Consider the following 144,179-nt stretch of genomic DNA (forward strand, 5'->3'; position numbering starts at 1 on the left):
CTTTCTGTCAGAAATGTGTCTGAGGTATTAATGGCGTAATATGTTATAGGTTATAGTTGTGTCCCCAGATGAATGACAGAACTGGGACTGATTTCAAAGACACAACTCAAGGTCTTACAGTGGATAATGTTTCCTTTTTAATCCTCAATAGGGAAAAATTTTCTTCGTGCAGTATGTGTAAAGAAATCATTAGATTAATTTATAGAGATTGCAGTCTTCCCACATGTGTGACCACAACTAATTCTTAACAAATTTCTCATTAAAAATTGGACAATGTGTCTTTCTCTTTCTTTTTGCACAAAGGTGAATTTAAGATTAATTTTGTTTTATCAAACCCTTAATGTCAATGAACAATTTAGTACAAGGTTTTTCTTTATGCACACAGTAAACAATATAATCCATGTTTGTTTTTCCTATCTTTTATTTTATCTTGCATTTATAGGGATTTTGTAACGTAAGTAAACTTAGGATTTCAAAGTGCACTTTTACTGAGGCCCTGGGCTAGCATTCTCAAAACACATTATAGGCAGGCACTACACAATGGGGACTAGCATCGATTTACACTTTATACCAGCTTAATGGCTAAAATAAGTGGCTAGATATTAAAATAAAAATGACTGAGATGACAACGATTTATAATCCTAGATTTAAAAGTGGCGTTGTTGAGATTTGTTCTCTCGCTGCATTGCAAGTTTCACAAACCAGTGTACAGGGTATAAAATACTCTCTTCACCCTTGACTTGTTGAAGAAACAGATGACTTTGCTGCTGAATTCAGTGGTGTATTGTTATAGGTGTGAATGCTAGAGTTTAATTAACTTTCTGGTACGTCATTTGGGAGAAGCCATCAGTCATGTTTCCATAAAAAATGGAATTCACTGCCTAAATCGGTGGTTGAGGCTGAAATGCTCAACTCATTTAAAAGGTACCTGGATCTGCACCTGAAGTGCTGTAATCTGCAAAGCTATGGAGTGGGATTAAAAATGAACGGCTGGTTTCTTTTTTCTCTCTCTTTTTGGGCGGCGCAGACATGATGTGCTAAGTGGTCTCTTTCTGCACCATAACCTTTCTATGGCCTAAATTTCATGCTTGGCATATGCGCCAAGTCAGCAGGCGTGGAAGCAGATGCGAAATGCGCTTCTGCCCACGATCGGCCCCTGAATGCAATTTCACACTGGCTGGCCAGTTAACGGCCAGCCAGCATGAAGTGCACGCTGAGAAAGCCTCAGTGCTGCCGACGGGGTTGGGAAGAGGGCAGACGGCAACAAAAGTGAGGGTGCAAGTGGGTGCTTCTAGTGAGCTCCCTGAAGGCAGACAGCTGCTGCGGAGCTGCCTCGGGGAGCTGCAGACCTGTACAGATAAAATGACAAGAAAAAATGCACCAAACTATGCCTATGTCTATGCAACACATTCAGACACCTAACAGCAGAACTCAAAAAACACCAGTCCCCTGATATCTTTTTTCATTATATTTCACCCCGGACATTTCATCCTGTCCTCGGTTGAGGTTTCGTTAAAAATGAGCTGCCCGCCTGCCTGTTTTGCCCGTGCGTCAAGTGCAAAATTGCACATAAAATCATGGACAACAGGGTTTTAAATGGTCTTAATTGGCCCTTTAACTGTTGGCGGATGTGGCTACGACTCCTCTGCGCGCCCACTGACCTCAATATTGCTCGTGTGTGCGATGACGTTGGGGTGCATACCCGGCATAATTTTGCGTAATTTCACATGCATTCAGGTCAGGCACGTGCCCACCCAATTAGCGGCAAATTCTGGCCTATGCGTCTATGGTTCTAAAAGTTGCATTGAAATCAGTGTATTAATGGAGGTGGAACCCAGTTGATGCTTTATAAATTCTGGCACATAAATAAGAATTGCTTATTATTTTCCCTCAGTTCCTGTTGAATCTAATCTAATGATTTTTTTCTGTGCTGAATGGGGGCTTTGGGAGCGAAGCAGTGGGATTGCTATCATTAACCTCAGTGCCTTGGGTTATAGGGAAAAGCCTGTCAAAGGTATTCATTATTCAGGGGCACTCTTTGAGAAATGTGCTTGGTTGGAATTATGGAAGGATGTTTCTTAAGGACAGCTGATGAGGCCTGACTGCAATGGTCTTCCATTATTGAACAAGATTGATGACACACACTGCTTTTCTCTCTCTTTTTCCCTCTTCCTTCCTGAAGGCATGTGAGCACAGGTAGATGTAAAAAACCCCATGGCACTATTTTCAAAATTCCCCAATCAAAATTTGCGGATGATATGAAATTTGGAACATTGTGAACTGTGAGGAAAATTGTGTAGAACTTCAAAAGGACAGAATTGATAGAATGGGCAGCCCAGTGGGAGATGAAATTCAATGCATAGAAGTGTGAAGTGATTTATTTTGGGAGGAAGAACATGGAGAGATGATATAAAATGAAGGGTACAACTCTAAAGGGGTGCAAGAGGAGGGGGGACCAGGGTGTATGTGTGCTTAAGTCATTGAAGGTGGCAGGACAGATTGAGAGAGCAGTTAATAAAGCATACAACATCCTAGGCTTTATTAATAGGGGCACAGGATACAAGAGCAAGGAAGTTATGTTAAACTTGTATCAAATACTGTTTCAGCCTCAACTGGAGTATTGCGACCAGTTCTGGACAACGCACTTTAGGAAGGACGTGAAGGCATTAGAGAGGATACAAAAAAGATTCACGAGGATGGTCCCAGTGATGAGGAACTTCAGATAGATTAGGGAAGATTGGATTGTTTTCCTTGAAGAAGAGATGGCTGAGAAAGGATTTGACATATGCAAAATCATGACGGATTGGGACAGAGCAACGAGGGAAAAATCTATCCTACTGGAGGAAGGATCAAGAATGAGAAGGCACAGATTTAAAGTAATTTGCAAAAGAGGCAATGGAGACATGAGGAGAAACTTTTTCATGCAGTGAGTGGTTAAGATCTGGAATGCGCTGCCAGAGAGTGTGTTGGAAGCAGGTTCAATCGAGGCATTCAAAAGGGAATTGGGTTATTATCTGAAAAGGAAGAATGTGCAAGGTTACAGGGAGATGGCGGGGGAATGGTGCTAGGTAAATTGGTCATTCAGAGAGCAGGCGCAGACACAATGGCCGAGTGACCTCCTTCTGTACTGTATTCTGTGATTCTATTATTTTATTTTGAAGAAGAGCAGAGGAGTTATCCAGTGTCACAGCCAATATTTATCCCTCAATCAACATCAGAGGAACAGGTTATCTGGTCATTAACACATTGCTGTTTGTGGGACTGGTTTTCCACAAATTGACTGCTGCATTTCCAACATTACAACAGTAACCACACTCAGGAAGTACTTTATTCAAAATGCTTTGAGACACCCAATGGTTTTGAAAGTGGTTGGTGATAGAAGTACAAACCTTTCTTTTTGCATGCTGATATGGTTCCATAGAACACATTTTAGTGTCTCTTGCAAGTGGCCATTCTTCAAGTGAATATGTTCTTTATGGTAGAGGATGAGTGTAACATCAACACCCTGGAAAAAAATTAGAAGCGGGAAGTTTGATTTTTTGTCTCCTTAGCCTAGGATAATTGATGCCAAATGTAGCGTCCTGACTTCACTCCAGGTCAGACCAGCTGTAAGAATCCTGGGAAATCCCTGCATCATGTTTGCTGGCTAATCAATGAAACTAACTTAAACACTGATTGACTATACACTTCTTTAATTTCATTGTTATACTGAACTAAGTTTGTTTTTGCTTGTAACATGCCCTGGGTAAAAACAGTTGAGAGGTGATATGATGGGAAACTGTGTATTAGGCCTTCATTGTCCAAATGTTTTTGACCCAAAGGTTTTGAAAGGAACCAAATGGTAAAAAGGTAAACTTCAGCAGAAATCTAACAGAGTATAGAACCAGCATCCAGCCATGTGAGACCTAAAAGACCTTAGTAAGAATTCCAGAGGCCCAGATGTAGGCAGGAAGTTTGGCATTAGAACATTTACGAGCTGATAGGAGTCTGAACATTGGAAGTCAGAGATCATGAGACTGTGACCTGGATTGGGCAGGTAGATGGTGACATCTTTTACAGTTGGGCCATTCAAATAATAGTTAGGTAATAGTTGGGTTAAACTGGTCTCCATGGGCTTTGCTGTGTAAAGAAAGTATAAGAAGGGATTCCTTGAGCAAAGAGTATATTTGACAGAGGAGGAATCACCCCGAAGATGGACCTTTGCAGAAGGACGAGCAGAGGGACCACACGTATATGTGTCATATTGAGTGGTGCGTCGGTGTGTGCATGACCATTTGTCATTATTGTGTGGAGATCATGCTTCTACCCAGAGTGTAAGGAAAGTACTTTTGTACTTTAATACTGCTGCTCAGGCATTGATATCGTCAAGACTTACTTATACTGAATAAAATATAACTACTGTCACCCATAAGGGTTGTCACATTGAACCATTTCAGAATTGAGAGTGAAGGTATTAAAAGGTTAATTGACTCTGTTACTCTGAATTCCAACAAACTTATCAACTTTGTCTTCTGCGTGGTTCAGCTGCTGCAGGGAAAAGCTCACTGGTTGACCAAGAGGTTCTTCAACTCAATCTTTGGTTTGCTTTGGTATCCCCCATAAACTTCTGGTGACATAGTTTACCTCACAATAACAGTGACCGGACAATATAGTAAAAAGATGATTTGACCCAATGTTATTTTAAATGTGCAATATGAAATGAATATTCTGAACAAAGTATAAAAGACACAGAAAATATATTTCATTTGAACATTAAAATGAAAATCACAATTTATATGTATTTTGGTAAAACAGAACTGCAGTGATGAATTAAATTCTCCTTCAATTTAAGTGGAAGCAGAGGTGGAGCCACTCACTTACTGAATTCTCAAATCACTACATAACTACTTCACTTAAGGCTGAGTTCTTATTTTGCATACTTCCATTCAATTGAGCCGTATTTTACCCAAAACAACTCTGAACTGCTTAATTGGAGGAATTATTCATTGATTATCAGCCCTTAAACCATATGACAGCATGGGAACATTTTCACCTCAATACGTTTGCAACAAAAGTATTCAGAATTAGGATTGTAAAACATCCAACAGATATTGCTGCAGTTGCTCAGTGAGATTTATGCAGTTGTAAGCCTCACTTGCCTTCGGTGACTCTAATGGATATTTGTGAAAAGAGTAGTGAGCTTCTGCAAGTCTCCTTCTAAAATAAAAATAAACCCAGCTTAATTTGTTCCAGTGGTTTGGCAATCTTTATCAGCACTTTCTTCCAAAACTGCACCATAAACTAACCCCAATAGCTCAGAACAATTGGTGTTCTAATAATGTTACAAAGACCAGGATTTTTCCCTTGTCGGGTGGTCTCGGTGGGGGTGGGCAGGAGCGGTCGGGAAGCCAACCGCTGCCCACAATCGGGGCTGGACCGCGATTTCATGTTGGCGGGCCAATTAAGACCCGCCCAGCACAGCCTGTGTGGTGGGGGGAGGAGGACGAGAGTGTAAGTTCGCACATGCGCACAGAGCTGCCTCAGGGAGATGAAGAGTTTTGAAAATTAAAAATAAAGATTTTTAAAATGTTAAAAAACATGTCCCCATGAGACTCTGTCACATGAGCAGGGGCATGTTAGAAATTAGGATGAGATTTTAAAAAAAATTTAATGACGCCCGTGGACGAGGTTTCGCAAAAAATGGAAAAGCCGATTAGTCTTTTTGCCTGTCTGTCAACTGTAAAGTTGGACAGGCAGCGAAAAATTTAATTCAATTACATTTTTAACGGCCTTAATAGGCCTTTTAATTGTCAGGGGGCGCGCTGCCGACTCCTGAGCACGGCCGCCGACCGAAATATTGCGCGAGTGCGTGATGACGTTGGGACGCTTGCCTGATGTCATCGCATGTCATTTTACGCTCGATTGGATCCTGCCCAAAGAATTCCTAAATCAATGCTAAAATGGGCTTTTAGCCGAAGAAGATCCCAGGTTTGATCCCCAATCTGTGCTGAGTTAACTGTTCTAAGTTGAGCAAAATATGAGCATTGCAAAGGCCTCAGTTAAAACTTTAATCATCCCCCCAGTGTTGTGCTGTGTGGTAAATGTACACATGGATGTCAGCTAAAGATATGATTGTGCTCAGCCAAGATGCAGCCCCCCCACCCCCACCCCCCCCCCAACAACCTTGTCCAATAATGTCAAAGCTCACACATGAATAACTGTCACTTGGAGAGTGTGTTTGAAAGTCAGTGGTACACACAAACCTGTACTTCAGCAAAGAGTCAATGCCTTTGAAAGAGGAGGGCAGGGGAGAAAGGGGTGGAAAAAGAAAATTAGAGAAATATATTCAACTGTTTACTCCAGCAGCCCACAATTTCAACATTTCAGCTTGTTGGAGAATCACATGCTAAAATTTCCACAGGGGTTCTACCAGCGGGGCTACCGTGGCTGCAGAAGACTGATATACACCCATAAATGGGCTGTCCGCTGATCTTCCACTGAAGTTATGTCAACTGATTGGGAGATTCCGTGAGGAAATGCATGACTATAATTGCAAAAACATCAGTAAGAACAAGTAGATTGAAGAGAAAAACAAGCAGTTTGGCATGATTGTTAGTTTTTGTACGAAATATTATCAAACTAGCTTCAAAATACTTGTCCAGAATTATGTTTTTTTGGAATGTTAAAAGATTGGCTTCTCAGTATTCCTGAGTTCCTGAGTGTAAAGGATGAATTAAACTTGTACGCATGTATATCGAATATGATTTAGATGACTAGCAAGGAATTACAAGGCAACAATTCAATCTTGCAGTTCTGATGAAATAAATCAGGAGAGCAAATCCTCAGCTTGTTTATGAATGTCCATGGAAATGCCCAACTAATTAACTGCTTTAACCTCAATGGCAAATATTTGATTTATATGATCAGTTTTAGTAGCTTATTTTAGAACATTAAAGGGAAAAATTTGATAGCCTTTGGAAACAGGCGCAAGGATTGTGATGAAGATCAAGATTCACCTGTTGCTTCTGATGCAGACAACATGCCAATTTAATGTTGCCTGCTAATTTGTATGAATGTTGCATGGAGCCAGTGCTAAACATGCTGCTGAGTGATGGTATTCCTCTTAGCAAAGGGCTCACATTTATGTAAGACTTGCAATACTTAAAGCTAGCCCATACTACATAAGCCAGCATGCACCTCTTAAAGTGAGGCTGGAGCAGAAATTGGAACCGTTTGTGGAGAGCGTTTGATCAGGAAACAGCCTGATTAGGTGAGAGAGTGTGCTCCAAGGCTCTCTAGTGCTGCCCTGGACACTTTGGTGGAGGAACTAAAGAAGAGAGAGATCGATCCACAAGGTGGCCAGGGGGCCTCCAGACACACTGTGTGGAGGTAGTGGGAGTGGCAGTGGCAGTCAATGCAGGAGTCAAATGCAAAGGACTTGGATACAGTGCCACAAAAAGTTCAATGACCTCACATGAGTCGTTGAAGTCAGTAAATATATCTCTATATGCCATATCCCAGCATTAGCCTCACTGCTCAATGCACCATCTCTCCTTAATCAATTTTTATCAATCGCAACTCATACCTCACATTGATAGCCTTAACTCACCCTCACACACTTGGTACAGCTGCAAGCCTCACACCCTCATCTCACAGCTTGTATATACTGCCTCTCTTCAACCATGGCAGCCACATCATCCAAACATATTGCAGCAGACTCACTTTTTTTGATGAGGTTTCACTTAATCTATGTGCGACTTGGAGGTAGTCAGTGTTTAGTTTTTCTGGAAACTATTCATTTAGAACTATTTACATCCAAGACCTCATGGTAAGTACATTAATCTCTGGACACAGACAGCTCTGTCTTGCTTTCTTGGAGCCTCTTGGTCATCTGACCCTGATGTCACGCTTACACCTTCATCAACATCATTGTCTAATTAACCTAACCAGTAACCCTTTACTCTACGTCACTATCACACTTCCCTCTCTTCGACAGGATAAGGTGGAACACAGCCAGAGGCAGAAACACCTAATCGGCAGGAAACACGAGCATGTGCATGGCATGACCCCAACAAGGGAAACAGTCCTCACCATTACTGGAATAGACATAGTTGGTTCTATGACCAGCAACAGGTCCAAATCAATTGAAGATGACAGCATCCTCATACCAACCCTTCTTCTCACATCCCACTTCCTCTTCATCCCACAATCTCTCCAGATTTTCCATCTCTGGATGGCGTAAGCATGGGACTCTTACGTCCCCCACCTCCTCCCCTCACCTCAACCCTACCCTTCTCCCTTTCTCTTTTCAGATACCCAGGAACTGCATCCTGGTCAAGCAATGGTAGAAGGGAAAGAGATGGAAGAGCAGGAAGAAAGTGATGAAGATGAAACACTGTCATTTGATTTCACACTTTCAGCTATCAGCTCACATTGTGGGTAATTTAGAGGATAACATAAAGACAGAGTCTGCATATGGGCAAGTGTGGCCTGCAGTCAGGGCAGGATGCAAAGCTAATGCAGGTGCCAGCTAGCTGGAGGATGTGGACACCCAGTCCTGCTAGCTCCTTTGCTGTTGTCTGTCAGCTACTCAGTCAGTCTGCTCCTCCCATGCTGAGATGATGCAGTCCAAAGCAGCATCTGCTAGGGCCAAAGTTGCTCAGAGTTGGCCTGCAAGGTATCTGAGTCACCCCATTGAAAGTCAACAACTTTTTGTCAGTCATGCTACAGCTACTCAGGTAGAACTGTGCAGGAGCATTGCAACAGGCCCAAGGGTGAATAATTGATGTTTATGTACAATGGTTTGATTTATAAATTGGGTTTGTTTTGTGCTGGCTTTTATTTTTGGATTGTGACCAAGCAAATGTTGTATTGATCAGTAACGGAGGGACTGTTGGTGAATGGGGAACTGGGGTTGCAGTTAGTCATTCGTGGACAACCAGGCCAAAAGGAGCTGTGTTGGCTGCCTCCTCCCTTCCTCTTCCCCCTGTTCCTCAGCTGGTCAACATATAGCTGGTGGCAGGGGCTGTGCCCTCAAGAGGGTGAGGTTGTGCAGCATGCAACAGACCACCTTGAGTGTTGACATTCACTGTGCTGAGCACTGCAGGCTCCAAGCAGTGGAAGCATTGTTTCAGCATGTCAAAGATCTGCTTCATCACATTTTGTGTGGCAGCAGGGTTTTCATTGTGTGCATGCTGCCCACATGTGTGAGGTAGCGCACTGAAATCATGAGCCCTGTCATCATAGGATAGCCCTTGTTGTTCAGTAGCCCCACCCTTTGTTTTATTGTGGTGGTTCAAATGAAGATTGCATTGGACTGTGGCAAATTAAGGTCTCCTGCTGGCAGAATACTAGACATTTTTCAGTATGATTTGCTGCGTATAGTTACACAGTAGTCAGACATTGAAGGAACGGAATGCCTTTTGATTGAAGTCCATCTCAGAAGTGGCATACAGTGGTTTATGTGAAGTCAATGGCTCCCCTGTAGCATGGAGAAGCCTGCAACTCTAAGAAAGCTGGGTGCTCGCTCTGCTCTTGCCCTCTAGCAAGAGAGAATGAAATGCATTCAGGTCTCTTAGAATGCAGAACTTCAGTAACCTTCCTTGTGGAACTGTAGATAGTTCTGGAGATGAGAGCCACAGCCAAGGTCACCTTCACAGGCATTGGAAAAGTTACCTGCTCTGAGGCTGCAGTTGAGACCGCAGCAGGTGGCGGATTTCTATGAGAATGTCCTTAGTGAAGCTGAGACATCTGAGACACTGTTCTTAGCTGAGGTTCAGATAGGAGAATCTCTTTCTTAGATTTATCTTATCATTATGTGGTGGGCACAACAAATAGGATAGCAGCAGTGTGATGAAATTGAAATGATGTTAAAATTGATATTAGGAGGAGCCTGAATACATATACAATCATTGGATTGGCACAAGCATTAGATTAGATTTTTTGTCTTGGCAGCTAGTTGCCAGGAAGCTTATAAAACATCATCTAATTAACAAGCACCTTATTAAAGGAACATTTCTATTTCCAGTAAAATTGGAAAGATTTTAATACTCAGGTTTGTGTTTTATGATTAAAGTGGAATTCAGAACCTATACAAATAATTAGCAAAGGACAGCAAATTTGTCCCAATTTGACAAACCATTAACCCACACTTTGCTGCCAAATAATGAGAAGACTAATGAAACTTGTGTATTTATGCACAAATGTTACAGAAACATCAGGAAAAGGCGGATGGGCAGTTCAACACAGAAATCTAAAGTTGGCCAAGATGAGCATCTCTGTCATTAATTCTGCCAAAATGGCGACTCACTGCCTGGCTCATCATTTTTTATATGAATTAAATGGAGTGCAGTTGCTGTATTTCTGCAAGGATATGAAGTAAATTCAACACAGAAATTTAAGCCTTGTTTATTTCAATTTAAATCTAGTTTTGACGACATGTTAAATGTTAATTACTACAAGCCAACTCTTTTCCTGCACTCCTGTGGTGGGCTCCCCCGCAGCGGGGCTGGTGAACCATTGAAATCTCCATTCATGTCGGCTGGACTGGAAGATGCTGCCGGTGTGAGGGGCTGGAAAATTCTGGCCTTTGATATTAAAAATTAATGTGCAGACTCATTTCTCAGTTTTCAATTTAGTTGGCGATTTTAAAAATATAAAATTTTAAATGTAAGGCTTTTATTTATTTTCCTTTTTCCTTTTATTCTTTCTCTTTTATTCAAATCTTTCTGTCCCTCTCTTTATTTTTTCTTGTGATCTTGAACTCACCCATTCTAATTTACACTTTCTTCTCAGTCCTGACACAGCTAATTTCACAACCTTTCAATCTGATTGGGTTAAGGGGATTCAAAGCCCCACACACTGCCGCAGATGCTCTTTTTCTGTTGCTGCAATACTTTCAGCAATTTGTCATGCAAAAAACTTAAAACCTAATTTTTTCATCTATTCCTTCATGGGATGTGGGCCTCGCTGGCTAGGCCAGCGTCTGTTTCCCATCTCTAATTGCCCTTGAGAAGTTGGCAGTGAGCTGTCTTCTTAAACTGCTACAGTCCATTTGGTGCCAGTACACTCACAGTGCTGTTAGGAAGGGAGTTCCAGGATTTTGACCCAGCGACAGTGAAGGAATGGCGGTATAGTTTCAAGTCAGGATGATATGTGGCTTGGAGGGGAACTTGCAGCTGGTGATGTGCCTATGCATCTGCTGCCCTTGTCTTTCTGGGTGGTAGAGGTCATGGGTATAGAAGGTGCTACCATAGGGGGCTTGGTGAGTTGCTGCAATGCAACGCTGCTGTCACTATGCATCAGTGTTGGAGGAAATAAAAGTTTAAGTGGTGGATTGGGTGCCATTCAAATGGGCTGCGTTGTCCTGGATGGTGCCAAGCTTCTTGAGTGTTGTTGGAGCTGCACTCATCCAGGCAAATGGAGGGTATTCCATTGCACTACTAACGTGTGCCTAATAGATGGTGGACAGGCTTTGGGGAGACAGAAGGTGAGTTCATCGCCACAGAATTCCCAACCTCTGACCTGCTCTTGTAGCCACAGTATTTATATGGCTGGCTTAGTTCAGTTTCTAGTCAATGGTAACCCCCAGGATATTGATAGTGGGAGATTCAGCGATGCTCATGACATCGACGTCAAGGCTCTCTTTCTGGAAATAGTCATTGTCTGATACTTGTGTGGTGGAATTATTACTTGCTACTTATCATCCTAAGCCTGAATGTTGTTCAGGTCTTGCTGAATATGGACATGAACTGCTTTGGTATCTGAGGAGCCATGAATGGTGCTGAACAGTGTACAATCATCAGTAAACATCCCCACTTCTGACCTTATGATGGAGGAAAGGTCATTGATGAAGCAGCTGAAGATGGTTGGTCCTAGGACACTACCCTGAGGAACTCCTGCAGTGATGTCCCAAGACTGAGATGCTTAACCTCTAAAAACCACAACCATCTTCCTATGTCTGAGGTATGACTCCAGTCAGTGGAGAGTTTTTCTCTTGATTCTCATTGACTTTCATCTTGCTAGGGCTCCTTGACACTTCACTTGTCAAATGCTGCCTTGATTTCAAGTCACTATCACCTCACCTCTTGAGTTTAGCTCTTTTATCCTTGTTTGGATCAAGGCTGTAATGAGGTCAGGAGCTGAGTGGTCCTGGCAGAACACAAACTGAGTATCAGTGAGCAGGTTATTGCCGAGTAAGTGCCGCTTCATAGCACTGTTAGCAACACCTTCCATCACTTTGCTGATGATCAAGAGTAAACTGATGGAACTGCAATTGACTGAGTTGAATTTATCCTGCTTTTTGTGGACATGACATACCTGGGCAATTTTCCACATGGGAAGATGCCAATGTTGTAACTGCACTGGAACAGCTGGAATGATAACTCTAACTCCTAGGTTGCCTTTTGATCTCCCTCTGCCCACATGGAATTCATCCACAGCTTCTGTCACCATCCTTCCACCTACTACAATGACCGGTAGAATCAAAAGAACTTTGCACAAAGCAGAATTTGTATCCAAACACTTTATTGCACCATTGTGGTCACTCCAACCAGTGAAACATGCCAGACTAGAAGCAGGGGCCCTAGAGATGAATGAAAAAACTTTCCTTTGTGGGGCCTGGAGAAGTGGGACTGTTCGGACTACCCAATCTTCACCAGCCAACGGCCAGCCAACTGTCTCTTTTATGCCTGTCGTATGTAGGCAGCTGGCCAGTCGGATGTTAATTATTTTCACTTGGATTTTCCAAATGCAATGACCAACTGAGAGGATGAATCATCTACTTTCAGGCCATCAAAGCGAACAGCGGGGAAATGCAGAAGAATGGCCCTGGGGGACTCTGACTAAGATTTCACTTTCCTGAGAAGGTCTGCCTGGAGGTTCATGTCGTACCTCCTCAAATCAGCAGTAATTCAGCTTGTGGAGCAGTGTGGGGCTGCACTGCCCTTGTGTCACTGTTTTGAATGCACTACCTGATATCTGTCACTGTAAAAAAAAACTACATTTAGAATAGTTTATTCATTTAAAACTCAAGCAAAACCATGAGGAGGTGGCAGTTACACTGACAGTGGCTATTTCTGTTGTGATGGAATGAGAACAAATCTGATTGTGATTTTTGAGATCCCATTAAATAATTATAGGGCTCTGCATCAGTGATTGTTTTTTGGTTTATACTGTAAATGCACTTGGAACCTCTACATAATTCATATTTGTTTAGTCATGTATGTAGGACCAGATTTTAAGAAATTTACTGACCCTAATCTGCGTAACCAATGCAACATACTTCAACATACACCTATCAAAATAACAATGATATAGTTCTTTTAAAACTAAATTCCAAAAAAATGCAAAACATACAAACTCCTTTTTATCATTAGACATGTATTGTAACACAGTAAATTTCTTTTAAAACGTACCCGTCTATGCAATGCTTTCTGGTAGTTGCTTTTATTCTCTTATGGTGGCAGATTTCACAGAGACATACATTAATCAATTTTACCGTGAAAATCTGCTGTCAAATTAGTGCCCAGAGGTTCACTTGTGTAATATATAAAAGCAGTATTATTGCCCATGAGTTGTTGAGGTATCTCTCTGAATAACAATGTGGTGGACTTTGTTTTAATCTAAAAAGAGGGCAGGGAGAGTTCAGATAAGGGCAAATTTTTAAGTCTAAAGGGAGAAGTCAAGGCTGTAGAGCAGAGTATTGGTTTGGGTAAAATCAAGTAGATTGTGTCAGGAAGGGGCAGAAAGTTTAATAAGAGTATTAGGGGCATTAACGACCAAGTCCATATTAGGTGAAAACAGTAAAATATTGAAATTAACGGTGCTTTATCTGAATGCACAAAGCATTCATATTGGGCAGAATTTTACAGTCCCAACGTCATCACACACTCGCGTGATCTTTCTCTCAGTAGCACATGGCAGTGGGAACAGCGCCCGTCGACAATTAAAGGGCCAATTAAAGTCATTAACGGTGCAATTGTAAGCGATTTGTCATGGCTCATCCAACCTACAGTTGGCGTACGGGCCAATTGGCCAGGCGGGCTATACATTTTTGATCAAACCTCATCCAAGGGCGGGATGAAATCTCCGTTAGGATATAAAATAGAAAGAAATATCTGGGAACAGCATTTTTATGAGATGTGCTTGATTGTGCTGCATGGGCATTTTTTGCAGCATTTTTGTGCTTTCTTTTGTTATTTGCAGGTCTGCAGCTCCCTGAGGCTGAGGCAGATGTCTGCCTTCAGGGAGCTCAGTGGAAGCGCTCACCAGCACCCGGGGTGACGTCGGTGCCCACCCTCTTCCTGTCCCCACTGGCAGTGCTGAGCCTTTGTCAGTGGTCGGGGGAGCATTTCTCATCCACCCCTGAGCCCACTGATAGTGCGTGTCCTGCAAGCGCAAAATTCATGCCAATGAATTTTTAAAAATTCATTCACAGGATGTCGGCTTTGCTGTCTGGGTCAGCATTTATTGCCCATCCCTAGTTGCCCTTGAGAAGGGGGTGATGAGCTGCCTCCTTGAACCGCTACAGTCCATGTGGTGTAGGTACACCCACAGTGCTGTTAGGAAGGGAGTTCCAGGATTTTGACCCAGGGACAGTGAAGGAACGGTGATATATTTCCAAGTCAGGATGGTGAGTGACTTGGAGGGGAACTTCCAGGTGGTGGTGTTCCCATCTATCTGCAGCCTTCGTCCTTCTAGATGGTAGTGGACTTGGGTTTGGAAGGTGCTGTATAAGGAGCCCCTGGTGAATTCCTGCAGTGCATCTTGTAGATGGTACGCACTGCTGCTACTTGCGCTGATGATGGAGGGAGTGAATGTTTGTGGATGTGGTGCCAATCAAGTGGGCTGCTTTGTCCTGGACAGTGTCAAGTTTCTTTAGTGTTGTGGGAGCTGCACTCATCTGGGCAAGTGGGGGAGTATTCCATCATATTCCTGACTTGTGCCTTGTAGATGGTGGACAGGCTTTAGGGAGGCAGGAGGTGAGTTACTCATTGCACGATTCCTAGCCTCTGATCTGCTCTTGAAGCCACAGTATTTATATAGCTAGTCCAGTTCAGTTTCTGGTTAACGATAATCCCCACGATGTTGATAGTGGGGGATTCAGTGATGGTAATGCCATTGAACATCAAGGGATGATGGTTGAATTCTCTCTTCTTGGAGATGGCCACTGCCAGACGCTTATGTGGTACAAATGTTACTTGCCACTTGTCAGCCCAAGCCTGGATATTGTCTGGGTCTTGCTGCATTTGGACATAGACTGCTTCAGTATCTGAGGGTCATGACTGGTGCTGAACATTGTGCAATCATCAGCGAACCTCCCCACTTCTGACCTTATGATTGAAGGAAGGTCATTGATGAAGCAGCTGAAGATGGTTGGGCCGAGGACATTACCCTGAGGAACTCCTGCAATGATGTCCTGGAACTGAGATGACTGACCTCCAACAACCAAAACCATCTTCCTTTGTGCTAGGTATGATTCCAACCAGCAGAGACATCTCCCCCTGATTCCCATTGACTCCAATTTTGCTTGGGCTCCTTGATGCCACACCCGGTCAAATGCTGCCTTGACGTCAAGGGCAGTCACTCTTACCTCAACTCGGGAGTTCAGCTCTTTTGTCCATGTTTGAACCAAGACTGTAATGAGGTCAGTAGCTGAGTGGCCCTGGTGGAACCCAAAATGGGAGTCAGTGAGCAGGTTATTGCTAAGCAAGTGCTGCTTGATAGCACTGTTGTTGACCCCTTCCATTACTTTTCTAATGATCTAGAGTAGACTGATGGGGCGGTAATTGGCTGGGTTGGATTTGTCCTGCTTTTTGTGTACAAGACATACCTGAGCAATTTTCCACATAGCCGGGTGGATGCCCGTGTTGTAGCTGTACTGGAACAGCTTGGCTAGGGACACAGCAAATTCTGCAGCACAAGTCTTCAGTACTATTGCTGGAATATTGTCAGGGCCCATAGCCTTTGCAGTATTCTGTGCATTCAGCGTTTCTTGATATCACGTAGGGTGAATCAAATTGGCTGAAGAGTGGCATCTGTGATGCTGGGGACCTCCAGAGGAGGCCGAGATGGATCATCAACTCAACACTTCTGGCTGAAGATTGTAGCAAATGCTTCAACCTTATCTTTTGCATTGATGTGCTGGGCTCCCCCATCATTGAGGATGGGGATATTTGTGGAGCTTCCTCCTCCAGTGAACTGTTTAATTGCCCACCACCATTCACGATTGGATGTGGCAGGACTACAGAGCTTAGAACTGACCTGTTGGTTGTGGTATCGCTTAGCTCTGTCAATGTCTTACTGCTTATGCTGTTCGGCACACAAGTAGTCCTGTGTTATAGCTTCACCACATTGACATCTCATTTTTAGGTATGTCTGGTGCTGCTCCTGGCATGCCCTCCTGCACTCATCATTGAACCAGGGTTGATCCCCTAGCTTAATGGTAACAGTAGAATGGGGGATATGCCGGGCCATGAAGTTACAGATTGTGTTCGACTACAATTCTGCTGCTGCTGATGGCCCACAATGCCCAGTCTTGAGTTGCTAGATCTGTTCAAAATCTAATCCATTTAGCACAGTGGTAGTGCCACACAACACGATGGAGGCTATCCTCAATGTGAAGACGGGACTTGGTCTTCACAAGGTCTGTGCGGTGGTCACTGCTGCCAATACTTTCTTGGACAGATGCATCTGCAGCAGGCAGGCTAGTGAGGATGAAGTCAAGTATGTTTTTTCCTGTTGTTGGTTCCCTCACCACCTGCTGGAGACCTAGTCTAATAGCTATGTCATTTCGGATTTGGCCAGCTCAGTCAGTAGTGGTGCTACTGAGCCACTCTTGGTGATGGACATTGAAGTCCCCCAGCCAGAGAACATTCTGCACCCTTGCCACTCTCAGTGCTTCCTCCATGTGGTGTTCAACATGGAGAAGCACTGATTCATCAGCTGAGGGAGGGTGGTACGTGGTAGCCAGCAGGAGGTTTCTTTGTCCATGTTTGACCTGATGAGACGTCATGGGGTCAGGGGTCAATGTTGAGGACTTCCAGGGCGACTCCCTACCAACTGTATACCACTGTGCCATCACCTCTGCTGGATCTGTCCTGCTAGTGGGACAGCTCATACCTAGGGATGGTGATGGTGGTGCCTGGGACATTATCTGTAAGGTGTTATTCCATGAGGATAACTATGTCAGGCTGTTGCTTGGCTAGTCTGTGAGACAGCTCTCCCAATTTTGGCACTAGCCCCCAAATGTTAGTAAGGAGGACTTTTCAGGGCCGACAGGGCTGAGTTTGATGTTGTCGTTTCTGGTGCCTAGGTCGATGCTGGGTGATCAGTCCAGTTTCATTCATTTTTTTGTGACTTTGTAGCAGTTTGATACAACTAAGTGGCTTGCTAGGCCATTTAAGTGTTAACCACATTGCTGTGGGTCTGGATTCACATGTATGCCAGGTCAGGTAAGGACGGCAGATTTCCTTTCCTAAAGGACATTAGTGAACCAGATGGGCTTTTGCAACAATCGACAATGGCTTCATGATCATCATTAGATTTTTAATTCCATATTTTTATTGAATTCAAAGTCCACCATTGAACCCAGGTCCCCAGAGCATTACCCTGGATCTCTGGATTACTAGTCCAATGACAATACCACTATACTATCGCCTCCCCTGCAAAGTTAGATGAACTAATAGCACAAATGGAGATAACTGAGTTTGATCTTTTAGTCATTACTGAGACGTGATTGCAGAGTGACCAAGGTCAGGAACTAACTATTCTAGGATACTTGACTTTTAGGAATGATAGGCAAAATGGAAAAAGAGTAACCCTGATAATAATGGAGAGTTAATGGCAGTATGGAAGAAGGATTCTAGCTTAGAAAATCAGGATATAGAATCCGGATGGATACAACTAAGGAATAACAAAGGTCAGGAAACACTCATGGGAATAGTTTATAGGCCCCCGGACAGTAACCTTAATGTTTGCCAGCAAATGGATCAGAGAACCAGAGGGTCACGTAACAAGGTTAATGTAATAATCCTGGGAGACTTTAATCTTCATACAGGACAAAAAATAAAAATGTCAAAAGTAGCTTGGAGGACAAGTTAATGGAATACATTGAAGACAGATTTTTTTTAAGAATAGTATGTTGAGCAACCAAATAGGGAATAGGTCTTTTTAGATCAAAGGTCAGATTTTCTGGTCCTACCAAAGGTGGGAATTGTGGCGGACGGGGCCACAAAGTTTGGAGTGACGGCAAAAGTCCGTTTTCTGCTGGTGGGAAAATGAGTTGGAATTTTCCCCTCCGGACTTTCATGGTGGGTCGAGTTCCCACTGCTCCATGTCGAGAGCTGCATTTGCACCTCTTAAATGCTCATTAAAAACCCAGCTCACTGGAATCATGTTCGCACTCCAAACCTGATTGTGCCGCCAGCAGATAATCAGACCGGTCTGACTCATGACTGGATATAAGTGGTGTGCACTTAGTGATGTGCACTTCACTCATAATTTCCAGGTTTGTACATGCAGCATTTGCCTACCTTGCACTGTGCTGCTCTCACGGCTGCTCCAACCCCGTGCTAAGGCTGCTCAGGCAAGACCAACGGGAAGGGAAGAGGGTGGAAGGCAGATGCTTGACTAGGGTGGGGTGGTGGGAGTGTGATTGGAAAGAGGCAAGGGAAGGGGTGGAAGGCAGACTCTTATGACTGGTGAGGGGGGGTAACTGGAGCCTGGGAGGGAAAGAGTGGGCAGAGTGACAAAGACAAGTGACTTGCGGGGGGTGGGGGTGGGGGGGCGGTGTTGAGGTGGGGGGGGGGCATGGTGACTGGAGCCCTGGAGGGAAGGGGTGAACAGAGATACATGTCTTGGGAGGAGGGGCTTAAAGGAAAATGGGGGGATAAGTGTGAGTCAGTCCTGGGGCAGTGCACAGCACAGCAACGGGGCTAGAATTTAAAGGCAGCCCTGGGGTGGTGCACAGTGTTGGGGCCAGTATTTGAAGGCAGTCCTGGGGCAGGGTGGACCATGTTGTCAGGGGCAGAATGTAAAGGAAGTCCAGGGGCAGTGTGGACTATGCTTCAGGACTATGCCTGGCGCACATGTCTTAGTCCTGGTCCAGGGAGAGGGAAGGCCTGTCTGTGCAGTGTCCGTCATGCACAGAATGGTATGCAAGGCATAGTCAGTCCCTCACACATTTGGTTCCTGGGGGTTGGTGGCTTGCTACTGGGCAGCAGATAGCACTGTCATGGTCAGGAGAGGCATCTGTAGCCTGTAAATGGGGAACTGGCAATAAGAGGGGGGCAGTCAATGGCCTCAGTAGGGTCCCAGTAGGTCACTATGCATAGGACTTCTACATAGGGAAGGGTGAAGTTGACATGGGGTATGGGGACATTGACAGAAAACGGTTCGAGGGGTGGACAGGGATTTTAATATGACGATGGGCTCCAGGGTTAAAGGGGGAAGCAGGAGAGTGATCGGAGGGAGGGAAACTTGTACATGATGAGCTTCGAGTACAATAGGGGGGACTTAGGAGTGACAGGAGGGAGTTGGAAGATGCTCTCAAAATAGGATTGGAGCAGCACCATTTTGACAGCTGATGGAATGACACAGTTGAAAAATAACCTTGGAAATAATCCCCAGGGAGGGTCTGAGGGCTTGTGGGAGAAGTCGGCTACTGCACTTTGGGCTGATTGAAGGGCCACCCAACTAATTACCGTTTCAGGACTTGGAGAGCAAAGCTCGGCTGAGACATTGTTAGGAAGACTCAAATGCCAATTGAAGGATTTGGGCACCTTAACTCGTGGTACACGTTCCTATGAGAATCCATTCGGGCTAGAGCCAAATTTTGATTTGGTACGATTGACTCTTTGTCCCTCACAGAGGAATGTGAAAAGGTCAGAAGGATGAAAATTATTAAGAGGCCATGGCTACAGTACATATGCAACATGCTCCTGACAACCCTAAGCAGTGTAGTTGGGATGATCAGGGTTTACGCAGCTCAATGATTGCAGTCATTAAAATAGTATAAGGCTGGGTCTACTCCGAAGGAGGCAGCCTGTCAGTGCCCTGACTGAGGTTGATAGCGCCTGATGGTACTCATCCAGATCCAGCCCCCTTTGTGAATGCACTGCCATGCATGGGGTGGCTGCATGCAGTAGGTGGTGGGGGAAGCTCAGCTACCAATGATACTTCAGGATGTACTTCAGCTGCAAGGGAGGACCTGGGAATGGAATATCAGGAATGAGGGCAGAACAGCTCCCCTGAAGAGGAGGATGCTGAAAGGGATGACATCGAAGAGGGTGAGGATGATGACGCCTCACAGGAAGAGGCTATTTCACTAGCCAGACAAGATAGATATGCCTGTGAGACCCTTATTGTGACAAGGTACAAGGGCACTGAAGAAGACTAGCTCATGTGAGCCCATTTAACCTTTCCCTTTGATGTAGGATTAATATTAACACATTTTTTGTTATCCTCAACATCTCAATGAAGAACATCATTCTCAGAATGAGCAGTCACAATATTGCATAACAATGGCCTCATTCTTGGAAGGCTAGGCAGCCTCTGGAGCATGTGGCCATTCTGTAATGGGATAAGAACTCCACCAGTGCTCAACCTGAAGCAAGTAGACATGGTGCAGTCCTTTCAAGCATCGCACCAACATTTCACTGGCTATGGCAGCCTTCAAGAGGCAGGAGTGCCACTGAAAACATCAATGTACTCATGGCAGTATTCCTGGAGCATTGTAAGACACCTCAAAGAGGCAATCATCAATCACTGGTTATCGCTTGATCATCTAAGGACTAATCTAAATCTGGACAGCGACACCTCTCCAAAGGCCATCTCTCATGCGAGAATAATATTCAGGCCTCATCCCTGTGCTGGGTCCAAAGGATAAGATTGCTCTTCATGACACTGTGATCTGTCACTCCCAATCATGGATGTGAGCATGTGAGTCTGGTTACCTTTGTGTGCACACAAACAGCTTCAGCCGAACCATCGCCTGATCATTGACAAACACGCATGACCCTGCCTTCATCAGGAGCTTCCCAAGTTCATGCCCAGCATTGCTATGGTATCTGGGAGTGACCTGGCCCAGTCAGTCACAATACTGCATTTAAAGGTTACTTAGTAACTTCATTTATGCTAAAGACCACTTAGCAGATGTACTGGAGCTTTGCTCTCAGCCCTTTAGAGGCCTCCGTATTTTCATTCCAGCAGATTTAGATATGTACAAGGAAGCCTAGGATACTGATGGCACTGTCACGATCAGAGAACCATGTCGATTGCCCTTATGAGAGCTAGGATAGCTAGTCGAGCCATGTTAGCCAGACCTTCAGGTGCAAACCAGCATCCTCACATGTAATAGGCCGGCATCATGAGGCTAGGCGCACATCTACAACATCACATACTCATTGCCATCAAGCAAGCATTTCAAGAGTCACCAAGTGCTAATTAGGTCCATTGCTCTGCATCATGCAGGTGGAGAGTGGGAACTATTATAAGGGTAATGTTTAGCTGTACACCTGGTTGTAAGTTAACGCTGCAGGCTGGCAGGAAAGGCTAAGGTCCCTGACAATTACTTGAACTATAACCCGCAACCAAACCTGACAGTCATTACATGGAGGCCATTGAAAAGTTCACTTGGTTTCAATAAAGGCAAGTCGCATTTAAAACCTAGAACATCCACAGAGAGTAGAGTTCAGTGCAGCAGCATCAGGATCACAAAAATTTTTCAAAACCTATACTCATGAGACCACATTATAAGATCCTACGGTACAAATCTTACATATGCATTGTCCAGCCATCATTTCATATAGCAACTGGCTTTGTTCATGTCGCTCTCTGGACATAAAGGCAACTGACTGAGCTGAGATTGAGTGAGACAACATAGGCCTGAGGGACACGATGGGAGACACTTGAGGAGGTGGGGCATCTGTTACATTTGGATGACTTCAGCATCACATGGAAGAGTGATTCACTAGTTGAGACTTTGAGGTAGAAAAGCAAAATATATCCACAGATGTTCAAAGTATACACAGTGAGTGAACACCCCTGCTACCATAGTGCTCAGTACTTAATTTTTCTAACCCTACTGCTACGTCTAGGTGAATCCTCAACATCCGCAGCAGAGGTGGATGCAGCCTGCCGACTGCTGTTGTCTCTGATGACCTTGGCAGATGTCCCCTCAAGGCCCAAGGTCTGGAGGGCCCCGGCCTGATAAGAGTCTCCTGCTCAGGGGCAGGTACACCCTCAGCCTGACCAGCTGGAGTTGATGGGGTCACAAGTGTAGTAGGAGGATTTGGTACATTACAGGTTAACCTGGAGCTGAGTACAGTACCGCCCACCGATGATGTAAGAAGACAACTGACCTAGAGCTTAGGTCAGCAATGTAGAGCTAGGTAGCAATACGTAATGACATGCCATGGATTCCTCTCCATACCTGTGCACTCTACTGTAAATACATAGTGTTCAGTAATGTTAATAAAGACTTCTTGGTAGCTTCTACAAGACTGCTTAATGGTGTCTAAGCAGCCCACACCATGGTTAGTAACAGCCTAACAAAACATAGTGACAGCTGGAGATCAAAATCCACATCCTCTGTAATAAGACTGAAGAGATCAAGAAAAACACACCAGCAACAAATTTGTGCTCCAAAAAGAAACCTCACTCAAGAAGCAAGAAGCTGAGAAAACTCACCCGAAAAGCTCCAGACACAGAAGATCCTGGCAGCAGAAAAAAGTCAGAAGTTAAGCTTAAGCTAAAGTCCCTACTGGGTCCCTATGGAAGCAGCTTCAACAAAGCAGAGCTAGCAGCCAGCAGCCTGCAGGGTGAGATACAATCTTTTTAAAGTTTCAGCGAAGCCAGTCCTGAGAGCTATTTCTTTTAAAAATCAGTCTGGCAGAAAACTTAGTTGCATGTTCATCACTAGCTGGGCCTCTGACTCGGTGTCCCCTCCACATTGTCCCCGGGTCCAGAGTGCAACAAAATAAATACAATACCATCAAACATGCAGAAAACCCCATTTAAATGAAAGCCCAAGTGCCTCGCAAAATTTTCGGCCTCCCGGCCAGTGAGACTTCTGCCCTCCTGACCTGGACCCACCTGCGGCAAGCCGCCTCCTTTCAACTGGCCCACAGTCATGACCCGGCCCGTGATGTTTTAAAATATTTTGACCTCTTTTTCAACCTGGGATATAACAAGATCTTGGAACGGGTTAAATTGAACAGGAGAGTCCAGCAGCCTGGGGAGCCTGTTGATTCCTTTATCAACAACATCTACTGCATGGCAGAGGGATGTGAATATGTAGATCTGAAATCAGAGCTCATTCAAGACAGGATCATGATGGGCGACATTCTCCAAGCCAGGAAAGGCCTCACTCTCTACAAGGCTGTCCAGCTAGTCAGGCTGTCTGAGCTGTGAGACAAGCCAGACAATTCTTAGAGGTGAGAGCACTTCATGGGGCAGAAGCCACATCTCTGTCCACCACATCCGGCCACAGAAGTACAGGGACTGTCTGAGCCAGGGTAAGCCAACTCCCAACCACCCTGCGAACGACCGTGCAGCACTGTGGGCTGAAGCGCACCCATAGGAAGGACCAATGTTTGGCCAGTGCTGCTAAAAGCTTTTCACTGTCACAAACAGGGACACTTCAGCAGTGTCACACTCCCCAGACCTCGCAGACAGTCTGAGAGCAATCTACAAAGTCGAAGTCACTGACACAGAAGACACAAAGCCCTTATTCCTGGGCAACACCAGACAATGTGGATCCTCCTTCTGAAACATGGACATCTCAGTAAACAGCCATCTAACCAATTTCAAGTTAGATTCCGGCGCCGGAGTGACCGTCTTATTGGATGACAATTAGAAAGTATGAGGGTTCAGTTGGCTGAGGTAGATTTGGAAATTAGATTAAGGATATGGTAATTGGGCACTTGGAAAATCAAAATATGATTAGGCAGATTCAACAGGTTTATGGTTTTATGAAAAGGAAATCATGTCTGACAAATCTATTAGAGTTTTTTGAGAATGTAACTCACAGATTAGATAAAGGGGAACCAGTAGATGTAGTGTATTTAGATTTTCAGAAGGCATTCTTATGTTCATTCGATAAGTTGCCACATAATAGGTTAGAAAACGAGAATAGGAATAAACGGGTTATCTTCAGGGTAGCAGCTTTTAACTAGTGGATTATCACAAGGATCAGTGGTTGGGCTACAGCTATTTACAATCTATGTCAATGACTTAGATGAGGGGACCAATTATAGCATATCCAGGTTTGCTGATGATACAAAGCAAGATGAGAAAGTAAGCTGCAAGAAGAATGCAAAGGGGTTGCAAAAGGATAAGGACTAATTGGGCAATAAGGTTGTTGATGAATATAATGTGGGGAAATGTGAAATTATCCACTGTGGTAGGAAGAATGGAAAAACAGAATATTTTGTATTAGGTTAGAGGCCAATAAATGTTGGGATTCAGAGGGATTTGGGTACCCTTGCACACAGATCACAGGAAGTTAATATGCAGGCACAGCAATAAATTCAAAAGGCAAATAGCATATTAGCTTTCATGACAAGGTAATTGGAGTACAAGAGTAAGGAAGTCTTGATGCAATTATATGGGACTTTGATGAGATCACACTTTTAAAAAGTTTATTTATTTGATGGTCATTGGCAAGCCCAGCATTTATTTCCCAACTCTAATTGCCCTTGAGAAAGTAATGGTGATCTGCCTTATTGCATTGTTGCGGACTGTATATGTGTAGGCACACCCACAGCACACCCATGTTATTAGGTAAGGAGTTTCAGAATTGTGACCAATGATGATGAAGAAACAATGATATAATTCCAAGTCAGGATGGTGTGTCACTTGGATGGGAATTTGGAGATGATGGTGGTTCAATGCTCTTGCTGTCCTTTGTCTTGGTGCTGGAAGTCAAAGGCTTGAAAGGTGCTGTCGAAGAAGCCTTGGTGAGTTTCTGCAGTACATCTTACAGATGATACACACTGCAGTCACATTGCAGCAGTGGTGGGAGAAAATCAATGTTTAAGATGATGGATGAGGTGCCAGTATAATGAGCTTCTTTGTCCTGGATGGTGGGGAGTTGCTTGATAGTTGTTAAAGTTGCACTCGTCCGTGCAAGTGGAGAATATTCCTAATTGTGCCTCATAGGTGGTGGAAAGGCTTTGGGGAGTCAGGAAGTGAGTTACACACCACAGGAAGCCCAGTCTCTGACCAGCTAGTCCAGTTAGTGATGACCTCCAGGATGCTGATGGTGGCGTAATCAGCAATGGTAATGCTGATGCATGTCAAGGGGAGGTGGCTAGACTCTCTCTTGTTGGAGACGGTTATTGCCTGGCACTTGTGTGACACAAATGTTAATACTTACCAACCCAAGCCTGAATATTGTCCAGGCTTTGCTGCATATGGACATGGACTGCTTCAATATCTGAGGAATAGCAAGTGGAACTGAACATTGCAATTATCATCAAACATCTCCACACCCGGCCTTATGATGGAAGGAAGATCCTGGATGAAGCAGCTAAAGGTGATTGGACACAGGACACTGCCTTGAGGAACTCCTGCAGCAATATCCCAGGACTGAGATGATTATCCTCCAACAACCACATTCATCTTCTTCTGTGCTAGGTGTGACTCCAACTGTTTCACATACTGGTGGTGTGGTTGCTGGTATCTGGTGTGTGTGGCCTACCTTACCTAGAGAGACTGTTGTCTTACTCTGGTACTTTGGTTTATTAACACTCTATATAAGATAGGTTACAGAGTAGATATATCGCTCATGAGTACAGAGTATTCCATCCTCTCTCTCGAATGTCAGCACATGGCTGCTGATGACACTGTTACATCACTCATTGCCCATTACATTACACCTCCCAATTATTCTATCAACTTTTCACTAACAATGTTAACTACTTGTTAAACTATTTAGATTGCATTTACTTTAAACTACTTACATTATGTTTGTTATGGATAGGAGGTGGGGTGTGGGGGGGGGGTTAATTTAAATAACCCTGATTTCCCCTCTCAGCACCCTCCGTGAACAGAAAGGTGTTTTTAATTTGCTTTCCACTTTATAAGTGGTGGTATATTTTTCAACCCTCCAGTTTTGGTACGATCCAATTTTCTATTAATAACTCCACAGCAAACCTGAGATAAGGTGAACTTAAAGGGTTAATTTATTTACTAACTCTCAAACTAGGGAAGGAGGGTCACCATGTTGTCTCCTGTGCACTCATACAGTAAAAGAGGGATAGAAAAAAGAAAGATTTACAGGGCAAAGACCACAGAGAAAAGAACTATTGTTTCACGTGAGTCCAGAGTCCAGAATCAAAGTCCAAAAAGATATTCCTTCATGGAGGTTGGTGGGATGACCAATGCTGTATAATTCTCTTTTCTGGTGGAGTTGACTTCATACGATGAGGTAGGCATGCAGGGATGAATCAGTCTTATAGGAAATGGTACAGAAGTTCCAGCAGAAACAGTGTAGCTGGGGCTAGGTATTCACTCTGGGCAGGGCCCCTTTTCTGAGAGGCACTTGTAGATGGTAAAATTGCAGACTGAGTTTGCAGTTCGGTAAGGCAGCATAACTGGTTCCACCAGCTAGAGATTCATGTCACATGACTCCCACCTCTCCACATTGTCTTTTGACAAGAGATGTATATCCCTTGTCTGGGTCCTTGACATAGTTAATGGTCTCACCCATTAAGAATTGAAAGGAAAGCTGCAGAGTCCTTTGTCTTGGCAGAATAGACTCTGGTTGGTCAGCCTGGCTTATGAAATGCAGATGGCCTTCGTATATTTCTCTTTGAATTTGCTCTGTGCAGCCCACAATGTGTCAACAAGATGTAAGTTTCTTTGAAACTGCCAGATAGCTCCTTTTGGTCAGGGGTCACAGACAGACATAGATTCAGCCATTTTAAAAAGTCTTTGTCCCGTTTTAAAAATTTTAGAAATAGCCATGAGGATATGTATATCGATTTTCTGAAAAATATAGTGTGAGGTCTTAGTCCCCATGCATATTTCTTTAACTCCCTTTTACTGCTACAGATTCTACTCAATTCCTCCTCCTACTCTCTATTCCCCACTCCCTAAAAGTCACTGTTATGAGGGATCCAGTCTCTCACAGTGTTCTCAGCTCTTAGGGAAGATGCCATGGAGACATGCAGGCGTTCCTCTTTTCCTTAAAGGACATTATGATCAGTGAAATAGGACAGCAGCTTTGCAGGACTGGTGATAATCAAAATGTAGACTTCAGTACTGCTGAACTATAAGGACTGTGGAGCTTTTTCTAAGAAATACTAGTCCAAGAGAGAAGGCTGAAGGATAGCAGCACTTGAACTCGCTTGATCTAGAAGAGAAGAAATGAGGGCTCGTTCAGGAATCTTCTGCTCCCTCGACACACACTGGGGAAAGACCTGAGAAGACAAAACATCTCTAACCCCTATGAAGATTTTCACAGCTCTATCATTCACTGCTGCATTGAGGATGAAAAAGATACTGAAGATCTGAGATTCTAATGAATCTGAACAATGAGAAGAAGAGCAATAAAATTCTTGTAGATGTAGCTGCAAAACGAAGAAGAGATGATTTCCCAATGGCGCTTTAGAAAGGACATTCACTTTCTATAGGCAGTGGTCATATCTCTACACTTTTCTCTGTGTGAGGCTCAGGGGTGGATTTGCAATGAAGCACATGGGGCCCCCCAAACGACAGGGTGACCCCAAAATGAATGAGTTTCAAAACATTCAAACTGGGTGCGCGACCTGATGCTGCATTTGCAAAGTTAAAAAGGGAAGCGCTGAGTAAATTTGTTATTTTTGGGACTGAGTTCATTGTGTGACAGGAATGACAGGCACCTGGGGTGGTCTCGGCAACATCTCTGCCTCTGATCAGCTACAAAAACATACCCGAAGAAAACGCCTTCCAGGTGCACTTGCTTTACTGACAAATGATTATCTTGCAAAGCGGGTCTGTCTCAGTGCCTGTAAAACCTTCACAAACTAAAAAGCAAGACTCCGTTATTTCACCAAGAAAGCGATGCTTAGAAAAGTAAGTTTGAAAGGAGATTGAAATGTTCAGAAATGATATTCAGAGATAGTTAGGAATTGCTCCTTTTTCAACCAGGCTGCTGCAGCAATTATATTTCCCCTTTATTTTGATAAATTCCTGTCCTCCCACACACACTCTCTCTCTCTGATACAAGGCGTGCCACTGGCTAACAAGCCTAGAGCAGACCGCTAAGGGGCACATGGTGAGCCAACTTGTTTTGCCCAACAATAGTGAAGTCCATCGCTCCCCTCAGCCCAAGATCGCCAATGGAAGTAGGAAGCTCACTCGCTGGTTGTTTGAATGAATAGCCAAGGCCACAGGTTAAAGGTATGAGCAGAAGCTCCAGTGCTAGCAGTCTGGACTCTGGATCAGACAGTTATGGGTTCAAGTCCCACTCCCTTCCAGACAGCTATTCCAGGGAATTGCTGGCCTGTCAGAAATGCCAACTTTGGATGTAAAATATCCCATAAGTCTATTTTGAAGAAGAGCAGGTGAGTTACCCTTGGTGTCCTGACCAATATTTATCCCTCAATCAACGTCACACAAAACTGATTCTGCTCATTATCACATTGTTTGTGAGAACTTACTGGGTGAAAACTGGCTGCGCTACTTCCCACATTCCCACTTCAAAAATGCTTCATTGGCTGGACAGCTTTGGGGCTTCTGGTGGTTGTGAAAGACGTTATATAATTGCATGTCTTTAAATTTTGGTATGGCTATGAGGTGGCTTTAAAAAGTACCAGCTTACCATGCTGGGACAGGAGGAATTGTAGTCCACACGCATGCTTATGGCTAGATTTTTACCTTTAATAATGCCAAGTTAGACTCAATGACAGGAAATAAATAGAGAAAGATTCGCCTGGCATTGCCCCAAGCTACATCCTATCAGTTGGTTTTATAGTCACATTTTCAGAATCATTCCTTGGCAGAGAGACACCAGAAACTGGATGGGAAAATAGACTGTGGTTGGATGTTGGAGGGAAGATGCTGGGCAGTCCCAGACCCTCACTCCACACATTCCCATTCTCTCTTAATAATCAGCAAGTTTTGATGGGGTGAGGAGTTTCAGTAAAACCTTGGCCAATTTTGTCAGCAGTTGAAACATTGACCTTGAGCAGAGTTTTAATTTGATTTTAATTTAAATGATTGTAACATGGGCCTGCCTGAAACCACAACAGCAGCTCATGCTCTTCCACTGAGTGACGCTGTTATGAGATTTTCCAGTGAGTGATGAGGTCTCAGTAAAGTGCAATATTTCTCGGGTCTCCTAGGTAACAGATGTGTTGTCAGTGCTGTTTTGCCTCAGTAAACTGTTGGCACCGGAGCGGGGCTCCAGTCTGTTGTCTCCATTTCTGAACAAAATTATACCAACAGACTGATATATTGATGTTCGAGTGGGCATCTAGTTATCTTCCCTTTCCTACCTGTAGTCATCCTCTCTCTCTCTCTCTACGTATAATCTGTCCTTGGTTTTTGGCTTTTCTCGTCAGCAAGTTCCATGGTTGATTTTCAACGAGGTAATTATTCATACAGGCATGTTTTTACAAGTGAAGGAACACTGATCAATTTGCATATTTTCTTGGCTTCACCAAGAAAGGTGTGGTGGGGTGGGGGGGAGCAAAAATGAAGCTGAGCATGACACCCCCATTAATCTGCCACTGGGGAGCCTGCTTCACCGTGGGCAACGGGAGGAATTTTTGAGGATAAGAAGGTATGGCAACATCATTTTCTAACAATGGGATGAATCCCAAGGACTATATGAAGACAAATTTCCTGTACAGGATTCTGAAGCTGTAGAAGCTCTGGAGGTTCTGCCTCAGTTTCTGCATTGAAAGACAGCTCCAGTGGGAAGAAGATTTTCGGATGAAGCTGATGTATGGGTGCTGATTTACTTTCACTCATGGGAACAGGTGCTACCAACTCTCTGGCAGTGTGATCCTCTATAGAATTAAGCATGCAATCAAGCATTTTGTTCTCCCTAGACAATTTATCATAATTAATCAGTGATGTATAAGGCATTGCATTGGTGGGTTCAGTGGGACAAAGATCTGAATGCTACTCAGCTGCAGTAACCATAGCTAACTCTTCAAAAAAAAATAGCAACTTCATTTGGTTCAGTAGTAGATTCAAATAAGGTACCAACCTCTAAGGTGTTATATTCCAATGGATCACTCAGTCTGATAACTTCTTCTTCATTCCCTTCCTCTTGAAGGAGTTAATCCGGTCCAAAAGCTCTTCTTGTGGATGGCCACTGTCTGCTACAGTGCCTTCTGTATCCGCATCCTCCAGCCTAGCATTGAAAATAACTGAGCATTCCACAATCTCAATATTCACTCAGGGTCTAATGAATGGTGTCTTTGTGATGGAAAGTGAGCCAATGCTCAATGAATAAACCTCACCAACTGCTGTAGGGTGAAAATCCACTAGTTTTACATAGAACTTTGAAGATTCTTCCATGAAAGGAATCCAATTGCTCAAATCAGGTCGTGATTTTTTCTAACCAGAATGCCCAGTAAAATGCCTACATCTCCACTCAATAAGGGTATGTATTGATTGTAAACAATATAAAGGGAATCTATGATTCGTCGCTCCTTGTAGCAAAGAGTAGTAATTATGCGACTATTTATTGGAAGTTATGTACCACCTGGGCCTTACAATTTACCATCTGATGGATGAAGGGGTATTGAATGAAGCCAGTTGCGATGATCAACTAGTATTGTAACAGCAGCTCCAGTGTCAAGTTTAAAGTCAGTAACTGTCGTACTGTAACTGACCAATAGTCCTGATTAAGATCATTTACTTCCCCTAGAAACTCTGTAATTTTGTCTCTGTCAGGATTTCCAATTTCTTGGATGGTGTACATTTCATAAATATTCCCTTGTCTTCTTCCCCTATTAAAGTTATTGGACTTATGGAAACACTTTGAAATGTCCAATCTTGCCTTTTCCCACACCGGAACCACTCTGTGCCCCCTGCTGGGCAGTCTTGGCATCTATGCTGTTCTTTTGCACCGCTGCCTAAATACCTCAAGTTGGCTACTGTGGGGTTTCCTGCGCTTTTGCCCATTTTGGCAGGCTTTTAAGTAGGCCGAGCCACTGCCCTTGGGCCTACTCAGTTAACAGAATCATCTAGACCCCCAGTGTTGTGACAGATTATAGTCTGATTTATCTCTCTGAGTTCGGCCTACCTTGTGTATTTGGGTGGAGGCAATGGCGTACTGGTATTGTTGCTGGACTAGTAATCCAGAGACCCAGGGTAATGCTCTGGGAACCTGGGTTCAAATCCTGCCATGGCAGATGGTGGAATTTGAATTCAATAAAAATCTGGAATTAAAAGACTAATGATGACCATGAAACCATTGTCGATTGTAATAAAAACCCATCTGGTTCACTAATGCCCTTTAGGGAAGGGAATCTTCCATCCTTACCTGGCCTGGCCTACCTGTGATACCAGACCCACAGCAATGTGATTGACTCTTAAATGCCCTCTGAACTAGGGGAATTAGGGATGGGTAATAAATCCTGGCCTGGCCAGTGATGCTCACATCCCATGAATGAATGAAAAAAACACTCTCTCCAGAGTGAGATCATCCTTGGTCTGTAAAAATTCCAAGAGGTTTTCAGCATGGCAATATGGTTACAAATATGTTAATCTTTCAATGCACTGTAAACACAAGAACTAGCTAGGCGATATAGGTCGGTAAGAAATAATCTGACTGATTCCCGAGATCTTTGATTAAAACACACTCAATCACAAGGTTTTGTGCTAGGCTAAGCTAAAGTACGTGTCGAAGGCTTTAAAGACGGTGTCAAAGTCTGCAGAGGTCTCTTCCAGACCCTGCCTCAAGAGGACAGAGTTGCCGACTGGTCCTACAGCGTAAAGGAATGAACTAACCTGGTGCTCCTGCTCTTTAGCATGAAGGCCCAGTAATGCTCAACATCAGAGGAAGTGTTTCATCCATAATTCCGCCTTGATACATTCAAATGGGCTGGGTAGGGGCAGTGACTGCTCACCAGGTACTGACATCATTAGCTCTTTCTAGTTTGCCTCCTCCTTAGGTAGGTTTGTAGGTTCTTACTGCCACTAGGTTTTCTTGCACTTTCTCCCTGTGGTGTCCCATTGATGGCACCAATGCTTCATTAGATTGGTGTCACCACCGCTGCTACCATGTTTCATATACTAGTGGCGTGGTTGTTGGTTTCTGGTCTGCGTGGCTTATCTTATCTAGAGAGGCCATAGTCTTACTCTGGTACTTGCTTCGAACTGATTTATTAACACTATGTAAAGCTAGGTTACAGTGTAGATATGTCTCTCATGAGGACGTACTGCTCCATCCTCTCTGCCTGACTGCTGATGTCACTGTTCCATAAAGGTCTACATCGCTCATACCATAACTCACCTATTAACCCATTACACTACATCAACCAATGGAGAGTTTTCTGCCTATTTCAAATTGACTTCAATTTTTCCAGGGCTCCTAGATCTATATTCAGTCAAATATTTGATGTTAAGAGCAGTCACTCTCACTCAACTTATTGAATTCAGCTCTTTTGTCCAAGTTTGGACCAGGGCTGTAATGAGGTCAGGAGCTGAGTGGCCCTGGCAGAGCCCAAACTGAGCGTCGGTGAGCAGGTTATTGCTGAGTAGGTGGCGCTTGATAGTACTGTGACAGCACCTTCCATCACTTTGCTGATGATAGAGAGTAGGCTGATGGGGCAATAATTGGCCAGGTTGGATTTGGCCTGCTTTTCGTGTACAGTACATAGCTGGGCAATTTTCCACTTTGCTGGGTAGATGCCAGTATTGTATCTGTACTGAAACAGCTTGGCTAGGGGTGTTGTTAGTTCCGGAGCACAAGTCTTCAGTACTATTCCAGAAATCTTGTTAAGGCCCATAGCCTTTACAGCATCCAGTGTCTTCAGCAGTTTCTGGATATCATGTGGACTGAACTGAGTTGGCTGAAGGCGAACATCTGTGATGTTGGGGTTCTCAGGAGGCCTAGATGGATCATCCACTCAGCACTTCTGGCTGAAGATGTTTGTTAATGCTGCAGCCTTGTCTTTTGCACTGATGTGCTGGGCTCCACCATCATTGAGGATGGGGATTTTGGGGAGCCTCCTCCTCCAGTGAGTTGTTTAATTGTCCACCACCATTGTTAACTGGATGTGGCAGGACTGCAAAGCTTAGGTCTGATCTGTTGGTTGTGGGATCGCTTAGCTCTGTCTATGACTTGCTGCTTATACTGTTTGGCATGCGAGTAGTCCTGTGTTGTAGCTTCACCAGATTGACATGTCATTTTTAGGTATGCCTGGTGTTGCTCCTGCCATGCCCTCCTGCACTCTTCATTGAACTGGGCTGATGTTAACTGTAGAGTGGGGAAATGCCAGACCATAAGGTTACAGATTGTGGTTGAATACAATTCTACTGCTGCTGATGGCCCACAGCGCCTCATGGATGCCAAGTTTTGAGATGCTAGCTGTTCGATATCTATCCCATTTAGCATGGTGGTAGTGCCACACAACACGATGGAGGGTATCCTCAATGTGAAGACAGGATTTCATCTCCACAACTACTGTGCGGTAGTTACTCCTACAAATACTGTTGTGGACAAATGCCACTACGACAGGTTGATTGGTGAGGATGGGGTAAAAAGAGGATTTTAGCTTTTGTTGGTTCCCTCACCACCTGATGCAGGTCCAGTCTAGCAGCTATGTCCCTTAGAAATTGGCCAACCAGTAGTGGTGCTAAGGAGCCATTCTTGGTGATGGACATTGAAGTCCCCCACCCAGAGTACATTCTGTGCCCTTGCCACCCTCAGTGCTTCTTCCAAGTGGTGTTCAACATGGAGGAGTATTTATTTATCAGCTGAGGGGTGTTGGGGGGAGAGGTGGTGTGCACTAGGTAGTAATCAGCATGGGGCTTCCTCGCCCATTGTTTGACCTAATGCCATGAGATTTCATGGGCTCCAGATTCTATGTTTAGGACTCCCAGGGCAACTCTGTCCTGACTGTATACCACTGTGCTGCAACCTCTGGTGGGCCTGTCCTGCCGGTGGGACAGGGTGTACGCAGAGATGGTGAAGGTGGTGTCTGTAAGGTATGATTTGCTCAGTATGACTATGTCAGGCTACTTCTTGACTAGTCTGTGGGACAGCTTTCTCAAGTTTGGCACAAGCCCCCAGATATTAGGAGGACTTTGCCGAGTTGAGGGGGGTGGGTGTGATGTTTTCATTTCCGGTGCCTAGATTAATGCCAGATTTGTCTGGTTTCAGTCTTTTTTTGAATTAGGAGCTATTCTATATAACTGAGTAGCTTGCTACACCATTTCAGTAGGCATTTAGGAGTCAACAACATTGCTGAGAGTCTGGAGTCACATGTAGGCCAAACCAGGTAAGGATGGCAGATTTCCTTCCCTAAAGGACATTAGTGAACCAGATGGTGAACAGGTTATTGGTAAGCAATGCCACTTGATAGAACTATCGATGCCACTTTCCATCACTTTGCTGATGGAGCAGTAATTAGCCAGACTGGATTTGCTATTCTTTTTGTGGATGCCTACCTGAAGAACTGTGTACAGTTTTGGTCCCTTTGCTAAACAAATGGTAATAGCGTGGTTGTTGGTTTCAGGTATGCGTGGTTTATATTATCTAGAGAGACCGTAGTCTTACTCTGGTATTTGCTTCAAACTGGTTTATTAACACTATGTAAAGCTAGGTTACAGTGTAGACATGTCTCTCATGAGTACAGACTGCTCGATCCTCTCTCTCAAGTGTCTAGCATGACTGCTGATGTCACTGTTCCATAAAGATCTACATCACTCATCCTCACCACTTGCCTTCCCACCTATTTTTGTATCATCCGCAAACTTGGTGATAGTACATTCATTTCCCTCATCCATGTCATTGATATAATTATTTTCTTAAATGTCTGCCATTGTTCGCCAACTGTCTTTTCTGCTAAACTCCTTTCCCAGTCCACTCCAGCCAACTCTGCTCCCATTCCTTTGTAATTACCCTTAAGTTTAAAACAGATGTTTCCGAACTACATTTCTCACTCTCACACTGAATGCTAAACTCCTCTGTCTGACAGCATAGTTACTGTTAAAGGGCCTATAGACTACTCCCACAGTGTCTTCTTCCCCTTGTTATTTCTTACCTCCACTCATATGGATGACCCAAGATCATTTCTTGCTTTCGTTCTTACTCCATCTCGTACAAACAAAGCTACCCCACCACCCTTTCCTTCCTGCCTGTCCTTTCGAAAAGTCACATACCCCTGTTTATTTAGTTCCCAGCTTTGATCTCCTTATAACCATATCACTGTAATGGCTATAAAATCATACCCATTAATCTCTATTTATGCCTTTCATTCATTTATTTTGTTCGGAATACTATGTGCACTTAAATAAAGAGCCTTTATGAGTTTATGAGCCTTCATGAATTGTGCCTTTTTACCATTTTTTCCCCCTTTGACCCTATTTGCTGCTTTTTTTAATGTTTGTACACTGTCCTTTTCAGTTACACACTGGGTATCATTATCTAAGTAGCTACCCTGCAATGCCGCCATATCCTTTTGCTTTGTAAGCCTACTTATCCCCTCTCCAGACCCTCCCACCGCCCTTTTTAGTTTAAAGCCCTCTCTATAGCCCTAGTTATTCGATTTGCCAGGACACTGGCCCCAGCATGGTTCAAGTGAAGCCCATCCCACCAGAACAGCTCCCTTCTACCCCAGTACTGATGCCAGTGCCCCATGAACTGAAACCCATTCCTCTCACACCAATCTTTGAGCTACACACTTAACTCCTTGACTTTATTTACCCTATGCCAGTTTGCCCATGGTTCAGGTAGTAATCCCGAGATTATTCCCTTGGAGGTTCTGCTTTTTAATTTAGCTCCTAACTGTTCAAATTCTTTCAGCAGAACCTCCTTCCTCATCCTATCAATGTCGTTGGTACCAACGTGGACAACGACAACTGGATTCCTCCCCTCCTATTCCAAGTTCCTCTCCAGCCCTTAGGAGATGTCCTTAATCCTGGCACCTGGCCCACAACACAGCCATCGGGACTCAAGCTCATGGCTGCAGAGAACAGTATCTATCCCCCTAATTATACTGTTCCCTACCACTATTACCTTCCTATTTCCTCCCCCTACTTGAATGGCTCCCTGTACCATGGTGCCGTGGTCAACTCATTCATTCTCCCTGTTCTCGTCCACATAGCTTGCTAGGACCTCATAACTATTGGACAACTTCAGGGGCTGAGGCTCCTTGAACACTACCCCCTGGGTCCCCATACCTGCCTAACCAGCAGTCACACCCTCCTGTCCCAGATCACAGACCAAAATAGTATTATCTAACCTATGGGGTGTGACCGCCTCCTGGAGCAAAGCGTCCAGGTAACTTTCCCCCTCCCTGATGTAGCGCAATGCCTGCAGCTCGGACTCCAGCTCCTTAACTCGGATCCAAAGTTCCTCGAGCTGCAAACACTTACTACAGATGTGTTTGCTCTGGATCACCTTGGTGTCCAGCAGTACCCACATGCTGCAGCAGCAACACATCACCCATCCTGCCATCACTATCTTATTTAATTGAATTTATTAATTAATTACTCTAGTATCCCTGCTCTTTACGCTTTATTGAAATTAATTACTTACACCAGCTATCGATCTTATATTTAAGAAGTTATCTTTAAGAAAGAGAAAATAAAGACTAGAGATCTAAACGCTAACTTTAGACCTTAATTTTAATCTAAAGACTAGAAATGCTCACTAATCCAACTCACCAATCAGCTGCTCTCCATGTTCTTTTTAAATGAAGTCTCCCCGCTCTGTTTTAAATGAAGTCCACACACTCATTTGCTCTTTGTGCTCCATATATAAAACAGAAAATGTGAAGGAGATGTAATGGCTGCCTATGCTTTAAAACTTACCCAGCAATGACATGTGATTTGATACCGTTGCTGTCTCAGCATCAAGCATTAGGGCTTTCTATTTTCCATTTTATTTTTCCATTTTAAACTAATATTTACAATTGCATTGCTCTTGGCATTCTTCACTTCTTGTCAAACAAAATGCATTATTGAAACAGCTACTATAAAGTGTGAAATATTAATGTGTAAAAAAAGAGTGCTTTACAACTAAATATATAAAAGAGTCAAAAACATAATCTACATTTTACCTTCAGCAAAATGAATATGGAATAAGAGAACAAGTACTGGCTCCTGTGGAGTGAGATATGTTAAAATACAGCAGAGCCTTTTCATATACAAATGTTACAAAATGGAAAAGAAAATCAACCATAAATCTTAAGTTCACCTTAAAGAATGCAAGGCAGGGTAGCAAAACTTACACCTACACTGAAACAAAAAACCAAGTTATCACAAATAAACTTCAAAAGGATTAGAATTCAGTTGTGATTTAGCAATCATTCATCTTTCCTAACATGACCATATTACATCAGGAGTTATGTTGTACAGCCCTGAAGTGGCAGACAATAGAAATAGCACTTATTGGATTTTCTTTCTGTGTTATATAGTACCTAATCATATCTCCCAGAAACATCTCAAAACACTGCATATTACAGTTAATTGCTTTTAAGTGTAGTGATTTAAGCAAATTCAGCAACCAAATTTACACAGCAAGATTCCACAAACAGCAATTAAGAAAGAGGTGCTTTTATACAGTGGCTTTCATGACCTCAGGTCATCCCAAAGCACCTTAAAGCCATGAAGTACTTTTTTTTTAAAGAAATTGTTGTAACATTGAACCAAATGAAGTGTACAGCACAGCTCAAGTGGCCCATGTTTGGGTCAGGTCTTTGCTATAACTATAAAGAAAGGAAAGAACTTGCATTCATATAGCATCTTTTATGCTCTCAGGATTTCCCAATGGGCTTTACAGCAAAGAAATTACTTCTGAAGTGTAGTTGCTGTTGTAATGTGGGGAACACAACAGCCAATTTGTGCAAAGTAATGTTCCACAAGCATCAATGAGATAATGACCAGATAATCAATTTTTAGTTACATTTGTTGAAGAATAAAAATTGGCCCGGTCACCGGAAAGAACTCCTTTGCCCTTTTTCAAAAAGGGACAACAAGACCTTGGCTGGCACTTCCCAAACTGAAGCACTCCCTCAGTACTGCACCGGTATACCCCGTACACAAAAAGCAGGACAAATCCAACCCAGCCAATTATCGCCCAAGCTGCCTACTCTCCATCATCAGTAACGAGGTCATCAATGGTGCTATCAAGTGGCACTTGCTTAGTATTAACCTGCTCTCTGATGCCCAGTTTGGGTTCCGCCAGGGCCACTCAGCTCCTGACCTCATTACAGCCTTGGTTCAAACATGGACAAAAGAGCTGAACTCCCGAGGTGAGGTGAGAGTGACTGCTCTTGACATCAAGGCAGCATTTGACCGGGTGTGGCATCAAGGAGCCCTAGCAAAACTGGAGTCAATGGGAATCAGGGGGAAAACTCTTCATTGGTTGGAGTCATACCTAGCACAAAGGAAGATAGTTGTGATTGTTGGAGGTCAGTCATCTCAGTCCCAGGACATCACTGCAGGAGTTCCTCAGGGTAGTATCCTATGCCCAACTATCTTCAGCTGCTTCATCAATGACCTTCCCTCCATCATAAGATCAGAAGTGGGGATGTTCGCAGATTATTGCACAATGTTCAGCACTATTCCTGACTCCTCAGATACTGATGCAGTCCATATCCAAATGCAGCAAGACCTGGACAATATCCAGGCTTGGGCTGAGAAGTGGCAAGTAACATTTGCACCACACAATTGTCAGGCAATGACCATCTCCAACAAGCAAGAATCAACCATCACCCCTTGATGTTCAATGGCATTACTACCTCTGAATCCCCCACTATCAACATTATGGGGGTTACCATTGACCAGAATCTGAACTGGACTAGCCATATAAATACTGTGGCTACAAGAGCAGGTCAGAGGCTAGGAATAGTGCGACAAGTAATCCGCTTCCTGACTCCCTAAAGACTGTCCACCACCTACAAGTCAGGAGTGCGATGGAATACTCCCCAGTTGCCTGGATGAGCGTAACTCCCACAACACTCAAGAAGCTTGACACCATCCAGGACAAAGCAGCCCACTTGATTGGCACATTCACAAACATTCACTCCCTCCACCACCAACGCACAGTAGCAGCAGTGTGTACCATCTACAAGATGCACTGCAGGAATTCACCAAGGGTCCTTCGACAGCACCTTCTAAACCCATGACCATTACCATCCAGAAGGACAAGGGCAGCAGATAGATGGGAACACCGTCACCTAGAAGTTCCCCTCCAAGTCACTCACCATCCTGACTTGAAAATATATTGCCGTTCCTTCACTGTCACTGGGTCAAAATCCTGGAACTCCCTTCCTAACAGCACTGGTGTACCTACACCACATGTGCTGCAGTGGTTCAAGAAGGCAGCTCACCACCACCTTCTCAAGGGCAGCTCGGGATGGGCAATAAATGTTGACCCATCCAGTGAAGCCCACATCCCTTGAATGAATTTTTTAAAATGTCCAACAAAAATCTATCATTTGCAGTCTTAGAAGTTCCAATTGTCTCAGCATCCTTAGTCTTTACAGGAGAGAGTTCCAGATTTCAAATGCTCTGTTTGTGAAAAATATTGCCTGCTTTAACTCTTAAAAGGTATGGTCAAATTTTAAGATTGTCTCCCATTGCTCTGGATTCACCTGCCATTGCCTTGAGCTGTCCGCATAGTCTCATTTTCTCCTCCGCTTCATACATTTATCCACTTTTCTGATAAAAGATGCAACAACCTCTGCCTCAACTATTCTTTCACAAACCATGTAATGCTCAGTGTAAAGAAGTTTCTCCCAATCTCCCTCCTCATGATTATAGTGACAATTTTACATTGATGAGTCCTTGAAACGGATTCCTCAACCTTGGCTGAAGGCTATCTAAACTATATGAACACCCATTTAATGCTGTCAAACTTTAAGAACCCCTCTAATGCTGCTAAGCCCCAAGGTTCCTATTGTACCGCTGTCAAACCCCTGTTTCTCCAGCTAATCCTGTCACGTTTTAGGTTTCCTACCTCAGTGCTGTTAAACTACAGGACCATCCCATTCTGCTAAAAATCCAGAAACACCCCCACCACAGTCCTACAGCGCAACTAAAGACCAGGAATCCCACCTTAGTGTTGCAAAAGCCAGGACCAACTTGTCAGTGTAGTCAAACCTTAGGAGCCCCATATCACTCTTCAGGACCTCTCAAACCTGTTCTGCTAAACTCAAGAACCGGACCCATTGCTACAAACTTCCCACTGCACCCTTCCTGGACTGCTAGAAACGAAAAAAATTCACACATCTGTATAACACCAGGCACTTGCTTCTCTACCGATACATTTTAAGCTTTAAAAAAGGCGGTACCGAGCAAAAATGAATTATATGATCAAGATTATTGATTTATAGCCTTCACTGAAAAATTGACAGAATCAGGGAACTCAATCCTCAAAATGCTGGTAAGAAATCACAGACTGCGCTGTCCTAAATTGCAACTAAACTTATTTAGTCACCATATGAGTAATTCTGATATCATATTGTGTTTTACATAACTCAATGCTTCTGCTGTTTTATCCTTTACACTGGGAAGGAAGAATTTAAGATGCTGGAGATCTCTTTATCTTTTGTTGACTTTAGCTAAGCAGTAAATTAAAATAATAGATATTTCAAAATTTTTTAAGAATCGTTTCATGGTGTACTTTTACTCTTCAGTAAAGTAGAACGCTTTCTTAACTGGTATTTTAATGGATGGGTAAGTTCATGAATGGGCAATAATTATAAAATGGGCTATCTGGATTTCACTATGCAAGTGTGAGAGAATCACTTGACGTGTGTGGATGCTAAAAAGACTTCCCTACAGTTTGGAGTTGCAGTCCAGCTGTTACTGTTGGTGTCGCTCTGTTACAGCTGTGAGAACTTAATGTATGCATTTGAATACAATAATGCTTGGCATTACAAGCAGTGTGTTTAAACAGGGTTTCTGAAGTCCAGTTGAGAGGTCACTGAACTGAAACATTGGCCAGAATTTTCCCTTTGACGGGCGCGCCACCATTTTCCGCGGGCGGGCCAATTAAGGCCCACCCAGTGGGTTAGCGACTCCCGTGGAGAACAGGAAAATAGTTTGCGGGGGCGGGCGGCCTCAGACTGTCGGTTCCAATGGGGAGCTGGCAGTCTGTATAAAGAGTGGCCAGGCAGCCTGCTTGAGGCAGGGCACCATGGCCACTCATGGAGAGAGGGAGGGAGCTGTGGTTCCAGAGGAGCATGAGCAGGAGGAGGGGGGCAGCCTGCAGGAGAGGCCAGCGGGGGGGCCACTCTGCCCCTCGATTCTCTGATGCATGCCTTGCTGTCCTCCTCCAAGAGGTGTCCAGCCGTCTGGATATATTGTATCCGGATGATGGGAGGAGGAGGGTCCCCATGTCACCAGCCAGGCGTGGGAGGAGGTTGGTAATGCTATGAGCGCTCATGATGATGTGCGGTGCACAGGAACACAGTGCCGCAAGAGATTCAATGATTTGCTGTGCTCTGGAAGGGTGAGCACCATGTCAGCCTTGGCCATTTGACCCAGAAGGTAGCCTTAGCCCTTGAGCTCCCCCCCCAACCCCCGTCGTACTGCCGTTACTGCATTGGGCTTTCGGCGCATGCTGGGTGGGCAAACGGGTACTGACCATGCTTACATCAGCCTTAGTGGTTGAGGAGAAGATGGGTTCTCCCTGCAGCATATGTTGGTGTTTGTGGCATTTGAGTAGTCTGGGGGCAACCTGCAGGGGAGGCAGCCAGACACATACTCAGAACTCCAACACATGTCATATTGATGGTGATGAGATGGTGCAAGGGAAGCCTCAAGGTTTCGTGGCCAAGTGCCATCTGCTGGCATCAGCGCCACACCTAGTTGCGCCTCCTTGCCATGGGCGCTAAGACCCGTGTGCGATTCAAAGTGATGGTCGGCGAATGTGTCAAATGTGGCCGTTGGAGGAGGGGTTTGGGACCAGCCGTACTATCTTCTGGGGACTGATCACCAGTAGTGTGGACAGGAGCCGCTGGAGGCCTCAGATGGGCCACTGTGGTTGGGGTGCGGCGTGCGCATGCAGAGTACATGAGCGATCAGCCCCAATAAACCCTCTTCTCTGTTCTGCAGGCAAAAAGTCAACACAATCTGCAGGAGCGCCAGAGGACTGGAGGTGGGCACGCCTTGCTCCAACGCCTCACAACATTTGAGGAGCAGGCCATGGAGCTGGGGAGGAGGCAGGAGGCCAGGGCGGCGAGGCTGGGATCCAGCGGCCAGGTATTTGAGGTCCACAGTCCCATCCACTCTGTCTCCCCACCATCCAAACCACTGATGGCTGCTGCAATCGTTAATGCTGCAACACTGCTCATTCACAGACTGAGACGAGTGTGGATCATACACAAAGGCCCCTCGTCCCCTTGAGGATGCGCGTCTCCAGCACCTTCCAAAGTCGCCTTATCCCATTTGTGACCACTATCCCCATGGCCTAACATGCCGTTGGATCGCTGCTGCACAGCCAAAGACGTTTTGCATCTTAGGAGGGTTGGTACCTCCACCACCCTTTCAGCCAGTGCGCCCCACATTACTCTGTCCAAAAAGTCCTCAGCACCTCAGCTGTGAACCTCATGGCACTCAACTTAAATAAATGCCACCACGTTACTCATCCCTGCGCCAAGGGGAAATGTTGCCTTCTGCCCACCCGGTCTTTGCCCCTCCTTACGGAATGAAGGCCAATAATGTGACCTGTCAATCTCCTGTGATTGACGGCAAATGTAGCAAGTGTTTGCGATGTTTTCTCAGCCCCGCAACTATCCAGGCCACAATGCATCCAGGTCAGATACTTCTGCACTCTCCCCACTCCAATGGTACATAACATTCCATGTGGCATTCCTTAGGCCATCTGACCAGCCTGTCTGTTTGCGTGTCTAATGGTTGGGGCTCCTCTTGACTCTTTTCCACACCACCAATGTTCGTCTCCTTAGGGTCTTGATGGGCGAGCGACTTACGAGGCTGGGGGGGGAAAGGGATGAAAGGTGTTACTGACTGAACGCTAACTGATGCACTGTCCTTGTTGTTAATTTCAGCATCACCACTACATGGCCACGCCCATAGACACCGGAGCCCCCCCTCCACACCTGAGGGCCAACATGCACAACTTGCAGTACATCATTTCAGCCAGCCAGGCACCAGCGCAGACACATACACCTCGGTGGGGAATTTACCGTCGGCTAGTGTCCCGGGTCACAGTGGAGAGGGCACTTCACAATTGCTGGAGGAGATGGCAGGGACAGAGAGTGCTGATGGCACCAGCAGCCAGAGGGCTGCAGGGGACCAGGCACATGCTGAGTCTGGCCCTGATGATGTGCCTCTGGAGTTGTCACCAATGCAGAGCTGCAGGACAAGCGGCAGGATTCACGGGAGCATCTGGCAGGGTTGCATGAAGGTGTGCTTCAGTTGGTCTCTGCGGTGGAGGAGTCCAGGCAGAGTGTAAGTGAAGGCATGAACCTCAGGACAGAGCTTCACGCTTCCTCCACTGAGAGATTGGCAACTCTCATGGAGAGGGGCTTCGATCGGAATGAGACTCTTCTGATTGGGTTAAGCTCTGATCTGCAAGCCCTCACAGCGGTACTGGCCACGGGTGGTCATTCCCAATGTGGGAGATGTTCTGGGCACTAAGTGTCGCCGCTCAGTGCCCATCCATCTGCGGTGAGCAGGGAGGTCCAATGTGACCTCACGTCGGCGCAGCAGCTGCCTGTCATCGCTGTGAGCTCCTCTCAGGGCGCTCTGGATGAGGGCAGCAGCTCCGCCATCCCTCTGCCAGTCAGCGTTGCTTCTGTTGAGGCTGCGACAACTGGGGAGATGCCAGTTCTGGGACTGGCCACTCCCTCCTAGGTGGTGTCATCACAGGTTCCATGGGCCAGAGGACGTCTGCCAAGGTCATTGATGCCAACAGGACAGCAGAGTCAGCAGGCTGGCTCACAAGCCACTCCAAGCGATGGGGTGGCACCTAGACGTAGCACCCGCAAACATAAGCATAAGGCACGTTAGGCACTCAATGGGTATGTCACTGGTGATTTTGTGTTGGCCTTAGAATAGGGAACAAAATTCATCTTATTGCAATGGAGAAGTCTGTGGTTTTTTTTTGGACATAATAAAGTCCACTTTTTCGCAGACATATCATGAGTGTTTGAGTAGACATTGATGTTTCTGTACTAAGCCCTTAGTTGCAGCTGATAAGGTGGAAGATGTAGCACCTAAGTGCCACGTGTGGAAGTGCCAGGCAATGCTGTTCCTGCTGATCCATGTGTGTGGAGCTAGCTGAAGGTTCTTTGGATTAGATTGTCCCGGGTGTCCCTGCCTCCTTGGTGTAGTAGCGGGTCGGCGTGCTGCCCCTCATCATTGCCCTGTGCTTCCTCATCCTCTGAGGCACACTGGCTTCATCATGTGCAGCCTCATCCATTGCGTCAAGGTCTTCATCGTCAACTTTCCAGCGCAAAATTGTGCAGAGCGCAGCATACTACCACTATCAGAGAGACGCGATCTGGGGGATACTGGAGTACTGAGCGGTCCAGGCAACAGAAGCGCATCTTGAGAAGACCGATGGCTCTCTCCACCACAACCCTTGTGGTGCTCTGGCTGCTATTGTAGTGCTGCTCAGCTTCTTCTGAGGGGATAACTCTTGTCACCCAGCAGCCATCCATCCAGTCGGGCTGAAGCACTGAAGAGCCCCGGGAGTGTCTGAGGATGTAAGCGTTGTGGGAGCTGCCTGGGTACCTTGCACAGACTTGCAGGATCTGCATCCTGTGGATCACACACTATCTGCACGTTCATGGAGTGGAAGGCCTTCCTGTTGACGAAGGCACTGGGCTCACCCGCTGGTGCCTTGATGGCCACATGTGTACAGTCTATTGCACCCTGGACGCAGGGGAAGCCAGCGATGGCCGCGAAGCCTCTGGCTCGCTGTGCCTGACTTGCCTGGTCGCAGTGGAAGTGGATGAAGGTCAATACCCATCTGAACAGAGCGTCTGTAATCTGCTTGACACAAGTGTGGACAGCTGATTGGGAGACACCACAAAGATCACCCACCGAGCCCTGGAAGGAGCCAGAGGCATAGAAGTTGAAGGCAACTGTGAGCTTCAGAGCCGCTGGCATGGGGTGTCCACCCACACAGTTAGGAAATATCTCAGGGCCAATCATCTGACAGATATAGTTGACTATCTCCCTTGAGAGTTGGAGCCTCCTTTGGCACTGCACATCAGTCATATTGAGGTCGCTGCTTCGCCGCCTGTATACCCTGGCAGCAGGATAGTGGCGTCTTCTGCAGCCCCTTCCACCTTGGACAACCTCTTGGCCCTGCGCCCCTTGTGCCTGCGCCTGGCCTCCCAAAGGTGGCTCCCCTGGAGGCTGATTGTCCACTCCTGGCCTCCTCCTTATTCTATCCCTTCCTTCCTCCTCAGGGGAGCTGCCTCCAGTGGAGATGTCAGAACCCATACCCAGGCTAAATGGAGGCCTCCGGAAAGCTGCAGGCCCGATAAAGATTACTAACTGCAGACTGGTTTCAAAGTACAAAAAGCTCTTGGAAATTGATGTGAACTGCTAACAATTAAACAGGCAACTTTAAAACACTTTCTGCGATTAAAACTTCGTGGGAAACATGAACAACCCCTCTGAATCCACATATCCCGCCAGTGCGTGAGTTTTATTAAAAAATCTCCTACCCACCTGCCCGTTGGGCCCGTGCGCCGACCTGAAGTTTGCACGGGCCCCTCAAAATCCTGGACAATTGGGAAATTAAGGGCCTTAATGAGGCCTTCAATTAATGGCGGGCGAGTGTCTTGCTGCTGAGCGCGCCTGCCGACCGAAATATCGCGATGCCGCGCGCTGACGTCGGGACGCTCATGCGACATTTTAAGAGCTGACATGCGGGCTCCGCCACCCACACATCAGCCAGAAAGTTCTGCCCATTAACTCTGGCGCTCTGCAAAGGTGCTGCTTGACCTGCGGAGTATTTATAGCATTTTCTATTTACACTTCTTAAGTTATTGCTTTCCAGCATTATTTTCTCACCAATTACCCCCTCCTCCTCTGCTAAAGTTGACAACCCATATCATCAGAACTTCAACCTTTTAACTAACGGCCATTTTTCTAGCGTGAACCTAGTCAATAAGCTTCAACAGCTATTTGACTTTGGAGGGCATCTCAGCCACAGCTGATTGGATTCTGTCATCCAATGTCTGGACTTGTTCCCAAGCAATTATATGCATGTGTTAAGAGACTGTAAGTTCTGCGGTGCAAAGTTTATGAAAAGAGCTGGCTTGATGGGATGAAAAGTCTTTATTATAAGAATGAGAAAGACTGGAATGTGTAGACTTGCCACATAGGTATCAACCTAGGAAAGTTAATCAATAGCTGCAAAAGAACTGGCATCTCAAAATCAGCCATGGCAATAGGGCCACAAAATGCAGTTATATCAAAAGTGCAATTAAATTTTCATTAAAGCTGCAAGTATAGTCAACATTTCATTATTTGTATAGTGGAAGAGTACAGTAAAAGTTCTAGTGATTGTCCTTCATTTCTTGGGAGGATATTGTGCAATATTGTGAATGTGTTGGTACTTTATGTTGTTGAATTGGACAGAACAGTTCTGATGAAAGGTCATGGATGTTAAACGATGATTCCGTTTCTCTCTCTCCACAGATGCTTTCAGAGCTGAGTGTTCCTCACATTTTTTGTTTTTATTTCAGATTTCCAGTACCCACAATCTTTTGCTTTCCTAATTTATCACAGACCCTCACACAGGTGCTATGGCTATTATGTATCTCTGGCTTTAAGCATTAAGTCAAAATTATGTTTAAAATTTGATGTGTTCCATGGATTTATAGACAAAAGTAATTCCACATCTTTATCCTACATAAATATTGCCCAGGCTCACTGCTTTGAGCAGACATGTTGGTGAAAACTCCTTCATCTTCAACGCTCATATTCAGAACTGAAATATTAACAGAATTGCTGCTGTGCCATGTATTACAAAAATAATTTATCAATGTTCAACTGTTCCTTTCAGGAGTACATAATTGTTCTGCATATTCCTCAGGTGGGTGTAGCTAGAAAGCTGAAAAATAAAAGGGAAGTGATGTCCAGTTGTTAGGATAGATGGTGACGGTTATACTACAGCAAAAGTGAAAGATTGGAATAGCTACCTTATACTTTGGACCTGTTAGGCGCTAGTTACTTTGCTACTGTATTCATTATTGGGCAGTGCAAATTCTAACCTGCCAAATAGAGATAATGTAAGTAGACAAGGTAATCCCTAACAAGATGCAAACTACCAAAATGAACATCTGTTTCTGCTTCAAGCATCCAGGATATTTAATATGTTGTATCAATTTTTGAAATTGACTGCAATAGAAATGGAAAATGGTTAATACTAGTTAGCGGATTTTAAAAATTGCCCAATTTAAACATAGGCAGTTTCTTCAAAGGATTGTAAATCTTTGGAATTCTCGAATCCAGAGGGTTGTGGATGTGCCATCGTTCAATATATTTAAGCGGAGATAGACAGATTTTTGGTTTCTCGAGGAATCGAGGGATACGGGCAGTGGGCAGGAAAGTGAAATTGAAACCAAGATCAGCCACGATCATGTTGAAGGGTGGAGCAAGCTCGGCATTCCATGTGGTTTTCTCTTGCTCCAATGTCTTAAGTGTTAGTTCTGCATGGTTTTAACAATTCTCATCTACTGTAATGAGCATTGGCTCTATATTAGACATTCTATCATCTTACAAAGCAAACTTATAAATGGCTTGAGTCACAAATTGCCTATAAATCACAAAATTATTTAACCATTAATCAAATTCTGGTAAATTGGCTCCTAGAATTTCTAACAAGTTAACTATCTGCTCTTCTATCAATTTTGATTAGAGTAAATCCCTTCATTTAAACTGTTCTTATTATATTAGAGTACATAACTGCTCTCTGTCCTACCAAGGAACACTTCACTGCACTGCCACCCCACGGCTAAAAGTGGTAAGGATCCATCTTACACTACATTGGAATTATAATTAGAGGGAAATTATACAACTATCTTTCAAAACTAATGCTGCTGCAATTAGAGTGTTAATTTTATTTCACTAGATCAAAATTGAATATTTCATACAATAAATTTTGGTAGAAAATGGTACTAAATGTAAATTCGGCATGAATTTTTTTAACCAATATTTGCATGCTTTAATCATATTTGCTGTCTGAAGTTATTTTTCCACAATGAATTTTAGTGCCTTTAAAATTTCTACAAAACAGAGTTAAGGGGAAATACTATCAGAGACTGATGCTTTAAAGACAACCATTCTCCTCCAGAGCTTAAGTCATTTACAACTGGCCTGATCCCAGAGTTGATAGCTTCCCTCAGTACCTCACCCAAGCGTGTTCATATGACTTGACAGCAAGGAACATAACAGCTGAGCTCAATCAATTTTAATGTCAGCCTTAGTTCAGTGGTAGCACTCTCACCTCAGAAGTTAGGCGGTTGTGGGATCAAATCACACAAGAGATTGGAAACTGGTTGACATTTTAATGCAGTACTGAGGGAGTGCTACTCCATTCAAGGTGCCATCATTTGGCTGAGATGTTAAATTGAGGTATCATCCACTCCCTCATGCAAATGCAAATGCAAAAGATTTCACGGCACTATTTAAAGAGCAAGGAGTTGTCCCCGGTGCTGAAGCCAATATTATTTATCTCTCATCCAATACCTAAAAAAACCCAGGTGATCTGATCATTTGTGTCCTTGCTGTGTAGAAGGTTTATGGGACCTTACAGTGCACAATGTCTACATTCCCAAGGTGCTTTACAGTCACCTGTAATATCCAAAGATCATGAAAGGTCCTACATAAAATGCAAGTTCATGTTTTCCAAACCACTCCCACCATTTATCAACATGTTGCATAGTAATCAGGAGTGGGAGGTTTGCCCAGTTTGTTCTCCACAATGCATTTCAAATGGTTTATTTTGGTGACTTGAGGAACAGTTGGATCTTGCTGGTCTGCATGACTTTGTGACTTGTTGAACAATGGTAGAGCTAGGGTCTGTGAAGTGAGGACTTTTGGTTCTAATTGATCCTATTATTCCACTGTGAAAAAATAGTAAAGACAATAATCCCACCATTATGGTTCACTTGGCCACCCTGGGAAATTAGAAATATATAACATCAGCTTTAAAGATGGAGCAGAGCATAAATTCCCACTCTGAAAACAATCTATTGAGAAAATATTTGTGCATATCAAATTTACAATGGCTTCTTACAGTGTTATCTTACTCCTTTAAATCTCTCAATTTACAATTCATATGCAACCACTTGCTATGTTGTATAGTCAAACAGGTTTCATAATATTCAATGCTATACCATGAAAAATCCCGACAAGTGAAATCACGATATTTATATTGACATCTAATGACTTGTTTCAATAACTTCCAATTACAATAGTCTTGAAATTCAGCAACAGAAAAAAAGGTCCACTCTTGGGAAAATAAAAATAAATGATATCCAGATCCTTGAAATTGTCTGGAAGCAGAAGGTAAAAATAAATCTTAAAATCAGTCATATCTCAGTAGTTTACAGTATATGCATTTACATAGCATATTGTTGGAGAATCCAAAGCCGCTCATATCTTACAATGTAACACACTTTCCTTAAAGGGTAACATGAAATCCTCTCTGCTGTAGCCATTTTCCATAAATGTTCGAAGCAATTGATGCTTCGGGTGGGTCCGTAATCAAAATGTAGCATTAGACCACCATGAACTGGTGTATTTTTTCAATGCTGCTGGCAAGTTCTAGCAGAGACAGTAAACAAGGTTTTAGTAGTTTTAGATTTCCAAGGTGGACAGAATAATCCTTAAACAGTGTAGATAAGGCAATCTCATTCTTAAATGTCTTCCACAATCTAACCTTGTTCTGTGACATCAAATAAGACACAAGGAAATACTGATCTCAAAGTTGCATTAAAAATACACAAACTAAAACATCCTGAAGAGTAGTGTCACAAAACACATATTGGCAACTGACAATCTCTTATAAATTAGTCAAACAAGCCATTTAAAAGTTTGAAATGTAGCACAAAAACAACTAAGATCCAGTCTTGGCAAAATTGTTCACACTTGATTTAATCCATGTAGAATCTGTACATAGTAACTTGTCTTTAATTTGTAATTCAAAGAGTCTTGTAAATCTGTGAACCGTCTATGTACGCCATCCATATATTCATTTGATGTGAATTCTTAGAATTGGGGAAAATTAGGGAAAGCCCTTATTTTGGATGCCAAAACACAAACAAAAATCCACACAAATTAAACACAGTAGTTGAAGCATCTATTTTCAACTTTATTAACATTTCACAACATACACAAAGATGCACAAAATAGTAACTGCTAAAACTATATATGCAAAGAGAAAGTTGTTGTGAGTTAGTTTATTAGAGTGCCACATTAGTAATAATCTCTTCCATTGGGTCACATTGTCCTCATGGTTTCCTACATTTCAAATTTGAGTAACTGGTTGACAAATAAAGGCTTTCAATAGTTGCACATGGAGAGCTAGGGAGACTATTTCCTCACTTCAGAATTAAAGATAATTTAGAACTTAAGGGGATTTATTATACAAATAATTATAAAAAGCTAAAAATATTGAGACATGAAACATTCACAATTTGTAAGATTCAATTTTTTTGTTATAAAATACTGTATTTTGGAAAAGCAGAGCATATCTCAAGTACACACACTTCACCTCTATTCTACGTGACTTTTTTTGTGGTGGGTGACGGATGGCTGATTGATAGACTGATGTCATAACATTTTAGGGTTCATAGATGAATCAGCAAATAACCATCAATAGCAAGAAAATTCCATCCATTGGTCAGAAGCTGCCTCAAATTTTACGGTCTTGTGATTGTAAACAAATGGAGGAGGACGGGAAAATCAAACCATGAGGATTCATTAGACATTGGCCTTTACTATCAGAGGTTTGCTGAGTAAGTATAACATATGTAGACAGACGTGTGAATTCTATGAACACAAAAGGAGGATCTTGTACTATAGAAGAGTTCTCCAAACTCTTAATTTTATATGCCACAATTGTCCCTGTTGGAATTCATATTTTCGTTGTCTTGTGCAGAAATTAGCATCATTTGAAATAATGTTCAAATCAAATTAATTATAGGCTCGTGTGTTCTGCTAATGTTTTTTAATGTGTAATTAACATTTTAACATATATAAAAAAAAGCAGGTTTGTTACTCAATACAAAGTATGCCTTTCAGCTATTGGGCACAACCAAGAAAGTCCACATCACAGAAATGTCACCTAAATTACAGTAAGCTTTAAATTAAAACTGCTTTTGCTCCGCAAAACGTTAAACAAGTATTATATAATCTTCTCTTACAATACAGTCACAATGAGATGTTTAACATTGTAAAAATTCACAGTGCAATCACATGATCAGATATCTATTGTTTGTTTACAGCAATTTTTAAAGAACTAGGCAACCATCCATAAATGTTAAGCAAAGAAATCTGAAAAAAATTAACTGTAAACAATTTGAATGTTTGCTAAAGACTACAGTCTTTATGAAGTTGTTTGATGCATTTGCAGTTCATTTATATTTTATTGAAAATCAGTATCTAAAGCCTGAGCTACAAAAGATGAAAAAAAATTAGGCGAATCAAAATATATATGCACTTGCTTACATACATTACAACTTGTATCTGTGTTGGACACTGACAGTATATGAGCTACAGCCTCTTGAGCTTCCTCCTTTTTTGTCAAATATGCATAAAAACTTTAATCTTCCCTTCTTTCGATCCAAAGCTCTTATACCTCTCTCTTCAGTTGGAACAGAAAGCATGATCAGCGATTAGTACTTTTTCATTGCTTTCAGTGCTCTGCTCTGACCAGCTGACAAGAAACATGCTTCTGAGCAGCAGGTCCAAATAACTTTTGCTACTCGTGTAATAGAGCATTTAACTACTTCCCAGGAGTTTTTAATCTTAGTTGCCTGGCTAAGAACAGGTGAAGAAAAATCATCATATGGAGATTAGCAAAACTGGAATTGAAATGTTGGTCGTCCGACTGCCAGTAGAGAACTGGTTTGCCCAAAGTTACTGAGCTTTACACCACCCACATTTCCCATGTTTTCATTATTATGATCAAATAACTAAGGTGGTAATATTTACTCTAGAAAATCAATGCTTGGTTTGTTTCAACATTAATTTGTTGAAAAGGGCACTTCAAAAATGGATTATGCAATCACATTTTGTAGAGCATGTATTTGTGGACGTTAGTAACATTTATGAATGGGTTAGTCACTAAATGAATGGTTATGTTCCAACAGTAACTTATTTTGAACAAAAGGCCATCAAAATGTATGATTAACAGATTAATTCTATTCAGTTAAAGAACTTGAATCAAACAATTGTAAAAGTTTTAAATATGTAGACTCAAGTGTCCTAATGCCTTGCCCATATTACTACCATTTATAGTCAGAGCTTTTTAAGCACATAAACTATGAATCAACATTTACAAGCTGCATATACGATCAGTTGTTTACTCATACAGTAGGAGCTTCCTGTAAATAATAGAAATATTAATCCTATACCCAAAACATTTAATAGCATTCAGAGTGTTTGAACTTATACCGAACACAGGAAACCTGGAAGTGGCAGCTGAAGTGTATTCATAAACTAAAAGAGTGATTACATTTAAAAATGAGGAGAAAACACATGCAGAACAGAAGAATTACTCGATCAGCTTAGCCTCAAGTGAATAAAAGGAGTACAACATTTAACATCGTTCCCCATTTCAGCAAAATTAAACTAAATTGTATGATACAAGGTCTTTTTTAAAAAAAAATCTTTACTGAGAACTTACGAATTTAGTTACTTTTATGCCCAATCTTGTTGAATGCCCCAGATATTATATATATCAAAAAGGGAGAAACTTTTGGTACTTTAATAGGAGGAATATAATTTGTGAATATAATAGACGACACGGTTTGTTACTCCGTTGAATAGACCAGGAGGATCTCGGGTTTGAGCTCCCCCATCTGTTAACTTAGTTAAACTCAACTGGGATGGTGGTGAGAGCACTAGAGCTGTCCTGGAATAGAAGGGATAAAATCAGCTGGAATTCCCACTACTGGCCATATATATATATATATATATATATATATATGTAGGAATCGAACAAGGTCAGGATTAGGCTCAACTGTGATGCAGTAGGTCCATGAACCATCAATACACTCAAACTCACTAACCATACTTAAGAGACTAAGAATGGGCACTTGAGCAAGTCAGAGGAGGAGCAAAACATCTCATAGCCATACACTGGCATGACTCACCTCGTTCAAGCAAGGGGTTTGGAGGGCGAAGGTGAAATATTGACCAGGTCTGCTAATTGTCTTTTATCCAGAAAAATGTTCTGTGAAATGCTCAAGTGATATGGGCAAAGGAACTCATTACCTATTTGTTTTTGTCTTTTAATTAGTTTACAAGAGCAGTCACCCCTCCCCCCTCCACTTTGTTTATACCAATATCTGTACACAAAACTGCATAGTTTCTTTCACAGTCTGTACTAAGGACAGATAAAACTTCAGACAAACAACTGTATCTGTATCTGACTATTAATTTATCAGCAAACCTTTTAAGCTTAATCTGGTCTTCTCGCCCTTAAATTAATTGAGAAAAATATAATAGCTTATTCCTCACATTGTAGAATTCATTTGGGATTGCCTTATCATTCAATTTGTTCTTCAATTATTTGGACAAAAGTACCAAAAAATTGTCCAATGAAATTAACCAAAATTTAGCAATAAACCCACACATAACATTCTTTTACTCAGACCAACATCTATTAATACAGGAAGGAATTATGATTCTATACAAATATGGGAACAAGAATCATGGACATTAAAACTAGGGTGGGTAAATCTGAGTCATGTACATTAATACAAGCTGTTCCTTAAAATGAACATACAAATATTGGTGAATCTGAAACAACATTGGATGAGAGGCATATTTGTGCGGACACAAATATATGTTCTCTTCTAGCTGGTTAAATATATTTATGTGTGAAAGACAATATACTGTATTTAGAAGCATACTGGAACACCATATACACTGCTTACTAATGAAATTGCAGTAGTGTTTGCTAATATTCTGTTTTAATTCTTTGCAATGCAAAAGCATCCAAAGCACATAAGGACTCAAGAATTAATGATATTGTACAGAGTACGTACATACATTATTTACATCCAAGGATGCACTACGCAAAAGGATCAAGCACACTTTAGGACTGGAATTGAACAGCAATATTGTTGCTAGGTATCAGTTTTTACTAAATTGTCATATTGACCCTAGATATAGTTGAGGATTTCAAATTCTGTTACATTTTGAGTGATCACATTATTATTGGTATTGTTGTAAAATTGAAAATAATGGCTAGGCAAAGAGAAGCTGCATAATCCCAGCCCAAGTGCAAACCAGATTCTTCCAGGATATGACATACTCAGTAATGAGAAATAACCATTAAAATATTTTGTAAAAAATAAGTCCTAGGCAATATAGCTCAACACGAGTCTTGTGCGTTTGAGATTCTGGATGGTTAATATTTTTGAAAATAGATTTACACTTACAAATAGGTGCAGATGTCTAAATTGTAAAATCACATCAATACTGCCTTGCTGCAACTTTCTTGATAAAGTTCTTCTGCTCCAGTACAACTTGCCAAACGCACCCATAATTCCATCAGCTGTATTGAAAAATGTTTTCACTAAGTTGCACATAAATTGTCGCATATCCTTCAGTTACCTCAATTTTACCTGCACACAGTGCACTCAGTCTTGTGTTTCTTGAACTTAAAAATGTTTAACAGTTTCTGTCCTCAGCTCAACAGCCCTATTTATCCATAAAGATTCGGATAAACAAAACTGTAATCTATCAAAATATAAAGAGATCGTGGCACGGTCTCTTAAGGTCCACATCATGATCAGAGAAAACAGCTCAAGGCAAAATGAGGTTTCAAAATAAAAAAAAACATTTCGTTAAGGTTTCAACAAATGTAAAAATGTAGGTTGCAGATGCTTAATCATGTACTGGACTAACAAAACCCAAAAATACAAATTATACAACGGAGTATGGAGCCAGAAGCAATTAATACTGCACAATGCACAACTCTTAACTGAAACAATATTAGGCTAAACAGGCTTTTTGTGAAAGATTTTCTGTTAAAATTTTACAATTTATGAATCAGAATAAACAAAATCCACAAGGCAGAAAGGCCACAAAGTGCTTGAGGAAATTTTCTAGGCAACGTCACCCACTTCAGCATAAAATTCGCACTTACTCCAGTATATGTTACATTATATTTCATTTCTTTTTTCAAACCGCTCCATTTGTAACATTAACATCCTTTTCATAGGTATCTATAGGCTGATTACCTTATAATGCAATCATTCTTACAGCAGATTTGTTTCTCAAATGATTCTTAATACAGCCAACATATATCCCACAATAAGTCCATGCAACATTTTAAAGGGAACACTAAACAAATCAATCTCAAATTATCTTGCTTTACATTCATTACTGTCATATTTCAGATGCCAAGTAAACCAATTCTAAAAAATATATAATCATCAGAGGAGCACTTATCAAGTTCAATTAGATTTCTGCATAGTTGGGTATTAAAGTAACTGACTTACATCAGTGTTACTCTGTGAACCTGTGTTTCCTTTAGGGAAATTACAAGACCACCATTTTCTGCAGTTCCAAGTGAAGTTCTTGGCCAGGTTAGATTGGAAGTGATGTATTTTTGACATTATTCAAAATTTGTAAAATAAACCCTAGCACCATGATTTCAATATTGAACAATGAATGAAGAATTTAAAACATTTAAGTTTTAATTTTCTGATCAATAAAGACTGCTATAGATAATATGTGGTGAGGGCCTCAACTACCATTGATTATGGACTGCTTCCAATATCATTGGCAAAAATGTGCATGGTAACAAGAGTAGATTTGTTTTGCACATAGCTTTACCTAAGCAAAGGGGCTGTAAAGAATTGTGTTCTTATGATTAAAAAAGGTATTAAACTACTACAATTGAAAGTTTTAGGGGAAAAAAATCATAATACTGATGCAATAATGAAATATGGTACATAAAGAAACAGAGAACTAAGATAACGTAAAATTTAGATTTGTTCAACTGTTCCCTGCCAAGAGAAGTGATTGTCTTTTTATGTGATTGCCATGGTGACGATGCCAGCCTCTGGATCAGAGCAGATTTTCTTCAGGAATCAGACATTGAGATTTAACAGCAGATTAAGTTTTCAGCAGATTAAATTTTCACATTGACTCATCTTTCTCAGAGTTAAAATCTATCTGGGGTTTTCTGGTCCAGTCAAATCCTTTGGTCTTCCATGTTCTTACATTAAATCAGCGTTTTCATTATCCATCAAGCAGATAAACTACGAGCTCATAGGTGGCCATCATTATAGCGGTGTTTGGAATCTGTCTGACCAGATGAGTGATAAGACCACGATAGAGAGATCTGTAACCTTCTTCAGATATTACTAGTGAAAATGTCTGAAAAAACGACCTGTATTTTGTTCCTTCTTCTCGTAGTCTAGTTCTTATGACCTCTGTTTAAAAGAAATTTTAAAGATTCAATTTATGGTCAAAAAAAAACCATGCACCTTAACAGCGCCATTGTCCGGTTTCATTTCACCTGGGACCTTCACAGCCACTAAAGACTCTCATTTCAGTCTGGGCTAGAAATCCAATTCCTAATTTCGAAAGAAAATGTTCAAATCCACAATGCCACTCAATCTCGTCTATTTCCTATGAGTGTATGCCCTGTCCCACCTTTCACATTTATAAAGTCTGTTTGGTTGTACATCTGTGGATGTGGTTTACAGAACACTGCATTAGTTCTGGATAATCCGATGTTCCACGCGATGTTGAAAAGCATTGAAAACGTGTAGGTGACATAAATTGATGTCAAATATAAGGCAATGACTTTAAATCTACATTTAGGCTACTGAATCCTAATAATCTCATTTCAGCATTTCTGATCAAGATCCAGATGGAGAAGGGAGCAGCCTCGGGTGGGGAATCCCCCATCGGTGCACAGTTCGCTCACTGGTATAATTTACTGTAGGCTGATATTTAACAGTTAATTTAGGACCATATAAAGTACAGTATTATATAATTATTGTGGACCTGTATGTGCAACTAGGAAAATGGGCTTGATGCAATGAACAAGTTGTGGCTCCATAAGCCTGAATTTTTCCCTTGTTGGGCGCACACGATCGGCAGGCCAGGGAGTAGGCGAGAAATGGGCCCCCGACCATGGTTTCACGCTGACTGGCTAATTAATGGTCAGCCAGTGTGAAACATGCGCTGAAAAGCTCAGCGCAGCCAGCGTGGGGGCGAGAAGAGGGTGGGTGATGACTTCACAGTGGGCACAGGTGAGCGCTTCCTCTGAGCTCCCTGAAGGCAGACAGCTACCTCAGGGAGCCGCATACCTCCAAATAATAAAATAAAGCCCAAAAAATGTCCATGCAGCACAATCAAGCACCTGAAAGCATACCTCAAAAACGTTGTCCCCAGATATTTCTTTCTATTTTATTCCCTAATGGAGATTTCATCCCGTCCTTGGATGAGCTTTCATCAGAAATGTATAGGCCGCCTGGCCAATTGGCCCATCTGCCAACCGGAAGGTTGAACAGGCCACAGAAAAAAAAACGTTGATAATTGTGCCATTAATGGGCTTAATTGTTGGCAGACATGGTTCAGACTGCCGTGCACGCCCGCTGGGCGAAATATCACGCAAGTGCGCAATGATGCGGAATATTCGCCCAATGTCATCTTGCACGATTTTACACCCGTCTGGGTTGGGCACACACCCGCCCACAGAAAGTAAAATTCTGCCCCTAGTGTTTGTTACATACCCAGGCAGAAATTGTCTTAACAAGTCAAAGATAGCTCCCCGTCCAGGCACAAGTAGTAACGGGCGAATATGGGAATAGGAGGAAGGCAGGAAGGATGGAGGAGACGTGAGGGCCTGACAATTGGAATATATTTTATAACCCTAGGTTTAACTGCAATCTTTTTTTGAACATGTATATAAAATCTAGAAGGGACTGGGAAAAGCATCAAAATAAAACTGAAAGCTTCAGGTACACACAAAAAAATACTAACCATGAGGATATGCTATACTGGTGGCGCATGTTTTAGATGTTGCAGCAGCTAGCATCAGGGCAATAAAGTCAGAAGCATATTTTACAGAATCTTCTTCAGGATCCATATTTGAAGAGGTCTTTGATTGCACCAGTTTTTGCTTTATGCTTTCATAAATTACAAAATGAATCACAGTCTCAGAGATGCCTGCGTAGGAAGCAGACATTCCTCTGTAGAAGCCTCTGATACCATCAGAGTGATAGACTCTTCGCACACATTCAAAAGCATTCATTCGCCTTTCACCTCGGTCCCTAGAAAAAAAGACGAAGAGATAATTCCAGTTTAAAAATTTCTACTTTTTTTTCCAATACCTTCTGATAGAACTAAAATTATAGTACTAGGAACTGGCTATTCTTGAGCAGATGATCAATCCTTTCCAAATATCAAAACTGGCAACTTCATCAGTCCTTAAAACACATTATAACACACTAAAAGTGCAGAGCACAATATGTCTTTCATTTGTGATAATTAGTTAAATTTTGTCAATAGGATTTTCCCAGTATTAAAGAAAAAGATGTTTCTCTGTTTGAGCTTTGGTTATCATTTTATTTAAAATTCTGATTGTTTAAATATAACGGCTCAGTGTAGTCCTCTAATGTTTGGAGGGCATTTAACGTGAAAGCCTGAGATACTATATAAATGCCAAGATTTTCTGTCTTTGCATTTTTTCTCCGAATACAGTCATATAAAAGAGACTCTCATTGAAGAAATCACATAACAGGTTATCACAACTCTGGGTATTCATTTAAAAAGAGGCCTAGGATAAAAAGTAATTTTTCCTTCATTCCATTTATAATATAAACACCTAAATGCATTAAGTGTGTTTATGTAGAGGAAAACTGAAAATACAACCCTGATCTTTACAGAAAGAATTAGTTAATATATTATATGAATCTGAGTGGGAATCATTGACACGCCATGATTACATATCAGGGACAAGTATAGCAATTCCACCTCTCCTTCACACCACCCCCCTCACCCAACACCACCTGCAAAGAAACATGACAGTTTCTTCCTTTTAACATCTGGAATTTCTGTTTCACCACAAAAGTAAAAAGCTTTGTTTATACTTCTGAAGCTGGTGGCTTAGAATTTGCAATACTGATAATATATTCATATTTTCTCAACAGCTCTTTTGACCCTTAGATCCAGATCTAGACTATGATCCATCTATTAGTTATTCTTTGTGTACATAGAAAGTAGATGCAGCTAAAGTTAGTATAGGAATGCCCTATTATAATCATGTGCGCTTGTGCATGTGACAATGAACTGAATGCCTTTATGTGAATGAACTCAATGTCTACAAAAGGAAATTAAACACCATGTTGCTTTTGCATTCTGGGAAAGGAATAATTGACAGACGAGAGTATTTGCCTCAAGGGAAAGTCTCACAATGTGATGTCAATATCATGTGATTTCATTTTTTCCATTGAGTGTGCACATGCAATTTGGCATAAACCCACCTACTTCCTTTAAAATTCTGGGATGGAAAGCATCTGCTTTCAGGGATTTGTCATTTTTCAATGCCATTAATTTCTGTCATTTTGCTTATGTTAATTTGGGCATGCCCCTGACCCTGATTCAATATTAAGTTTCTTTGGGGCATCTGGCATGCAGACCTCTTCTTCTGCTGTTAATACTCCTGCAATTTGAATATTCAGCTTACCACCATTTCCTTATTGTCATTGACAGTATCACTGATATCAGTTTTCAAGGAGTTCACATTGCTCTTGAACACCCTCTCTTTTTCCATATAAATCGTGAAAATTGTTTTGACAAATTTCTCTTAATACTCCTTTTCCTAGCTCCTGCAATCTTTTGTCACCCTTTATATCTTGCCCAGTTGCTAGGATCTGTACTTTTTTGTTGTATTTTGTATGCTCTTTCTTTTAGTTTTGTATTGTCTCTTACCCCTTTAGTCTTCCATGACTGTCTTTGTTGATAAGTAGAGCTCTCTTCCCTTAGGTATATAAACTGGTTCTGTATCAGATGAAATTCTTTTTTGAACACCTCTCACAGGTCTTCTGTCATTTTGCCCATTAACAGATTTGCCCAGTTTACTGTTGGCACACTCTGTCTCAGTGCATTGAAGCCAGCCTTACTTAAATCTAGGGCAGGACTTTTAGTTCGGTGGGCGCCCGCGATTGGCAGGCTCGGGAGCGGCCAGGGTACGGACCCCCGGCTGCAATCGGCCTCTAATCACGATTTAATGGCCAGCCAGCGTGAAATGTGCGCTGAAAGGCTCAGCGCTGTCGGGGTGGGGGAGGTTGGAGGGTGAGCACTGAAGTCAGCGCGGAGGCAGGGAGTGTGGAATGACTGCTCCCTGAAGGCAGAGAGCTGCCTCAGGGAGCTGAAGAATTTAAATGCAATAAAGGGTGATTTTAAAATCCAGAAAAAAATGCACAATCAGAATCAGTCGCCTGAACACATGCAAGATGAAAATTCTGTCCATACATTTTTTTTAAATTTAATAACCTTAAGGTTGGACGGGCAGCATTACCAATTCCCTTAATCACTTCCTTAATTGCCTTAATAGGCCGTTAACAGATCAGCGGGTGCACAGCTGACTCTGGCGTGCGCCCGCCGAACGAAACATCGAGAGACGGCGCAATGATGTTGGGACGCACGCCTGAGATCATCGCGTGTCATTTTACGTGTCGGTGTGTCAGGCCTGCCCCCACACGCCGAATGAAAAATCCTGCCCATAAAGTATAACGTCGTGTTTGAAAAGGAGAAACATGAAGCAGCTAAAAAAATTCTAGGGGCAGAATTTTTCGCTCGGCTTGCAGGTACACGCCTGACCCGCTCAAGCGTGAAATAGCACGAGACATCGGGCGAGCGTCCTGAAGTCATCACGCTCTCGTGAGATTTCAGTCGGCGGGCATGCACTAAACTCGGAAGCACGCCAACCGACAATTAAGAGGGCAATTAAGCCCGTTAACGGAGGTTTTTCGTTTCCCTTCCAACATTAAGGTTGGCGGGAAGGCGAAAAGGCCAAGCGGCCATTGCATTTTTCAGGAAACCTCATCCAAGGGTGGGATGAGGTTTCCTAAAGTTTTTATTAATTAAATAAAAAATGTTTCCAAAATATAAAAACATGACCCATCCCATCTGTGACAGTCACAGGAGGGCCATGTTTAATTACATTTTTAAACCATTTATTTAATCATTTCAGTAGCGATTTAATCTCCGAGGCAGCTCCGTGCCTCAGGGAGATTGAGGTGTTCTTTTGCGCGCATGCGTGAAAGAGTACTGGCCCTGTCTCTCACTCCTCCCCCCACCTGCACAAGAAGACGCGACCCGTAGTGCTCAGCGCTAATGCTGGGCAGGCCTTAATTAGCCTGCCCACATAAAATGGCGGCGCGGAGTCGATCGCAGGTGGTGATCGGCTCCACGACTGCCCGAGCCCGTTTCTGCCGAGCTCACCCGCCACCTGAAAAATTCAGGCCTATATTATAATCGCTATCAAGATGAATATTCATGCACTATTAGGATGTTAACTAAAGCTAAGTCATTAAATAATTACCAAATCTAATATCTGGTGCCCACTTGAAGGCTCTATGACATATTAATTCAGAAAACTATCCCAGAAACACAAGAAATTTACCACCTTTCTGACTTGTGCTAGTCTTTTCCTAATCTGTATGCAAGTTAAAATCCCCCATTACTACACGTTTGTCTAATTGCTGCAATTTTGCAACCTACACACTTCACAGCTGCTACCAGGAGGCCTACACACAACTCCCACTGCAGTCTTAAATCCTTTTCTATTTCTTAATTCTACCCATAGAGTTGCCATTGCCTGCATATCTTTCACTATATCCTCTCTTATCATTGAAACTATTTCATCCTTAATCACCAAGGCTACTCCTGCCCCTCAACCATTTGTCCTATCTTTCCCATAAACCTTATAAACATGGTATATTTGGTTGCCAGTCCTGTCTCATTAATGACTACCATGCCAAGTTGATTTTGCCACAATTGCTTCAGGCTATCCGTTATACTCTGTTTGCATAAAGTTCACTTATTTGAATTACACACCCTAACCTGTGCTTCTACTCTAATGGCTTATTTTCTCTCTTCTGGTTCAATTGCTTTGCATCTCAAACAATTGGGCATTTAAATAAAAAAATATTTCTAAGTTAACAAAGCCCACTGGAAATTGGATGTAAATGCTGGGATGCTTTGGTGCTCAAAAGGATTGTATCTACAGCAAGTCCTGCATTAGCATTCAATTAATTCTGATCCGGGTTTAAATGACTTTCATTTTATTGTTAATCATGTCATATGGGAAAACTAGGCATAGCTGGAATTCATTGCAATAAAAAAAAGTGTCATGTACAAAGGCTTAGGTACTTGACCATGTCTCATATTTCATACAACAAAGCAAGTCAAAGCACATTTGAGGACATCATTTTTTAAAAAAATTGTTCGTTATCTCTATGCGGAACTTTAACACTTTTAAAAAGGAATAATGTTAGTTTCTATGAAAATACATGTAGTATGTTAACAAGTTTTAGTTTTTCCAATAAATACTAAGCAGTATTACATTCAACAAAAAGGTCTTATTTACCGTGCTTCCAGTTGCAAGCGTGTCTTTATTAGCCAAATGGGATTGGTGGCTGTAATAGCCGTAAAGCCTGGGAAGAAATAACAAATACTCAAAACCAGGACTATGAACACTGAACTCAGAGCTGATTTAAATGATCTACTCAAGTAAATCCACATTTTAATATCTGCTGCATATAAAATGCACATTGGCAAATTAGGAATTTGGTGATGGTTTATTTTTCAAACTGGCAAATGTCCTCAAGTTTATTGAAATAGCAAATTAAGAATGACTGACATTGTGAAATGGAAATATGCATGCATAAGTAAATTTTACTTGTCTTCCAGAATAGAAACACTAGTCACACACAAGGGGTTGGAGGGAAGGTGGTGGTGGGAATTGCTTTAGTCATAGCAAGATTGGAACTACCTTCTTTCTGGGTGTATTTCTGCATCATCACAAATGGTGATCAGAACAATTTTCCCAGAGATAGGAAAATGTTGCAATAATGTTGTTAACTAAAGAAAATTATTTATGAAAGGCAGGTACCAGAGATTTCCATCATTTACTTTTTACATTAAGTGACAAAAATATTGTTGTCTGAATATAGTTAGAGGGAAGTCAGAAACTAAACTAATCCTTCAAGGTAAATCCTATTAACACGAACTCTGAATACTTTGAATTTTGATTTCACATTTCATTTTAAAATTTTGGCGAGCTCCTCTAACAGCACAATGGGTAAAGACACTAACCTGTGTGGTATTAAACCATGAACAAGGCTCCAGGTTTGTGCCATGCTAGTTGATATCTGCTAGAATGGCAGTCAACTGAACTAAGTTAGTTAATGTTCTTGCCACTGAACCGGTTAGAATGTGGGAGCTGCATGTATGTTGTGTGAGGATAAAAGCAACTCAACATGTCCACACATGGTAAATTAACCTATTGACATTCATTGTGTAGGCTGACACTGATGAATGACAACTTGGGCGAGATTGCAAAGGGTTGTTGACATCTGTGGAACTAGCATGTATCAACATCCCCTGGAATGGAGTGAAGAAAATTAAACAGAGGAGGAGGGCATGAAACGTTTGCTGGTGCCTGACACTTTCCACAGCTGTTAGTCACTGGTGTGAAAAATGAGTGGAAAACAAAAGCACCTCAAATGGTGAGGACGATGTAGACAGATTCTGCCATAATTTTCAGCAATATCTATGCCAATTCAACCCACAAACAATTCTCAATGTCAAAAGAAAAAGGTTGACCTATAAACGGGCTTTAAGCTAACATATAATGTACTGTACATTACTGTTGAGAAATTAACTTAAAATCTTGTTTTACCTATTTGTAAAATAGACAAGACAACACTGCACAGTGTTTCTTTATATAAACGCTTAAGCTCTAATTATAAATAAATATCTAGAAAGTCTTGACTGTTGATTTTTCATTTCACAAGACAAGGCAGTCCAACAGACAACTTCCTCCTGAATTTACTTGATGCCAGCCAGTCAATTCTGTGACTTGAACTCTTGCCTTCATTTGGGTATCAAGTAGCACTAGCTTTAAATCTACACGCCACCTACCACCCCCAGACCCCTGCTACCAATGTGGCATTAAGTAACATTTTTCTGCTATTGTAGTTCTTAGTAAATGTGCTCAGAATATGTTCATGATGGGATGGAAGAGACTGGGAGGTTTTACTGGGAGCTTAGGGTTTTCACACTAATTAAACGTACTTTAAAAAAAAATATTCTTTCATGGGATGTGGGTGTTGCTGATAAGGCCAGCATTTGTTGCCCTTTCCTAATTGCCCTTGAGCTGAGTGGCTTGCTAGGCCATTTCAGAGGGCAGTTAAGAGTCAACCACATCGCTATTGGTCTAGAGTCGCATGTAGGCCAGGCCAGGTAAGAACAACAGATATTGTTCCCTAGAGGACATTAGTGAACCAGATGTAGTTTTTAAAAAAATATGACAATCGATAGTTTCATGGTTACCACTGATGGGCATCAAGGCATTCCACCTGATCGTTAGACCACCTACTGCTTTTCGTTATTGGTATAACAAAGAAAGTCTGCTACATAGGACTATAAGAAACACCATTCACATATTCCACCTAAATGTTGCACAGGATGCTCAATCATTAAATGCAGAAAATGCTAGAAACACAACAGCAGATCTGGCAGCATCTGTGAAGAGAGAAACAGAACGCATCAGGTACTCCATCTGATGAAGGGTCTCAGACCTGGAATGTTCTGTTCCTCTCTCCACAGATGCTTCCATACTTGAGCATTTGCACCATTTTCTGTTTTTATTTCAGATTTTCAGCATCCACGGTATTTTGCTTTTGTTTAATCAACAAAAGGTAGTTATATAGGTCAGCGTTCATTGCTGATCCCTAGCATTACTGGGCCTTCTTTTTGAACCACTGGAGTCCGTGCATTGAAGCGGTTATCCTTTTCAGCTTACTGATTTAATGGAGAGGCTTGGTAGGCTACTTTAGCGAGTAGTTAAGAGAGTTAGCTCTTGGTGCGGTTGGTGTGGGATTGTGGTTACATGCAGGCCAGACCAGGCAAGGCGGGCTGGTTTCCTTCCCTAAAATGACACGGGTTTGTAATGAGATTCCTGGAACTGGTTTCTTCCGAATTTCGCAAGGCACTTGAGCCCCCAATGAGATGATCTTCACTAATTATCTCTGAACTCTGAAGGCTGACGAATTGAGTGTTGTAAATGGTGGCTTGGTGCAATGCAACTAATATAGATACTCTAAAATGTTCACATATAGACAAGACATCAAATGAAAGTATGTAGTGCATTTTTAAAAAATGACAAACAGTACTCAGAACCTGGAATAACTATTAAATACTACTGGTACACATTACACTATAGGCTGCAATCGGCGCTCAGTTCAGTACTCACAGGGTTAAAGCTAGTCGTTATTTCTGCTTACACTGACGATAGGAAGTGACCTGCTGATGTGTAGCATGGGATGACAGGATTTCACTCTTTTCTTGGGAGAAATGTACAGTATGCGCCTAAAATAGACACAGGCTTTCTGTATCACAACAACAAGCAGTGACCTTATCAGATGAACTTGCAATACTGTACCTTTTGGTAGAACTCAAATAATTAATTGCAAGTCTCATTCAAGCTGAGTTTTTTCCCCCCTCTTGAACGACTGTGAATTAAAAACAGGGCCAAAATGTGATAATGAAAAAGCTTATACTTAAACATTGGAGTACTGAATTTTTGCTATTTGCAGCATGGCAAGGTCGCTTAAAATCACAAAATACCATTAATGGAATACTCTTACAAAATTATCACCATCGGTAGTACACTATTAAAAAAGACAATGTCATTTGTTAATATTTTGGAACAGGTAAAAATGCTAACCTTGTCTTATAGTCAGGATGTAGCAAATTTGAGAAAGCAAATCAATAGAAAAACATTTACAACTTCAGGAGCCTTAACATATTACATTTTTATTTCTAGAAGTCTACCAAATAACCATTAAGAAATCTAAGATGATCTCCAACGCTTTTATAATCTAGAGTATAATCTTCCTTGACTGTGCAGTGCATAAGTAACAATCACCAAGCAGTATAGGACATGTTAAATAATAATGAGCATCAATGGAGCTACATTAATGAATCCCTTCTCACAAGACAGATTTTATTTCATCTCTACAGTAAAAGATATTTGGAATGAAAATGAAACAGAATCAGTGAATTTATTTGAACATGTTTATGTGAACATATAACACAACTTGGTAACTACTCTAAACATTTGCATTTCTTTGTCAAAAACACTTGAATATTTGCAGAATTTCTCCCAACCTCGTGTTACTATATTGACAGAACCCTGGAGATAGTGCAGAAGTGTCAGTGTATTTCTATGGGGAATCTGCCCATTCAAAGAATCCAATGCACGTTCCATAGGATAGCATTTACCCTAAAACAAAGAAACATGACAAAACAGAACAAATACCATAACAATGCTCAGGTTAGAAACCACGTTAGATTCTCCTGAATACAAATTATGGACAAATTCAAAGTTTAACGAGGATGAAAGTAGTCTTGCAACAGTATTTTTTGTGCTGTGGGTAAACTAAAGTCTTGTTTTAGTTCCTGTCTGTGATTGCATCAATTTTAAATGTGAATAAGTAACAAGAAATGTTTTGCGCCCTGAAGAAAAGTCATACGGACTCAAAACGTTAACTCTGTTTCACCATCACAAAGGAAGATGGTTGTGGTTCTTGGAGGTCAGACCTGCTGAGTTTTTCCAGCAATTTTCTGTTTTTGTTTCAGAGTTTAGGAATCTGCAGTATTTTCCTTTTATATTAAAGAAATGTTTTGTGTTTGAATCAACTACTTCACTAAAATTGGCAAAGATAGTCCACTTCAAGAGTTTTCAATGAACTGTGTCACAACCATAAGATACAGACTGTCCATGCAACTCCTCTTACATTTTATGATCTTTCACACAGTCAAGGAGAAAATAACTAGCAATTGGTCCACCCTCGGCTACTTATCTTCTAGTGATTGTGAATAAAGACATGCTGTCATGGGAGGAAGATAGAGAATTAAAAATAAAAGTTTTCCAGACAAGGTTGCATTGGTTAGCTGTAAAAATACTTTTTAATATTCTCCTTTGGCTGAGCTAGGATTCTACGAGTATTAGTAGCAAGAGTGGTTATTCAATTTTGAGCCTCAGTGTGGGTGTTCAATCAGGGAATGCACAATGACAGAAATCAGTTTATTCTGTGAATCAAACGGGAATAAATATTTATGAAAAACAGTTCCAGCCAGCTGCATTTCTGGAAATTGCTCTAAAGTAAAAGTTGGCATTTGACAATCGATAAACATGATTTGATCGAATTGCGTGTATTTAGTTATTATATCCAAAGGAAAAGTCTATCCTAAATATTGTTCTTTTTTTGTCATTTTAAGCCTGAGCTGTTCAAAACACTGAGCTAATTAGAGGGATCTATTAATGGTCCAAAATTCAGTCCAAAGACTGGGTTCACAAGCAAGCCCTTTTCATGCACGTCCTGAGATTATAAATTTGGTATATTCTCACTATTCAGACTTTTGAAGCACAATTTGAACAATGAGATCATTCAACCAATCTGTGTGGTATCATTAAAATGTTTAAATCCAATGTAACCTAGACAGTCTCCATGGCCCTGTCCTTCTCTTTATTATCTCTGCCAACAGTATGCTCCAGTGGCATTGCTCTCCTTCCCTACTCCAATTTCAGTGGCATAGTCTACAGTGGTTTTTGCTACACATTCTGGAAGTCCCTCCCGAAATCCCTCTGCTTCCCTCCTCCCCTTCCAAACCTTCAAAAGCCTCTTCAAAGTTTACTTCTTTGACCATCTCTGACATCACTTCTCCAAATACTATGCCTCTGTTTTTCATCTCAAACACCTTAGTATGCTTTACTATACTAACTGTCTTATGATGCACTAAACAAGGACTATTTTACACAAAAGTAAATTAAACAGAGCATGAAAGAACATTAAATATTTTTCCTATTTATTCACAGAATTAAGTATACTTGGCCTTCCCTCCCCAGCAAAAGGACTGAATTCTGAGAAAACATTTTCCTTAGAAATTCATTGCACCATTACTTCATGCACCTTCCACAATCAAAGTATGAAAACAAAAGAAACATGGTAAAAATGAACACTGTCTGCAACTTGGTGAGTCTAATGCACCATCATAAGGTGAGTCTAATGCGCCATCATAAGGTGAGTCTAATGCGCCATCATAAGGTGAGTGACTGGCTTTAACATCAAGGCAACACTTGACAGTGTGTGGCATCAGAGTCCTAGTAAAATAGGAATTGGGGGGGGGGGGGGGGGGGAGAAAAGAGAGAGAGCGCTCTCCACTAGCTATAGCCCTACTTATCACAAAGGAAGATGGTTATGGATCTTGGAGGTCAATTAGCTCAGTCTCAGGAGTTTCTCAGGACAGTGTCCTAGGCCCAAACATCTTCAGCTGCTTCATCATCGACCGCCCTTCCATCATAAAATCAGAAGTGGACATTTTCATTGATGGCTGCACTCTGTTCAGTTCCATTCACAACTCCCCAGTTGAGGAAGCAGTTCTTGCTCTCCTGAACAATACTCAGACTTTGGCTGTTAAGTCACAAGTAACATTTGCACCACACAAGTGGCAAGCAAGGACCATCTCTAACAGGAGAGAACCTAACAACCACCTCTTGACATTCAACAGCATCAGCATCATTGAATTCCGCCCCCCACTACATCATGGGGTTCGCTATTAACCAGAAACTTAACTGACCAGTCACATAAATACTGCAGCCACAAGGGTAGGTCAGAGGCTGGTGTATTCAGCAGAGTGACTCATCTTGATTCCCCAAAGCCTTTTTACCATCTACAAGGCACAAGTTAAGAGTGTGAAGTACTTTACACTTGCTTGGGTGACCACAGCTCCATCAACACTCGAGTTGCTCAACGCCATCAGGACACAGCAAACCACTCACCAGCTTAAATATTCACTCCCTCCACAACTGGCACACTGTGGCTGCAGTATGTACTATCTACAAGATGCACAGCAGCAATCAATCAAGACATCATTGACAGCATCTCCCAAATACATTTGTCATTCCTTCAGCGTTGCTGGGTCAAGATCCTGGAACTCCGCACCCCCTTGTGGATTGCAGTGGTTGAAGGTGGTGGTTCCCAAGGGTAATTAGGGTGGGCAAGAAATGCTTGTCTTGAAAGCAACACCCACATTCCATGAAAGAATAAAAAGAGTGGCTTGGTAGTGAGCCAAACAGACCACTAAGGTTACTGGCTTGACCCCTAATTCAGTCCGAGTCAGATGATCTAATCCAGGGCATGATAGGAAATGTTATAATTTTGTCAATGCCTCCAAACTGGGAGTAGGATGGGGTTGAAATCAGCCTGGATTCTCACTTCAGTGCTGTCCAGTGGCCCCTGTTGGAAGGTGCTCTGAGGGATGTTGGCAAGGATAGCATGATGCCTCTGCAAATGAATAGTTTTCCGATGTTTGCTGTTCATGTTCGTACTAGATTAAGCACTTGCGTAAGACACCAATGGTCTGGAACTATGTCCTATCTCAAGTCAGCATCTTCACAGAGGAGGTTAGAAAACTGGTTTTCTAGGTGGGTTGACACAAACAAAACTGTTGCGAGGGAGAAGGAAAATTGACAAACATAGAGATCCACACAAAGGCTCATAAAATATTCAGTTGCAACTTGAGCTGTCAAGCTAACATTTGTGACATTGCATTCTTCTCCCATTTCCTCAAGTAACAAGTCTATTAATGGGCATAATCTAATGATAATATTCATATTGTATATATCTCTACTTTTATAAAAGTTTATGCATTTTGAAAAGCATACGGGAAAGAGCTCTTTTAGCTTTTCTCATTTTTGATGTTCTCGTCCTGATTTTCATACCATTAGCCTGAACTAGATTGAAACAAAAGTCTTGAGATGAAAAGTCAGCAAGCTAAGCTATTCCATCAGTCAGCTTTGTAATTTTCTTTTCAAAGGGCTATGTAGTAACAGTAAATGGAGAAAGTGAGGTACCATTTGAATTTTTAAAAAGGAGAAATTTTGGGAAAGGGTTAATATCAAGTATAAGGTTTCCTAGTTAGCTCCTTTTATTTGTTAATCAGGCCCAATCATGTGCACTTAATTGGAATAAGGTGCTTCCTTGCATTTCAGTGATCAGTTGACATCTTGTACTGAAGTCATGTTCCATCTACCCTATCATATACTTCAACCATGTTTTATACTTCTCATTTTAGATTACTTTTCCCAAGATAAAAAAAGCCTTCCAAATTTAATTCCCTTTACTTTTGATTTCTAACTTCCTGGAATGGGCTACTCAAAATACGATTGCATAAAAAACTTCAGTTATTTAATTCAGTAACTTATATATGCAAGTGAGAATTTAATGGCTACCATTGCAAACTTGCACAGTAGCCACATCCTGATCATTCAAGCAGACACACTGATCAATGAAAGTACTTATTTTAAACTATCAAAAAAATACAATAACCTGTATGGGCAAATATAGAAAAAGGAAGACATTTCCAATTCCCAAAAAGTGACAAGGTTAGCATTTTGCATCTGAAATTTTTTTTGCAAAACATCTCGCTTACCTTTCTTTTTCAGCAGGTTTTCCAAACTACCCACAAACTTTGGAACAAACCTTCTCCTCTAGCAATTTTCATACATGGTCACTTGGGCTTCTGGGCTATTACCCCTGATAACAATTGAAAAAGCCCCCCCAAAAAATCTATGTTATGTTTTTTGCATTTACATGATTTTTGTTGTTTCCCACAATTCTGTCAAAATAAAAATAATTGTGTTGTAATGCAAGGCATGTGTGAAAACATCAACTAACCAGTGAGGTTAAAGGGAACAAAGGCCATCCAACCTGAAGACAGATCCTCACATCACAAGGAATCCACTGTAACTGATCTCCACCATGAAAGTTTGAGCACAATTTTAGGTTTCAAGATATTTCTCTAATGTGGTTAACAAACAATTTTAGGCCGACAAAACAAACAGAAAACAACACATCCATGCATTACTAGTCATTTTCTGTGTAAAATGAATCTTTTATTATTAATCCTGCTAAAACAACATTTTCAGTATAATATCCTGGATTTTACTAAAAGCTTTGCAGTACTGTTCATAGTTTTACACCACAGTTTATGCCTTCATGCCATTAAGAAAATGTGTGTTAACTTTTTTTTAAAAAAAAGGTAAAGGGTTAAAGATGAATTAACTGGATACCAAATGAAAAGATACTATTCTTCCATGATTGATTCTTCAGGTTCTTTTTCCTTTAAGCTCTATTTTCCCCTATTCTGAAGCACTGACACATGCTGCCATATAATTGCAGGGATGCCAAGTATCATTTGGTATCGTTGACTAAGTGGTCATTCTGGCGGGAAGAGACTTGATAGTGAGTTATTATGCTGTTTTACAATGGGTGAAGTGGGGTGGCAGAACAGGCAAAAATTATTCTGCCCTATGCACACATAAGCCTTTTAAAAGGATTCATAGGAAGGAAATTAAGATTAGGAACCTAGTTGAATTTTTCACTGTTCTACCCCAATCCAACTATAGCAGCACAATTTCCCAGAGTGTGAGCAATTAATTCAGAAGAGGCTAGGGATCAAATCAGGGACCCTCCTGGTCCGTGAGACTCAGTGCTACATAAAATGTATTCAGTAAGTAAAACTGGGAAAAGCTCAATGCCTAATTTTCATTATTCATTTTTGAAGGATATGGGAGAAGCTACTAAACTATAGACTATCTTCAGTATAATTTGTGAACCACAGTACCAATTGAAAGATAGTTTCAAGTCATGAGTATGGTAAGCAACTTTGACATTGTTGCCACCTAACATCAATCAGCAAGCGTCCAGTGTCAGTTTATCACCCATACTATTTTTAAAATTGCTTCTACCCTTTTGTTAAATAGTCCAGTTAAAATGTAGTATACATAGTGACGTCACACAAAAAATTTAGTTGTGGTTATCCCTTTTCTTAGTGTTACAGTTTTAAGTTCATGTTATGATGTAATCATACAAATGATCAACTTTACACAGGAAAAAATAAATTTATGAAAAATCTTATCTGCCTATGAAGAAAGGTGTTTCTGTATAATTATTTTAGTTTAGTGAAAACACTGATCTTTATGAACCAAAATGTCATTTCATATCCACTCTGAGTGCTCAGGCTTTTAATAGTAACTTTGAACTTAAATTTAATAATCATGGGACTTGGATTCCTCATACTATGCATTTTTCTGAACATACTAATAGAAGTAGCTCTGTTGGATAATTTAATTGTTGAATGGATTATGGCGATAACATTTTTTCTAAGTATATCTCACTGAAAACTGCAAGGGGTTGGGGGGTGGGAGGAAGGGAGATTGGCTAAGATTATATGTAACAGGGGCTATTAATTTAAATAGATAAGGATGTTTAAATCTTGTCTATTGAAGTAGTCAATTTCCCACTTTGCAACCTGCTAAAATACATGTATTAAGTGTGTAGTTTGAATAATTGACAGCCAATGCAAATCTATGAAACAGCTTCTAAAAAGTTCAATTGTCCCCAAAACCAAATTGGAAGTTGTGTTTTAAGCAGCTAGTCTTTCATTCTCTAGTATGAGATAATTAATAACATTCTGCAGACAAAACATTTTCATGGAAGCTGATTTTTCGCATTATGTTTCAATCGCACAATGATCTCTATATTAGGAAAGCGTTTTACGAAGTGGGTTACAAAACTAAAATACTAAAAACTGCCCCATAAATTTCCCATGCATATCCATGTAGACATCAGTCTCCAATTTCAAAGAAAATGCTGAAATAAAACGATGATCATAACTGCCAAGAGACTTTATATACAGGCAAAAGCTGCATAGACAACATTTTTGAGTCATTCAGGTTTAAAATTCCCCTAAATTTTACAAACTTGGAAATTTATAAATTGATTTTAAAGTAATTCAAGTCTATTCCCTATAAATACTGTTAAGTATATTCCTTAAAACATTAGGAAAGCAGCAGAACACTTTACTCTTACCTGCCACTCCAGCTGAGACCATATGCACCTGGCTGGAATCTGGTTCCAGGACAGCATTCAACTTTTCCTTAGAACTGGAGTAAGCAGCAAAGTAAATCGCTCTACAAGAGAGAGTGTGTAAGATTACGCCAGTGAAAAGTTATACCGTAAATCTAGTGTACTAATGATTTAAATACAACTATGGTAAAAAAACCTCTGCCATTTTTCTACATGGCATTACCTTTTTGGAAAAGGTATGTGCATCTTATTCTCATTCAGAATTTTCATTTCCCATAAACAAAAACTAGACGAAAAGATGCAAAAATGCATACAATCATCTTAAATTCACAAGAAGTGAATGTATGGGGGAACAGCTTATTTGATATGATGTTGCGTTCAATGTTCAAGTTATTTTTGAATATGCAGGCAATTTAACTACACATCCCTTTTAAACTTTTTTGCCTGTCGCACGTGTGTGGTAATTCAAAGGGCCAGCTTGTGACCGACCTGCACAGAACTTGAGGGTTGTTGTGCAGCTTAGAAGGAACACTGGCTGCATTTGACCGTACAGCATCTAACAAGGATATGCGAGTAGACAATAGCATCTTTTGCCAGTGCTACAGAATGGGTCATGATAAAGATCCTGCACCAAAAGTCCTATCATCTGATTCTTATTCAATTTTTTCCTCTTCTCAGCTTTTGCAGCCTTCTAGTATCTCAACAGTCATGTTTCATTGATGCGTGCCAAGCTCAATCCTATTCTCATCTGATGTCTATAAACTTCACAAGACAATTGTATAGGATAGAAGCATGGTTATATTTTCCTTCCCTAGCCTAGGGAATATTAAGGCCACATTTGTGTCACCAGCACCATCCTAGCACAGATTTAAAAAATGCTAAAAAAGAACTGGGATTTACAGATCCAACAGGGAACACGTACAATTTATCTGACAGCTTATAAGGAATCCTACCATTATTACCAACAGTAATAACTTGTAACTTTCTCCCTCCAAAAAGGAGAGTAATTTCCACTTAACATTGGATACATTTTTAGCCTTTGATTTTCTAAGACATTCTCCAAGCTCCTAGCCCTTGTAGGTAGATGTGCTACTCTCTCAAGACTAGCCAGACTAAGACCGCAGCTTTGGAAGACAGCTTTTCAATAATGGCGATGATAAAGATCAATATTAAAAACAGAAAATGCTGGAATCACTGAGGTCAATCAGTAACTGCGGAGAGAACAGGCAAGTTAATATTTTGTGTGTGGACACTTTGCAAAATATCTGCTGAATTTTGGATTTTACTTGGAATAATCAGGGACAGCATAGTGGTGCAGTGGTTAGCGCTGCTGCCTCACAGCTCTAGCGACCCGGGTTCAATCCTGACCTTGGGTGTTTGGTGTCTGGCTGTGTGGAGTTTGCACATTCTCCCAGTGTCTGTGTGGGTTTCCTCTGGGTGCTCCGGTTTCCTCCCAATGTCCAAAGGTGTGCTGGTTAGGTGGATTGGTTACGGTAAGTTGTCCCCCAGTGTGTTTGTCTGTCTGGGTGAGTGAGAGTCTGTGCCTTGTGATGGACTGGCGTCCTGTCCTGGGTGTACCCCACCTAGTACCCATTGACTGTCGGGATAGGCTCCAACTCCCCGCGACCCCGAATTGGATGAAGTGGTTCTGGAAAAGTGAGTGAAGGGTCCAAAATGTGGTATACTTCCAGAGTTCTCAAAGGTCAATTCAATATCTTCAGCAAATCTTCTTTTAAACCTAGGGGCAGAGATCCAAAATGTAGAGTTTGACCATCTGAGCCAAAAGCAGCTGAGTGGCCAGATACCAAGCCGAGGAGCTTGTTGGTTCAATATAGCTCTGTAATATGATACATTTACCCACTCAGTTCTTCAGAATCAAAGTCAGAACTGATGTATTTTAGATTCCAACCAAGTTGGTTATTTCCTTTGAGCTCACATTTCCAGAATGTGGCAGAAAAAAAATCCTCCTAGTAACATGTTAAAGCTTTTGTTAAGTGGCAATAAAAAGCCTTCAGTTAGCTATTGTGCATAAATGGTTTCACACTGTCTTTATTCTTAAACCCAACCACCACAGAACACAGAAGGTCACAGCAATTTTGTTTTCCTAAAATCATCATTAGCAAAATGTATTACTTCATAAAAATTCCCATTCAGAACAGTAAGTAGATTACATCTATCAAGCTTTAGAAAGGTGGCACTTTGAATGCTAACAGATGTTCCATATTTGCATTTGCGTTAATAAATTACTATTGAGAGTAATTTACGACATTTCAGTCCGTATTTACTAATGCTCTTGTTGAACAGATAGGCCATACTCAGGACAATTTAATTAGCCCTTTCAATATTGCTTTTAGTCACAAAAGGCAAATTCAACAAGCCATATGCTTACCTGTGCAATTGTAAGGTTTTATGAACATCATTTTGAAAAAAAACACACCATTAAGCGCATTTGTATTAATTTTACAACAGGTTTAAGTGCTCCATCTGACATTTCTCAGTTGAATAGCATGGAAATAAAGCTAATCAACTACTTTTCGAAGTCTGTAATGTAAAGTGGATATAAAGGAAATAGGTATCCCTAAATCTATTTCATAAATTAATGGAGGTAATTTCTCTCTTAAATTACATCCTTCATTTACACCATGTCAAAAAGGAACCCACACCGTGTTAACTCTGTTTTCGTAGTCAGTTATATAACAAATAGGATAGAGTTCCTGCTATTTTTATCAGCACAAGGAATAAGACAAACCAGCAAACTATATAGATAGAGTTCCAGTGATCTGTAACGCTGGTTTAAAATTCATTTTGCCTGAAGGCAGTCCAGCCTCCAGAACTGGTCGTATCTTCAGATCGAGATAAGTTTCTGCTAATTGCCCCCATTCACAGAATCTCTCAGTGCAGAAGAGGCCCTTCGAGTCTGCACTGACACATGAGAAACACCTGACCTACCTAGCTAATCCCATTTACCAGCACTTGGCACATAGCCTTGAATGTTATGACGTGCCAAGTGCTCATCTAGGTACTTTTTAAAAGGATATGAGGCAACCCGCCTCCACCACCCTCCCAGGCAGTGCATTCCAGACCGTCACCACCCTCTGGGTAAAAAAGTTTTTCCTCACATCCCCCCTAAACCTCCTGCCCCTCACCTTGAACTTATGCCTCCTTGTGACTGACCCTTCAACTAAGGGGAACAGCTGCTCCCTATCCACCCTGTCCATGCCCGTCATAATCTTGTACACCACGATCAGGTCGCCCCTCAGTCTTCTCCGCTCCAATGAAAACAACCCAAGTCTATCAAACATCTCTTCATAACTTAAATGTTTCATCCCAGGGAACATCCTAGTGAATCTCCTCTGCACCCCCTTGATTAGAAACTTAAAGTTGAGCTAATTTTCTTAGGCACACAGGCACATTTTGAAAATTTTTGAAAATTAAATTAGAAATTTAACTTTCTAAGAAATTGTCTGGTGTATACCAATGAAACTAGCAAATGGTTCAGTATAGTTTTACTTAGTCATTTTGAGTGATTTGAAAATCAGATTACTCATAGGTGGAAGATGAGACACTAATTAACAAAATAACATTGATATATTTAAGTATGGTAATCTATGAATATCCTTTAGTGCAAAGAAAAAAGAAAATCATTACATATTTACATTTGAAGTGGAAATGGGAGAGGCAATGCAGGGTGTGAAAATTAATAGGCAGGATGTACTGGAAAGACTGGCTCGACTTAAAGTGGATAAGCTGCCTGGTCTGAATGGATTGCATCTCAGGGAGGGGAGTGGGGATGGAAATGTTGAAATGGTTTGCCATAATCTTCTAATCTTCCCAGATACAGGGGAGGTGCCAGATGATTGGGAAGTGGCCAATGTCATTCCCTCATTCAAGAAAGAGTGCAAGGACATTTCTAGTGACTTCAGGTACATCAGTGATGGTAAAGTTTTAGAAGCGATAATTAGAGAGAAAAAAAAATCAACAGGCACTTGAGTGGGGTTTGACTTAATTAAGGCAAGCCAGCATGGATTTATAAAAGGCAGATCATGCTAGATTAATCTAATTGAATTTTTTTGCTGATGTAATGGAGAAGTTTGATGAAGGGAATACAATATATATTGTCTAGATGGATTTTAAGAAAGCATTCGATGAAGTATTACATAAAAGGCTGGTTAATAAGAGTTTCATGGAATAGGAGGGTCAATGTCAGCTTGGATAAAAAATTGGCTTAAGGACAGAAAGTAGCGAGTTGTGGCAAATGGTCATTTTTCAGACTGATGGATGGTGTTCCCCAGGGTTCCCTGCTAGGGCTACTGCTTTTATCCATGTAAAATTTCAAAATCTGCCATTAATACCAAACATGTGGATGTAACAAACGAGGATGATACCAATCGACTGCAACAGGACACAGGTTGGCAAAATGGGCAGGCAAGTGGCAAATGGAATTTAATACAGAGAAATGTGAGGTGATGCATTTTGACACAAGAGATAGGGAGAGGCAATATAGACTTAATGGCACAGTTAAGACCGTGCAGGGGGTTTATGTGCATGGATGTTTGAAGATGGCAGGACACATTGAGAGAGTAATTAGTAAAGCGTGTGGGATCTTGAGCTTCATAGAGGCATCGAGTATAAAAGCAGGAAGGTTATGTTTAACCAAGAATGGATTGCTCTACAGACCCATCATGGATTTGGTGGGCCAAATGACCTCTTTCTGCACTGTAATGACTATGGCATTTTATTACACTAACCAACTGCATTAGAATAGGCAATAGTGCCACCATTATTTGTGTCATACAGCACAAAATCGGGAGAAAACCATACAAGTTCAACATTTAATTGAAGGTCTTCCTTGTTTCTTCAACTTGTTCTCTTCTTTCTCTAATCTTCTTGTCACATCAGGCTCTTCACTATTAGTTTTTTTCCTAAATTCTCATTCTCCTTTTTCACCCCCCAGCCCCAAGTTATGACCAGACTGACATATACAAAATATTAGCAGGAAAGAGACTCAAGTAGGATTCTTCCACTAACCCCACTCAAAGAAACTGTTAAAGAAAAACTGAACTTGAACACATCATTTACATACCATATTTTCATTTCATGTAAGAATCCTAATTTATAGGATTGGTCTGAACTATTTAGGTAACTCTATACTTGTTACTGAGCTATCATTTTGTAGTTATTCTCTACAAAATGCAAACTACTCTAAACACAAAACTTCAAAAGCAAATTTAAAAATGTACAATCGCTTTCCAAACTAAGAGTCAGAAAAACTATATTCACTTTAGCCAACAAGTTAACATAACCACCTGAATGAGTAATGTACAAATGCCAAGGCTGGGTACACCATTCCCAGATAAAGTTTATAGCAAATAATGTAAGTTTTCGTTTGACTGCTTACCTAGAGGGTGCAACGCCTACAAGATTAGGTCCCAATCCTCTGAAGAGAGAACGGGGACCTTCCTTTTCCAGAATCATCCTGGGAAGAAAAATTTAAAAATGGAAAATTATAGTCAGAAAAAATGGGTACATTTGAATTTAGTACGCAATATACTTTTTTTTAAAAAATGCTGCGCAGCTCAGAAACCAGGTCATTGCTTAGTTGGAACAACATGATGGCTAGTAATTCTAAATTTGGTCCAGTCCAAACTAAACTTTGAACCATGAAAGTTTACAATATATAAGGAGGCAATTGGAATGATCCCTTCTGCAATGGCTTTTTGTCACAGCAATTCAAGACCGATTAGCCTGGCTTGCTTTATCCCCAAAGCCCTGCATCTTTCTTTGCTTAAAATATTTATTCATTTTATCTCTTAAAACGATACAATGTTTCCTGTCTCAGCCACTATTTGACAAATTATCTCAAGCTCTAACAAAAAACAGGACAAATCCAACCTGGCCAATTACCGCCCCATCAGTCTACTCTCCATCATCAGTAAAGTGATGGAAGGGGGTCAACAACAGTGCTATCAAACGGCACTTGTTTAGCAATAACCTGCTCACTGATGCTTAGTATGGGTTCTGCCCAGGTCACTCAGCACCTGGCTTCATTACAGCCTTGGTTCAAAAATGGACAAAAGAGCTGAACTCCAGAGGTGAGGTGAGAGTGAGTACCCTTGACATCAAGGCAGCATTTGACCAACTGTGGCGTCAAGGAGCCCTTGCAAAACTGGAGTCAATGGGAATCGGGGGAATCTCTCCACTGGTTGGAGTCTTACCTAGCACAAAGGAAGATGGTTGCAGTTGTTGGAGGTCAATCATCTCAGGATACCACTGCAGGAATTCCTCAGGGTAGTATCCTAGGCCTAACCACCTTCAGCTGTTTCATCAATGGCCTTCCTTCCATCATAAGGGCAGATGTGGGGATGTTTGCTGATGATTGCACAGTTCAGCACAATTTGTGTCTCCCCAGATACTGAAGCAGTCCATGTCCAAATGCAGCAAGACCTGGACAATATCCAGGCTTGGGCTGACAAGTGGCAGGCAACATTCGTGTCACACAAGTGCCAGGCAATGACCATCTCCAACAAGACAGAACCTAACCATCGCCCCTTGATGTTCAATGGCATTACCAGCACTGAATCCCCCACTACCAACATCCTGGGGGTTACCATTGACCAGAAACTGAACTGGACTAGCCATATAAATACTGTAACTACAAGAGCAGGTCAGAGGCTAGGAATTCTGCAGCAAGTAACTCACCTCCCGAGTCCCCAAAGCCTGCCCACCATCTACAAGGCACAAGTCAGGAGTGTGAGAGAACGCTCTCCACTTGCCTGGATGAGTGCAGCTCCAACAACATACAAGAAGCTCAACACTACCCAAGACAAAGCAGTCTGCTTGATTGGCAACCCATCCACAAACATTCATTCCCTCCACCACTGATGCACAGTGGCAGCAGTGTGTACCATATACAAAATGCACTGCAGAAATTCATCAAGGCTCTTTAGACAGCACCTTCCAAACCCATGACCATTACCACCTAGAAAGACAAGGGAAGCTAATGCATGGGAACACCACCAACCTGGAAGTTCCCCTCCAAAGCCACACACTATCCTGACTTGGAAATATATCACTGTTCCTTCACTGTTGCTGGATCAAAATCCTGGAACTCCTGCCCTAACAGCACTGTGGGTTTACCTATACCACATGGACTGCAGCGGTTCAAGAAGGCAGCTCACCACCACCTTCTCAAGGGCAATTAGGGATGGGCAATAAATGCTGCCCTAGCCAGTGATGCCCACATATCATGAGTGAATAAAGAAAACTTCTGCATAGAGACGTAACTCCTAACCTGTCTTTTGTGATCCATTTTTAAAATTAAAAAACTCATTACTAATTTACCAACCAAAGGAAATATTCTTTCCCTATTCACTATCAAAACTCCATACATTTTTTTAAAAACCTCTCACCTAGCCTTCTCCCTTTCAGTAGGAATAATCTCATTATCTGAAGTATATCCTCTTAACAGCAGCTTTCCAACCCTGGCATCCTGATGATTCTTCGCTGACAACCTTTAATGCCACTTTTTATAGCGAGGTGCTGAAAATGGCACAGTACTCTACCCATGACCTAATCAATGTTCTGTACAAACCAACTACTTCTTCATTCTTGTACACCATCCTATTTACAAAACACAGAATGCTGCTGATATTTTTCTATGTTATATGCCTGCACTTCCACTCTTAGGAAATTTTGTCTTCAGACCCCCTAGGTCTCGACACCCTTCAGTATATTCCCATTAGGTGTATATTCACATTCCTTGGTTTTCACCAAAATACATGACCTCAGTTGCCCACAGTAAACTGCATCATATAACCCACGTCCATTTTAATGCAGTTAAATTGGGAAAATAGGCATTAAAGAGCAATCTATAGATACTTAATTAAATAAACACTTAACAGTAATTTGAATATCTCCCATAGCTGCAAAAATAAGACTAGGCATAAACAGACAAAGTAGGCAAATATTAGCGGTCAGTGTTTCAGCATTTTATAGAAGAATTAACGTGATGTCTGTTGAGATTAGAGATTCTCAATATCCACAAAATCTGTCCGAGGGTGGAGTGAAGGACCAAACTGGTTAACTTTTTAATCTTTCATTGTTAATTATCTACAGACTTGAGGCTGAACAATTTTCAATGCACTTTGGTTTCAGAACTACGTGCCTGTTTACTCCATCCCCACACCCCCCACTGGAAATCATGAAACGTTGTTATTGGCTTGCAGCAGGAAGTCAATTAAAGATTTTAAACTCGACTGTACTTGTTCTTCTCCTGAAGGCATGACTCCCATACAGCACAATTACACAGCTGTTACTTGCCATCTAGTTCCTCACCAATATAGTTATTATTCACATATAGGCCTATAAAGCGAGTGTTAGCAAACTGCCTATGGAGATTACAGGTGTGCCCAAATTGTCCTCACCTAAATGACCACATCCAAAGATTATTGGATGGCTATCAAGTGCAGAAATCGTACTGATATTCCCTTCCCTAACTAATTCCTATTGCTAATCCTGCAAAGATCAGCCAGCTCAGACCAAGCACAAACTCAAGATCCTGTGGTACAGTACTCACTGGTCAAATTCAATGACCCATTTTGACAACTCTGAGTTTGAAATAGATCCAAAAAAAATATGTAGTGGGATATGGATGTCTAAATGCAATGCATTCTTGAAAGGATCAACACCATAATCCACTCAAGCCCTTTTTAAGAAAGAAAATTTCAGAGAATTATAGTTTAGAACCAATTAATAAATCAATAAACACACTGGAAAGTTTTACAGTACAGTTAGTCCTCACTTAAAGCTGTGGTTGAATTCCTGAAAATTACAACTTTAAGTGAAACATTGGTTCCCATAGGATTCAATATTAAAACTGCAGTTAGGTTCTGTAGGATCTTCCTTATCAGAAAAAAAAACATTAAAATATTATACTCTCTAAAGTGCAATATTTTACATCGCTAAATTCCTAAATTGGTAAATGAAATAACTTTTAAAATAAGTTTACAAATATAAAAATGTAACTTTCTACTTACAGTACCTCCTGCTCGTCACCAATCCTGCTTCCCAAACCTCCTGGTTGCTGCAGGTCCGCCCCTCCCCAACCCTCAAAGTTGTGGCCTCTCCCCACTCCCCAACCCTGAGCTGCAGCCTTTTTCCTCCTCCCCAACCCACCTTCTGACCGAACCTCCTTGACTCACTCACTCTCCGCTTCTCTCTCCTGGGCTTGCGTTCCCATTCAAGATCCAGATCCGATCCAAAGCCGGAGCTTCGACATTGTCGAAGTGCAAGTCCCGAGCTGGGGCTGCTAAAATCCATGATTTTTTTTTTTTTAAAATGCTCCGCTCGCCACTTCCTTCTCCTAAACTCTCACTGTGAGCTTCGGATTGGATCTGGATCTTGAACGTGTACACAAGTCCAGGAGAAGAAGTGGCAAGAGAGTGAGGCAGGGAGCAGGAGGTTCGGTGAGGTGGATCAGGGAGGGGAAAGAAGTTGGACTGGGGAGAGGGAAAGAAGCTGCAACTCGGAGGTCAGGGGGTGGGGAGAGTCCACTCCAAAATGGCACCAATTGGGTCAGGCGGGCAATGATGTTAAAATGAATCTCACAATGCTCAACGAAATTCCACTTGCAGGTTTTTAATTGAAATGCAAGTTACTACTGCATCTAACTTCATAACACTTCAGGAAACTTGGTACAAGGTCCAGTATCCAACTAGTAAATTACCAATTTAATCTTGGAAAGGATAGAATTCCTCTATAGGCCATAATGTACTTATGCAGCAAAGTGTCAAAGGAAAAACACACAATTATGTTTCATTACATATTTACCTATTTCAAGAAATGTAATGAAAATGTGGACTGCTGAGAAAGAGAGAGCAAGTGAGAAAAAGGGACTAGCCAGAAGTTAATTTCTGTGAAATGGTGCATCATGCACAAAAGCTGAATTTCAGATTCTAAAACTGAAGTGGTTTCAAAGCAGAGGGTGACCAAGTGATGGTGTTTAATTGAGAAACAGTGCACTCGGGGAAATATTTAGTTATACCATTACAGATGAGCCAGAGAAGACAACTATACTTTGTAACAATGCAACAATTGTGACAAGGGGATATAACTTTGCAGTTTGGGGAGACTAAAAGAAGATTGGGCTATCACTGTGAAAGACCTCTGTTCACAAGTATGAACCTGGGCTTCTGGGCATTTGCCATTTTTATTCTCTGCCCCACTCCCACAGTGATGTCTACCCTTGACCCCCTTCACTGTTAAAAGGAAACTCAAAAGCTCAACAGCAGTACCTCATCTTTCAATTTGGCATTTTGCACCTTCTGGACTTAGAGTTCAATCATTTTAGATCATAATGACTGTTCCATCTTTTTGGACAGCAGTTGATGGTGATGATTCTGCTATACCATCTACAGCTCCACAACACCCATCTTGTGTTCTTTACTTGTCCCAATACGATCTGCCTTTGCCTTGCATCATCATGACTTTTGACATTTAATGACTCCTGCCTCCCACCCATTATAGACCTCTCCTTTTGTTCTTTCACCCCCTTCCCCAGCTTTCCCAGGCTTTGTACTTGCTTAAAGCAAGTTCCATGTCTAACTAACTTTCTCCAGTTCTGGTGAAAGGTCACTGACTTGAAATGTTAACTTTGCTTCTCTCTCCCGATGCTGTCTGAGTATTTCCAGCATTTTCTTTTTATTTCAGATTTCTAGCATCTGCAGTAGTTGCTTTTGTCATAGGTGTAGATGTTGATTATGTAATTTTCAGCCAATTGTTTAGAAATCTGAAAGAAATGCAATACTTAGCCAAGCAAACTGAATTCCACTTCTGTCCCTCACCTGGTAACTCCTGAGTGCATACGGAGGTTGGGCAAGGACAGCACTGAATTTGGCTGTTATCCCTCCCACACTTGAATAGCCACTGACAAACATTTTCTAGCAGCAGATATGAAGACTGGCTACTGGACAAGGTGCTAGAAAACTAGTTATGCCTTTGAAACAAAACATGAATGCAAATACTGCAACGGCAATGGATTCTGACAACATTTTGGCAGGAAGAATATGGGGAGACAGTATAAAATAAAGGGAGAAACTCTAAAGGAGGCGCAGGGACAGGGAGACCTCGGTGTATATGTACGCAAGTCACTGAAGACGGCAGGGCATGTTGAGAGAGCAGTTTATATAGTATCTTAGACTTTATTAATAGGCGCATTGAGTACAAGAGTGAGGAGGTCATGTTGAACTTGTATAAGACACTAGTTAGGCCTCATCTGTAGTACTGCATCCAGTTTTGGGCACCATACTTGAGGAATGATGTGAAGGAATTGGAGAGAGTACAGAGGAGATTCACAAGAATGATTCTAGGGGTAAAGAACTGTAGCCATGAGGATAGATTGGGGAGATCGGGGCTGTTTTCCTTGGAGTAAAGATGGCTGAGAGGAGACTTGATAGAGATATTCAAGATCCTGAGGGGTATGGCAGGGTAAATAGTGAGAAACTATTCCCACTCAAGAGAACATCAAGAACTAGAAGGCACAGATTCAAAATAATTGGCAAAAGGAGTAAAAGTGATGCAAGGAAAACATTTTCCCCTCAGAAGGAGGTTGGAGTCTGGAACGAACTTCCTGAGAGTGTGGCTGAGGCAGGTTCAATTGAGGCATTCCAAAGGGAATTGAATTGCTACCTGAAAAGAAAGAATGTGCAAGATTATGGGGTTAAGGCAGGGGAGTGGAACTAGGCAGAATACTCTTTCAGAGAGCCAGTGCAGACTCGATGGGCCAAATGGCCTCCTTCTTCACTGTAAAGATTCTGAGAACATTCTCGCTTGAAGGCTTGTGCTCCAGAACTAGCTGTGCCCTTAGCCAAGCTGTTCCAGTGCAGCTACAACAATGGCATCACCCAGCGATCTGGAAAACTGTCCAGGTATGTCCTGTCCACAAAAACCAAGACAAGTCCAGCTGGGCCAATTACTGCCCCATCAGTCTACTGTCGATCATCAGCAAAGTGATGGAAGGCGTCGCCGACAGTGCTAGCAAGTGACACTTACTCAGCAATAGCCTGGTTACTGACCCTCAGTTCGGGTTCCACCAGGGCCACTCAGCTCCTGACCTCATTACAGCCTTCGTCCAAACATGAACAAAAGAGCTGAACTCCTGAGGTGAGGTGAAAGTGACTGCCCATGATGTCAAGGCAGCATTTGAGTGTGGCATCAAGGAGCCCTAGCAAAACTGGAATCAGGTAGTGCAAGGGATGATGGTTGCGGTTGTTGGACGTCAATCATCTCCGTTCCAGCACATCACTGCAGGAGTTCCTCAGGGTAGTGTCCTAAGCCCAACTATCTTCAGTTGCTTCATCAATGACCTTCCCTCCAACATAAGGTCAGAAGTAGGGATGTTTGCTGATGATTGAATAATATTCAGCATCATTCGTGATTCCTCAGATATCGAAGCAGCCCGTGCCCACATGCAGTTAGACCTAGGCAACATTCAGGCTTGGGCTGATAAGTGACAAGTAACATTCGTGTCACACATGTGCCAGGCAATGACCATCTTCAACAAGAGAACACTTAACCATCTCCCCCTGACATCCAGTGGCACTAGCATCACTGAATTCTCCACTATCAGCATCCTGGGGGTTACCATTGACCAGAAACTGAACTGGACCAGCCATTTAAATACTATGACTACATGAGCAGGTCAGGGGCCAGGAATCCTGCGGCAAGTAACTCACCTCCTGAGTCCCCAAAGCCTGCCCACCATCTACAAGGCACAAGTCAGGAGTGTGATGGAATACCTTCCATTTGCCTGGATGAGTACAGCTCCAACAACACTCAAGAAGCTTGACACCATCCAAGACAAAGTAGCCCACTTGCCTGCCACGCCATCCACCCACCTTCAACACCCACTCTCCCCAGCACTGATGCTCAGTGGCAGCAGTGTGTCCATCTACAAGATGCATTGCAGCAACTCACCAAGGCTCCTTCAACAGCACTTTCCAGGCCTATGACCTCTACCACCTAGAAAAACAAGGGCAGCAGATGCATGGGAACACCTCTACCTGCAAGTTCCCCTCCAAGCCACATACTATCCTGACTTCACTGTCACTGGGTCAAAACCCTGGATGTGGGTGTACCTACACCACATGGACTGCAGTGGTTCAGAAGGCAACACCTTCTCAAGGGCAATTAGAGATGGCCAATAAATATTGGCTTAGCTAGACATGCTCATATCCCATGAAAGGATTTTTAAAAATCATCTTCAGGAAAATGGCTGGCAAATTGCAAGAAAATAGGCAATAAATAACCATTGCAAAATCACAGCCTTTGATCAGATACAACCTAGGGAACAGCCAATTACATTTAAGAGTGCAATCTTTTAATCAAGAGTATTTAATCATTTGAAATAAATAGTATACATACAAGGCCCTTTTCAGATCTTGTGAATAATGCATAACAAAAAAAAAGTTATATTGTCTCTCAAGTTTCCCCCAGAAGTACAGCAACTGGCCTGGATACTGCTGTAATAAAAAGCGTGAGGCTCAACTGTATTATGAGCAAATTGGACAGAATCTTTGGTGTCTGCACACCCGCAGTCAACACAGGAGTCTAGATGTTGTCGTCAGAGATAAGCCAAAGCTCCACAGCAGAACATCCTCGCTGACTGGCTCAGTATTGAGTATTGAAATGACAGTAATGGCCCGAACTTGCTCACAGGTTCCACAATAAAAACAACTGAAGGAGATAGGGCTGGTGCATTCAGGAGTAAGTGACGTTTTAAACAGTGTGATAAGTGATAGTCACAGCTGAACAACCTATCAGACCCTGAAAAACTAATTTTAGATGTGTGGAGTCCTTTGGGTGGAATATTACAGTCCTGCCGAAGTCAATGGGCTTTTGAACGGCTAGCTGCATTTTCTGGCCCCGCCCCTGCCGCAACAGGGCCATAAAATTCCACTATTCCTTCAGAAGAAAATGCATTGGCAACTTAAAAGATAACTTCATTTTCACTTTTTCTGTCTGTCTCTTATCTCTCTCCCCTTAATCCCGTCTGTGTATTCCAATCTTTATTGCACTTCTTGTACACCATTTACATCTAATTTATATTTCCTGCTCTACACTTGCTAGTTTGGACTCTGCGTGTCTCATTGGGAATTGTTCAACTCGATTGGTTGAAGAGGCTCTTTTTTTTGCCCTGCTCAAAAGATGCCACAGGTCCCTTGTAACAGATGCCAATGACAGGAAGTCTACACTCTTAAAGCTGCTCAAAACTTTGTGGAGCTGGTCAGCAAGATGAACACCGAGCACCCTTCCTTTGCTGTTGCCTGCGAAATCCAGGCTAGTATAGTTTAAACAATATTCCAAAAGGAATATCAGTGTGATATAGAACTAACAGCTATAAATACAGTAGTTGCATTTTAATATGTTTTCGGTCCTTCTCCTAACCAAGTGGGTAAGTGACCATTTTTGATTTGACAAATTATCACTTCTATAAAACCAGACTTGCAGAATTTGCCTTTTTTACTACTTTGCACTTAATCTTTTGGTTAATATTAACTGAATCCATCACAGAAATCAAGGGATGAGCCAGCTGCAAGCATGTGCTAAGCTAGTGAGTCCAAATTATCAAAACTTTTCTACAATATGCTTGCACCTCTTAGGTTATGAAAGCTGAACTGAATACATCTCCATAGCATGTGTGTGTGTGCGTGTTGTCTATAGGACACCTTCCAAGCCCACGGCTACTACCATCTATAAGGACAAGGGCAGTAGTTAGATGGGAGCACCACCACCTGGAAGTTCCCCTCCAAGTCACCCACCATCCTGGCTTGGAAATATATCACCGTTCCATCACTGTCGCTGGGTCAAAATCCTGGAACTCCTTTCCGAACAGCACTGTGGGTGTACCCACACCAGACTGCAGCGGTTCAAGAAGGCAGCTCACCACCACCTTCTCAAGGGCAACTAGGGATGGGCAATAAATGTTGGCCCAGACAGCAAAGCCCACATCCCATGAATGATTAAAAAAAACTCTTTCCCTTAACATTAGCAGTTTAGCTGAACAGTTATTGACTGCCAAAGTCTGTCCCAGGGATTGCTACTGGGCCTACTGTTCTTCACTGTTTTTAATCAATGATCGGAATGAAAGAAGCTATGTGCAAGTGCAAGGAACATAGATGAATATTGTAAATTGAAACCCACTGTGAGTTAAGATATGTAGTAAACAATGAAGATAGGGATAGACTTTGTTGTGGGGGGTAGGGGGGAGAGAGCGTGGTGGGACCAACTGGTAAAATAAGTAGACACACGGCAGATTAAATTTAATGCAGAGTAATACATTGCAGTGCTAGAGCCAACTTAAGGGCAGGCCATTCGATTGAACAACGAACCAGATATGGTTAACAGCCTAAAAAAGTGTTTGAACACGTATCTAATAGCAATCATAATATGTTGCGTTTAAAAAGGAAAACACAAAATAGCCAAGAATCCTGATTTAGTCTGGTTGACTTCAACAGGATGAGACAGAGATTGTCTACAATAATCTAGGCAAATTTATTAACGGGTAAAACAGAAGATCAGTAGCAGGCATTCAAAAGTAATTTAGCGTATTACTGAACCAGTTGATATTGTTAAGGGGCAAAACAACTATTTTTTTCAAAAAGCCATAAAACAGGTAAGGGACAACATAAAATTAAAACAGCAGACACAATGAAAGGCCAGTGGAAGCGTAAATGCCAGAAAAATGATTGAGGCCTTAAAAGCTACATGTGAGGACCATCTCAAAATCCAATGATAAGCCATGTAATTATGGTCTCTGGTGTACTTCCACTTATATAAAAACAAAGTGGCTGGCAACTGAGTGCAAGAATAACAATGCTATTTTTGGAACAGAATATTTACCAGTTTTTTTTTAAATCCTGAAAAGGAAAGACAGATAGCACCAACTAAAGCCGGAACAATGAAGCTTAAGAGATGTTGGTAGAAAATATTCTCTCTACCTACCTCAAACAGGTGGGTCAGGTTGGCAGAAGGTACCCAACTACCTTCCCACTGTCCAAACTAACTCTGCTAACTGCTTTCTGCTACAAAGCTTTGTGAAGGCCACTGTAGATTTCTTCCACTAGCTGCCAGCTAGAGCAAATCATCCAATGCTTTTCCTCCTCACAAAATCCAAACTGAGATAGAGTTCTGCCCACATTCCATGCAGTGAACAATGAAATTAGTATTTTCTGTGCTTGAAGTGCAGGCCAAACTGACTAACATTTATTGTCTTTAGCTCTCCCAACTCTGGCTAGACCAAAACTGCAACTGCCTATCTGGCCTGTTCTGAAACTGAACTACTTGCTCCTGTCAGCAAACACACAAATTAAACAGAAGAATCTTCTAACCAAAGCTCCACCCTGGATATTATCTTTATGGCAAGTGTTTCCAATTATCTTACAGTTGACACTTTAGCCTCCAGCCTATATGCTATAATCCTAAAATGAAAAGTTATATTCTAAAAGTTATGAATTAGATTTTCACAACAATAAGGAAGAACATGAACAGTAAGATGACTACGTGAAAGTATTGCATAAGGGAGGTGTGAAGATGGATGTTATCTTTTTCAATATTTTGGTAATATGGTGGTATTCTGTAAAGGCAGCTGTATGTGTGTCCATGATTAATTAAACGGGGGGGGGCGGGGAGAGAAGAAGGTAGGTCGGTAAAAACAGCTTATCTGTGGGAACTGAGAGATGAAAAGTAAAAGGTGCCTAGATGCATGCATTTGTAATGTGGCGCTATGGTGAAGTTGAATGTATGAGTAAATAGGTTGGGTTTTAAAATTTGCATTAGGTGATAGGTAGGAATTTGTCTTTTCAGCTGTTAAATTTCAATGGGTAGTTTAGAAGTGACAAGGGACTTTTACAACTTACAAAGGTTTCATCTGTAAACAAGAGAAGATTATGAAATTTTATTTGACCTGAAAGTGGAGGCAATAGGCAGACATGAAAGATTTTTATATTTTTGAAAAGTTGAATTCAAAGAGGTGCTTAGGCCAATGTAGTCCAAGATAGGGAAAAAGGATTTTTAAGGAGAAACGTTGAGATGAGTGGTAGTTGTTTGTATGGGAGAGATGTTCTGAGGCCAGCTCTGTGCTGAGAGAAGTTGTGCATTTGAAACAGCCATCCAGTTCCAAGCTAAAAAAGTCTTTGTTTTCAGAAAGCAGTCTGTTTTTGAAACTTCCTTGGATTTCGACAGCAGAGTGGAAGAGAGTGAGAAATCGTTGAGGTATACTTTACTACAGTAACAGTAGTTTTTGCCTTGGGTAATATTACTGGATTTTTACGGAACTATAAGAGAACTGTTGTCAAGTAGTTTACTTGTGTGTTCTGACCAAGTGGGTTTTTTTCTGGGGGACTGTTTTAACTGTGTAATTTTAATCTTGTTTGTTTAAGTTTTTTTTTCTTGTTAATAAATCTTTTAATTTTAAAATCCTAAAAACATTACTGGAATTCTATGCTTCTGGAATCAGTAGTTTTCCCCTCGTTTACAAAAAAAAAGTTTACGATCACTAAGACAAGTTTCCCTCTGGGAGTAGCTTGATCAGAAAATAACATTGGCTGTGGCTGTAACAGAGGGGAAGAAATAAAGAAACCAGGCTTCCCAATTCCTGACCAAAGGCCTACTGGACTTTGTCTAAGGACAGGATTAAATTCAGTTGTAAAGTCTAGAGTCAAAAAGTTGCTGACATTCCCCATCAAGGCTAAATTCAAGTGGTCTTGATTCTTGTATCAGAGGGTACTAGGTATCCCCAGTAAGTAGTTAAACATATTTTAGAAAAAGGCAGGAGAAAAACAAAGAAATCACACACCTATTCTACGTATAAGTGTGGTCACATTTCATATACTGTATTTAAATGTTCTTTTAAAAATATGTAAATGAAGAGACCAAGGACAATATTTACAAATTGGAAAATGCAGTACTTACTTTAAACAATGCAGAGGGCCAGGAGAAACACGAGCCACTCGGCTCACACGAGCCCCATTTATTGTACTGAGGTGAACTTCTGGGATATAGAGAGTGACAGATGAGGATTGCAGTCTGGTTTTCACTACTTCCAAAGGGCATGTTAAAATGGCTCCTACTGTCCCCCCACAGCTGCCAAAACAAAATGGTCCAGTTTAGTCCAAAATATGAGAACAGTGTTGAGAATGATAATTTCACATAAAGTAGCACATCTCCACCTGTACTGTAGTCACCAACATAATGTTGTTTTATTCCCTAATAGCTCAGTGGGCAAATACACACTGGTGTGGTGATGGAGGATTGGAGGTCTGCTAACTATGTACCTTTGTTTAAAAAGGGAGCGAAGGGTAGACCAAATAACTGCAGACCAGTCAGTCCATCCCTCGGTAGTGGGAAAATTATTGGAATCAATTCTGAGGGCTACAATAAACCGTCACTTAAACAGAGACAGATTAATCAAGGATAGTCACCATGGATTTGTTAAGGAAAGGTCACGTCTGACTAACTTGATTAAACTTTTTCAGGAAATAACAAGGAGAGTTGATGAGGGTAGTGCAGTTGATGTGGTCCACATGGATTTTAGCAAAACTTTTGACAAGGTCGCACATGGCAGACCGCTTTAAAAAAAAAAGCCCATGGGATCCAGTGGAATGTAGCAAGCTGGATACAAAATTGGCTCAGTGGCAGGAAACAAAGGTTAATTGTTGACAGGTGTTTTTGCAAATGGGAGACTGTTTCCAGTAGGGTTCTGCAGGGCTCAGTACAAGGTCCCCTGTTTTTTGTGGTTATATATTAATGATTTGGACGCAAACGTAGGAGGAATGATCAAGAAGTTTGGAGATGACACAAAAATTGGTCACATGGTTGATAGTGAGGAGGATTGCTGCAGGCTGCAGAAAGGTAGCAATGGACTGGTCAGGTGCGCAGCAAAGTGACCATTAACCCAGAGGAGTGTGAGGTGATGCATTTGGGGACGTCATACAAGGCAAAACAATACACAATAAATGGGAAGATAATGAGAGGTGTAGAGGAAGGGAGAGACCTGAGAGTGAATGCCCACAAATCCCTGAAGGCAGAAGAGCAGGTCGATAAGGTGGTTAAGAAGGCATGTGGAATACTTTCCTTTATTAGCCGAGGCTTAAAATCTAAGAGCAGGGAGGTAATGGGCCACAACTTGAGTGCTGTGTGCACCTCATTATAGAAAGGATATAACTGCACTAGAGAGGGTATGGAGGAGATTTACAAGGATGTTGCCAGGACTGATAAACTGCAGCTATGAGGATAGGCTGGGGTTGTTCTCCTTGGAACAGAGGAAGCTGAGGGGAAATTTGGTTGAGATGTACAAACTTGTGAGGGGCGTGAAGAAAGTGGATGGTAAGAGCTTATTTACCTTAGAAGAGATCAGTGACTAGAGGGCATAAATTTAAAATGATTAGAAGGATTAGAGGGGAAATGAGGAAAAGGCTTTTCACCCAGAGTGTGGTAGGGGTCTGGAACTCACTGCCTGAAAGAGTAGAGGCAGAAAACCTCATCTCATTTAAAAGGTGGCTGGATGTGCACCTAAAGTGCCGTAACATACAGGGCTACGAACCAAATACCGCAGAGTGGGATTAGGTTGGGCAGCTCGCTTTTTTGACCGGAGCAGACTCAAAAGGCCAAGTAGCCTTCTTCTGTGCCGTAAACTTTGTGATTCTATGGTATTGAGGCATAGAAACTTGAATGGTCCCAGGATCAACCCTTGGTTTGTGATCATCTTGTTTTCCTTTCCAATTTATCAGTTCCCCTTAAAGATCAAAAGAAATCTCACTGTAAATTTTTTGCAGATGTGCAATGATACACGTCATTTAACTGGTATATCAATAGTCCCTGTCTAGCCACATCTGAACAATGGAAAAAGCTGAAGAGCTGAGCAAAAATGAGGAAGAAAAAGAATACCAATTAATAGCAGTGAATACATTCGACACAACAATTTCAGTTATTGTACTGGTTCAGGTAGCTATATAGTGCCATTTACACAAAGACTTCAGCAGCAAAGAACAATCAGCTCCCTTTCCACACAAAAATGGTTACCACAAAAATCAAGTTAGACTTCAAGTTTATATATACACAAATGCATAGGCAATCAAATGGGCAGTTTTTACCTTGATACAAAATCAAAAGAACTAGATTAAACTCAATCTTTTGCAGATACTTCTACTTGCAGTCTGCCTTCCCAGTTATCTGGCAGAATTTTCATGGGACAAAATCCCAAGTGAACCACTGCACAATGAGATGCTTTGTACAGTAACTTTGCCTGTTGGCAACTGTCACCTCTTGCAAGAGAGAAATCACAACCCAAGGCTAAGTTCACTTTCTCACTTGAAATGATCTTCATTCCCATACCTAAGATACGGCTCTTTCATATATACAAGTGCTAAATTAGTGACTCCAATTTCCATTATCCATCCAGGGAAAGAAGTTTCCCCCTAAATGGCAGATCATGGAGATTTTGTAATACTAGATAATAAGGAGCAGGCAGATGCAGAATCACAATGAAAGATTAAGCATAGAACAATTAAGTATTGTTTATCATTATGATCTTAACCATTGAATATTTAAGTAGCATATCTTGCACCACTCATCTTTCAATACAGTAATTTTTTTTAAACTGTGGAGTGACTAACAATTACAACTTCTGGGTTATTTGATGCTATACATACAGAAGACTTCACACACCATCCACATAACAGCTAAAGCCATCCGTGCATCAAGCCAAAATTCTCTGTTTAAAGAAGTTAATTAACCAGAAGGTTGGTATTTCAGGGTACAGGTGAACAAACTAGAGTGAGTTAGACAGAGTACCCAAGAGCAAAACAAAACAGCTATCGTGGCTGCATCTGTGTTGTAGCAGTAAATGAAAATTGCATGCAGTAGAGGAAGACTCTAAGTGTCTGAAGTCAATCACACAATGTGCAGTATCCAGGTGAGTTCCTCTGTAACATAACTAATTTTCATTTGTACTTGGGGGTTGAACAAATGAGTGTTAAGTTACCAAAATGAAAGCTGTTACAAGCAGTGAATGATTTCCTAAATCATTTAAATTATATATCAAGGGCTTTGAGTTTCAAAAGCCTACTATGTAAAGACACTTACAGCACAAGAAAGATGAAATTTAAATCATGTATTTGACTAGAGAATGATAATTGATGTAACCTGCATAGGCATTAGGTCTACTTTGTGTATATGTAGCGTCGGACAGCATTTCTCATTTATTTTCAGGTTAGAATTCAAGGTACTAGAAATGGGCAGAGGCACAGTGGTACATTTAATGGAACAACTTAAAGACCATAAAAGATTATACAAAGAAAAATGCAGAGTACGATTAAGGATGAATCAGAGTGGAAAAGCTAGTGAGCACAAGTACATTGAAAACAAAATGCAGTACAATTATGTATTTACAAAACAGAAAATAAAGTTCACATCAAAACTGAAATCTTATTGGTAAATCTTATCAATCAGGATTAAGCTCCGTTTCTTTCCATTAATCAATAGGTCATGTTTTGTTAAGCAATAATATATTTTTTATCTGGAAAAATTGGAATCTATCTGCAAATCTGCACTAGGTCAAGTTTTGAGAGAACTGTGACTACAGTAAGAATGGATACCAATATTAAAAAGAAAAACAACTACGAATGAGGAAAGAAACTGGGTATGCCTTCCCATTGGCCTTGACTTTTCTCTCTCCCTCAAATTTCTCATAGGTGTTGACCTTTCTCCCAAAACTTAAATTATAAATGAAAAAAGAATCTCTCTTCCCCACCCCCTAACCCCAGTCTCACTTACTGCATAGTACACTAGAACATAAAACAAAAGCTACACTAGACATTTCGAATGCTAATTTATCCCACTTGGACAAAGCCCAAGTTTCAAAAACCACACTTCAATATTCATTTTACCTCAATAAAATGCTCAAAATCTGACCACTTGGTTTACAAAATTGGAAAAAATTTATTGACTGTAAAGCATTGGAAGCGGAAGAAAAAAAAATCCATAAAAACAGCTAACTGAATCCTGGTAAATGGTCAGATTGTACAATCGAAATTCTGTTCGGAGTTGCATTTGTGGGCAAAAAAATGGTTTTTGGAAGAGTCAGAAGCCTTCAAGGAAAAAAAACAACTTGACTGGAACTGTAAAAAAAAATTCAAAACCTGATTAAAATTTACCCATGGGAATATGCAATTATTCCCTCTTCTTAGTCCAACAGGTCAGAGAGAAATTGTAGTATTCAGATTGCTGTCTTAATGAACAAGACCTGGAATCAAAGCAGGATCCTTTTGGATGGAAGGCTTAAATGGTGCACTGGGTAATATCTTTAGTCTTTTGGGTGAGCTGCATAATCCAAATTAAAGAGTGGTATCCGTAAAAATATTGAACTTCACAAATAGATAGTCAGCAGTTTTTCACATCCTGATAAAGGGAGCCTGGAACTCATCTTCCTCTGAAACACTGATGAATGATACAGCATGAAATACCATATCTATTAAGACACCCCTCAAGATCAATGATATCTAAGTACTACTGAAGTAGTAGAATATCTGTATACTACTGAAGTAGTACTTAACTCATCTAAAATATAGTAAAATTCTTGAGTTGGTAACATGACGTTGAAGTCAATGTTGTAATGCTAACACCAATCATTCTCACTTATCCCACAGACACTGTAACCAGTTATTACAGAATATAACATTTAAAAGACAAACTTTCCCCTCTAAATACAAACAAGGTCATAGGATATTCACTGGTATTAATTAATAATTTTTAATATGTTGCACCATTTAGAACATTGCAGTTTTATTGACCATAAAACCGGAACAAGGTCAGAACGTTTTATTAGATACAACAGATTTGTTACGTGATGACGAACTGAAAATCTAAACAAACAAGGTTTACTTAACAGAAACGGGATTTCATGTAAATAGGGGAATTTAAAGGCTTTTAAAAACTTCAGTACAAATGAAAGATTATAAACTGCATGGGAAAGAAACTTAAGAGTAAATGCTGAACAGACTTCCTGTCCAAAAAAGTATTATTTCTTCTTTCATCACGTTCTGTTTAAGCTGTTGGACACATCATACACTGCTAGCTCTCAAAGTAGTCAGATTAGGGGAATGAAAAAGTACAATGTAACGATTATGGCCATGACCTAATAAAACTCTGTGTATTAAAATGCAGAACAAATTGCAGGATTAAAAGTGAACACATGACTCCTCAGCACTTGAATCAAAAAAGCTAAAGGTAATTTAAATGTTTTTGCATACCAGTAACTGCGATATAAAGTGCTGTTTATTATTCTAAATCCAAGAATTAAAACTGAACAGAAGGATATTTCACTTAAAATTAAAATGGTAACATGAAAGAATTTTTTTGGCAGAGGGATGCATTTCAAATTGAAAACTGGTAAACTTCTTTAACAGCAGGAACGAGAGAGGAGGCAGAAAATGAAGTATTCGTTAAGCAATTATTCAAGAAACAAGGACCTTGCAGGAAATAAAATGCAGCAGGATTGATCTTTCTTCAAGCAAATGAATGGACACTGGCTGATTTATTCTGGAACAGGAAAGTTAAGCTTTTTTTGTCCTAATGCAAATCAGATAAAAAGAAAAATACCTTAAAAATGAAACAATTACAAACTGCATGGAAGATAAACATTTACAAATGTCTAGGCACATTTTGACATTCATTTCTACAGTTTCAAGTCCTTTCAAATGAATCAAACAACAACAGGTTCTAATTAAGTCTATCATATATAAAAAAACTTCAAAAAAATGGCAACTTCAAGCTCAATTACAGAAGGCAAATTGCCTGTTTAAGAATATGGGAAATCATTCCATTCATGAACAGGCAGATGGATTATGCCCTTAAATCTCACGAGCATAAAGGTCTACCACTGCTCTTAAGTAAACAGCTCAATAACATTTCCTCTGTATCACAAATGCACTAGGTTCAACTGTCTTTCAAGCAAGATATTTTAGTTACCGCAGAAAAATCTGGAATTCTATACTTTCTGGAGACCAAGGCATTCAGACATTCTGGAACGCAAAGTGGTGAGGCACAGTATGCATCTGAAATTCCTCCCAACCAAAAGAGAGAGAAGAGAATCAAAATATACCATAATAAGAATATGTGGGTAATTGGTGATCATATATACCAGTCTTTCATTTAGCTATTATGCTACTATAATCTGGCTAGTTAAATCAGGTTTTGCATGCAGCATTGATGTGCTCAGTGAAAAGATTTTTTTTTAAAAAGGTAAGAAATCAAGTGATAGCTGATTTTCCTCCTCCCTAAAACCTGGGGTCCAAAAGCCAACTGCAGCATCCAAATATTGTCATAAGCTAGGAGGAAACTGACTTTTTGCTCTTTTTGTTGGGTACCATGCTATGGACAATCACAATTATTTTCTCTCCAGAAACATAACCAGTCAACTTATCAGTGAAAACTAGAGGAAGGAAGGAAGGAAGGATTAAAGGAGAGAAACTGATTCTTGTTTTCTCTCATTCACTTCCTGAAGAATCCCTTTAAGCACTGACGACCATTTCAGCTTTTAAAATGCATCTTTCATTATATCTGTATGAAAGTGGTTTCTATTGTTAGTTAGAACAGAGATTTGGAAAACCCAAGTAAGAATCATCAATTTGTTAAACCGTTCACATTTACGGTCTTGACTAATCACAAATTCCATAGTTTCTTCATTTTGGGGGTCAAATTGGAAAACAGTTGAAGAAGAGAAAAGATTAGATGATCTCCCCTATTACCAACTTTTTCATTAACTGACGGAATGAAATATTTTTTGTTTTAACAGGAAACAGCATCTCTGGCAATGCCTGGTACACAGAATATGTTACAGAGTATATTTATATATTATGGTATATGTTAGAGTGCCACACAAAGCAGAAGACTTCGGATTTGATTCTGAACAGTAATGTTAGCTAACCTCAGCCAGGACAGGAGTTGGGACACGATAGTTGGTTCAGTGCCCCTTGAATAGATAAAGGAAAACATCAACCTCATGCTATCTTGTGATGCCTGCCAAAAGTGAATGCGTGTGGGTATTACGTGATAAAAAGAATTAGACCTGGCTAGAATGCCGTTCATAATGACCATTGGCAGGCTGTACTATGCAGGTTCCCATGTGAAGAGCAGCTGATTAGATATTGGAGACCTTCCAATATCTTTGAAAGCCATACCTCATTACCTTCAGAAAGGGAGTGAAAAATGGAGATTGAAAAAAATCAGGGAGGAAAAAAATGTTACTGCCAGTTAGAATCATAGCCTGAACTTGCAAGGTTTCTCTACCATGTGTCTAAAAATGTTGAACTGAATAATATAGTTGCAGTGCTTCAGAAGACAAGAGCCTTTTCACAATTAGATATAACAGGAACCATACTTGCATGCACATGTGCAGCCTTAATGTAATAGCTTTAAAAAGGACACATTTGATTTCAAATAAAATTTCATAAGGGGAATCCTGTTACCACAGAAATTAGGAAGATGATGACAACTAGCTGTTGTGCTTTTTGTCAAGTTTTAAAGGCAAATTAACACGAGAGGTCTCCAATTAAGCCAGCTTACTGTCATCAGCTTTGAACTTCAGTATTATAGCTTTGTCATGTGAATGAATGTAAGCATGAACAGATGTGCAGTAGAACCCCTTCTCTCCTTACCCTCTCACAATTGCTCCCTCATTACAATAGTTTACTTCCTTACACAACTCAGGTCCACAGCTGAAACAACAAAATTAATCTGCTACAAAAAAAAAATACATTGCATGTACTGCAAAGATCATACTCGATGTAAAGTACTCAAGTCAATTATTTTTGTCCCTGATCAAGGTGTAAGTTGTTACTGTTAACTAGGAAATGGGCATCATTAAGGGCTTCCAGTATTAGCTTTTCTCATTGGTGGTCAGGTATCACATGATTAGAATGGAGCTTATATTGCTCTGTCCCAATAGCAAGAGTGTGATCATTTTGCATTTCCCATATCACTCATCCTACAACCTCTGAATCAAGTTGCTATTTTAATATGAAATTAACAACAGTTTTTGCTTTGTGGACCCAAGTCCATCAGAAGCTAGACTGAGATTACCTAATCTAGGACCCATAAAAGTCAGGCGATAAATTGCCTGCTCACTAGTTTAAGCAGGTTTTGAATTCAAATGTCACTGGTCAAAGTTCAACACCCAACTCACGGCACCAATCAATTACTTTTCCCAAGTAAAGCTAACAACTTTTCATGGGTAGGAGGAAATAATATCTGGAGACATATTTAATTCATTTTGACATTTTTATCCTATCAAATTACTGAATTTAAAAAAGCGCCAAATAAATATAAATTTCCAACTCAAAAATTGCAAATTAATACTACTTTGAGTTTATAATCACCAAAAAGGCACTTCAAGTAAATATAAAATAGAACTCCTGGGATGCTGATCTTGCTTGAAGAGGGCTTTAAAGGAAATAATGGGGGGTGGGTTCAAGCAACGGAAGATTTGGAAAATTAAAGTGAAAGGACAAGGCAACATGCAGGGTAGCAAGGAGGGTATTGATAACCGGAGTGTGACAGGAGGGGACAGAGCGTACAAACATAAAAGTGCACCAGGAAATGAGGTCAGAGTAGGGAATAATGGAGAAAAAACACCACCTTCCCAGGAATCGTCTAATGAGGAAAGGTTCAACACATTGGACCTATTCTCACTGGAGTTTAGAAGAATGAAAGGTGATCTATTGAAACATAAAAGATTTTGAGGGAGGTTGATAGGGTAGATGCCAAGATGAGGTTTCCTCTTGTGGCAGAATCTAGGGAGCACATTTTAGAGATAAGGCATCTTCCATTTTAGACAGACCTCCTTTCAAATTCCTGTCCACAGAACAGTGGAGGCTGCGTCATTGAATATATTCAAGGCAAAATTAGACAGATTTTTGATTGGCAAGGTAGTCAAGGGGAGTCGGGCAAGAAAGTGGCCTACTCTATCGCCGATTTCATATGATCTTTTGTGGGGATGCAAGGTTAAATATAAGTAATATTTTATAGACCAAAAGTGCAAGGTTTTAAACATTTAGAACTAGTTTTTCAGAAGGTTCTATTTGGGTTTAATTTGATAAACATTTAGACGCAATTCTGAAAAGCAAACGTATGTTCGCTATAACATAAATGGTCTGTATATAAAAATCTGCTTGAAATTTAATGTTAATCAAAAGTTAGCATGTGATTTGAAAAGCAAACAATTCAAATCAGAGATACTTTGTGAAATTAATAAATATGAATGCATTTCAATGATCAAGAAATTTAATTATATGGTTAAAATAGAGAATGATCTAATTCATATGATGCATTATATGGTCTCAAAATGGTGCTCCTCAACGCCAAATTAAGTCAGAAAACAAGGGATGACTAAGGTCCAAAAGTGTTGAGCCTCCAAAGCCACCCCAAACTGGTTGAAGCAAAATGTGAGATACTGATGTCAGAAGGCATAGGCCACGTATTAAAAAGAAGATTATAAAAAGATTCAAAACTGAAAATGACTGCAGAATTTAAAGGAGCTGGAGATCAAAGATTGATCCTTCTTCAAATTTCTTCAATGGGTCCAGGATTAGCAAGGAGAGCTCAATGCAACAATGGTAGTCACTTTCTGAAGGTTAAGAAGCAGTGAGAAAGGAAGGTATAAACAGTATATGATACACAGTGAAAGCTCTACTATTGTAGCCAAAGTTACATTGCTGACACTAACCATAATGAATTTGCTACATGACAGATTAAGAAATGAATTCCAAACAGAATATTTCTCTATTTCATTAACTCACAAATTCTCCGGTTTCCTAACTTGTTTATGTTAATTTTGCTCTTCTATGATGGGTCAGATTTCGCTGCCAAAATAATGGCACTCAGCATTATTTATGCATTGATGATACAGCAATTTTTGGCAAGAAGCAGATGCGCAGTTATATGTAACAGCTGCTGTCCAGTTTGTGCCATTTTGCTATTAGCTTTGTGAAGAGTCATTTCACTGTATGTTCCACCACGGAACATCATGAAGTTGCTGCACTTGTGTGGTAGATACAAATTAAACGCACCACAGAAAGGCAAGTCGTTATTTGTAGTGCAAGTACCATTTTAATATTATAATTGTTAATTACTTCCAAACAACCTCTATGGCTCTGAAAGTGAACTATTACAAGTGTGGACTCTCAGTCCTTCAGCTATTAATTGTTGGAGATTTTAAAAGTCTATTTCTAAAATTTTGTAATAAAGTGTAATTTTCCTTTGTCTTTTTTTGCTCTCTCAATCAAATTGTTCTTTCCGTCTCCATTTGATGGAGTGGACATTGGTTTCACCCAAAGCTACACCTCCTTCGGAGTCCTTCTGCTGCTTCCTTCTCAATCCTTAAAAATCACATTGGTTAAAGGAGAAACCCTGTTGGTTGCTCTGATCACTCAGGTCCCAGGTGCCCTGTTTCCCTTGCTGCACCGTTACCAGCTTGCACTTCCAGCAACCTAGTGGAAAAACAATTTTGACTGAAGGGTGCAGTCTAACGAATTGCAGATGCCTTGCCACAGCAAACTCTGGTCTAATGGTTTTTTTTGTGTTTTCTGGTATTTTTAAAATCAAACTGTTTATGAAACCCCATAAAGATTAGCTTGCATGAAACGAAATCCTCATGACAAGAAATAAAAATCCTGGGAAACAAAAATCTCCCAATCTCCCACAGTAATGTGGCAAAATCTGTGGAGAAACGGTGTAAATGGTCATTGTTTCTCACAGAATTGAGATTAGAGATTGATAACAGCCCTGCAGAAATTCCACGCCTAGATGTAAAAAGTGGATCCTAAATAGCACTGTGCAGTCTACAAAACTGTGTAATCATTGGAAACAGTTTATCCTTTGGGGTTAGAATCACATTGCAAAAAAAATCAGATATGTGACGCTGTGTAGATTACTGTACCATCATATTTTGCAATTTCTGTTTCTCATAAGCAAGAAATGGAACTTAAAAGTAGAGAAGCTTTGCTACAATTGTACAGAATGTTGGTAAGACCACATCTGGAGTATTGCGCACAGTTTTGGTTTACCCACTTAAGAAAGGATATAATTGTGTCATCAGTTCAGAGAAGGTTCACTCAACTGAATCATGGGGTGAATGGGGTTATCTTATGAGGAAAAATTGGACAGGCTGGTCCTGTATCCATTGGAGTTTAGAAGAGGGGTGATCTTATTGAAACACACAAGATCCTGAGGGGACTTGACATTTGGACACGAACTGCATCAGTATCTGGAGAGTTGCGAATGGTGCTGGACATTGCGCAGTCATCAACGAACATCCCCACTTCTAACCTTCTGATGGAAGGAAGGTCATTGATGAAGCAGCTGAAGATGGTTGGGCTGAGGACACTACCCTGAGGAACTCTTGCAGTGATGTCCTGGAGCTGAGATGACTGACCTCCAACAACCACAACCATCTTCCTTTGTGCTAGATGTGACTCCAACTAGCAGAGAGCTTTCCCCCTGATTCTCATTGACTCAAGTTTTGCTAGGGCTCTTTGATGCCACACTCGGTCAAATGCTGCCTTGATGTCTAGGGCAGTCACTCTCACCTCACCTCGGAAGTTCAGCTCTTTTGTCCATGTTTCCCCTTATGAGGGAGGCTAGAAGTAGGGGACACAGTTTAAAAATGAGGGGTCTCCCATTTAAGATGGAGATGAGGAATTTTTTTTTCTCTCAGAGGGTTGTTAGTACGTGGAATTCTCTTCCCCAGGGAGCAGTGGAGGCAGAGCTATTGAATAATAGGTCTGGGTTAGATAGATTATTGGTTGACAAGGGAGTCAAAGGGTATAGGGGGTAAACAGCAAAGTAGAGCTGAGGTCACAAGCAGATCAGCCATGATCTTATCAAATGGCAGAGCAGGCTATAAGGGCCAAATGGCCCACTCCTGCTTTTAATTCATATGTTTGTTTGTAAACTTGCCATGATATATAATGAAACATTACTCAAATGAAAAACAGCTTTTAAGGCATTAAATGCTGTGAACTAAACAAAACAGTTTATGGAGTGGTGCTATTTGCATGCCACTCCAGCTTGAGCCAAAAGTTATTAACTGGTCCAGGTATTTAAGTGCAAATGCTGCAGCAACTCAAGCTGAGGCCAGATATGCGATTAAGTGCAGAAAGCAAGGAATTTCTGTCAGAGGTGTGCTGCTCTGCCGTTGAACTTGCAAAAACTGCATCTCTCTGTCTGCCTCTTCATTCAAATGCATTGAAAGGTGTGCAGATGCTGTATCTCACTGTAAATACAAAGTAAACTTGCCACAGAAAGTTTGGACTTGCCCATTTTAGTCTAAGTACCCTTTTAATGGCATGATGTGTTAATCACAGTCAGTCAACCCATCTGACACTCAAATTATCCTTTAAAATACGGAGTGTCATTCCTTTGGGTTTTAACTGTTGGAATTTTTTCAAGAATTATCCTCTCTCTGGTGGTTCAACTTTCTTTCCCACTATTTCTCTTTCTATACCTTATTTAACATTGTAATCTGCAACATTGAATTCACTGTCCTGCACTGTTAATTTCAGAATCTCCAAGCTGGTTAGTTATGGAGTTACCCAGTTGCTTGTACTGTTTGTTCAGATTCCAGATGCCCTGTAGAGGTTGCAGCTCCATTTCCATCTTTTACCTCCAGCAACATGCTATGCAAATTAACCATGAAAATTAAACACACATGGACCAGCCTAACGAACTGAGACACCATTTATTGAACAGTCACATGAGTTTTTGGGCCATTAACTCATCACGATCGTGAGATTGGGCAGTTTTACATAGTTTTTATCCCACCCCCCCCCCCGGCCATCCTGACTAAATAATTTGACAGAGGTCCAGGCTTCAGCTATGACAAACTGCAAAGGCATCCCAAAATTGATTTTAATTGGGCATTAAACTCAGGCAACTATATCTAAACAGAAAATATATTAGAAATACTAAAAATGTAGTACACACATCCTCTCAACTCTGAATTTCAGGACCACAATGGGCTCTGCCAGCAAGAACGAAGTCAACAAGCCTGTTAACCCCAAAGTGAGCAGAGCTTTATATAGCAAATGCGATGACATCAAGAAGATAGCTACCCAAGGTAAGGGTACCGCATACATTGTGCCTATAGCACAATAAATGAAACACAGCACAAATTCAGCTTACAGAATATGATGCAGTAACCATTATAAACACCTGACTACAAGCCGGGCAGGAACGCATGACAAATATTCCCAGTTATAGCAAGGGCAGGAAAATTGAGAAAGGAAAAGTAGCAATTTTTATAAAAGACATGCAGTTGAAATACAGCCAATAGAACTAAAATACAATAAAGGCTGCAAAGACTCTGATGGGAGACTTCCAAATAGTAATGACGTAGTTAGAGGAACAGAGGAGAGACGGGCAGACAGAGATAAGAGAAGCATGTAGCACAAACTGCGCGGTTATAATGGGATATTTCAATTTTCTATTGACTTCGGGGAAGAACAGTTCAAGTAGCAAAGGGACAATTATCTGGGTCAATGTTCAGATCAATAAAAAAGCAGGCTATACCAGATTTAGCAATGAGTAGCAAACCAGAATAAGTTAACAATCTAACAACTATTTATATAGTATCTTGACTGTAGTAAAAACATCAATGCTAAATGCTAAACGAACATATTCCTTATAGTGAGAATAATGGCCCGAAATGCTGGCGTGCAAAATGAGGTTGGGCGTGCATCCCGACGTCATCGCGTGTCATTTAGATATTTCATTCGGCGCGCGCACGCTGGAGGCAGCTGCACACCCGAACTGTCAACTGCCTATTAAGGTCATTGAAATAACAATTAAAGTAGTTATCAATTCTACCACCCAACCTTAAGGTTGGAGGGCAGGCGAAGAGCCCAAGCAGCCTTTGCGTTTTTCAGGAAACCTCATCCACGGGCGGGATAAGATTTCCTGAAGGTTTTAGAAAATTAATTAATTTTTGCACACTTCACAAACATGTCCCAGCTCATGTGCCACTGTACATGTGGGGACATGTTTAAATAATTTTTCAGATCATTTATTAAAAATTTTTACTATCAACTTAATCTCCTTGAGGCAGCTCCATGCCTCAGGGAGATTGCTGCGTTCTTTCGCGCTCATGTGCAAAAGAGCGCAGGCCCCAACTTTCCCTCCTCCCCCGCCTGCACAGGTAGCATTGAGTGCTACCGGTTGTGCGTCACACTGGGCAGGCCTTAATTGGCTCGCCCACATAAAATGGCAGCGGGCAGTGATTGGCTCAGCACCAGCCCCCGCCCGCTCCTGCCCAACACAGGTAAGATCTTGCCCAATATGATTTAGTTTGATATCAGTATTGAGAGAGAAAGGAAAGTCACAAACCAAGATTTTAAATTAGGAAACCCTTATTCCACAAAGGATAGTGGAAATCTGGAAAATACTTGCGCAGATGGGTATGGATGGTGGGCTAATTAAAATTTTCAAAGCAGAGGTTAATGGATTTTGTTTGATAGCATATCACGAGATATAGATCAAGGAGAGCTAAATGGGATATTGAGGTATCGATTCGTGTCCTAACAGAATAGTAGAACAGGCTTGAGGAGCTGAATCAAATACTGAAGTTTGTACAGGCTGGATCACAATATAATCAAGTTCTTTCTTCTTCCCATTCCCAATTTCGTTCACCTTGGGGGGCACTGGTTCAAGTGTAATACATGAGCAGTCCAACTTAGTAACTTCAAAAAAGGAAGAGGAAATTTTGCTGAACAACATGTCAGAGGGCTCAGCGGGTAAATACACCACATAGATTCTGAAGCACAAAGATCGGAGAGTCCCAGGTTTGACACCCAGTATTCTAGCAGCTCAGCAGGTCTGGTCTTTGGGGTGAGTTGATGGGGGTCACAATTGACCTCTGTGTTTCTAATGGTGGGGATGAGGGTGGAAGAAAAGAAAAAGTCAGACATACCCCATTGCTATATCTATCCAGCAATTCCTGCTGAAAAGCACACATAAGCAGACACTAGCTAAGCTAGGCCTGGTCTTGGTTATGATGCAATTAAAATTAAATAACCTGCTGACAATTGCTGCCTGACCTCAAATACCTATTTTGGCACGTTAACAAGGAAGCAAAAAACTTATTGTAGGGCTACCCCTCTGCAATTGCACTGAACATCACATTTCTTCTAGTGCACTGCAGAACTGGTTTAACACCTTGGAAAACTAAATGATGAGTAATTCCAGTTATATCATAACAATAGCTCCCTCAATGGTTCAAGCAAGTATTTGAGCCATCCAGATCAGGAAGGTCTCAGGATTGAACGACAGCCTATGTTAACTGATTCCAATCAAGGCAAAGGCACCAGCAGTAGAATTGGCCTCGGTGCAATACGATTAGAGAGGAGAATGGAGAAAAAACAGTTGGTCAGAATTCCCACTGTTCAACACTATCCAGCAATCCCTCCTGGGTATTCATGAGTGAGGATGCAGGACAAGTATAGACCAGGCTGTGCTGCAATGTCAAAGTGGTCAATTTGCCTTCTGACAGTCAATCTCTCAGCTAAGAATATCATTGGGTCAAGGGACCAGAATGGTATATCAGCAAGGAATCAGTGCTTTTCAAAAAAAAGCAGGGAAGGTGTGGCAAGAGGAAGAAGCAGAAATTGATACAAAAATGCAATATTCAAGCAAAAAATAATTGCTTACAAAAATTGTTGTGGCGTCACGTAGGTTTTTTTCTAGATTCACACCATCACATTTGGAAGATTAAATGCTGCAATAGACAATATTCAGGAGAATTGTAGGCTCTTAGATCACACTGCTCATTGTGCATCAGGAGTGCATCTGGGCAAAATAGTATGTTAAAGATCACCAAGACTTCAAAAATTCTCCACTGATTCAATTCTTTTGCCATGTAACAGACAGCTATATGGAGCTAAAAGCGCGAGTAGTTCATGACTCATTCATGAGAGCAGCAGGAATTCGGGCTGAAACAAATCATGTAAATTGAATACTTGGCATTTGAAGATATTCAAGATGCTAGTAAATTGCATCCGGAGATGTGAAATTGTCAGACAATTGAAACCATAATAAACTGGTTACTTGTAATAATTTCAAACAAATGCAGATTTGTGTTTAGAAACAGGATACAGTAAATCATCATAAACAAGGTAACCTACATGCAAGGTGACTTTGCCCATCAAATCCAAAAGTAAAATCCATTACTCGGTTATGAGGGCCAACATTACAAAGCTCCTACCCATCAGGATTCTCAATTTCCTGTCAGCTGGCACTACATATTTTCTCTCCATTTTTGCTTGTTTCAACTAGTGTGTTGATGTCCATCATTGCACATTTATGAATATTTAGATATTCACAAAATATCTAAACAGTAACCCTCTCTCTTGATTCTTGCTGTTAATTTCACTCTAGTCTCCTTACATTTGTTCTTCTAGGTCGTCTTCAATTTAGAACCAACAGCTTAGGCTATCAGAGGTCAAGAAGGAACATTAACATTTTAAAGGTTATTGGACAAGAGAAGCAGAGTAACAGTGCACTGGCATGGCGCTGCAGATGGGTCAACTGGTTGAGGAAATTGCTTTGCTTGGGGGAAGTGAGAGGGAAAGTGGAACTTTCAGAAGTCAACAGCAGCCATGATCATGACCCCAACTCTAAATCTTGTAATCAGGGAACTGTATATTCTTGAGACATTAAGTTTTCCTTGCTAATGGGCACCTATTTATCCATATTATGCATCTGTTATAAATGTCATCATTCACTAATCCTGTATTACTCCTAAAAAGAAAGATGACTTTTCACTCAGCATCACCACAGAATCACCAGCAAGTGCTATGCCAAAAACCCACTGCCAATATAAGGGCTGGGTGGGGGTTGAATTTGTCTTAATTAGTTTTAGGAAAAACAGGTGGCATAAGTATGAAGGAAAGTAGTGGCACTATTTTTCACTCATGCCTGCATTTTAAATATAAATAACCACTTTACAGCATAACTTTCGTGAGCTATACAAAAGAAATCAAGTTGGGGCACTTTACATAAGACGTCACTATGATTATGTTACAACAAATGATAATCATAGCCAGTCAGGAAATCATTCTTTTCTCCCTCTCCCACCTCTTTAAACAAGATAGAATTATTGTGAGATGTTTTGATAGGTTTATATAGACTGTAGCTTATTCACAACAAATATATCCAGAAGTGACATTTGCTTGCAGAGATACCTTGCAAAAGGTTTGGCTTGGGGTGCCTATATTTTACTGAATAATGAGATTAAATGCTACGTACTTCATTTAATGTTGAATCTGCAAATATATGTCATTAAAAGTCATGTCTGCAATAGATAATATAAATACAGATGACAAAATGATCAGTGATTGATGACACAAAAGTAAATGACAATTATAAAAAGAACTTCAAACACCGTCAGTACATATGATGTACTATAAATGAGAAATTAGATTTTTGTGCTTCAGTTGTAGCGAAATCTTATGTATTGTCCAAGTAGTCAAGTGCTCACAGCTTGTAACAGCTAAATTTCTTCTTCTTCTTCCACTGCCTTAGCCATAGGAACAGAAGGCCCTTAGCCCGTTAAGTCTGTCCACCATTCACTGACATCATGGGCTGATCTGTGACCTAACTCCATATACCCATCTTTGCCCATATCCCTTAATACTTTTGATGAACAAAAAATGATCAATCGCAGCTTTGAATTCAACAGTTGATTTAGCATCAATTACCATCTACGGAAGAGAGTTCCAAACTTCTACCACTGTGTGTTGAAGCATTTCCTAAATTCACTCCTGAAATGTCTGCTTCTAATTTTAGACCATGCCCCCAAACTCCCAGACTTCCTAAGCAACAGAAATAGTTTCTATCTGCCCTATTTGTTCCCCTTAATATTTTGAAAACTTCAATTAAATCACCCTTTATTCTTCTAAATTCCAGAGAATACAATCCTAAATGTGTGTAATCTCTCCTTGTGATCTAACCATTAGAGTCCAGTTTTCATTCCAAAAATATACACTGCACCCCTTGCAAGACCAATATGTTCTTCCTAAAGAGTGTTGCCCAGAACTGCTCAGTGCTTCAGGTGTGGTTCACTAGAGTTTTGTGGAGTTGAGGTATGACTTCCACTCCCAACCCCATCCCACCCTACCCACAACCCCCTTGTATTCTAGCCCTCCAGATAGAAAGGCCAGCACTCCATTAGCATTTTAAAATTATTTTCTATATCTGTCCATGACATTTTCATGATATACGCACTTGGACCCTTACATCAGTTTGGGATTCTATTGCTTCTAGCTTTTTGTCATTTAGAAAGAACCCTGTTTGATGCTTTTTCAGTCTAAAATGAATCACCTCAGATTTGCACACATTGAAATCCAGTGGTCATGACTGCTAGATATTGAGCCAAGCAAGAATGCAAGTGCTGAGGTCAGTGGCTGCTGCATGTCCCCTGGGTTACAACTATTATAAGGGAACTAAAAATCCTCTGCTCTCCCCCACAGGAAGATGGTGGCATAATGGTAATGTCACTAAACTGCTAATCCTGGGGCCCAGGCAAATGCCCTGAGGTTGTAGATTCAAATTTCACTATGGCAGCAAGTGGGTTTGAATTCAATTAACAAATCTGGAATATAAAGCTAGTCTCAGTAATGGTGACCACGAAACTATCATTGATTGTTGTAAAAACCCATCTGGTTCAAGGTTCCTTTCGGGGAGGAAATCTGCCATGCTTACCCTACATGTGATGTGATTCTAAACCAACAGCAATGTTGTTGACTCTGAACTATCCTCTGAAATGGCCTCGCAAGCCACTCAGTTCAAAGGCAATTAGGGATGGGTAAAGGAGATGGTGGATCCTGTTGGATGGTTCCCCGAGCAGACTGTCAAAGTAATTTAGCAGAATGCCTCATTTCCAGAACTTTCCAACAAGCACCAAGATGTAGCTTGGCTGGTGGTGAGAAAGGCCCTCCCCGTCAGATCCTTCCTACACGCCAGGAGTCTCACCACCTCCGCACGTTGACCTTGAGGTGGCTGTGGTGGGGAAGAGACCGTTGTTCATCTCCTTGTGGAATGTGCCTTTGCAAAGAAGGTCTGGAGACAGATGCAGTGATTTCTGTCGAGGTTCATCCCGAGCAGTGCTGTGACACAGGACTCTGTGCTCTATGGGCTGTTCCCAGGGACACACACCGAGACAAACATCAACTGCAGCTGGAGGATCATCAACTTGGTGAAAGATGCTCTTTGGTCTGCCCAAAACTTGTTGGTCTTCCTGTGCAAAGAGCTGTCCCCAACCGAGTGTTGCAGACTGGCACATTCCAAGGTCCAGGACTACGTGCTGAGGGACGCACTAAAGCTTAGGGCAGCCACTGCAAAGGCGCAATGGGTAAGGGTCGCTGCCTAAGGCCTTTCTGCCATAGTGCACCGAGGGGCTGGGAATTGCATAGGCCGCTCTGGCTCTACAACTCACAAAGATTGTATGTAGTGAATACTAAATGTATCATAATTGCACCTCAGAGTGCAAGATGATGTATGTCGATCGTGCAATGGTATTGGAGTTGTCTATAATGACCATATTGAAATGATTGTAATATTCATTGATTGTACTGAAGCACCTCGTGATCCATGTGTAAAAGTTGAATCTGATTGCACTTTTTGTGATGGCCATTTAGAAATGTTTTGTAATGTTCTTTCTGATATTTTATGAATAAAGTATATTTTTCCAAAAAAAAAAATTAGGGATGGGTAACAAATGCAGGCCTTGTCAGTGATGCCCACATTCCATGAAAGAATAAAAACATCTCCCCTTTCTCTCATTAATCAAATCATATGCAGTCAATCCCTAATTATTTACATATCATACAAATTGCCACTCACCACCTCTATATCTTAAGGCTCAACTAAATGCGATGGAAAGAAAACGGTTGGATGTATAGACATCATCTTTTCCTATTGCAGAGGTGTCATTGCACCAGCTCAAATCAGGGTTCTTAACTGGCTAGGGGAGCTGTGCAATTGCATGGTCCTAATGCCATCTCTGAATATAGTAACAACAACTCAGTTCTGAATTACTGTGAACAATAAAACTGCGACAACTTACATTCACATAGCATCTATCATGTATTAAAACACCCAAGCGATTTCCAGGAGCAATGCAAAACAAAATATGACTCTGAGCCACATAATGGGGGATATTAGGTCAGATGATCAAAAGCTTGTCAAAGAGATAGGTTTTAAGGAGTGTCTTAAAAGAAGCAAAGTAAGGTGGAGTGGTGGAGAGGTTTAGGGAGGGAGTTCCAGAGTTCAGGGCCTACACAGCTGAAAACATGGCCAGCAATGGTGGAGCAATTAAAATCAGGAATGCTCAAGGGGCTAGAATTAGAGGAGTGCAGATATCTCAGAAGGTTGTAGGGCTGGAAGAGATTACAGAGATAGCGAGGTGCTTGGCCATGAAGAGATTTGAAAACAAGGATGAGAATTTTAAAATGAAGACGTTGCCTGTCAGAGCCAACACAGGTCAATGAGCACAGGAGTGATAGGTGAACAAGACTTGGTGCGAGTTAGTGCTCAGGCAGTAGCGTTTTAGATTACCTCAGATTTATGGAGGGTAGAATGTGGGAGGCCAGCTAGGAGTGAGTTCGATTAGTCAAGCCTAGAAGTAACAACGGAATGGATGAGGGATTCAACAGCAGGACTGTGGCAGGGGAAAAGCCAGATGACATTACAGAATTGGAAATTGGCCCTTTTAGGTGACAGCACGAATATGTGGTTAGCAGCTCATCTCAAAGTCATATATGACACCAAGGTTGCAAACAGTCTGGTTTAGTCTCAGACAGTTGCCAGACAAGATGGATGTAGTAACTAGGGAAAGGAGTTTAGAGCCGGGAAAGAAAACAATGGCTTCAGTATTCCCAATATTTAACTGGAAGAAATTTCTTCTTATCCGTACTGGATGTCAGTGAAGCAGTCTGATAAGTTAATAACAGTGGAAGAGTCGAAAGAGGTGGTGGTGGTGAGGTAGAATGGTCATCAGCGTACATGTGAAAACCAATGCTGTGCTTTAAATTGATGTCACCAAGGAGCAGCATGTACCCAAGAAATAAAGGGGGGCTAACGGTGCAGTAGCGACAATAACATTGTATGTGCTGCAATTAGACAGATAAGAATAGAACCAGGAGAGAGCAGAGGGAAACAGGACATTTTCACATTTTGAAAAGACAGGAAGTTCAGAAAAGGTGATTGGGTAGCTCTGTTAATTAAGGATGACATTAGTTCAGTAGTGAGAGAAGACCTTAGCGCAAAAGAGCAAGATGCGGAATAAGTTTGGGTAAAGTTGAGAAATAGGAAAAGTAAAAGGTCACTTGTGGGAGTAGTTTACAGGTACCCTAACAGTAGCTATACTGTAAGACAGAGTGTACAAGAAGAAATATATGGTGCATGTAAGAAAGGTACTGCAACAATCATGGGTGATTTTAATCTACATATAGATTAGGAGAATCAGATTGGAAAATGTAGTTTGGAAATTAGTTCATAGAGTGCATTCGGGACAACTTCTTAGAACAATACATTCTAGAGCCAACCAGGGAATAGGCTATCCTAGTCCTGGTAACATGCAATGAGACAGGGTTAATCAAACGTCTCATAGTAAAGGAACTTCTAAGCAGCAGTGATCATATCATGATAGAATTTCACATTCAGTCTGAAGTTGAGAAGTGTGGGTCTAAGACTAGTATTTTAAACCTAAATAAAAGTTTTAAACCTTAATAAGGGTACAAAGGCATAGTTGGCTAAAGTGAACTCGGAAAACTATGTTAAAAAGATAGAACAATGCAAAAGCAGTGGCAAGCTTTTAAGGAGGTATTTAATAACTCTCAGCAAAGTTATATCCCAGTGAGAAAGAAAGACCCTATGAGAAGGATGTATCATCCATGGCTAATTAAGGAAGATAAGGATAGTATCAAATTGAAAGAAACACCGTACAATTCCTTGAAGATTAGGAGAAGGTCAGAAGATTGGAAGAGTTTAAGAACCAGCAAAGAATAACTAAAACAATAATAAGGAGCCAGAAATTAGTTATGAAAGAAAACTAGCTCAAAATATAAAAAGATAGTAAGAGTTTCTACAAGTATTTAAAAAGTAAAACAGTAACTAAAGTAAGCATTGGTCCTCTGGAGAGTGATTTTGGCAAACTAATAATGGGAAACGAGGAGATGAGGGAGTGGGGGAGAAAAGTGTTGAATGGGTATTTTGATTCTGTCTTCATTGTAGAAGACTTCAAAAACTTCCTAAAGATACTTGAAAATCAAGAGGTGAAAGGGAGGGAGGAAATCATAATACAATCAGACAGAGTCAACATGGTTTTCTGAAAGGGAAACTATGTTTATTAATTTATCACAAACACACGAATTGGGTTCTTTGAGGAAGTAACATGCAAGGTAGATGAAGGGAAACCTGTAGATGTGGCGTACTTGGATTTCCAAAAGAATTTGATAAGGTGCCACATCAAAGATTATTCCACAAAATAAGAGCTCATGGTGTCAGGGGTAACATATTAGCATGGGCAGAAGATTGGTTAGCTAACAGGAAGCAGAGAGTGGGGATAGATGGGTCATTTTCGGGTTGGCAAGCTATAACTAGTGGTGTGCCACAGGGATCTGTGCTGGGGTCTCAACTATTTACAATCTACATTCATGATTTGGATGAAGGGACCGAATATATGGTAGCTAAATTTGCTGATGACACAAAGATGGGTAGGAAAGAAATTTGTCAAGACGAGGTAAAGAGCCTACAAGTGGATATGGTTAAATTATGCGAGTGGACAGAACTTTGACAGGTAGAGTACAATGTGGGAAAATGTGAACTTGTCCACTTTGGCAGGAAAAATAGAAAAACAGTATAATATTTAAATGGAGAAGAGACCGCAGAAGTCTGTTGGACAGAGGGATCTCTGTATCCTGATGTATGAATCACAAAAGGTTAGTATGCAGGTACAGTAACTGATTAGGAAGGCAAATGGAAAGTTGGTGTTTATTGCAAAGGGAATGGAATAGCAAAGTAGGGAAGTTTTGCTGCAGTTGTACTGGACCTTGGTGAGACCGCATCTGAATAGTGTGTACAGTTTTGGTCTTCTTATTCGAAAAAGGATATGATGACATTAGAAGCAGTATAGGGAAGATTCAGGAGACTCATTCCAGAGATGAGGGGCTTATCTTACGAAGAAAGGTTAAACAGAGTGGAACTATACCCATTGGCGTTTAGAAGAACAAGAGTTGATTGTTATTGAAACATGTAAGGTCCTGAGGGGACTTGACAGGTTGAATGCCAGCAGGATGTTTGCTGTTAAGGGGGTGACTACAACTAGGGGACACGTTTACAAATAAGAGGTCCCCCGTTAAAGACAGAGATGAATATAAATTATTTTCTCTCAGAGGATCGTTAGTCTGTGGAATTCTCTTTGCCAGAAAGCAGTGAAGGTGGGGCTATTAAATTAATTCAAGGCTAATTTAGTTAGATTCTTGATAGGCATGAGAGTCAAAGGTTATGTGAGGGCAGATAGGAAAGAGGAGTTGAAGCCACAATCAGATCAGCCATGATCTTATCAAACTACGGAACAGGCCTGAAGGGCCGAATGGCCTACTCCTGCTCCCAAGTCCTAGCCCTGAGAGCGCAGTCCCACTCAGTTGGATAACAGTAGAACAGCACTGAAGGAGGTGGTTGTAATCAACTGTATCTAAGGCTGCAGAAGGGCGAGGAGGGATAGTTTACCTTTGTCACAGTCATGTGAGATTAATTTTATGTCTTTGATAAGAACTGTTTCTCTACTGTGAAGACAGAAAACTAATTGAAGAGGTTCAAACATGGAGTTTTAAAAAAAGATAGGCCGGGATTTGGGAAGTGACATGTTCAAGGAGTTGAGAGGAAAGAGAGGTTGACGGTGGGGTAGTAGTTTATAAGGATACTGGGGTCAAGGGTTTTTTTGGGGGTGATGATGATGATTGCAGATTTAAAGGAGAGGGGGACATCAGGAGAGAACCGTTTTCAACGTCAACAAACATGGGGGCCACGAGGGAAGTTAGTCAGGTAGTCAGCAGTTCAGTGGGAACAAGGTCAAGGGAGCAGGAGGTGGGTCTCATGGACAAGATGAGTTTGGAGAGGGCATGTGGGGGAGCTAGCAGAGAAAGATAGAATATAAAATATGTACAGCTTAGCCTCAAAGCTACCATAATTGAACTAGGTCAAATAAACTATTCTAACCATTCACATTAATTATTGATGGAAGTAAGAGAACTGCTAGAAGAATCTGAAATCAGACACACAGGACAACCTGCAGTTTATGTAAACCTTGCTGTAAGTTTCACTCCCTCCAATGGCAGTTTAGAAGCTACTACTGAAAATTAAGAGTAAACAGTGTAGTTTTTTTGTGTCACAGAACCTTGCTTTAAAACGAGAAGCCTCTTCCCCCTCAAACTCCTGTGTTGTTAAACCAAATGGGTTATGCAAGAAATTCGAGGATAGGAAACCATAGCTTCAACTCTTGTCGTTTGTCAAATTGTGAGAATACTTTAAAGCGGGAGAGAGAGAGACGGCATCACTACCAGGCATATCTAATTTTAAACTGAAGCTATTTTTCCTCCCAATGCTGAAGTGTCAGGGAAGGGTTACCAGGTTTACAGCTCGCCGCCATCAGTCAGCCCCTGGCAGCCCAGGCCGAGTGTTCCCAGAGCGGGAGAGCCGCCAGGAGAGAGCCGGGGACTGGTGAGGCCTGCTCTCCCAGGGCTACAATCTCAGGGAGGTGACCTCTTCAGTGTTTAAAACCCGGCTTCAAAACAATGGCAATCTTATAAAAAACACAATCCCCACCCCACCCCACCCAGGGTGACTGAAAGGTGAGAACTAAATAGTTGCCAACACACACCCACTGCCCTGATATAAATAAATATACAATATAAACCGGCTTCTGCTCATACAGCGAGGGATCCGCAAACAACAACACATTTCATACAGATAATAAACAGTACACTTTGTACAGGGAGAGCGGGGGGGTGGGGGGGGCGCGGAAGAAATAAATGGAAAAAAAATAAATGAAGCTTCAAAACATTAAACATGTCGCTCAATTAACTCACCTCCTCACAAAACCCATTAAATATATAATGTTGTCCGGCTGTTACCTACCCGCCAGCAAACAGATGTATCAAGGGGTCTCTCTGATTCATTGTGAATCATTATTACCCTGAGCGGGGCCGAGTACGGTTTGCCTGGGAGCAGCTTCTCCTCTGCCTCCCACCTCTTCTCCTCCTCCTCCTCTTCCTGCTGCTGCCTCTGCTCCAGTCCTGCTCCCACTGATCTGTACCCTCTCTCTCTCTCTCTCTCTCACTCAGTCTGACGCTCCTGCTGACCTCCACTGGAGGGGGGGGAGGGAGGCTCTGGCTATTATTATTAATCTGCAACACAAGTTACATCTCAGTACCCTCTCCTTTATAATTTTACTGGCTGTCTTTTTTTTCTTATACCCAATAACACTGGGAGACACACAGCAGTCACGCCCCTCTTACTGCTCCAGCATTCACTCTCCACATGATCAGCATGAATGAAAATGTCCACCTGACAGCAGTATGTTATTTGGATTGGCAGAGTACGGTAGAATGGCCAGGTTTAAAGACAAAAGTAAAAGCAAAATACTGCAGCTGCTGGAGATCTGAAATAAAAAAAAGCGCTTCCTGTTTTTATTTAAAGTCTGTGTAGGTGAAACTCTTGATTTGAAACTCCTGGCTACTGTCCATCTCAAAAGGGGACGGTGTAAGCCCCCAATTTGGTTATTTTTGTCATTCCTGCAGCATTGTAAACGGCTGAAGGGTGCAATTCGTGAGCACCAGTCATTGCCACAAATTCTGCAGGCACAAACCACAACGGTGTATGATGAATTATATGCAGTATTAATTCTTGAGATCTAATGTGCTTTCTTCTCTGGTCTTTTTACACTTTTTTTTCTCTCATTGTCAGCTGTGGCTCAGCTGGTAGTACTCTTGCTACCTTGGTTCTGGATTCAAGTCCCATTCCAGGGCCTTGAATACAAAAATCAGGGCTAATACTCCAGTACAGTTCTGATGCACTGTCAGAGGTGTGGTCTTTCAGATGAGATGTTAAACAGAGGCCCCATCTGCCTGCTTGGATCATGTGAAAAAACCCCCGGCACTATTTCGAAGGAAAGCAAGAGAGTTATCCCAATGCATCGGCCAATATTTATCCCTCAATCAATATAACAAAAGAACACGTTTTCTGGTCATTATCAAATTACTGTTCGTGGGAAACAAAACAAAAACAGAATTACCTGGAAAAACTCAGCAAGTCTGGCAGCATCGGCGGAGAAGAAATCAGTTAACGTTTCGAGCCTTCATGGCCCTTCGGCAGAACTGCAGCATAGTTTCAACAAAGGAGAAATATAAATTGGTTTAAGGTGGGTGGGTGGGGGGGAAGAGACACATTGAGGGTGTGGTGTGAGCAGATAATCAAAAGATGTCACAGACAAAAGGGTCAAAGAGGTGTTGAAGGTGGTGGTCTTTGTCTGAGAAAAGTGCTAATTAAGAATGGAAAACAGGATATTCAAAGTACAGCTCTAGTGGGGGTGGGGTGGAAAGACTAAAGGTTTTAGTTTTAGATTTAAAAATAATGGAAATAGGTGGGGAAAGAAGAATCTATATAAATTATTGAAAAAAAAGCGGGTGGGGGGGGAAAAGAAACGGGGTGGGGATGGGGGGAGGGGGAGTTTAAGATCTAAAGTTGTTGAATTCAATATTCAGCCCAGAGGGCTGTAAAGTGCCTAGTCGGAAGATGAGGTGCTGTTCCTCCAGTTTGCGTTGGGCTTCACTGGAACAATGCAGCAAGCCAAGGACAGACATGTTGGCAAGAGAACAGGGTGGAGTGTTAAAATGGCATGCGACAGGGAGGTTTGGGTCTTTCTTGCGGACAGACCGCAGGTGTTCTGCAAAACGGTCGCCCAGTTTGCGTTTGGTCTCTCCAATGTAGAGGAGACCGCATTGGGAGCAACGAATGCAGTAGACTAAGTTAGGGGAAATGCAAGTGAAATGCTGCTTCACTTGAAAGGAGTGTTTGGGCCCTTGGACGGTGAGGAGAGAGGAAGTGAAGGGGCAGGTGTTGCATCTTCTGCGTGGGCATGGGGAGGTGCCATAAGTGGGGGTTGAGGAGTAGGGGGTGATGGAGGAGTGGACCAGGGTGTCCCGGAGGGAACGATCCCTACGGAATGCCGTCAAGGGGGGTGAAGGGAAGATGTGTTTGGTGGTGGCATCATGCTGGAGTTGGCGGAAATGGCGGAGGATGATCCTTTGAATGCGAAGGCTGGTGGGGTGATAAGTGAGGACAAGGGGGACCCTATCATGTTTCTGGGAAGGAGGAGAAGGCGTGAGGGAGGATGCGCGGGATATGGGCCGGACACGGTTGAGGGCCCTGTCAACGACCGTGGATGGAAAACCTCAGTTAAGGAAGAAGGAGGACATGTCAGAGGAGCTGTTTTTGAAGGTAGCGTCATCAGAACAGATGCGATGGAGGCGAAGGAACTGAGAGAATGGGATGGAGTCTTTACAGGAAGCGGGGTGTGAGGAGCTGTAGTCGAGGTAGCTGTGGGAGTCGGTAGGCTTGCAATGGATATTGGTGGACAGTCTATCATCAGAAATTGAGACAGAGAGGTCAAGGAAGGGAAGAGAAGTGTCAGAGATGGACCATGTGAAGATGATGGAGGGGTGGAGATTGGAAGCAAAATTAATAAATTTTTCCAGGTCCCGACGAGAGCATGAAGCAGCACAGAAGTAATCATCGATGTACCGGAGAAAGAGTTGTGGGAGGGGGCCGGAGTAGGACTGGAACAAGGAATGTTCCACATACCCCATAAAGAGACAGGCATAGCTGGGGCCCATGCGGGTACCCATAGCCACACCTTATATTTGGAGGAAGTGAGAGGAGTTAAAGGAGAAATTGTTCAGTGTGAGAACAAGTTCAGCCAGACGGAGGAGAGTAGTGGTGGATGGGGATTGTTGGGGCCTCTGTTCAAGGAAGAAGCTAAGGGCCCTCAGACCATCCTGGTGGGGGATGGAGGTGTAGAGGGATTGGACATCCATGGTGAAGAGGAAGCGGTTGGGGCCAGGGAACTGGAAATTGTTGATGTGACGTAAGGTGTCAGAGGAATCACGGATGTAGGTGGGAAGGGACTGGACAAGGGGAGAGAGAAGGGAGTCAAGATAACGGGAAATGAGTTTCGTGGGGCAGGAACAGGCTGACACGATCGGTCTGCCAGGACAGTTCTGTTTGTGGATTTTGGGTAGGAGGTAGAAGCGGGCCGTCCGAGGTTGGGCGACTATCAAGTTGGAAGCTGTGGGAGGAAGATCTCCAGAGGAGATGAGGTCAGTGACAGTCCTGGAAACAATGGCTTGATGTTCTGTGGTGGGGTCATGGTCCAGGGAGAGGTAGGAGGAAACGTCTGCGAGTCGACGCTCAGCCTCCGCGAGGTAGAGGTCAATGCGCCAGACAACAACAGTACCACCCTTGTCAGCGGGTTTGATGACAATGTTGGGGTTGGACCTGAGAGAACGGAGTGCAGTGAGTTCAGAGAGAGACAGATTAGAATGGGTGAGAGGAGCAGAGAAATTGAGACGGCTAATGTCACGCCGACAGTTCTCAATGAAAAGATCAAGAGAAGGTAAGAATCCAGAGGGAGGGGTCCAAGTGGAGGGAGAATATTGGAGGTGGGTAAAAGGATCCGTTGAACGGGGAGAGGACTCCTGCCCAAAGAAGTGAGCACGGAGACAAAGACGGCGGAAGAAGAGTTCAGCATCATGCCGAGCCCGAAATTCAATGTGTTTGTGGGAGTTTGCTATGTGCAAAATTGGCTGTTGCACTTACTACATTGCAAAAGTGACTACACCTCAAAAGTACTTAATTGGCTGTCAAGCACATTGAGATGGTGTTCATGAAAAGCGCTATATAAATGCAAGTCTTTTTTTGATGTAGCGCAGTCCTCCAATAAGATCGCTTATTAATTATATTTTCCCAGCTTGCAGTATCAGTCTCGAAACATCTTTGAACCTGAGTCCAGGTCCAGTCAGTTGGTTTGAAGCATCTGTTAGTTTTCCATACAAAAGATCATTTGGAATACTCCCATCTTCCACTCCAATAGAAGTAACCAAACCAATGGAGGGGTGTCTTTGAGAAAAGTTATTAAACTTGGCAACTTAGCTTCTTCATCCCAGAATCAGGAATTTTTTTTATCTTCTCATTTGATATTCCGAATATGGTGGAGTCAGCAGGTGTAGAAAGAGTTTAGTCTTCTCTCATGCCTGTTGTAGGTGGTTCAGCTTGCTACCAAACAATAGTAAGCTCAGAATACATATTAAATAGATCTGTATCTTGGTGTCCAATGTTAATTTCTTATTGTTCCACAGATTTAGTCAATTGGCCAAATATTTTTGCTGCCTTTCCAGTGCTAGAGCTTAGCTCGTCATCTAGAGATAAGCTATCCAATACAGTTGATACTAGACAGCAATTTCTAGCATAGTTTTAGCTATGGAAACATCTTATGGTGAACACAGCTTTTTCATTCCATGCAAAAGTAAAATACTGCAAATGCTGGAAATCTGAAATGAAAACAGAAAATGCTGGAAATATTCCGCAGCTCAGACAACATCTGTGGAGAAAGAAACAGAGTCAACATTTCAGCTTGATGACCTTTCATGAGTTCCAGCATTTTCTGTTTTTATTTTCTCTGAAGATCACTGCCTTCCTGAGACTAATGCAAACTGTCAGATTGATTACCATCGTACTGGATTATAAATTTCATAAATTGGAACATATATACATAAATATATAGATGTAGAAACATAGTAACAGGTGTAGGCCATTCTGTAACTCAAGCTTGTTTCATTATTCAATTAGGCCATGGCTGAACTTTGCCTTAACCCCATTTACCTGACTTTGCTTTGTAATCCTAAATACCCTTGCCCAACAAAAATTCCATTGTGGAAGGAGCAAATCAAATTGAGAGGAAACCAAATCTTTCCAACAATTGAAAAAGGCCCTTTCTGCTCACCAGGTCAAAAAATCTTTGTAAGATCCATAAAGACCATATGAAGAAGTTTTCCCTGCTCTTGACACTTCTCCTGCAGTGGCCTAGTGTGAGGACAATGTTAATTGTTAATCTAACAGCATGAAACTCACACTGACTCTCTGGGTAAACATATGCAGCTTGTGCTTGCAATCTTTTAACCATGTGTTTGCTTTCCTGGCAACACGACATAAAGAACTTTCCCTCTTGTTGGAATTATTCCAGTCTCCTTTCTTTCAGTACAAGGAAAGACATTGACATTCTATATGTCTTGTGCTTCCTTTTCCTTCCTCCAGAACATCATGCAGATACTTAACAACAACCTGTTATTGTTTCAGTACTTCAGTTGGAATTCCATATTTCCATGTCTGTGCAAGTGAAAGTTTTAATTTAAACTAAAGCTGTCACTAGATTAGGTTTGGAGACTCCATTTGTTTCACGTATTCCATCCTTCCACACCAAATGACTGCTTGAGGGGCTGTGGACATAAGGACAACTTCCTCTGCATATTCCACCATGTTCCTACATCTAGCCGTTTTGGACAGTATTCCTGAGGTCACTTTGAACATGACCTGTTCCATGATCCCAGAGGACTCAGCTTGGTAGATACTGGGTCTGCCCACTGGAGAGAAAGGGCAGCCAGCAGGGAGCAGGCTAACTTGGCTCTCACTGCTAGGCACGAGATGACCTGTGTTTTACCCCTACAACCGCGCGCTGTCCATCCGCAACAAACACATGTGGGTTAACTACTGATCAGAAACAGTGATATTATGTCTTCATCTGTATAATAAGAAAATGATAGGAATACCAGGCCAAATAATTTAAACTGGAATATTTCCCCATTCTTTTGGAGTTAATTTTGATTCACTCTCAGATTATGGAGAAATTTCATAATTTTATTTGAAGCACTACCTATTTTTATTCATTTCGCTTGCTGCCAGTTGTCCTCCCACTGCCTGAGGCCTGGACAGCCCCGGCGTATTGAGTGCCTCCTGCAAAGGTGCAGGAGCCACATCTGCCATCATTGCCTCTTGAGGTGATCATGTCACTGACAGTGGGGGCAAGAACACACTGTCCATGCCAGGAGAGCCTGAAAGGAGCCCTCAGAAGCTGCAAGGAGCCGTACTGCAACCCTTTCATGGCACACTTGTCCCTCTCTGCCCAACAAGGACCTAATGGTCACTCCAGCCTCCTCACCACCACCCCCCATCCCACAACCCTGGCATCTATTGATCCATAGAACTCATGGAGGTGGTGAAGGAACACAGGTCTGTGTGCATCTCTGGCACCTGCAATGTGGTTTTGCTGGATGTGGCTTTCCAAGAGGTTCACCACTTTCGACATGGAGGTAACCGTGCACCCAAATGCCAGAAGTATGGCTGCACTCATTGCCTGGTTGGCTCCTCCATTGCTCATGCATGGTTGCACATAATCACTGGAAGCTCCGGCAGATGTTCTGGCAACTCACGTTGCAGGTCGAGCATCTGCTGCCTTATTGACATCTCCAGAGGCATGTCATTAGTCTGAAGCTTAGTATCGCCCTGGCCTCCCACAGTTTTCTGGGTGTGAGTGGCCTCAGTTGTCTCAGCATCCATCAGCTGCTCAAGCACATCAGTGCTGAGCTCACCAAGTTGTGATCCCAAAGCAACACATGCACAAATACCTATCCATGTGATATCTGCACTGGTGGAGGGTTTTTTGGGGAATGAAATGATGCTGCACCCTTTGAGGTCTCCATCTCTTCCCAGAGGTGGACGGGTGTTCCTTAATCACTACAGCTGGTTGATCTTGACTTTGACCTGTATGAGAGAGAAGAGTGATTAGAGGGTTATGTGCATTCCGCCACTTCCTTCGCAGCACCGAGTGTGGAGATTCTAACCAGTGGTGGCGATATAAACACTATGCCTCATATTTGCCAGAGGCTTTGTTGTGCCCATCTATTAGGTTACTACTCTCTCAGGCCTCCACTTCCATCTCACCATCAGCAATGAACTGACCTGTCTCTGGCCTCCTAGGCCTGAATTTTTCGCTCGTCGGACACGTACAATCGGCAGGCCCAGGAGCGGACAGGAAATGGTCCCCCCTCGCTGGCTGTCCAATTAACAGCCAGCCAGTTTGAAACACGCGCTGAGAAAAGCTCGGCACTGCTGGTGGGGGCGGGAAGAGGGCAGGCACCGAGGTCACTGCGGGTGCTGGTGAGCACTTCCAATGAGCTCCCTGATGGCAGACAGCCCCTGGGAGCTGCAGACCTCCACAGTCTAAACAAAACAACAAAAATACTGCAAAATATGTCCATGCAGCACAATCAAGCACCTGAAAGCATATCCCATAAAAAACCAGTCCCCACATATCTGTTTATTTTATTTCCCCACGGAGATTTCATCCCACCCTAGATTGAGGTGTGAGCAAAATTGTAAAGGGCGTCTGGCCAATTGGCCTGTCTGCCAACCATAAAACAGTATGGGCCATGAAAAATCACTTTCAAGTGCCTCCATAATGGGCTTAATTGCCCTCTTAATTGTTGGTGGGCGTGCTTCTGACTGCCGCCTATGCCCGCTGAGCGAGATGTCACGGGAGTGCACGATGCGTCAGGATGCTTGCCCGACATCAGCTCACGCTATTTTGCAGCCGGATGAGTCAGGCTTGTGCCCACCCACAGGACGTAAAATTCTGGCCCTAGTTCTAGAGCCTCTCCCTTTATCAACATCAGGATTGCTAGGAAAGAGATGCTGTCACCCATCTTTTCTCCTTCACATTATGCATTATCTTCTCTTGCAGGCAGATGAATGTCCATTACTAGTTGCCGGACAAAAGTGTGGGCAATGCCTGGTGACAGACTGACTGTCCATGGTAGTGCCACAGAAATGTCTCCTGCCTGTGGACACTCAGTAGCAGTAGTGCAAAAGTCAATGCTGACGGACTGGGGCACAGCACCGAGAGGTTGACATGCCCCTGGCAGCCAGTGCTACTGCCTGGCTGTTGTCAGTGACCAAGTGTACATGCCTTTTCTACCGATGTTACATTCATGCCTAGTCACATGGAAGGTGATAGGGTAAACAATGTGTGGTGCACTTACTTTGGTGGATTGCATGTGGTCATTAAACTTCTTATGGCACAAAGCTTCTCATTCAAGCTTTAAGGGATGATTCCATGGCTGCTGACATCCTCTCTGATCTCCGTCCAGGCTTGCTGAGTCTGCTGGAGTGGTATCCCCATCCCTTCCCAAGGAAGAGGTCCTCCCTCCTTGGGCAAACAGCTTGAATAAGAAGCTGAAGGGAGGCATCAATAAACCAATGGGGCCATCCTGGATCATCCTTGGGACATTCCAATTCATGTCTTATTCTTCAGGTCTCCCACTGTGCTGCTTGTGTGGATGATTCCATTTGACAGAGTGTTACAAATATGAGGTTTATGAGATTTTTGGGTTTCAGGTCTATGTCTTTAGTTTAGGCTAAAGCGGAGGAATGAAGGGGGTCATTTGACCTTAATTCTGCCAGGCTGCTAGCCTGGGTGGCTTATTATTAAAGGGAGGCCAGATTGTTTTACTGGGAGAAAGGTGCAAGATATTCCTGTAAACAATGACCAGAGCAGCTGTGTTAATAGTGGAATAGGCTTTTAGTCCAAAAGTTACAGGGAGTTGTTAGGAATGTCAGGTTTTGTAAACATTATACTGTCTATTTAATTTCAAGATAGAATAGATTTGGGGGTCTAGAGGGTAGCTAATTAGCATTTCTACATGGATATAAGGCCCATGTGATTCATGTTGCAATGGAAATGAGCTTTGAGAGGGTAAGAGTACATAGGAAGCCAGTGTAGGATCAGGTTGCAGGTTTTCCGAAAAATATCACCAAATGTCACAGAAACGGTCAGTCTGCAAGAATCCAAGAAAGAGAGAGATAAGAGAGAGAGAGAGCAGAGAGATAGAGGCAGCAAGTGTCTATTGTTTACCACACAGGATGCAGGTGGGAGCTCATGTTTGGATTGAAGAGACCAAGTTTGTGAGGGTTTAAATGAAGCTAGGATTTACCTAGCTTTGGTTAGAGACAGGAATCTCCAATTCATCCCTCACTTTGAAAGTCAGTTTGGGGAATAAAAATTATCAGTCTGGAAAAAGAAAAAGGAGCTAAGAATAGCTTTGGACTGGTTCCTTGAGAATGAACTTTCTAGTTAAGGGACAGAGTGAACAGTAGAGGGAGATTTTTGATAGTTTTTTTAATGTTAAATGGGGGATCTTTCCTGTAGTTTAGAGTTTAAGTTGCCTACTGAAAAAGTGATTAGTCAATGCTGCATTTAGTTTGTTACAATATAAGTCTTAGAACATGACACTTGCTGTGTAATCCTTTCAGTCATTCACTGGAAGTTCTAATTTCTTTTTAAAAGCTATTGGTCTCCATGGAAATCATACAAGAGTGATGGTAGCGCTTTAAATATAGCTCCTCAGGGCAGTGTCCTGGGCCCAACCATCTTCAGCTGTTTCATCAATGACCCTCACTCCATCATAAGGTCAGAAGTGGGGATGTCACTGACGATTGCATATTATTCAGCACAACTTCTGACTCCTCAGATACAGATGCAGTCCATGCCCATGTGCAGCAAGACCTGGACAACACACAGGCTTGGTCTAACAAGTGGCAAGTAACATTCATGCCACACAAGTGCCAGGCAATAACCATCTCCTACAAAAGAGAATCCAACCATCTCCCCATGACACTTAATGGCATTGCCATCACTGAATCCTCAACTATCAACATCCTGGCCAGAACCTGAACTGGAACAGCCGTATAAATACTGTGAGTGAGAAACTGGGAATTCTGCAGAGAGTAACTCACCTCCTGACTCCCCAAAGTCTGTCCACCATCTATAAGACAGAAGTCAGGAGTGTGATGGAATACTCTCCACTTGCCTGGATGAGTGCAGCTCCAACAACACTCAAGAAGCTTGAGACAATGCAGGGCAAAGCAGCTGCTGGATTGGCACCCCATCCAACACCTTCAACATTCACTCCCTCTACCATTAATGCACAGTGGCAGCAGTGTGTGAAATCTACAAGATGCACTGCAGAAACTCACCAAGGCTCCTTAGGCAATCTCACAACCGCTATCACATGGTAACACCATGGTAACACCACAACCTGCCAGTTTCCCTCCAGGCCACACACAATCCTGACTTGGAACTATAGTGTTGGTCCTTCACTGTCACTGGGTCAAAACCCTGGAACTCCCTTCCTAACAGCACTGTGGATGTACCTACACCACATGGACTGCAGCGGATCAAGAAGGCGGCTCATTACCACCTTCCCAAGGACATTTAGGAATGGGAAATAAATGCTGGTCTTGCCAGCGATGTCCACATCCCATGAAAGGGTAAAATAAACAGTGCTTCCAATGGCATGATCTCAGGCTGCCTGTGTGCCACCTGATTGGACGGCTCCTCCACCTCTTGTCAGTTAATTGGTCGGCTGCAATGTAATTAAAACCTTTAGTTCACTCCACCCATGCAGCAATGGCTCCCGCTTCCGATCCTGAGGGCGGGACCTCAGGCTTTTTAATAAAATCCAGTCCAATTGGTTTTAGCTGAGGCAAGGATTGGCATGCTTTGATGGTCCTCCATGTTTGTACGTCAGGGGGATTAAAGCCAGCTTAGTGTTTTTGGAAGAGCTTGCTATTTTGTGACTCCTGATAGAAAGTGAATATTGAGCCAGACAGTGGCCAGGCATGGCTGAAATGTCTTACATGGTCAGACAGTTTACTGACCATCTTTGTCTAAGGCCACTTGAATGAGATATGGGAGAGTGCCATTGCTTTTAAAATTGTATCCTGGCATGAGTTACTAGGATATATTTAAACTATTAGGTGAAAAGCTTGCTGGTTGGCAAATCGGCTGGCTGCTGCAGAGGGGCTCAGTCAATTTTGAGGACCGAGTCCCATTATAACATTGCTAACAACAACTTGCATTTACATTGTTGCAATTAGGTGAGGAGGGGCCGAATGTCTCCCTTCTTTTCCCTCTCCTCGTTTGACACAACAGGTTTTGATGTTCTGAAAAGGACCTACTTGTCAATTTTGTGAGTACTTAAATGTTTGTGCACTGTGATCATAAAAGTACCAATTGGACAGGTTTTCTTGAGTTTAACAAGGAAAGAGGTTAACTTTATTATATTTAAACAGAGCTAAGTGAAATAATAAAATGCACTCTGGCTTTCGCAAACACACACACTTGAAGTTCACACAGAAACAAATTACAGAATGGGGAAGGATAGGCTGGTCAAATTCGGAGGTCCCAATGCTTCTGGTTTAAAGGTGTAGAGAGGGCTGATTTGGTTGTTCTTCTGGAGACAGTAGCACTGGGTTGAATTATTTTAAGGAGTCTCTGTTTGCAGCAGGGGTGTCCCTGGATGTTCACGGTCAGCAAACAGGTTTCAAAGCTGTGGGTTGGAGAGAGAGGGAGGCAAGAGGGACCTCACTCAGTTCTCTCTCTGTGCCTTAGCTGCTTGTCTTCTGTTGTGCAGAAAAACAGGTGCTTAAACATACAAAGGGTTGGTTTGTCACCTGACCTCCTCTCTCCAACTGCACAAGGGATCCAAATAAGATCATTGTCAGTGTATTCCAAAAGTAACTTGATTAGATCATGTCTGGGAAGCTCGCCTAGCTAGGGTCCCATTGTGCAAGTGATAAGCTTAGTGGTTTGTCTCCAACAAATCTCAGGTGATTGCCTTAATGCCTTGCTAATGGGGCAGGAGATATGGGTTCTTCACATTCCCCAAGAGGTCATTGTCTTTGATGGGTTTTGCAGACATGCTGTCTCCATTCCAATGGAGTGGAATGTACACTAATGCAAATTGGGATAGTCATATTTGGCTGTGAGCTCAAGTCACCTTTAGTCTCTGTGTTTAAAAAAGTCTCTGTGTTTTTCAGTTCTGTTGAAGGGTCATGAGGACTCGAAACGTCAACTGTACTCTTCTCTGCCGATGCTGCCAGACCTGCTGAGTTTTTCCAGGTATTTCTATTTCTGTTTTTGTTCTGTTTTTAAAAGTTCATTTCAGGTTTCCAACCAATGGATTAAAAATCATTATTTGACATAAAGCGTGTTTTCATGACAATATAATGCCTTCAGCTTCATGCAACATTCTAAAGATCTGCACAAGAGGGTTGTCAAACACTCGGCTGCAAAAAGCAAATAAGCGCACAGACCCATAGATGTCAGTTAAAGAGGGATGTTTTATTAGTAGGACTTGGTGTTAAATAGAATATAAGCAGCAGTAATTTAGATGCGTTGAAGTTTATTGATTGTGGAGGAAGGGCTGACAGCTAGGACAGCTTTAGGATAATCAAGCCTGGAGCTGATGAGACATATGGAAATGTTTCCATGTGGAATGGTTGTGCTAGAGTTGGAGTTAGACAATTTTATAGAGATGGAAATAAGCATTTTTATGGTGGGTCGAAACTCAGCGCCAGATTGAACTGGATGCTAAGGCTACAAACTTGGTTTAGTCTGAGGCACTGGCAGGGAAGGAAGATGGATTAGGTAGTAAGGGAGCAGAGCTTGTGACGAGCGTTAAAGGTGATGGCTTCAGTTTAATCACTGTTTAGCTAGAGAACGTCACCATTCTTCCAAAATTGGTTGTTGGCAAGCCGTTTAACATCAGAAAAGCAGTGGACAGACCAAGAGAGGTCATGGAGTGGTAGCACTGGGGCAAGAGATTGCACATGGATGATGAAGAAGTTGGGGATAAAGATAAGGATAAGAAAGGGATAAGGTTTCTCCCAGCAATGCAGAGATGATAATGTGGGAGTGAAAAGAGAAACCATCGGTAGACATGCTCCAATTACCGTAGAATAGGTAAGAGTAAAGCCAAGTCAGGATCACCCTATGGAGCTGGACAATGGAAAAGAGGTACTGGAGGAGGACTTTGTGATTGGCCTCTCCGGCAGTTGAGATGGAAGGGAACGAGGAAACTAAGGAAATGGTCACAGAAGCAGCACAATGATGATCACTCCAAATTTAATAACATAATGAAGTTCACATTCACAGAGGAGGTAATACCTATTTGAGTTAATTAAATAAGCAATGTCTTCAAAGTAATTAAATTTAGGAGACTGAAACCGCAGAAATCTACTTATCTGTGACAACAGTGATAGGCTTGCTAAAATTAATATACTTGTATGACTGTTTCAGTTATGTAATGAAAGATCAAATTTTATACAAATTTGAAAAAATGTACATTTCTAACTTGTAAGATCTTGTCCAGGCTAATTTCTTAGAAACCCATGTAAAAATGTCTTGATGATTTTTTGGGTATATATCTGGTGAAATATTGGGTTTTCAGACTAGGAAGGCTCTTTTCTTTGCACATCATCTGATCTCAAACAGCAAGGGCTAAGGTTGAATGCAGTGCCCAGGAGGTGGTAAAATCATCTGTACTTATTGTGGAAAATTTAATATTTCTGATGTAGATTTTTTTGTAATGGGATAAGTATTATGAGGTTCATATCATTTTTAATTTATTAAAATTTAGATCTCCTATGACAGCACTAAATTGTAAAATTCATGCAATGGTTTCCTCAGAGAGTAAAGTATTGTAATAAAATAGCAAGTATGAAGAAACTGGTCAGGAATGTTGATTTTTATTGTGAGTGTGCTCCTAAATGTGTTATTTGTGGCGCGATGTGCATTCTTCCCATGTGCGAGTGTTGAAAGGTAAAAAATAGAACTGTTCAAAAGACATTCATGATTTGTTAAGTGCTTTTAATATCTTGCAGCTTTAAAATGGAAGATAACCTATTTAACATTTTATAGGGAATAATGAAAACGAAAAGGGACAGCAACTTTTATTTAGAGTGGACATTGGTTTTCAAACTGAATTCCAAGTTATCCATGCATCAGTAGAACATTGTTAGAAATAATAGAATGGATTTAGTTCAGATGTAAGTAATGATGCCATTGCCAGATTAGACTCAAGACTTCTTCCCAAGCTGAACTCCTGCTTATATTATCAGATATGAAGATTCTCCTGGAATGGGAAGTATATTTATAGGAAACGTGTGCTTGAAAAATGCTGAAAAAAGCAACAATTTTATTTAAACCAAACTCCTAGTCATAATGTTTACTTCATCAGCTTTCCTGGAAAGTATCAGCCAGCTCCTGAAACACATGGTTGCATTTCTCTTCCCAAAGGAGAGATATAGGTCATATGATTCTCTCCATAGATGGCAATCACATGGCCCATCCTTCTTGCTTTAACCTTTGATGAATTATCACATCACAAAGACTTATGTTTTGGGAAGATAAACTCAAGCTAACTGTTCTTAAATACATTAAGGTAAGCTGTCCCAAACCCACATGTATTGTACATATAAAAAATACCTTACAAAAATCTGTAAATACATTAAGAACATAGCATAATTTAAGTAGTTATATTTGCCAGCACTTGTTATTCATGACCATATTTTGTTCATCCCTCCTAAACACTTGTGTTAGCCAATGTATCTAAGCAGCTGGACCTTTTGTATATGTTGTCAACTCAGAATATAAAATCAGAAATTAGTTTAAAATCCTTAATACCTAGAGTGGCTGATAAAGGAGAGAAGTGTATTCTTAGGATTAATGCTATTTGATATTTTAATATTCTATTAATTGATTGGGATGGATTGTGTGTGTGTGCCTGTGTGTGTATGACAGTGTGTGTGACATTATATTCAATGCAGTTTGTCACTTACTATCTGGGGACGACGGATTTAATTCTTGACAGCTTGTTGTATTAAAATAGTTCCTGTACTGTCAAACCTGATCCCTGTTTCAGATTACAGCCCGTTATTGACACTGGGTTTATCTTGAGCATTTGATTCCCATAATAAACAAACTTTTCCCATATCAGTACAAATTGTTCTTTTTTAATTTGTTCTATGTAAACTTAAGTGACACACTATGTAACTTTGTACAATTCTAATTGTCGAATTGAATGCAGCAGCTTCAACAAAATAAATGATTTAGCAAGTTTGCCATGTCCTTATCCTCTATCATTGTCATGCCTGTTTTTGATGGACCCACCTCATCCTTTATTAACCTCTTTTCCTTAACTCACCTATTAGCAAACGCTTTTGCTATCACACTTGATGCCATCTGGAAATTACATTTACAACCATTTTTGCCTTTTTTAAATGCTTTTTGGCCTCCTTTGGTTGTTTTCTACTGTCATGTCCACGAGAATTAAAAAGATCAGAAAATGTGGCCGGAGTTTTCTGGCCACATTGATGTCAGACATCATGGCAGGCGGGGGCGGAACAATATGGTGAGAAGGCCAAAAATTGGTTTCACACTAGCATGAAAGCACAGCGGGATCATCCGATGGTGTCTGCGATGGTGGAACGGCAATCCCGCTGGAGACCGGTGTGAACCTGCTTTGCATCCCGCTAATGGGATGATAAGTAAGGCCAGACCAGAATCATCCCCCCCCCGCCAGATTATTGTTACGCTGGTGGGAAAACAAGGTGGATAAGTGTGGCGTGCAGAAATCAGGAATTACCATTCGGGCCCAGAGAGGTGTCACTAAATTTGGGAGCTGCCGTCTTCTTTGCTTTCAGGGTCATCTGTCGTCTGGAGCAGTCCTGACCTGTAGACATGAAGTAGGCATGCGCTCTGGTGCCTGTTAAATATGGGGCCCAGAGGTGGAAGTACTGGGGCCATGGAGAGACGGCAAATCCAACCCCAGCCTGGACTTATACCAAAGAGAGAGCCATCCAAATTCATTATACCTGTGGAGGCACTAATGGCCAATCTCTATCTCCTAAAGTGAACACTGGATTTTGACCAGAGACGTAGGGTGGAATTTTCCCAGATTTGCATGAAGTAGCGGGTGGGTAAAATGGAGTCCTACCTGCCGACGAAAATGGTGGGTTTTCATGCTGTATTGTCCCAAGCCCGCCTCATTATTTGTTCACTTCTGTGAAACACGCTGTTTCCATGGCGGGCGGGCTTTCACTTGCCCGCTCGCCAGCACCCCGCTGTTGCATCACGCCGGCTGCCAACTTTAAAAGACAGCCGCCAGCAAAGTGCTCACTGCCACCAGCTCACCACCACTACCCAGGAAACGTGGCCAGCAAAGGAAAAAATACTGCAGCCCACCGCTTCAACGACAGACCGCTGGATGCCATGGAGGCTGGCTGGGATGTGATATACCCCTGCTCTGGCTGCAGGACGGGCAACAAAGTCACCAACCCGGCTTGGGAGGCGGTGGCAGCGGTGGTCAGCGCGAACACCCTGCGGAGGAGGACAGCCACCCAGTGCCACAAAAGGATGAATGATCTCTTCCGTTCTGCCAGGGTAAGTCACTCTCTTCATCACTCCCAACTCACACAGTCACACATCCACAGGGCCCTCACTCACTGCCAGTGCAAGGGACATCACCATTCACTCTTTCACACGTGCACCTGCATTGTCATCAACCCGTCCATGAGACCCCTCACCACTCACACAGGCCAGGCATACTTATCATCTGGCCCGGCAGGCATCCTGATACAGTCTCCCCATCTCTATCCATGGAGGACAAACTGGCTCACAACAGGAGGGAGAGGTCGCAGACAGGTGGCGGGATGCCGGAAATCAAAGTTCTAATGGAATTTGAAAACAGAGCCATCCAGCTGGCCGGTGATTACTGGGATCAGTCCTGTGCTGACGGTGAGGTCGGCACTGCTCTACCAAGTGAGGATCCAGCAGTGCAACATCCATCAGACAACCGCGCCAGGAGGGGATGTGTGCTCTTTCACAGGCCACTGCCATGCACTAATTATCTCCCATCGCTTTTGCAGGCACATCTGCCAAACAACCGACAGAGTTCATGACCCAGGGCCTCCAATCAAGCCCCGGAGAAACCTCTGAAGGGCAATCTGGAGGCACCCCCCTTGAAGTCCTGTCACAGCGCTCACCCACACCCTCCACCAGCGCAGAGAGACACACCTCGGTGGGACCCAGCTTTAGAGTAGCCTCAGGATCACAATCTGGTGAGCACATCACACTTTCTGATCTACAGCAGGTGGAGGCAGGGACTTCCCAGGTCCCCAGCACTCGGAGGCCACAACATTGCTGAGTCGGAGTCAGATGACGAGCCTCTGAACTCGGTCATGTCACAGTTGTTGGAGCTGCAAAGGCAAGCTTGGGAACAACAGGAAGGGATGTCCGCTGCACTCCTCAGATTGCAAGGCACAATGGAGCAGTCCATCCGTCTTCAGGCTGAGGTGATAGCGCTGGCATTGCAACACACCGAGGTCAACGCTGGCAGGATGGCGGCCACCATGGAGACCTTGGTCCAGGACATCACTCCTGCACTGCTGCGCAGGCTTAACTCCATCGCTGATGCCATAGTTGGCCTCCAACAGTGCGTACACAAGAGGGGTGCTGGGCAACTCGATCTCACTCCAACTACCCCTTCCGCTCACGGAGTCAGCCAGTGGCCCTCGGGCACCCATAGGGAGGAGGATCACAAGTGCACACTCCGGGGCCATCCACCCAGGTGACTCTGGGAGTGACCGGCCCATCTGACTCCTCTCTTCCTGTGACCTCAACAGCTCCAGCCTCACAGGCCAAGGAGGGTGCCACTGCCACACAGCAGGACCCTGAAAGCATGCTGGGGCCCACCATGTTTCAGCCCTCCAGAGGACACCCGCCAAAGTCATCACAGACAGGGCGTCACAGTCAGCAGGCTGCCTCCACCTCTGCTGTGGATATCTGGGGAGCACCAAGACATAGCGGCAGGGTTAGGAAAGTTAAGCAAAAGTTGTTGCACAACCTGGGCATGGGTGTTAATCACTTGTACATACTGTTCACTATTGTAAATAAACTCCTAAGAATGTCTCCCTGCCTATAGCTCCTTGTTCTGATGAGCAGTGTTCTTGTCACTCAGATGTGAAACCTTTCTGCACAAGATAAAGGCAGGTGTCTCAGTCCAGGGCCTCTTCCCTGTGCTCTGTGCAGCCTTCAGACCACAGTGATGGTCCGGCCTCACACTCCCTGGAAACATTACTGATGCCTGCACCTCGGCGGTGCTGGTCATTGCTGCCAGAATGTAGTGGGCAGTTCTCTTATTCTTTTTGTGTGCTCTCAGCACCTTTAAGGTGGGGCTGGACCCCAACTCTTCAGCATCTGCGATCAGTGATGCTACGCACCAGCTCCCAAATGGCTGAGGTGCTGAAGGCGGACACAGCATCAGATGCATCTAAAAATTCATGGCTGAGTCTCTGAGATGGCCTTGATCACGAAGCGCAAGTGAGCTGCCCTCGACCAGATAGGCATCTGAAGCCTCTAAATGGGAAAAACGTAATAAAGCGGGGGGTACTCAAAGCTCTCATTGTGGGGTGGGGGGGAGGGGGAAGCGCATGTGTATGTGACCTTGCACACAGCCTCAAGATGGGGAGGGGTGAGGTCCAAGTGGGGCAAGGGACATCCCCAGCGATGGGTTCAGAGGGGATGGCAGGAATGTCCACAACAATTACTTGGGCTCCAGGGTTACTGGGGGAAGCTGGAGAATTACCAGAGGGACGTCTTCCTGCACATCATGGGGTTTCAGGATGATTGGAGGGATGTGAACGGTGACAGGGGGAGGGTCGAAGCTGGTCTTGAAGCAGAGGTGCGGCATCACCATCTTGAGACCCTGAATCAATGGTGCAGTTTAAAAATGAAACTGCAAGAAAATCTCCATGGGAGTGGTCTGAGGCAGTGTGGGGGAGCCTAGGGATGGATTCTGGGGCCCTTTCAGTGGGCACCCTCATACTTATTGGATTCTCAACATGGAGATGAAGGTTCAGCTGATAGAACTCATGAACACTTTATGGAGAAGTTACAGTTGGAACCGTTAACAAACGGTGCGCTTTTACCTGAGACTTCAATAGTAATTGGGGTCACATTAGAGGTGGTCTCATTGAGCATTTAAATGTCAGAGGAATGTGAGAGAGAAGAGGCAGTCAGCCATTAAGGGAGCACAGCTGCTGGATATCTGCAATATGGCCCATGAAACCTTGTAAAGTGCATTGTCCAATTTACTTGAGTCAAGGGCCACGCGGCATCCAGACATTCTAAAAGTGCAAGGCAGGGGTAATCTCTAATCCTAACCAGGCAGTGCATGAGTGCCTTTACTGAGGGTCAACTTTGCATGGCACTTCTGAAGCTTCTTCCATCCTTTCTGGGATTGAGATATCAAGTTGTTGGAGTGGCTTCTCAGGCACCTATGATCTGTGAGGGAGCGCCTCAGCTACAAGGCTGGAACAAGAAAAGGCGAGTAGCACAAGCACAGCCCAAGGGCATGCCAGTGTCTTTCTGGATGGGAGTGGGAGGTCTGCAATAGCTACATTCATCTCCTGGACCTATCTGTCCATAGGAAGGAGGAGGATTTCATAATGGAGGCTGCGCTCAATGCTGCCTTCTTGATGGCAGTGCTCAGTTTGAGGAGGAGGAGAAGGGCCCGGTACTATCTAGCACAGCTTGGAGAAGGGCCCCAGCCTGAGGGGTATGCTCCAGGGAGCCCCAGGAAGAAGCAGAGGCTGAGGAGGTCAGATCCATCCCATGGAGATGACTGGCATGACCAAGGATATACCAAAGATGCCTTTCCTATTTGGAGATGAGCGAGAGACAGTGCCATGCATGTTGATGATTTTCAAGAAATGTGGTGGCTATATCTGCCACATTCTGCAGGAGGATCTCACGCCACATGGACTGGGAAGCCATCCTTTGCCAATGGCCCTGAAGGTCACTGCCACACTGAATTTTTTTGCGAGCCGCTCATTCTAGGGGATCTATGTGGCATCCCTCAGTCCTCAAGACATCAATGTATAAAGGAGGTGACAGATGCCCTCTAGAGTAAAGCTCATTCTTATGTCAATTTCACAATGGATGATGCTAGCCAGGCTGCTAGATTTCTGGGATTTGCAGCAATCTCAGGCTTCCCTAGAGTGCAGAGTCACTTTAAGAGCTCCCTGGAAGCAGCCCTTGATCTTCATTAACATTCAGATGGCATGCAATCATCAGAAACAGATTGTGCACGTTTATGCCAAGTACCCTGGGAGTTCTCATGACTGCTACATCCTGAGCCACTCCCAGGTGCCACTGATATTCAAAGGGTTGTGACTGCTAGATGACAAAGGGTACCCGCTGAAGAGATGGCTCATGATGCCCTTGCATCATACTCAAAGTGCCTCGGAGGAGAGATGCAACACAATGCACTGTGCGACGAGATTCATCGTAGAGCAGACCATTGGCATCCTGAAGCTGCATTTCCGATGCTTGGACCACCCAGGTGGGGCTCTGCAATACTCACCAGAGAGGGTGTCCCGCATCATTGTGTTGTGTGGTGCCCTGCACATCCTGGCACTTCAAAGCGGAGATCACTTGCTAGAGGGGGACATGGAGGAGGCTGAGAACCCCTCGGATGATGAAGACTTGGGAGGGCAGGAACCTGAAGAGGGTGATGGTTGTCACCTTCCAAGTGAGGATTAGAGCAAAGTCTGCTACCAAAAAGGAGCTGGGGCCTGCCAGCCAGCAGAGGTAGAAAACCAAATATTAAAGGAAATGGCTCGGCAGTTTATTCTGCCTGGAATCTGTTAGCTATCAGATTGTCACAGGCGTCCCTGCAATGTTGCAGCTTTGCAATGGCCTCTGCATGTGCCTGCATGACATCCTGGCCTCGGTCATCACCACACCCTTCACGATCCTCATCAGAGGAGGAGAATCTCACTTCTCCATGCCTCCCTCAGCCAAGATAGCCCCCTTTTGTAACGCAAAGTTGTACAGGACAGAGCAGACAACAATGATCCGGGACACTCTCTGCGGTGAGTATTGGAGAGCCCCACCTGAGTGGCCTAAACATCTGAACCTCATTTTTAGGAGGCTTATTGTCTCTTCAATCATGGACCTGGTGGAGGCATGTGTGGCATTGTACCGCTTCTCAGCAGCACTCTGTGGATGGCGAACTGATGTCAACAGCCAGGTCTTCTGGGAGTATCCATTGTCCCCAAGGATCCAGCCCTGCAATTATTGAGGTCCTTCAAAAACTTGCGGCACCTGGGAGTGATTCAGAATGTAGGCATCATGTGAGCTCCCTGGGAACCGAGCACAAACATACAGGATTTGTCTTCTGTGATCACACATCAGCTGCATGTTCAAAAAGTGAAATCCTTTTCTATTGATGAATGTGACTGGTTGTTGCTAGGGAGCTCCCAAGGCCAAATGTGTGCAGTCAATAGTGCCCTGTACTTGCAGGAAACCTGCGATTGCTGCAAAACTCAATGCACTTGCAACCTGGCTTTTGAGATCCTGGTAGAATTGGTCAGATTGGTGCACTCTCCTAAACAATGCATCTGTCACCTCTCGGATGCATTTGTGTGTCGCTGACAGGGAGATGCTGCCTCAGTGGAGCCCTGGAAGGAATAACTGGCAAAGAAGTTTAAGGCATCATGGACTTTTAATTCCATTGGCGTGGGATTGCTTCCAAGTCCTTGCAGCCACAGGTCCTCATGGAGAAGCTGGCAGATATGGGAAACCACATTCTCGGACATCCTAAGGTGCCTCCGGCATTTTATTTCGCTCATCTGTAGAAAGGTGCACCCCTGCAATATATCTGTGGTAGGTCCAATGCTCACCATTGCACTGGCCCTTGTTTGCCAGCATTCTGAACGTCATGAGGCCCTGCTGCCTCTTACTGCTCAGGCCGTTGCTCCTCCTGGCCCTGTGCCAACCTGTGCCAGTCCCTCCTCCTCCTCAACTGGATGAAAGCCAGTAGCAAGGCAGGGACACCTGGAGCCTACATCATCCAGGCCTCAATGGATGTGTGAATGAATTCCGTAATCAATCTAGTGAAGAAGGCTTGGGTCTGGTGAGATGACAAAAGGCTCAATCAGATAGAAAAGGGACAGGGCAATTGGAAGGTTAAGGGGGGTTCGGTATGATTCAATAAAGCTAGTTAATATCGTTCAAACCCTGCAAAGCTTATTGGTCAAGTGTGCATTGCACCTGCAGAGTTTCATCTCTCATGTTGGACGTGAGTAATGTTGCTGAACATATCGTCATAGCGCTGATGCGGCAAGGTCTGTGATGTCCAATAACTTATGTCCCTTCGTCACAGGAGAAAACCCTTCAGATCACCCTCCCCAAGATGCCGTGCCACCACTCCCCTCCAAGGAGGAGGAAGAAGGCTCGGAGGATGCAGCGCCACATCCTCCCTCTGCACCAAGCACCAGCACAGATATTGGCACCTCAGTAGTGATTATCGCATCGGACAGGGGTCATGCACAGACTGGTGATGGTACTTCACATTCGCACATGCAGCTGCCGAAGAGTGAGGTGCAGCAGGCCTCAGGTAGTCGGAGGAGTGTCCAGGGTGTTCCAGAGACTGATTCCGAGTTGGAAGATGTGCCTCTGGCATTGTCCGTAAGGTGGCAGATGCTAGATGTCCAATGCGAGGTCTGTGAAGATTTGGCGGGACTACTGGAAGGGTGATGTGCTCTACATGGACTGTGGAGGTGTCTATCCAGACCATGTGCACTGCGATCACCTACTCTTTGGAGCACCAAGCTTCCTCTTTGGACAGACTGGCGACTGTCCTGGAGAGGCAAACTGAGCACATTGCAGATGCAATCGTTAGGATGCACCCTGACCTGCACACCATTGCCCTGACTCTGAACTCAGGGGCCAGGAACCAGGATGACAGGGGAGTTGGGAGCTTGGGCTCAGACCCAACTCCTGGAACCTTACTGGTTGGCAGGGAGGACCAGGTGGCAGGGGATGAGCAGCAGCTGCTGCCATCTGGAAGCACCTCTCAGGGCACTTCTGAAGGGGGCAGCATCTCCTCTGTCCATCCACCATTGACACATTCCTCGTGCAGTGATGCAGCAGCTAAAGATTCTCCTGCCTCTCAGCAGGAGTCTTCTAAAGTGGCAGGCTGCTCAAGGCCATAGTTGCGCAGAGGATGCCCGTCGAGGTCTCCAAGGCAAGGGAGGCTGCTGATCTGCCTCTCTCCAGTGCAGCAGCAAGTGAAGGGAGAGCACTGAGCCGGGGCACCCACAAACACATTAAAAAAACTTCATAGTGGTCACCAAGAGGGGTACATGGGTGAGTTGCTTGTTGTTGTTTGTTAATGTTCCACTCACGTTTGTAAATAAACCCACATCTCACTGACCCTCATGCTGGTGTTTTAATACTGAGCTGTGGCTGTGGTACTTGTATCTGGAGGTGGAGGAAAGCTTGATAATATTGATGCATGGCAAGAGACCTTGTGTGTTTATGTTGGGAAATGGATAGTGTGTTGGCATGACAGTGAGAGGATTCACTCAGTGCACATGGGCAAAGTTTTGTACACATCTGTGCTGCCAGGACTTTTGAGACTATTGAAACCTCTGCCTTATTAAAGACATCCCTTGTGTCATGGCCATCCATGCAATCATGGCCAGGGTCTTCAACCTGAACGTTGCCATGATCCCTCACTTCATCCTTGCCCTCATCCTCTGAGGATTGACCCCTTCCTGCCGTGTCCTCATCCTCCAGGGCATCCCCTCTTTGGACAGTGAGTTTATGGAGGGTGCAGCACACCATGACCATCAAGGACACACGTGAGGGGGAGTACTGCAAGGCCCTGCCAGATCGGCCCAGGCATCTGAATTTCATCTTCAAGAGACCGATGGTCTGCTTGATGACGGCCTTGGTGCTTCTGTGACTCTCATTGTACCTCCTTTCTGCCTCAGTTCTGCGCACCTTTACAGCCATCTCTTCAATGGATACCCTTTGTCACCTATGAGCCATCTATCCAAGGAATCAGGGTAAATAGGTCTGGCACCTGTGAGTTGAGAAGGATGAAGGAGTAGAGGCTACTGCCCGGATACCTGGCGCAAAACTGCATGATCTGCTGATGATGATCACTGACCAGCTGGACATTCAGCGACTGGAAGCCCTTCCTGTTGATGAAGGTGCAGGGCAGTCCAGCAGGAGCCCTTATGGTGATGTGAGTATAATCAATGGCTCCCTGCACCCTGGGGAAACCTGCAATCACCGCAAAAGCTCGGGCTGTATCCAGTTGACTCTGGTCATCCAGTGTGAAGCAGATGTAATTCCCTGCTCTTTGGAACATTGCATCAGTGAAGACCTTGATGCAGTGTATGCAGCAGGTTGTGTGATGCCACTGAGGTCTCCACAGGCTGCTGAAAGGGGCCTGTCACAAAGAAGTTGAGTGCTACTGTAACCTTCAGAGCTACAGGCACCGGGTGCCCCCCTATGCAGTTGGAGGAGACCTTCCCTGGGAGCATGTCACAGGCTGATGTGACTATGGCTCTTGATAGCCTGAGCCTTCTCTTGCATTGTCCCTGACATCTACAGATAGCTCAATCTCTGTCTGTCGACTCGAGAGCCTGCATAAGACCTTTTGCGCCTCCACTGAGGATGTCTGATGCCCTCATGACCCTCAGGGTCTGGCGCAGCTCTGGTCCCTTCATGCACCACCATTGCATCTTGGACCTCTTGCTCTGCCATTCTTCCTCTCATTCTGTCCCTCCTCCTCATCTTCCTCTCATCCTCGCTGGAGGTTGTGACTTCCACCGAGACCACAATGACTATCTCTCTCAGACACTTTGTAGCCCTAGGAGATGGCCAGAAACAAAATATAGCACTTAGCAGAGCACTTAGCAGTCGAGAAAAGCCCTCTAACACAAATGATTTTAAAATGAATACTCTGCTCATTCAAATAAGCACTGCCAGCAGTTACAAATCTCTAATTGCTACGCTAAGACTCAAGGCTCAGCTGTAGCTTTTAAACCCACTCTAACAAGCTTCCCCTTAAAAAAAAACAGGGACCACACATGATGTGAACCTGACTCTAAAGGCATATTGTTGCGTTCACACCGTATTATGACAGTCAATTGGGTCATTAAAAACCTTAAATACCTTTTTAATTGACATTTACTTAACGGGGGTAGAGTTCTTACATTTAAGCCCACCTGCTGCCGTGTCATACAAAACTGGCGTGATGACTTTGGGAATGCTTCCCGATGTCATCAGGCCCGATAATACGTCGCTGGATGCAGGGAATGCTCCCGATTTGGGAGCATATTTTTCTGACCCTGGCATGGGAAATATACCGAGGAGCTCCTCTGCTGACCTTGCAGCTAAGTACATCATCTGGTTTAGTCTGAAGGCTTACAGACCCGGTTCAGTTCCTGGACCATGCAGTTAATCGATTTCAGCCAGGAGAACAGTTTGGAGACTATTGTTCTCAATGCACCTGAGCCAGGTAAAGTAAAATCAGCCATGATTCTTGCTACTCATTGCTATCCAGTGACAATTGCTGCAAAGTGTGTACATATGGACTTAAGGTAAAAAAAAAGATTGGCCTAGGATGTGATGCCCTGTGCAAAGACCTGGCAAATGGAACATAATGTGGGAAAATGTGAAATTGTCCATTTTGGCAGGAAGGATAAAAGGTGAGAGATTGCAGAGCTATGAGATTCAGAGGGATCTGGCTATCCCAGTGCATGATTCACAAAAGGCTAGTATACGGGTGCAGCAAGTAATTAGGAAAGCTAATAGAATATTATCGTTTATTGTGAGGGGAATTGAATACAAAAGTAGGGAGGTTATGGATCAGTTGTACAGGGTACTGGTGAGAATGCACCTGGTATACAGTATTGGTCTCCTTATTTAAGGAAGGATGTAAATACATTGGAAGCAGCTCAGAGAAGGTTTATAGGCTAATACCAGGAATAGGCAGGTTGTCTTATGAAGAAAGGTTGGACAGGGTGAGGTTGTATCCGCTGGAGTATAGAAGAGTAAGAGTTTGAAAAGGACGTGGAGAGTGGCGGGGACTTCAGTTTAAAAAGTGCATGGAGAACAGGAGAGACTTCAGTTTGAAAAGGGTGCGGAGAGCGGTGGGGACTTCAGTTTGACTTTGGGAGAGAGGTTAAAACAACGAGACTTTGGGAGAGAGTTTAAAACAGTGAGAGTTTGGGACAGAGGATAAAACAGCGAAACTTCGAGACAGAGAGGATAAAGCAGCGAGGCTTTGGGAGAGAGAAGTAAAAACAGCGAGACTTCGGGACAGAGGTTATAACAGCGAGACTTCAGAATAGAGTGGTTAAAACAGTGAGACTCAAGTAGGGATAAAGGTAAAATAAAAGCAAGGTTCCATATTCTATTCAGTTAAGATATGTCTAGGGAGCTCAGTTCTGTGATTTGCACATCCTGCGCAATGTGGGAAACTCTAGAAACTCCTGGCAGTCTTGTTGACCATGCGTGCAGGAGGTGCCTCTGACTGGAGCAACTTGAGCTCCAGGTTTTGGAGCTTTAGTGGCAGCTGGGTGCACTACGGTGTATTCACGAGGCTGAGAGGTTTGTGGATAGCACGTTTCAGGATGTGGTCACCCTGCAGTTTAATTAAGTGCAAGCAGAGAGGGAATGGGTGACTGCCAGACAGAAGAAGGAGACTAGGCAAGTAGTGAAGAAATCCCCCGAGTGCATCTCACTTGCAAACCGTTTTTCAGCCTTGAAAACAGTGGCGGTTCCTCTGTGGAGGCCAACCAGAGCCAAGATCATGGCACTGTGGGTGGTCCAGTGGGGGAGGAAGAAGTGTGGAAGGGCAATAGTGGTAGGGGTTTGTTAGTGAGGGGAGCAGTCAGGCGCTTCTGTGGCCGTAGATGTGACTCCAGGAGGCATGTTGCCTCCCGGGTGCCAGGGTCAAGGATGTCACGGAACGATTGCAGGGCATTCTGAAGGGGGAGGGTGAACAGCCAGAGGTCATGGTCCATGCTGAGACCAATATTATAGGAAGAAAGAGAAACGAGGTCCTGCAAGCAGACTTCAGGGAGTTAGGTAGGAAATTGGAAAGCAGGACTTCAAAGGTAGTAATCTCCAGATTACTCCCGGTGCCACGCAGTAGTGAGTATAGGAACAGAAGGATAGAACAGATAAATGCGTGGCTGGAAAGATGGTGCAAGAGGAAGGGCTTTAGATTCCTGGGACATTGGGACTGTTTCTGGGGGAGGTGGGACCTGTACAAGTTGGACGGGTTACATCTGAACAGGAACGGGACCAACATCCTCGCGGGGAGGTTTGCTAAAGCTGTTGGGGCGGATTTAAACGAAATTGGCAGGGGCTTGGGATCCTGAGAAGTAGCTCAGAGGGGAGAAAAGCTGAGATGGAATTAGAAATTAAAACGCTAGTAAGCGAGTCTGGAGGGCAGAGGAAACATAGGCTAGGAAAGAAAGAAGTGAGTTTAGCAAGGCTAAATGGAATATATTTTAATGCAAGGAGCCTGAGGAATAAGATCGGGCACAGATAGGCACGTGGGAGTATGGTATCATAGCTATGACCGAGACTTGGCTAAAAGGGCAGGACTGGCAGCACAACATTCCTGGTTATAGGGTATTCAGACAAGATAGGGAGGGGGATAGAAGAGGAGGGGGCGTCTCAATATTGAACAAGGAATCAATTATAGCAGTGAGGAGGGATGATATCTTGGAAGGATCATCGAATGAGGT

At 42.4% G+C, this 144,179-nt stretch overlaps 1 protein-coding gene across 3 annotated transcripts; it reads right to left on the bottom strand.

Annotated features, from left to right (window-relative positions):
* Positions 1-50,440: 50,440 nt before the first annotated feature.
* LOC144693735 (solute carrier family 25 member 36) lies at positions 50,441-117,023 on the bottom strand. 3 transcript variants are annotated; one of them, XM_078563683.1, is made up of 7 exons: positions 116,745-117,019; positions 91,476-91,646; positions 78,907-78,984; positions 73,512-73,612; positions 62,939-63,005; positions 58,327-58,616; positions 50,441-56,765 (listed from the first exon to the last, which is right to left on the bottom strand). In XM_078563683.1, the coding sequence occupies exons 1-7, from the start codon at positions 116,783-116,785 to the stop codon at positions 56,572-56,574; spliced, it is 942 nt and encodes a 313-aa protein (XP_078419809.1). In that variant the 5' UTR covers positions 116,786-117,019; the 3' UTR covers positions 50,441-56,571. The 3 variants fall into 3 exon arrangements, with proteins under 3 accessions (XP_078419809.1, XP_078419810.1, XP_078419811.1); XM_078563684.1 differs by lacking the exon at positions 78,907-78,984 and having other exon boundaries at positions 116,745-117,023; XM_078563685.1 differs by lacking the exon at positions 91,476-91,646 and having other exon boundaries at positions 116,745-117,022.
* Positions 117,024-144,179: the final 27,156 nt, after the last annotated feature.

The sequence above is a fragment of the Cetorhinus maximus genome, chromosome 19, assembly GCF_964194155.1.
Source record: "Cetorhinus maximus chromosome 19, sCetMax3.hap1.1, whole genome shotgun sequence".
NCBI lineage: Eukaryota > Metazoa > Chordata > Chondrichthyes > Lamniformes > Cetorhinidae > Cetorhinus > Cetorhinus maximus.

Coding starts and splice junctions, on each gene's coding strand:
- LOC144693735 (XM_078563683.1), bottom strand. CDS start 116,785: ATGAATCAGAGAGACCCCTTGATACATCTGTTTGCTGGCGG. Junction 73,613..78,906: donor GTAGGCGTTGCACCCTCTAG/GTAAGCAGTCAA, acceptor TCTCTCTTGTAG/AGCGATTTACTTTGCTGCTT. Junction 63,006..73,511: donor GGTCTCAGCTGGAGTGGCAG/GTAAGAGTAAAG, acceptor ATTTCTTCCCAG/GCTTTACGGCTATTACAGCC.